Raw genomic sequence first — 144,179 nt, forward strand, 5'->3', positions numbered from 1 at the left:
GGGAAAAGAGGCACTATTTAGTAAGTGGATTGGGAAAATCCATCCATTAAAAAAAAAAAATCCCTACCATACTTCACCTATCAATAAATGACAAAGGCTTTAGCATTTTGATGTAAAAATAAATAAAACCAGAAAGCATGTTGAGCATTAAATAATTTGGATGAAACCCCAAGCAACGCCTGAGTGTGAGAAAAGATAAATTTGATGAAGTTAAATTTTTTAGAATTATATATGTTGTTACATGCATGCAGAGATACATAGATACATAAATATTTTGAGAAAAAGTATGTATATATATGTCATTGTTCAGTCGCTCAGTCGTCTCTGACTCTTTGAGATCCCATCAACTGTAGCCCGCCAGGCTCCTCTCTCCATGGGATTCTCCAGGCAAGAATACTGCAGTGGGTTGCCATGCCCTCCTCCAGGGGATCTTCCCCACCCAGGGATCGAACCCGTGGCCCATGCATTGGAAGGTGGATTCTTTATCGCTTAGTACCACCTGAAGACAGAGAAGGCAATGGCACCCCACTCCAGTACTCTTGCCTGGAAAATCCCATGGACGGAGGAGCCTGGTGGGCTGCCGTCCATGGGGTCGTGAAGAGTCGGACACGACTGAGCGACTTCACTTTCACTTTTCACTTTCCTGCATTGGAGAAGGAAATGGCAACCCACTCCAGTGTTCTTGCCTGAAGAACCCCAGGGACGGGGGAGCCTGGTGGGCTGCCGTCCACGGGGTCGTGAAGAGTCGGACACGACTGAAGCGACTTAGCAGCAGCAGCAGCAGCACCTGAAGAAGTGAAGTGAAAGTCGCTCAGTCATGTCCGACTCTTTGCAGGACCATGGGCTATACAGCCCATGGAATTCTCCAGACCAGAATACGGAAGGGGGTGGCCTTTCCCTTCTCCAGGGGATCTTCCCAACTCACGGATCGAACCCAGGTCTCCCTGCATTGCAGGCGGATTCTTTACCAGCTGAGCCACCAAGGAAGCCCAAGAAGACTGGAATGGGTAGCCTATCCCTTCTCTAGAGGATCTTCCCGACCCAGGAATCAAACCAGGGTCTCCTGAATTGCAGGCGGATTCTTTATGAACTAAGCTATCAGGGAAGCCTCGTACCACCTACTATGTATAAAATAAATTATTAATGAGAACCCACTGTTTAGCACAGAGAACTTGACGCAATGCTCTGTGATGACCTAAATGGGAAGGGAATCCAAAAAAGAGAGGGAACATATGAATATGTACAGCTGACTTGCTCTGCCGCAGAGCAGACACTAACACCGTCATAAAGCCACTATATACTCCAGTAAAAATTAATTAAAAAAAAAAAATGAAAAGAGAACCCTCCCAGGCACGCAGCACTCCAAGGTCTGTACAGATCTTCAGTGAGAGCTGGAGACCTCTCTTGGAGGGGCTGGCTGCCCCTTGGCTGTCCCCAGCCGCCAAGAGCTGACAAAGACCTTCCACCACCGTAAGGAAGGCAAATCCATCCAACCGGTATCCCAGAGCGGGTCGTAAAACATTAACAGCCGCACGCTACAGCCCTGGCAATTTTGACCCAACGGTTGTAAAAGAAGGGAAAAAAAAAAAAAAAAACCAGAACTAACCCCCCCACCCCAAAAAAAAAGAAAAGAAAACCAACCCTGGACCCTGGACCAACCTTTGGTCAAAGTACTAATGTTGAGAGACTGTGAATACAGGCTGGAGAAAACCATGACTCCCCACAAAGACAGCACGGTCATAAACATGCTCTAAAATGTACAGATGACTGGTGCGTGTCACGGTGAAGAATGGGAACGAAGAGAAGAAAAGGATCACGTTTTTAATGCACAGATGTGCTGGAAAAGAGACCCACGGTTGGCCTTCTGCGTGCGTGCTAAGCTGCCAAAATCGTGTCTGACTCTTCAGCAGCTCCATGAACTGTAGCCCGCCAGGCTCCTCCATCCGTGGGATTCGCCAGGCAAGAAATACTGGAGTGGGTTGCCATGCCCTCTTCCAGGGGATGTTCCTGACCCAGGGATCGAACCCGCGTCTCCTGTACTGGCAGGCGGGTTCTTGACCACCAGTGCGACCCGGCAAGCCCGCAGCGTTCTTCGAGGCCCTCCCAACCATTCGGTTCCTGGTGAAACTGGAAACGCAGAGCTTGGACTTTATGTGGGAAGAGAAAAAGATTTGGAGTGGTCACGTAGAGCGTTGCCACAAACACAAACCAAAGTCCATGCCTGCGTCCGGAACGGTTCTGCCAAATGTGCCAAAGCGGTCTCTGACCGTGACCACAGTGAGAGATCTGGAAAGCAGGAACTACGGGTTCTCTGATAAAGGGGCCGACAGAAAGAAGAGATGGTTGGATGGCATCACCGACTCGACGGACATGAGTCTGAGCAAGCTCCAGGAGTTGGTGATGGACAGGGAAGCCTGGCGTGCTGCAGTCCATGGGGTCACAAAGAGTCAGACACGACTGAGCGACTGAACTAACAGAGCCCCGATTCTCTTTAAAATGACATTCTGAAAAACAGCCTAAAAGTCTCACTATTAGGATACCAGAGGCCCCCTTCCTCAGGGGTAGCAGGAAAAGACAAGAAATTCCAAGAAAAAAAAAAAGCCAAGGAGCTAAACATCTGGCCACTGGGAAATGCAGAGCTCTTGGGTATCAGGATGTACTCTGCAAGAATTGAATCCTACCCTCCTACCTTTCAGGCATCTGGGCCGAGATTCTCCACGTGGACAAAAATAAGCACAGTGGACAAGAAGTGCCAGAATTCAGAACTCATTGGGCCAAATTATTCTTTGTTCCTCCCTCACTTACTGGAATGACATCATTTAAACAGCGCTGCCTTTTCTGGATTTCTTCCCCACCCCCCCCCCCACACCTTCCTCTAAGACACTGGTGTTTAAACAGCCTGCACACAGACTCTGATTCATGAGGAAGAATGATTGTTCAGCCAGTGGCTTTCCAAGACACGGCCCCCCCGCCCCCCACCTCCACCCCAGGGGAACCGTAAACGCTGAATTTGCAGCCGGCTCAAAGCCAGACCTTTGTAACCCAGATACCAAAAGCTGGAGTCTGTTCTCCGCGATGTTCTTGAGAACTGAAAAAGGTTTCTGGGGAAATGTGAAACCCAGCCCCAGTGGCAGCTGCCAGGGTCAGCGGGTAGAGAGGAAAGGAGGAGGGGGAGAGAACGGGTCACTCATATAAGGTTTCAGTTCTGAGTACAATGGATCCTCAAGAGCTGCTGGGGAACACACCGGTCTATGTAACAGGGAAGAGGCCAATCTGATTCCATATTAAATCTGTTCTTTTTTAACTTCTGTGTTTCCTCTGCTTTCTCCGGCTGTCTCTGCACCATATGTAAAAGAATTCTGTCTCTAGCCTGAAATATACATAGTAGCACATCCTCAAGGCTCTTGACTTTCAGAGTGTAACAGTGTTCCACTCCTAAAGAGAGAAAAAGCTGCAGAACAGACCACAACATTTGTCCATTGGAGGTTTACAGGAACTCAGTTGGGGGGGGCGGGGCCTGACCCACTGGACAGCCACAAGAACAAAGGATTCCAGCACCAAGACTTTTGTAACAAGTAATCACACTCTCCCTTCCTCCTGCCTTTAAAACTGCTTTGCTGACACCATTCCAGGCGCTAGGGGGATTTTTTTTACCACAAGCTACTGGTCTCCTTGCTCGGCCCCGCAATAAAACCCTTCTCAGCTCCAAAGTCTGACATTTTTTAGTTTGTTTCGCCTCACTACTCGTCGGGCACACAAACTTGTGTTCAGTAACATCTATACGTAACAACTGTCCATGCTAAAGGAAACCAAACCCTGAACACCCACTGGAAGGCCTGATGCTGAAGCTCCAATACTTTGGCCACCTGATGTGAAGACCCAACTCATTAGAAAACACCATGATTAACCCTGGGAAAGACTGAGGGCAGGAGAAGCAGCGGGTAACAGAGGACGAGATGCTTGGAAGGCATCACCGACTCAGCGGACATGAGTTTGAGTAAGCGCCGGGAGATAGTGAAGGGCAGGGAAGCCTGGCGTGCCGCAGTCCATGGGGTCGCAGAGATGGTCACAACTTACCAGCTGAACAACAACAAAATAGATAACACTCAACACTTTATTGAGGGTAGATCTCATGTGATGTGTTCCTTACCGATTCTTTCCTTAAATCGTAGGAACGTTTCAGGTAATTTTAACTAGAAATAAGCAAAAATGAAAAACGAGGACATATTCAGACAGAGATAGAAAAATATTGTAAACACTATGTGGAGTCTAAAAAGAAATTATACAAATGAACTTATTTACAAAACAGGAACAGACTCACAGACTTAGAGAAGAACTTACGCTTATCCGGGGGAAGAGATAGTTAGGGAGTCTGGGATGGACATGGACACACTGCTCTATTTAACATGGAGAACCAGCAAGGACCTGCTGTCCAGCACAGGGAACTCTGCTCAATACTCTGTAATAACCTTATGGTTCCCAGGGGGAAGGATGGGAGAAGAGATAGTTAGGGAGTCTGGGATGGACATGGACACACGGCTGTATTTAACATGGAGAACCAGCAAGGACCTGCTGGACAGCACAGGGAACTCTGCTCAATACTCTGTAATCACCTTATGGTCACCAGGGTGAAGGATGGGGAAAGGGACAGTCAGGGAGTTTGGGATGGGCATGGACACACTGCTGTATGTAACATGGAGAACCAGCAAGGACCTGCTGGACAGCACATGGAACTCTGCTCAGTGTCAGGTGGCAGCCTGGATGGGAGGGGAGTTTGGGGGAGCATGGATACATGTGTATGTCTGGCTGAGTCCCTTTGCTGTTCACCTAAAACTATCATAATATACTTAATTGGCTACACCTCAATTCCAGTTGAGCTATTTCAAATCCTGGAAGATGATGCTGTGAAAGTGCTGCACTCAATATGCCAGCAAACTTGGAAAACTCAGCAGTGGCCACAGGACTGGAAAAGGGCACTTTTCATTCCAGTCCCAAAGAAAGGCAATGCCAAAGAATGCTCAAACTACCGCACAACTGCACTCATCTCACATGTTAGTAAAGTCATGCTCAAAATTCTCCAAGCCAGGCTTCAGCAATACATGAACCGTGAACTTCCAGATGTTCAAGCTGGTTTTATAAAAGGCAAAGGAACCAGAGATCAAATTGCCAACATCCGCTGGATCATCAGAAAAGCAAGAAAATTCCAGAAAATCATCTATGTCTGCTGTATTGACTATGCCAAAGCCTTTGACTGTGTGGAAAATTCTAAAAGAGATGGGAATACCAAACCACCTGAGCTGCCTCTTGATAAACCTGTATGCAGGTCAGGAAGCAACAGTTAGAACTGGACATGGAACAACAGACTGGTTCCAAATAGTGAAAGGAGGATGTCAAGGCTGTATATTGTCACCCTGCTTATTTAACTTATATGCAGAGTACATCATGAGAAATGCTGGACTGGAGGAAGCACAAGCTGGAATCAAGATTGCCGGGAGAAATATCAATAACCTCAGATATGCAGATGACACCACCCTTATGGCAGAAAGTGAAGAGGAACTCAAAAGCCTCTTGATTAAGTGAAAGAGGAGAGTGAAAATGTTGGCTTAAAGCTCAACATTCAGAAAACTAAGATCATGGCATCTGATCCCATCACTTCATGGGAAACAGATGGGAAATAGTGGAAACCGTGTCAGACTTTATTTGTGGGGCTCCAAAATCACTGCAGATGGTGATTGCAGCCATGAACTTAAAAGACGCTTACTATTTGGAAGGAAAGTTATGACCAACCTAGACAGCATATTAAAAAACAGAGACATTACTTTGTCAGCAAAGGTCCGTCTAGTCAGGGCTATGGTTTTTCCAGTGGTCACGTATGGATGTGAGAGTTGGACCATAAAGAAAGCTGAGAGGCAAAGAATTGATGCTTTTGAACTGTGGTGTTGGAGAAGACTCTTGAGAGTCCCTTGGACTGCAAGGAGATCCAACCAATCCATTCTGAAGGAGATCAGCCCTGGGATTTCTTTGGAAGGAATGATGCTACTAAAGCTGGAACTCCAGTACTTTGGCCACCTCATGCAAAGAGTTGACTCATTGGAAAAGCCTCTGATGCTGGGAGGGATTGCGGGCAGGAGGAAAAGGCGACGACAGAGGATGAGATGGCTGGATAGCATCACTGACTGGATGGACGTGAGTCTGAGTAAACTCCAGGAGTTGGTGATGGACAGGGAGGCCTGGCGTGCTGTGATTCATGGGGTCGTAAAGAGTCGGACACGACTGAGCGACTGAACTGAACTGAACGACAGAAAATAAGAAGCTTAATTTAAAAAGTTTAATCATATACACATTACTATACATAAAACAGGCAATCAGGGTCTACTGTACTTAATACTCTGTAATGACCTATATGGAAAAAGAATTTTAAAGAGTGGATATATGTTGAACAAAACATAAATCCTAAAGTGTGGGCTGATGGAAAAATTGTGGGTGGAACACAAAACCCTGTTTCTGTCCTTACCACGCTCAATGACCCTCTTATTTTCACATCAAAAGCAGTACCCATTAAAGCTTGAAGTGTTAGGGAAGGGTTAAAACCATCATTGAAAATTTAAAGGAACAGGGGCTATTAATTCCCTCCAACAGTCCCTACAACACTCCTCTTTTGGCTGTAAAAGAGTCAATTGATAAATGGAGACTTGTTCAAGATTTACGAATAAGTAGGGTCTAATCTTTATACTATATTGTCTGAAATTCCTGAACGAGCCAAATATTTTTCAGTCGTTGATTTGAAGCTTGCTTTCTAGAATTGAACCTATACTAAAATACCCTGTACCTATGACTTTTAAGACAATTGAGAGGTTTCTTGGGCATTATAGGCTATTGCTTCAATCCCCATGGAAAAGGAATGTCAAAAAGCAAAATGGCTGTCTGGGGAGGCCTTACAAATAGCTGTGAAAAGAAGAGAAGTGAAAAGCAAAGAAGAAAAGATTTCCCATTTGAATGCAGAGTTCCAAAGAACAGCAAGAAGAGATAAGCCTTCCTCAGCGAACAATGCAAAGAAATAGAGGAAAACAACAGAATGGGAAAGACTAGAGATCTCTTCAAGAAAATCAGAGATACCAAGGGAACATTTCATGCAAAGATGGGCTCGATAAAGGACAGAAATGGTATGGACCTAACAGAAGCAGAAGATATTAAGAAGAGGTGGCAAGAATACACAGAAGAACTGTACAAAAAAGATCTTCACGACCCAGATAATCACGATGGTGTGATCACTGACCTAGAGCCAGACATCCTGGAATGTGAAGTCAAGAGGGCCTTAGAAAGCATCACTACGAACAAAGCTAGTGGAGGTGATAGAATTCCGGTTGAGCTATTTCAAATCCTGAAAGATGATGCTGTGAAAGTCCTGCACTCAATATACCAGTAAATTTGGAAAACTCAGCAGTGGCCACAGGACTGGAAAAGGTCAGGTTTCTTTCTTTTTTTTTAATTTTATTTTTTAACTTTACAACATTGTATTGGTTTTGCCATATATCGAAATGAATCCGCCACAGGTATACATGTGTTCCCCATCCTGAACCATCCTCCCTCCTCCCTCCCCATACCATCCCTCTGGGTCATCCCAGTGCACCAGCCCCAAGCATCCAGTATCGTGCATCGAACCTGGACTGGTGACTCGACTCGTTTCATATATGATATTATATGTATTTCAATGCCATTCTCCCAAATCATCCCACCCTCTCCCTCTCCCACAGAGTCCAAAAGACTGTTCTATACATCAGTGTCTCTTTTGCTGTCTCGAACACAGGGTTATTGTTACCATCTTCCTAAATTCCATATATATGCGTTAGTGTACTGTATTGGTGTTTTTCTTTCTGGCTTACTTCACTCTGTATAATAGGCTCCAGTTTCATCCACCTCATTAGAACTGATTCAAATGTATTCTTTTTAATGGCTGAGTAATACTCCATTGTGTATATGTACCACTGCTTTCTTATCCATTCATCTGCTGATGGACATCTAGGTTGCTTCCATGTCCTGGCTATTATAAACAGTGCTGCGATGAACATTGGGGTACACGTGTCTCTTTCCATTCTGGTTTCCTCAGTGTGTATGCCCAGCAGTGGGATTGCTGGATCATAAGGCAGGTCTATTTCCAGTTTTTTAAGGAATCTCCACACTGTTCTCCATAGTGGCTGTACTAGTTTGCATTCCCACCAACAGTGTAAGAGGGTTCCCTTTTCTCCACACCCTCTCCAGCATTTATTGCTTGTAGACTTTTGGATCGCAGCCATTCTGACTGGCGTGAAATGGTACCTCATAGTGGTTTTGATTTGCATTTCTCTGATAATGAGTGATGTTGAGCATCTTTTCATGTGTTTGTTAGCCATCTGTATGTCTTCTTTGGAGAAATGTCTATTTAGTTCTTTGGCCCATTTTTTGATTGGGTCATTTATTTTTCTGGAATTGAGCTGTAGGAGTTGCTTGTATATTTTTGAGATTAGTTGTTTGTCAGTTGCTTCATTTGCTATTATTTTCTCCCATTCTAAAGGCTGTCTTTTCACCTTGCTTATAGTTTCCTTTGTTGTGCAGAAGCTTTTAAGTTTAATTAGGTCCCATTTGTTTATTTTTGCTTTTATTTCCAATATTCTGGGAGGTGGGTCATAGAGGATCCTGCTGTGATGTATGTCAGACAGTGTTTTGCCTATGTTCTCCTCTAGGAGTTTATAGTTTCTGGTCTTACGTTTAGATCTTTAATCCATTTTGAGTTTATTTTTGTGTATGGTGTTAGAAAGTGCTCTAGTTTCATTCTTTTACAAGCGGTTGACCAGTTTTCCCAGCACCACTTGTTAAAGAGATTGTCTTTAATCCATTGTATATTCTTGCCTCCTTTGTCAAAGATAAGGTGTCCATATGTGCGTGGATTTATCTCTGGGCTTCTATTTTGTTCCATTGATCTATATTTCTGTCTTTGTGCCAGTACCATACAGTCTTGATGACTGTGGCTTTGTAGTAGAGCCTGAAGTCAGGCAGGTTGATTTCTCCGGTTCCATTCTTCTTTCTCAGGATAGCTTTGGCTATTCGAGGTTTTTGTATTTCCATACAAATTGTGAAATTATTTGTTCTAGCTCTGTGAAGAATACCGTTGGTAGCTTGATAGGGATTGCATTGAATCTATAAATTGCTTTGGGTAGTATACTCATTTTCACTATATTGATTCTTCCAATCCATGAACATGGTATATTTCTCCATCTATTAGTGTCCTCTTTGATTTCGTTCACCAGAAAAAGGTCAGTTTTCATTCCAATCCCAAACAGAAGCAATGCCGAAGAATGCTCAAACTACCGCACAATTGCACTCATCTCACACGCTAGCAAAGTAATGCTCAAAATTCTCCAAGCAAGCCTTCAGCAATACGTGAACAGTGAACTTCCAGTCGTTCAAGCTGGTTTTAGAAAAGGCAGAGGAACCAGAGACCAAATTGCCAACATCCGGTGGACCATCGAAAAAGCAAGAGTTCCAGAAAAACATCTATTTCTGCTTCATTGACTATGCCAAAGCCTTGGACTGTGTGGATCACAATAAACTGTGGAAAATTCTGAAACAGATGGGAATACCAGACCACCTGACCTGCCTCTTGAGAAATCTGTATGCAGGTCAGGAAGCAACAGTTAGAACTGGACATGGAACAACAGACTGGTTCCAAATAGGAAAAGGAGTACGTCAAGGCTGTATATTGTCACATATACAGCCTGCTTATTTAACTTCTATGCAGAGTACATCATGAGAAATGCTGGGCTGGTAGAAGCACAAGTTGGAATCAAGATTGCTGGGAGAAATATCAATAACCTCAGATATGCAGATGACACCACCCTTATGGCAGAAAGTGAAGAGGAACTAAAGAGCCTCTTGATGAAGGTGAAAAGAGAAGAGTGAAAAAGCTGGCTTAAAGCTCAACATTCAGAAAACGAAGATCATGGCATCTGATCCCATCACTTCATGGGAAATAGATGGGTAAACAGTGGAAACCGTGTCAGACTTTATTTTTCTGGGCTCCAAAATCACTGCAGATGGTGACTGCAGCCATGAACTTAAAAGTCGCTTACTCCTTGGAAGGAAAGTTATGACCAACCTAGAAAGCATATTAAAAAGCAGAGACATTACTTTGTCAACAAAGGTCCAATCTAGTCAGGGCTATGGTTTTTACAGTGGTCATGTATGGATGTGAGAGTTGGACTATAAGGAAAGCTGAGTGCTGAAGAATTGATGCTTTTGAACTGTGGTGTTGGAGAAGACTCTTGAGAGTCCCTTGGACTGCAAGGAGATCCAACCAGTCCATCCTAAAGGAGATCAGTCCTGGGTGTTCATTGGAAGGACTGATGTTGAAGCTGCAACTCCACTACTTTGGCTACCTGATGCAAATAACTGACTCATCTGAAAAGACCCTGATGCTGGGAAAGATTGAGGGCAGGAGGAGAAGGGGACGACAGAGGATGAGATGGCTGGATGGCATCACCAACTCAATGGACATGGGTTTGGGTGGATGCCAGGAGTTGGTGATGGACGGGGAAGCCTGGCGTGCTGCGGTTCACGGGGTCACAAAGAGTCAGATACGACTGAGCAACTGAACTGAACTGAAAGTTCCTAAGTTTACTAATGGGCAAAATCTTACCATACTGACTTCTCAAGATGGAAGTGGGATCTTAAACTCTCAAGTTCAGAGCAACAATGCTCCACCTTTAAGGCTACTGTAACTCAAGGGGTGTCAAAACCTGTAGGAATAGAATATCATTTACACTGTTCCTGGAGACCCCAATCTTCAGGAAAAGCTAAAAAGGCTGATCACATGATGAAGAGGCGTCTGCGTAAGCTAACTCGGGAAACGCAAGAAAGTTGCTTTCAAGTTTCACCAGTGGTTTTAACGAGGGCTCAAATTGTTCCTAAGAAGGGACTGTCTCTATGACAGAACGCTTTCGTGAGCAGATATTGTCACAGATCCCGAAGCCTTAAAATTAACTATGTGACTCAGCTTTCAGCTTTTGAACTACCCCATCAATTGAAGGCTTCCCATGGTGGGTTTCTGCGCCTCAAGTAAAGGACTTTCCTCAGCTCCGTGATGACATCTAACAATCCTAAGATAGTGTACCTTAACTATGGATATAATGTAACTTTTAATTTTGATTATGTTTTAACTTGGCTTCATGACTACTCTGCCTTACATCTGTAACTGTATAACGTGGTTTGTTTGTAACTGTTTGAAAGCTTTGACGTCACAAGTGGTTGTCCAGGCTCCTTCCAGTGGCACAACCTCCTTCAACTTATCATCTTGGGGTCCCTGGATCAGAGACCCTCAACATGAGGGTCAGGAGAATATGTTGCCTCAACAATTTAGGGATGATGCCCCTCAACAGCAGGAAGCAGTTATGGAATGAAAACGATACCCCTTTCCCTTGGCAACATAATTCTCTTAAAAGAAAAGGGGGGATTGAGCGAGTCAGTTCCTAGGCAGATTGATGTCTGGGGTCCCCGAGGAGGAGATGGGTCTGCGGCTTTCAAAGAGGAGACAGGGGTCTGGAATTCTCAGGGAGGAGGAAAGGACAAACGCCTTTTTTTTCCCCACATTCCTTTGTCTTAGTCACATAAAACTAAGCTGGGAAGTAATGGTTACAAAACAAACAACTCAGTTGAATTCTGCACTAAGGATTATATAAACCAGTGCATCCTGCTTGAGGACAGTTTCTCCTTCCTGAAAACCTTCTGACTAATCCTGATATCTCAGAATGTGTATGATGGGAGTGGGTCTGGTAAGATCTTCCTATTGATAAGTTCCAATCCTCCCATCTTAAAAGGTAAAGTGTGGGAGTGGGTCTGGTAAAATTTTTTTACAACCTTGAGACATTCTTTTGCTTTATTGTAATAACCAATTAAAAAAGTGTATAACTCCCTTGCTAACAGTAACGGGGAGGGGGGGTGGGCAACTCTCCATCCCCCTTCTGAGGTCTATGGCAGAAGCTTTCTCAGCCGCTTTTCATACTTTAATAAAACTCTGCTACACACACACACACACACACACACACACAAAGAGAGTGGATACATGTATAACTGATACAGTTCACTGGAACTACTGCAACATTGTAACTCAACTATCAGATCAGATCAGATCAGATCAGTCGCTCAGTGGTGTCCGACTGTTTGCAACCCCATGAATCGCAGCACGCCAGGCCTCCCTGTCCATCACCAACTCCCGGAGTTCACTCAGACTCACACTATACTCCAATTAAAAAAAATTTTTTTTTAAGTTTCTCTGAACTTGTAGCTTCACCAGGTTCTAAAACAGCCTCTGGTCTGTATTTTTGGAAGGTAATTTGCGGTAATAAATGTGACCCGGGTTGACAGACCCAGGTTCAAGCAGCTCAGGGCTTTTTGCCTTAAGGCAAACCAAAGCGTCCAATTCTCCGTATCAGTATGGTGACTGGGGGTCTTCGGCATCCAATGCTGAATACCGAGAACCTACTTCTTTGTTTCTTCATGTAGTATTTTTATTACTGAGATGTCGTGTGGTACAATGGAATGAGTGCGGATCAAATGGGAGTTGGAATCTCAGCTCCAAGATCTATTAACTATGAGACTCTGCGTGACTAACTTAAGTCTTTCTCAGCCTCCATTTCGCTACCTTTAAAGGAGACAGGGGGAGGAGAAAATAAGTATTTGTTAAATGTTAAATCATAGCATCCGCCCAGGAGTGGAATTGCTGGATCTCATGGTAGTTCTTGATTCCCCTGGAGAAGGAAATGCCAACCCACTCCAGTGTTCTTGCCTGGAGACTCCCAGGGACGGGGGAAGCCAACCCACTCCAGTGTTCTTGCCTGGAGAATCCTGGGGACAGAGGAGCCCGGGGGCTACAGTCGGTGGGGTCACAGAGAGTCGGATGTGACTGCGCACATCAACGATACTTCTACTTTTTACGTTTGAGGCCCCTCCATGCCGTTTTGCACCCTGGCTGCACCACTCTGCATTCCCACCCACGGCGCACGAGGGTTCCCTTTCCTCCACACGGTCACCAACATTTGTCACCTCTCGTCTTGCTGATAAAAGCCATTCTGACGGGTGTGAGTTAATACCTCACTGTGGGTTTGAGTTCCATTTGGAAAAAGAGATCTGGAGCCGCGTGTTCATTGCAGCATGACTCACGACAGCCTAGAGATGGAAACAATCTCAGTGTCTGTACACAGATGCATGGATGAAGAAGACGCGGTAGATACATGCCACGGAATATTACTCAGCCATAAAAAGGAAATCCTGCCATTTTTCCACCATGGAAATGGACCTGGAGGGCATTATTAACTGAAATAAGTTAGACAGACAAACAAACACTGTATGATCTCATTTATATGTGGAATCTAAAAAGGCTAATTAAAAAAAAAAAGAGTGAAATGGTGGTTATCAAGGGAATGCCTCAGTCACGTCCGACTCTTTGTGACCCCACAGACTGTAGCCCCACCAGACTCCTCTGTCCATGGGTTTCTCCAGGCAAGAATACTAGAGTGGGATGCCATTCCCTTCTCCAGGAGATCTTACCAACAGAGATAAAACCCATGTTTCCTGCATCCCAGGCAGATTCTTTATGGTCTGAGCCATCAGAGAAGCCCTGTGAAATCTGATACTCAGCTGCAACAATGTGATTCAAGTGTTATAAATCACACAAGGGTTTGACTTACAGTGAAAAAGGCATGATTTTTTTTTTAAACCAAACTGCAAAGGTGACTTGGAAAGTTGGGTGTCAAGCCATGCTATGTGAGTGAGTGAGGAGAAGGAAATTTTAAAATATTTTTGTAATGACAAAGATGAAGGAACACTTTGAACAAGCTGCAAAGGTGACTTAGTAAAGACACCACAGGCCACCAGATGAGAGGCTGGCAAACCCGGCCCCCCAGCCTCCGTTTATAAATAAAACTTTATTTCAACACAGCCACACCCCTTCATTTTACACACTGCCTGAGGCTGGTTTTGCACACTGCACAGAGAATGCCAAAAATACTGGCCATCTGCAGAAGAAAATACAGTGCTGTATCATATACCTGCAACTTGTTTTAAAGGAGTAGAAGGTGAAAGACCTCAGCACAAGAAAAACATTTTGTAACTGTGTAAGGGGATGGATGCTACCAAGATGTACTAGAGTCTTTTTTCTTTCTTTGTTTTGCTTTATATACACATATAGAATGACTTATGTTGTAAACCTGAAACAAAGATAATTTTGTGGTCACTTACATCTCAGCAAAACATAAAAATGTAAAAAGAAAGATTGCCACTCGGGGCTAGATGAAAGCACAGAAGCCATAGCTTTTCCCATGACCAAAGAAACGAACCAGAGTCAGACTTTTATCTTAAAAGATACAAAGTTTTATTAAACAAACCTAGAATCCATGGTATCATTCCATAAATTAGACAGCAGTAAAATCTTCCCAGGGTGTGTGTGTGTGTGTGTGTGTGTATATACATACACAAATCACAGTGTCTTTCATTGTGCAAGGAATGGAGAGGTGTAGAAACAGGCTTTTTTATTTTTCTTTCTTTTTTAAACCACGAGAAGCTGAGACGATCAGGGCGGGGCTCCCAGTATGACTCGGGCAGGAAGGTGGCACACCAGCCCCGGATGCTTCATCCCTTGAGAAAGAAGGAATTTCCGACCGCCCTGCAGAGCCGGAGAAAGCATCTCAGGGAGCCAGGAAAGGCGGCTGGTGAGCAGAAACACTTCTGATCCCAGTTGCCAAAAAACACACGTGCTGTGAGTTTTATTTAAATAACACAGGAGTCCACCATGGAACAGCAAAGAGAATATCCACACAAAATGTCTCCAGACACAATAACTTAGAGGGAACGGTTCCAGAATATTTCCTTTTTGATTATCAAGGATTGTGTGTGGTGGTAACCACACGGGGTCAGCAGGAACAAGCTCGGTATGAAAACATGATGCTTGGTGGAAGCATCGGCCCACCACTCGACCTCCACCAAGACACAGACACACACACACAGACTCAAATATATTATTTAAGACAATCGTACACGTGCTTTTTCTCTTTGTTCTTGGTGAGTCAGCAACGCCCTCGCTAGTGAAACTGATTAGTCAGAAACAGATAAGAAAGGGTACAGTATACAAGATGTTTCAGGAGGTATAGAACACACGCCAAGCAGATGGACAACCGGAAAAAAAAAAAGAACACGGGCACCTCACTTCAAATCTCCACTGGGAGCGATCAAGAGACTTGCACGATGCTGTCAATTTGTGATGCAAAAAATCAGAGGACTGGGGACAAAAAAAAAAATTTCCAGCACCTGAAGCTACAGCGAGGATTCTGTTGTTACGACGGGGAGTGAGTGCAGTCTGCAGGGTTCACCCCAGGTGGGGTGGGCCTCGGTGCCTGCAGAGCAGGGCATCGGGGTCCTGCATGAACAGGATGGAGCCAAATCTCAGGGCTAAAAGTGGTTTCCCATCGAGAGGCAATGTGGCTCGTAGGCAGAAACGGCAAACGCAAGTCGAATGACTCAACTGCGGGGCGCTGCCGGTGACTTGGATGATGGCAGGTTGGTCCTCAAATGCAGATGCAGAGAAGGAAACCAAACGTCGCCCGAGATGGTGAAAAACAAGGTGATGCCAGACCTGCCCGAGGAGCAAGAATGGGAGGAGTTTTAAAGCATCGTGATGGTGTGACGTGCATGCCGGTTATCGGGGTTTTTTCCTTTGCATATTTTGATAAATCGACAGCAGAAATCATGGTTTTTGTTTTTGTTGTTCCCCATTGCTGGCCAATGATACAGGTCTGCTGAGCGGGATATCCCAACGGCCACGACCACGAACAATATGCCGTTATGAACGGCTAGCATTTTATCTCCTTGTGAGTTTTACAGATGGCTCTCAAACCAGGCTGGCTTTATTCTTCCCTGAGGAAAACAAGACCCACCCCAATCCACCTCTTGAAATCAATGCATTTCCTAAAGACTTTACAAGATATTTTTTTTGGGGGGGGTGGTGGAATAGGACCATTTTTAAAGTCTTTACTGAATTTGTGACATTGCTTCTGTTTCGTTTTTTTGGCTTTTTGTCAGTAAGGCTTGTGGCATCTGAGCTCCCCCAACCAGGGGTTAGACTCACACCACCTCCCCGCCAACACTTGAAGCTGAAGTCTTAGCCACTAGGCCACCAGGGCGGGGGGCGGTGGGGGAGTCCCAAGACTTTTTAGAGTATTGTCACTTAAGGAGATATTGCAGACTTGTCAAACGGCAGCAAACAAAAAACAGATCTCTCCTTTTCCGGTTCGGAATGTTGTCACGGCGGCCGTGAACTGTCTTCTAAACCTTGCACACCCTGATTCCTTTTGATCCGAGACTCGAACACCACAGAATGCCTCCAGGGAGTGAACGATTTTCTGGTTGTATGCGGCGAGCCGTCCGTGTGTTCAAGACTCATTTTGATCGCGCCCAGCACTGCATGACGCCAGACCGTTTAATCTACGGCCCAGCCAACAGCACATAATGCGTTCAATAACTACATGGGCGGCAGGGGTGTCAAAGGTGAGGTAAACCCCGCCTGGCAGTGTTGGAATTCCTCTTCCTTTGCAATTTGCTTTGCATGGCTGATGATCAACGACCATGCTTTTATGAAGAAGCGAGCCATCCGTGGTATTTGAACCTTTGTTTTCCCTGCATAGTTCTTCAAAATTAAGGCAACACATGTGCGTTGTTGTGCTGTTTCATCTCATAAATTACTAGAGAGGAAGAAGGAAGCCAAAAAAATATGCATCAGGATCAACATGTGTATTTACAATTTTTGTATTGTGTTCAAGAAAGGTGTTTCATTTATTTCGTGTTTGCTCAAGCATAAGGCTCCAAATAATACTCATTTATTTTTATAGTCAGAGGACACAGGACTGAATGCGTTTCCTCGTGGAGTCTGTATCTCTGTGCAGGTTTACGCTGCTCATGTAACCTTCTAACATTCAGTGACGTAATAGTTCAGGAACGGCACGATAAAATTTTAGTCCCAGTTGGCTCACCGTTTAATCCAAAGAGCGTGTGGTGATGGAAAAGTTACAGACCCAAAATAACAGTTCTCTGGGAACATTTATCCAAGTGCACACTTTGAAAGTAAATTTTTAATGAGCTGCCCATTTTAAGGTCTGTTTTAGTTAATCCTGGACTCACTCTCACCTCCGGAACGGACTGCTCTTTGAAGACGAGGTCATTTATCAGAAGGGGGTGATTTAGCGCCTTCGGCTCGAAGATTTATAGGTGTCATTTCTGTTCACATCTCCTTCAAGCACACACAGCCCTTGTCTTCTGATCCAGGAGTTGCTTTTTGTTCAGCTGCTCAGTTGTGTCTTTTTGTGACCCACAGAGCGCCGCACGCCAGGTCTCCCTGTCCATCACCAACTCCCAGAGCTTGCTCAAACTCATATCCATTGAGTCGGTGATGCCATCCAACCATTTCATCCTCTGTCGTCCCCTTCTCCTTTTGCCTTCAATCTTTCCCAGCATCAGGGTCTTTTCCAACGAGTCAGCTCTTTGCATCAGGTGGACAAAGTACTGGAGCTTCATCTTCAGCATCAGTCCTTCCAATGAACACCCAGGAAATCCTTTAGATTGGACTGGTTGGATCTCCTTTAGGATGGACTGGTTGGATCTCCTTGCAGTCCAGGGGACCCTCAAGAGTCTTCTCCAACACCACAGTTCAAAAGTACCCATTCTTCATGGTGCAAATAGTCAAATCTGATATATACATGTATGTCCTTGGACATTTGTGCTACGTTTAAAAAAAAAAAACCATATGGTTTTCCCAAACGTCAGCTCTCCACACCCCTAGATGTGCCTGCAGAAGCGGGGGAAGCACAAAAGCTGGGAAAGACACACCTTTCTGGCCCAGCACAGGAACAAAACAGTGTCGGCAGCAAAGAACTCACCAGGTGACCCAAGAATACCTGAGTTGCAGAGACCTGAGAAGAGCTGAAAGCTGAGGGCGCACCCAAGCCTTTCTAGCAGCACGTCCCGAGGACACACTGTCTGCAGCCCTGAGGTCCAAGGAGCTGAACCTTTCTGGGCTGGAAAAGGGAGGATGAAGGGCTTGGGGGGAGGGAGAGGCCTGGGAGGTCTACTGACTGATCCCCCGCAGCCACTGAAGGCTCTAGAACCGACTGCTTAAATGCACAGACCTGCGCCGGGCAAGGGCGTGGTTGGACCCTACGACCGGATTTTACACAACGGGTTTGAGCCACTCTTGCCTTTCCAGCTGAGTCCCGTTTAGCTTTTTTCCCACAGCAAAGGTTAGAATCAGAAAGCAGAAGAGAAAGAGGGTAAAAGAAGGCAATGAAGGAGGATGCCAAGCACCTCTGACCACGTCCTGCTTCTGGGAAGACCCAAACTTACACAGCAACACTTGCTCCCGGCGACACACTCGACACCTGGCTTTTGCGATCGACAGGGTTCACGGTCCTCACCCAACCCTCGGGCCCAAAGGGAAAGCAAAGCTCACCCCAGGCTTGTCCGGCACAGGCCCGGCAGGTCTGTGAAACCAGAAGCATAGCGAACGCTGTTGAGGAGAAATAAAACCAAGCAGAAACAAGGAAGGTTCAAACGGTTCCATCGTGTCCCTTCCGTTCCTTGCTTTTCCCAAAACCAAAGGGGAAAAGAAAAACATGTGCGTTAAGTTCCCCGAGCCAATGCTGAAAAGAGACTCTTCTGTATCGGGAGATGCATTTTTGGTCCAGGGATTGAACATGGAATATGAATAGCTAGCCATCTCCCTACAGAGTCTGAAATTTTTTTTAATGCCACAGACAAAATGCCTTGAGAAAAGCATTTGCGGTCAGCAGCTAGTCTTGGACTAAAATTCAAACTCACATCTCCTTCCTTTGCCTTCTGGTTTCAAGACCTCAGGCTACCAGACACAAAGCATTAAACATCCTGGATACAGACTGTCATAGGATATACCCATAAAATGCATAGAAGATGATAAAAAATGCATATATCATAACTTTAAAAATGTTGTCCAGCAAGAGAACAGATTCATAAAAAAAAAAGAAAAGAAAAATCTGAAACATAAATATAATCTCTGGAAAGTAGGAACATGTACATCACAATTTCTGTGCTCCAAGCATACCGCCTTTTTTTATACACAGACACGAGCAAACGTACAGACACACACACCATTTGTGGTTATATCTGAACAAGTTGAGTTCAAACTTAAAAAGTCAAGTCTATAAGGGAAAAAAAAAAAAAAAAAACGAAACCCAAGATATTTCAGTAGGAACACACAAGGCTAAAAAGAAGAAAACCTCCAACCAAACGAATGTTCAAAGTGTCCTACTGTGCAGCCGATTTCCAGTAGATTAAATAATTCCAGGGCCACGAAGGTCAACAGCTCTCCAGTCTCTTTATACACATCCAGGCGTATACACACGCGGAAGCATCCTTACTCCAAGAAGAAGACAGATGCCTCCTCGGGTCGGCATGGGGGCCACTGTGCATGCCAGGCAGGCTCAGATCACCCTGTGTCTGGCTTGAAATAAAACAGGATTCGGTTACTTTTCTAAATGTTTATTCTTCTTTATCTTTTGCTTGCGCTGTGTGGCACACGAGATCTTAGTTCCCCAAGCAAGGATTGAACCTGCATCATTGGAAGCATGGAGTCTTACCCAAGGGACTGCAGGGAAGTCTGGGTTTTGTTACGTTTTCAAAACACCTGGGCACCATTTGTCATCTTAAGAGTAACAACAACAACGGCCGGACAAAAGAAGCCAAAGATTCCTTTCACACTCTTATTGCAAAGACCCACAAGCCTGAATTCTATGGAGCGAGAATGCCGGATAAAGGAAATTGAAAGGATTTTTTTTAAAAGGTGGTGGGGTCTCCATGTTCCATAGAACTAGTCCAACCTCGTCTACAATTTGAAAAGAGATTCAGCCCAGAAAGAAGAGTGGGTCCCCGTTTCCTGGTACTCTGCCATAGGACCTCACCATGAGACAAAACATTTTATGATGAAGAAAAAACTACAGGGCCCACACTTGCAATCTAACTCTGCTTCTGTTTTGTAAATCAGTTCAATCCCCAAGGACCCACCACATAGCACAGGGAACTCTGCTCACTACTCTCTTATAACCTATATGGGAAAAGAATTTGAAAAAGAAGAAATACATGTATATGTAAAAATATATATACATATAAGAAATTTAAAAATAAACAGAATTCAACTGATACAGGGCTTGCCGGGTGACTCAGACGGTAAGGAACCCGCCTGCCAATGCAGGAGACCCGGGTTCCATTCCCTGGCTTGGGAAGATTCCCCTGGGGAAGGGCATGGCAACCCACTCCAGTATCCTTGCCTGGAGAATCCCATGGACAGAGGAGCCTGGTGGGCTACAGTCCACGGGATCACACAGTCAAGACACGACTCAGCGACTAACACTTTCACTTTCATATACTTTCAAGTGATATCATGAATGCATGAAATAAAGGGTGCCTTGATATTTCAAAAGTCAATACATAAAATAAAGATATACCTTCCAGGCGGGGAGTCCCGAGCTCAGAAATTCTTGAAGACATCCAGCTCTTTCTGTGACACGGGAGGGGCAGAAGTCCAGTCGTTCTCAGGATAGGCTTCGAAGTTGGAGGTATCGTCCTCACTGCACAGCTTGGGGACAATTGGGGGCTGAGGAACCAGCAGAGACACAGCACCGTGGTTACAGAGGAACAGTGTTCACCAGTAATCTTACATTGGTAAAGCCATGCTTCAGCTTTACTGCACTTTGCAGATACTGCGTTTGTTTTTTTAATAAATCAAAGCTTTGCAGAAACCTTGCCAGTCTGCACCAGGAAGTTGTTACATTCAGGCAAGCCCAGTTTTATCACATTTTTAACACTGTATTTGTTCTCTTTTTTTTTTTAAATCAAAGCTTTGCAGAAACCTTGGATGGAGCAAGTCTGTATCAGGAAGTTGTTACATTCAGGTACGCCTAGTTTTATTGCACTATACAGATAATTGTTTTGTTTTGTTTTTAAACCAAAGCTTTGCAGAAACCTTGGATGGAGCAAGTCTGCACCAGGAAGTTGTTACATTCAGGTACGCCTAGTTTTATTGCACCATACAGAAAATTATGTTTTGTTTTGTTTATAAATCAAAGCTTTGCAGAAACGTTGCAGGCAGCAGTCTGCACCAGGAAATTGTTACATTCAGGCACGCCTAGTTTTATTGCAATTTATAGCTCAGTTGGTAAAGAATCCGCCTGCAATGCAGGAGATGCCGGTTCCATTCCTGGGTTGGGAAGAACCCGTGGAGAAAGCATAGGTTATCCACTCCAGTGTTCTTGGGATTCCCTGGTGGTTCACACTGTAAAGAATCTGCCTGCAATGCAGGAGACCTGGGTTCCATCCCTAGCTTGGGAAGATCCCCTGGAGGAGAGCATGGCAACTCACCCCAGAATTCTCGCCTGGAGAATCCCCATGGACAGAGGAGCCTGTGGGCTACAGTCCATGGGTTCGCAAAGAGTCGGACACAATGACTCAGTGACCAAGCGCACACACCATACATACCCTTTTTTTGTTTTTTGGGTTTTTTTTTTTATGTAATCAAAGTTTTGCAGAAACCCTGCATGGAGCAAGTCTGCCCCAGGAAGTCATTCCATTTAAGCATGCCTCAACCAGCCCTGGGATTTCTTTGGAAGGAATGATGCTAAAGCTGAAACTCCAGTACTTTAGCCACCTCATTCGAAGAGTTGACTCACTGGAAAAGACTCTGTTGCTGGGAGGGACTGGGGGCAGGAGGAGAAGGGGACGACAGAGGATGAGATGGCTGGATGGCATCACCGACTCGATGGACGTGAGTCTGAGTGAACTCCGGGAGTTGGTGATGGACAGGGAGGCCTGGCGTGCTGCGATTCATGGGGTCGCAAAGAGTCCGACACAACTGAGCGACTGAACTGAACTTTTAATTACACTTTGTACATACGGTGTTTTTTGCAAGTTGAAGCTTTGCAGAAACTGTACATCGAGCAAGTCTATCTGCGTCCTGCCTCAAACAACACTGCCAGACTTCTTGCTCTGCGTCACCTTCTGATAATTCTCACATTTCAAACTTTATCATTATACTTGTTGGGTTGATCTGGGACCACTGATCTTTGATGTAACCACTGACATTGGTATGTTTTGTTTTGTAATTTTTCAATTAAGGTATAGATGTTCTCGAAGACTCTTTGCCACACCATGGACTGCAGCACGCCAGGCTCCTCTGTCCATGGGATTCTCCAGGCAAGAATACCGGAGTGGTTTACCACTCCCTTCTCCAGGGGAATCTTCCTGACCCAGGGATCGAACTGGGGATGCCTGCATCGCAAGAGGTCTCTTTACCAACTGAGCCACCGGGGAAGCCCGACTCTTCAGCTCAGGTCTTCCCTCTCAACACTGTGAACTTCAGTTATTAACGATCTGAATCACTTCGTTAGGTACTCATCCTAAGGAACCGAGCCATAGACTCAGAGCCCACGTCTGTGTTCAGGAGAACTTGAGACTGCCCGGGTGCGAGCCGGCAGACCGGACGTACGGCCGTACCTTCAGCTTCCTTTCGGGGACGGCGCCCCAGTCCACGACCCGGAACCACCGATGTTGTTTGACGTCCTCGGCTCCGTTCTGCAAAAAGGAACAGCCGTCGTCAGCGAAGAGAAGGCCGGCAGGACAGGAAAGCGCGTAGCCCAGAGAAGCTCCGGACGATTCCACACAGAGAGAAACAGGGGTTCGCTCTGACTCGAGCCTTTGTCCCCGGAGAAGACCACGAAGGAAGGCATGTGAGCATCATTATATGCTTTTGCTCATTATAGAAAGAAATGCAGTCATGGTGCTCAGGCTTCCCTGGTGGGTCAGGGGTAAAAGAACCTGCCCGCCAAGGCAGGACATGTGGGTTCCATCCCTGGGTTGGGGAAGATCCCCTGGAAGAGGGCATGGCAACCCCCTCCAGTGTTCCTGCCTGGAGAATCCCATGGACAGAGGAGCCTGGTGGGCTATACTCCATGGGGTTGCAGAGGGTCGGACACGACTCAGTGACTAAATAGCAACAACATGCTGTTCACGCATATACTGCTCTGGACCACAAAGACCAAAGGGGGATTATGGTTCAGGCCCTCCCAACATAAAAGTGGCATTTTCACCTTGGCAAGTTCCTTCCGCTGAAGCTGTGCTCATTGTGTGTGTGTGTGTGTGAGTGTGTTAGTCGCTCAGTCGTGCCCAACTCTTTGCGACCCTATGGACTGTAGCCCCGCCAGGCTCCTCTGTCCATGGGATTCTCCAGGCAAGAATACTGGAGTGGGTTGCCATTTCCTTCTCCAGGGGGTCTGCCCGACCCAGGGATAGAACCCGGCTCTCCTGCATTGCAGGCAGGAAGCTTTACCACCTGAGCTACTTTTACAAACGTGTAAAAGGAGGTTCACAAAATGATGTCATTTGCTCACTTTGGCCCAGAGATTAAGTCACGCGACTACGATGCAAATCAAGGATGTCACACTTGAGAGATGGGTTTTGTTTTTTTTTAAAAGACTTTGCAGCGTGTGGGATTTTAATTCCCCAAGCCGGGATAAGAACCGCGTTGCCTGCAGTGGAAGCCTGGAGTCTTAAGCACTGGACCGCCAGGGAAGTCCAGAAACTTCAGAGAAGTGGTAGCTACAGGTTACTTGTTCTTTTGGAAGGAACGAGCCTGTTCTTTAAAACTGTGGTGACGAGTTCATCATTTTGCAAACATATCGCAAGCCATCCGACTGTCGGATTTAAGGGGGTTAACTGCATGACATGTGAATGACGAGAGGGAGGTTCAAGCGGGAGGGGACATGGGTATCCCTATGGCGGATTCGGGCTGATTCGTGGCATAAACCAACATAATACTGTAAAGCAATTATCCATCAGTGAAAATTTTAAAAAATATTCAGAAACAAAAAAAAATACATAAGTAAATAAAGAAAGCGATGATTAGTTAACTTATAGATCACTGCTGAGTCACCAACTTCTTTGGAGAGACGAGGAGACTCAATTCTGGGTGAATCAAATCTGAAATTTGGCCGATGAAACGGTAAGACTGTTCTGCCATTGTTGACACGTCTGAAGTCAAATGAGAGGCATTTAAAGCGAATACCACTTAATACGTGCCAAGACACTCAGTCGTGCCCAACTCCGCGACCCCTGTGAACTGTAGCCCTCCAGGCTCCTGTGTCCAGGGGGATTCTCCAGGCAAGAATACTGGAGTGGGTTGCCTTTCCCTTCTCCAGGGGATCTTCCCAACCCAGGGATTGAACTGAGGTCTCCCACACTGCAGGTAGATTCTTTACCAGCTGAGCCACCAGGGAAGCCCAAGAACACTGGAGTGCGTTGCCATGCCCTCCTCCAGGGGATCTTCCCGACCCAGGGATCGAACTCGAGTCTTTTACGTCCCCTGCACTGGCAGGTGGACTTTTTACCACAAACCTCACGTGGGAAGCTGCTACCATTCCATATATAGGGATACAAACACTCACCTTCATATTTCCCAGTCTCCTTGTTCTGTCGGTAACAAGCAGCTTCCTGATGAGGTCTCTGTGTGGGCCGGGGGTGGGGCAAGGAGACAGAAACACAGACACGTTGATATGGACCCATGCAAAACAGCAGGTCAACAGCAATAAAATCCACAGCACGGGACAAGGACACCCGCCCCGTGATTCAGTCTTCACGATGACTAAGCGTCTTCTAGCCTTTCTCACCACTGTTGAGTGCTAAGTCACTGCCGTCCTGTCTGACTCTCTTCGACCCCATGGACTGCAGCCCACCAGGCTCGTCTGTTCATGGGATTCTCCAGGCAAGAATACTGGAGTGGGTTGCCATGCCCTCCTCCGGGGGATCTTCCCCGACCCAGGGATCGAACCCGCGTCTCTTATGTCTCCTGAATTGGCAGGCGTGTTCTTCACAACCAGCTTCACCTGGGAAGGCCCTTTCTCACCATTATCTGTTCCTGAATAACCCAAACAATTTACACGATGCAGACTTGCAACCCAGCTAAGGCGCAGAGGTTGATCAGATCATCGTAGAGATGAACAGCCTTTGAACATGAGCAGGGGAAACCCTGTCTGCCCTGGGGATGTCTGACTTTCATCTAAAATACACCGGCCAGGCCAACCCCAGCCAGCTACACTACGTGTGATTCTATCAAAATCAGTCATCACGCTTTGCCCGGTGGGTCTGCTTATCTGTGGGAGTCTTGTCTGGACTCCTTGCCTTCCCAGAAGCAAGGCAAGTATTTTTGTGTGTGCTGGGTCACTGAGATTTCCCTTCTAAATAGCAGGCGGTGTCAGAATACTGACTCACTGGACAGCAACCCTGAATATTCATCAGAAGGACGGACGCTGAAGCTCCAAGACTTTGACCACCTGATGCAAAGAACTGACTCATCAGAAAAGACCCTGATGCTGGGAAAGACTGAAGTCAGGAGGAGAAGGGGACGACAGAGGATGAGATGGTTGGATGGCATCACGGACTCAACGGACATGAGTTTGAGTAAACTCTGGGAGATGGTGATGGACGGGGAGGCCTGGCATGTTGCAGTCCATGGGGTCGCAAAGAGTCAGACACGACTGAGCGACTGAATAACAATAAAAAAATCACAACACAGAAGGTCAGAGAAGCCTGCATTCACACAGCAGATGAGGACTCGACACAATTACGTCAAAGCGTGTTTCAAGAAATCATTTACTTTTACTTCCGCCTTGAAAATTTTATTTAAGTAACGTAATCGCTCACAGTACTTACACATTATACAAGGGCTTTCCCGGTGGCTCAGCAGTATAGAATCTGCCTGCCAACGCGGGAGATGCAGGAGACCCTGCTTTGATCCCTGGGTCGGGAAGACCCCCTGGAGGAGGGCATGGCAACCCACTCCAGTATTCTCGCCTGGAGAATCCCATGGACAGAGGAGCCTGGCGGGCTACAGTCCATGGGGTCGCCGAGAGTCGGACACAATTGCAGAGACTTAGCATGCAAAGTCATCGATGCCCACACCACCCACCAAACTAGCTGGGAAGAACAAGGGCCTTCTTCTCCAATAACAAAGCTGCTTCCTTATTCAATACGATGCCAAACAGCTTTTATTCGCTAAAGATAAATACACCCATTATCTCAAAAGATGTAAAACACGGCTGTGAGTCAGAAAGAGGTGAAGCGTTATCCCAGCAGTCATGAAAAGCTTTCTCCTTTTCGGGGGGAAAAGATGAGCCAGCCAAAGAGCGTCAGCTCAGCTCAGAGGAACAAACCAGGATGGGACCCAGCTGGGCAGGACGTCTCCACTGGGGGTTTGTCACGGGCTTTAGAAATAAACACCTCCGATGACCAGAGCACACGGCTGACTTACTTGACACTGAACTCCAGGTGTCTGGGGAAGTCTATCTTGCCAGCGAGAATCTTCTGATAGATGCCAAAGGCATTGTCATCGAAAAACGGAGGAAACCTGTTAGAAACATACAAACGTCTATTTTTAGTGGCCAGTGCGGGGGAAAAAAAAAAAATACAAAAAAACACCCCCAGGCTTTATAAGGATGGATTCCTCCCACCTGCCATGGGCAGAAGAGAATCTTATTTTTCGGAGTGCACTTTCTCCTCTCACCCTGGAGTCACGGATGACTCAGGACGAGCTATGGAGGCACGGTTCCAAGAGGCCAAGCGTCAAGCACTTTGTCCCAGCTCCAGAGGACGGGCAAGTCTAGAAAAGGCCATGACCACGAGGCTATGTGACTAGCTAGACAACACACAGCCACTCACTGTCTGTTGTTTAATCACTGAGTCGTGTCCGAGTCTTTGCGACCCCATGGACTGTAGCCCCACCAGGCTCCTCCGACCATAGGATTCTCCGAGTCCAGAATACCGGAGTGGGTTGCCATTTCCTCCTCCAGGGGAATCTTTCCAAACCCCGGCATCCGACCTGCGTCTCCTATCTTGGCTGGCAAGTTCTTCACCCCTGAGCGTACCTGGGTAGCCCATTACGGTCTCAGAACTACAACTAACCCGGCCAGTTGTACTTTTAGAGGAACCAGCTTCCATGGATCGCGAGCCTACCGCGGCCAAGAGACACCCAGCCCTCGGCGAGTGTGAACGCCTTGGAGTGAATAAACCCCCGAGTCGGCCCTCCGCCCCTGAGCCAGAAGCCGGTTCCAACAGCAGCCGGGGGTTCGTATCCCTGCCTTGGGCGGTGGGTGTGAATGAGGATACGCCGCGGGACGGTTTCCATTCAGAAACGGGCCCGGGAGAAAACGCGTCATACATTCCTCCACGGGCTCCCGGAGAACACGGCATACGGAGCCCCGAGGAAGCTGGCCTGAGACGCCGCCGTCACGGGAAAGGTATGCCAGAAGTGGCTTTAACGAGCGGAAAAAAGTCATCACCAGGGAGTGCTCACAGATGGAGCCTGAGAGAAAAGCCAGACGGAACGCGCGTCCGAGAGGTCGGGGTGCGGAAAGCGGCCTAAGAGGGCGCCCGGATCTCACGTCTGTGTTAGCCGCTCAGTCGTGTCCAACTCTTTGCCACCCCATGGACTATATATACAGTCCACTATATATACAGTCCACGGGATTCCGCAGACCAAGAATACTGGCGTGGGTAGCCTTCCCTTTCTCAGGGGAATCTTCCCAACCCAGGCATCGAACCCAGGTCTCCCTCATTGCAGGTGGATTCTTTATCAACTGACCAATAGGGAAGCCCGCCCAGATGTGAAAGTTTTCTTCAAGTGTCTTTTATTCAATGGAAACCTTCGAATAATTTTTATTGGCCGCATGGAACAGGATATGGGGTATTCCTTCCCTGACCAGGGACAGAAGGCACATTGCTCTCAGTGGAAACTCAGTCTTAACCACTGGACTTCCCGGGAAGCCTCTCTCCTTCTAAGCCTTTTTTTTTTTTTTTCTTTATTTGACTAATTTAACTGAAGGATGACCAACCTAGACAGCATGTTAAAAAGCAGAAGCATTACTTTGCCAACAAAGGTCCATCTAGTTAAGGCTATGGTTTTTCCAGTAGTCATGTATGGATGTGAGAGTTGGGCTGTGAAGAAAGCTGAGCACTGAAGAATTGATGCTTTTGAACTGTGGTGTTGGAGAAGACTCTTGAGAGTCCCTTGTACTGAAAGGAGATCCAACCAGTCCATCCTAAAGGAGATCAATCATGAATATTCATTGGAAGGACTGATGCTGAAGCTGAAACTCCAATCCTTTGGCCACCTGATGTGAATAGCTGACTCATTTGAAAAGACTCTGATGCAGGGAAAGACTGAAGGCGGGAGGAGAAGGGGATGACAGAGGATGGGATGGTTGGATGGCATTACTGACTCGATGGGCATGAGTTTGAGCAAGCTCCGGGAGTTGGCGATGGACAGGGAGGCCTGGCGTGCTGCAGTCCATGGGGTCACAAAGAGTCAGACACGACTGAGCGACTGAACTGGAGGAAAATTACTTGACAATATGGCAATGGTCCTAATAAAACAGGCAGTGAGTGTCATTCACACACGTGGGCACAACTTGCATCTTGACATCAGCCGTGGTGAGCTGTAGACAGAAGGACCACCTGTACTGCCCCACGAAGGCAAACGCAAGAATTTCATCTTAAAAAATGCATGGCCGGGAACTTTTCTGGCGGTCCAGGGGTTGAGAATCCGCCTTACAACACGGACGACACCAGTTCCATCTCTGGTCGAGGAACTAAGACCGTGGAGCAAGTGAGCCCGATGTGCTGGGTCCACGGACTCCAAGCTACACAACGAGACTGTCTGCAGGCCGCCGTGAAAGAGCTGGCAGGCTACAACTGACAACCAACCCCCAACTCAGCCAAATAAGTGTTCTTTTTAAAAAATGCACATCAGGGCCTCCCCCGGTGGGTCAGTGGTAAACAATCCGCCTGCCAATGCAGGAGACATGGGTTCAATCCCTGACCCGGGAAGATCTCACATGCCTCAAGAGTATCTAACCCGAGCCCCCCCACCAAAAATATATATATATATGCCAATTTTGCAATTTTTTTTCCCCATCACCTATCCGTGATCTTTTTTTTATAGACATCTTTGACCTACCTCAATGTTCCTGGTGGCTAAGAAGGTAAAGAATCTGCCTGTCAATGCAGAAGACCCGGGTTTGAACCCTGGGTCAGGAAGATCCCCTGCAGAAGGGCATGGCAACCCACTCCAGAATTCTTGCCTGGAGAATCCTGTGGACAGAGGAGCCTGGCGGGCTGCGGTCCATGGGGTTGCAGACTCAGACACGACTGAAGGTATACTTAGCAAACACGTAGCACACATCCTATTACGATACTGCCAGGGTCAGTTCAGTTCAGTTCAGTTCAGTCGCTCAGTTGTGTCCGACTACTGGGATAGAGTGTATTAAAACACTAGACTCCTAATAATCATGTTTACATAATAACTGCAATAATCATTCTAATATATCCTAATATTGTATTCTAATTCTACTCTCTTGTATTTTAATAATTTCTATTGTAGTATATTTGATTACACTATAGAATATGTAGGTTCCCATAGTAAAAGAACATAGCTGCTCAGTCGTGTCCTACGCTTTCTGACCCCGTGGACTGCAGCCCGCCAGGCTCCTCTGTCCATGGCATTCTCCAGGCAAGAACACTGGAGTGGGTCACCATGCCCTTCTCCAGGGGATCTTGCCGACCCAGGGATCCAACCCAGGTCTCCTGCATTGCAAGCGGATTCATTACCGTCTGAGCCACCAGGGAAGCCCCATATGTCCTAATAATATGCCATTATCTTCCAACAACATATCTTCCAATCGTATACTATATTCCAGCGTTATCTTTGCTATGATATTCCATATTATTCCATGAAATTACATTTTTTTTTTCCCCTGTAATAATACAGAAAAGAAACCAGAAGACACAAGAAGTCCATTCTAGCAAAACGTCTTCGGGGCAGCGGGATTCAATTCTCAAGCAATGCTACCCTCTGCTGGTCAGAAACGCTCAGGAAGGAACGCAGCCACCCGTGGCTGGGACACGTGTGGAGCACTGATCAAACACAGGCGCAGAAAGATGCACGCTTCTCGCATTTCCTTTTACATTTTGCATTTCTGATACCGCAGGGAATGCATTTCCGTCCTGTGTTTCTGACCGGGACTTCCTGGGCTGGGGTGCACGGGAAGGGATTTTTTTTTTGGTCTATGGGATTGACTACAGAGGCGTGTGAGCAGAGACAGAGAGAACAGAAGAAGGGCAAGGGGGCGGAGGAGGGGCAGGCGGGGGCGCGGAGGAGTCCTTGGTGGAAAACACTCCCCCTCCCCTGCCCGCCGGCCAAGCACAGCACCCAACAGAAGAGCCCTGTGAGCACAGAACAGCCAGGAAGCAGCTGTTCCACGGACGTCTACGGGGAAGATGCTTGCTGCCTGCCCGGTGTGCGGAAACGAGGTGTGCGTGCGTGCTCAGTCGCTCAGTCGTATCCGACTCTTTTGTGACCCCGTGGACTGCAGCCCCGCCAGGCTCCTCTGTCCATGGGATTCTCCAGGCGAGGACACTGGAGTGGGTTGCTATTCTCCTTCTTCAGGGGAATCTCCCCAACCCAGGGATCGAACCCGCCTCTTTCCGCTCCTGCATTGTAGGCAGATTCTTTACCACCTCACGGAATTCCTAGCAACACCTCACAAAAATGTCAGACTTGAGTGGTTAGTCACGCTGATACAGGGTGCATCTCTCCAGAATCTGGACCGGGGAGGTAAATGGAATTCCAAACATTCCCAGGCACGTCTGGGGTTTTCAGGAAAGAACGCACTCTTTCATTTCTGTAGCACTGTTCCTTCCAAATGTCCGAAAGAGCATTTCTTTATCCAACATGCCCGCTACCCAGCTCGGGGTTCCCTGGTGCCTGCAATGCAGGAGACTGGGTTCCACCCCTGGGTCGGGAAAATCCCCTAGGGGAGGGCATGGCAACCCACTCCAGTATTCTTGTCTGGGACAATTCCAGGGACACAGAAGCCCAGTGGGCTACAGTCCATGGGATCGCAAAGAGTTGGACACGACTCAATCACTAACATATACACCCAGCTCTGGGAATCACTCCGGAGTGATCGGTGTGTGATGAATCGTATATTCTTGGCAGACAGCGACACTCAGAGACAAAAGATCTCAAGAGACACACCCTGCTGGTCCTCCAAGCTCCTCCTGTTTCTTCTTTTGAAAGCAAGCCGAATGGTCAGTTCATACCATCATCACCAACAGTGGGAAACTTTCGGAAGACTCCACTCCAAGTATGTCCATCCCCTGACAATCCCTGCACCAAATCCTGGGGGCTGCGCACCCTGGGAACTGTGGGAAGACTCCACTCCAAGTGTGTGCATCCCTGACCCCCTGCACCAAATCCTAGGGGCTGAGCACCCTAGGGAACTGTGGGAGACCCCACTCCAAGCGTGTGCATCCCTGACCCCCTGCACCAAATCCTAGCGGCTGAGCACCCTAGGGAACTGTGGGAGACCCCACTCCAAGCGTGTGCATCCCTGACCCCCTGTACCAAATCCCAGGGGCTCAGCCCCCGAGAGCAAGCCAACAGGACAGGGAGCTGCAGGCATCTTCCTCAGAGAAGCGGTACTCACCCTGAGAGCATCTCGAATATCAGGATGCCAAGTGCCCACCAGTCTACCGCTCGGCCGTGGCCCTTGCTCTGAATGACCTCCGGGGCCAGGTACTCGGGGGTCCCGCAGAGGGTCCACGTCCTATGGGAAAAGAAGAAGGAGGTGGGGTCCATGGAATTCAGCTGTCATTGGCCGACGCATGCACCTCAGGAGCGGGGAGGCTACGTCACTGAATTAATCTACGCGGACCCTTAGACCCCAACCCCGTAGATAAACACGGCAACGCTGTCCTCTGTGACGTTTCTCCTTTTATAGACACTTTTTTTTCAATTTAAGGTTTTTAACTTTTACTCCGTATTAGCATATAGCCGATGAACAATGTTATGATGGTTTCAGGAGGACACTGGAGGGACTCAGCCACACATGTACATGGATCCCTTCTCCCCCAGACTCCCCTCCCATCCAGGCTGCCACGTGACACTGAGCAGAGTTCTCTGTGCTGTACACCAGGTCCTTGCTGGTTCTCCTTGTTAAATACAGCAGTGTGTCCATGTCCATCCCAAACTCCCAAACTATCCCTTCCCCATCCTTCCCCCTGGAACCATAAGGTTATTACAGAGTATTGAGCAGAGTTCCCTGTGCTGTACACCAGGTCCTTGCTGGTTCTCCTTGTTAAATACAGCAGTGTGTCCATGTCCATCCCAAACTCCCAAACTATCCCTTCCCCATCCTTCCCCCTGGAACCATAAGGTTATTACAGAGTACTGAGCAGAATTCCCTGTGCTGGACAGCAGCAGGTCCTTGTCTTTATCCTACCCCATACATAAAGACAATAACCTTGTCTTCCCTGAGTTTCTTCCTTTTATGATCATGACGAAATGATGAAAGTCACTCAGTCACGGCCAATTCTTTGCAACCCCATGGACTGTGGCCCACCGGGCTCCTCTGGGATTCTCCAAGTAAGAATTCTTGGAGTAATTCTTCTCCAAGTAAGATTCTCTAAGTAAGAATACCAGAGTGGGTTGCCATTTCCTCCTCCAGGGGATCTTCCTGGCCCAGGGATCAAACCTGAGTCTCCTGCATGGCAGCTAGATTCTTTATAGTCTGAGCCACCAGGGAAGCCCTGCTTCCTTTTATAAACACTCATTAAGCAAAACCGACTCGAAGTAACAGTCCTATTATCACGGCTGTGTGTTGTTCTTGGTGTTTCTCTTTGCTGCTCAGAAGCAAAACCCCCACAGTCCTGTTTTCCAATAAAACGATATGAAAACAGATTCAAACCACTGACTCGTGAAGCCTGCTGTACCTGGGAGTGACTATCAGGAGCCCATATGTCTGCTTTATAAATAAATGAACTGGTTCTCTTCTCCCAGAGGAAAAGCAAAACATTAGTGAAACATCTTTTCTGCTGTCTCTGCAAAAGGTCTGAAGTGTGTGCTGAGCTTTTGTGGGTTCACTGACACGTTAGTTTCAGCAGCGGCATTTAAAACTCTTGAGGTTAAGGGGCTCTGGGATGTCTGGGGTAGAAACAGGGCTGAGAACTTTGGAACTGATTTTCTCCCCCAGATGAGCTGAGACCTGCAGAAAAGTGAGCTTTTGGCCCCACCTAGAGGACAGCCGGGAAAAGACCCTGATGCTGGGAAAGAGTGAAGGCGGGAGAAGGGGGCGACAGAGGATGAGATGCTTGGATGGCATCACCGACTCGATGGACATGACTTTGAGCAAGCTCCGGGGGTTGGTGATGGACAGGGAGGCCTGGCGTGCTGCAGTCCATGGGGTCGCAAAGAGTTGAACGTGACAGAGCGACTGAACGACAACACAGCACATCAGGCTGAAAGCCGGAGATCCAACCAGTGAAGATGGACCCAGCAAAGAAACCGTCTCCCCGTAAGTCTCCTGCACCAGCAGGCGATTAAAAAAAAACAAAAACAAAAACAAAAAAACCCACTATCACCACCTCATTGCTTTAGCTCACGAAATTCTTTAGTTCTGCTGGCTGATCCCGTTAGAGCTGTGTTTCCAGCCTGGGGGCACATCCGAGGTTGCCTGAATACGGCTGGAAGCCTGGGCCTCAGCTGTGACGTCCAGACCAGCTGGAGGCGGTAGCAGGTAACTATATCCTTTGCCAGGGGTGGTGTCTCCGCTTACGCGCGGAAAGTTGAGTCTCTGTCTGGCTGCAACCTCAGGTGAGGAGCCCACACATCGAAGGCTGTATGACTTAGCAGTTTTCCAAGAAGACTCAGGTAGCCTGACACCTTTTTCTTTTTTTAGCTCTACCAGTTTATTGCTACCAACCCATCTCCCTCCAACCTCAGACACGCGTGCTCAGTCATGTAACCCCACGGACTGCAGGCCGCCAGGCTCCTCTGTCCATGGGCCTTTCCAGGCAAGAATACTGGAGTGGGTTGCCATGTCCTTCTCCATATCTTTTTGAAGCAAAAGCTTTTTCCAAAAAGACTCCACACTTCTTGGGAGCTAGAGAGGCATGAATTGCTAGAAAGAGCTTCAGAATAGAGCAAACCTTCTTAAAACTTTACATCTCAAAGCGGAATTGCAGTTCCATGAAATGTTGCAACAGAATTTCCATAAGCTGCGGAAATGTCAGTCCTCACTTAATATCTCTAAAGAAAACTGAAAGCTGGGAGCTGAACAGACTTGTGTACACCCACGTTCGTAGCAGACACTTACTGAAAAGCAGGAACAGTTGTCTTCTTCTTTTAAGAGAATTCTCTTTATACTTAAAAAATTTTCGTAATCCTCTTGGGCACAGAAGCATACATTGTTAGAAACAAGCTTCTGATTGCAGGAAATATGGAAAGACAAAGACATACAGCTGTTGATGCTGGTGGGAAAGTGCTGGTCCAGGCTGTGAATTATCAATGGTCTGGTGTTCTCTTTTTCACTCACTCAGTGTTATCATTTCCACTACAACACGGGGCTTCCTGGGTGGCTTAAAAAGTAAAGAATCCGCCTGCAGTGCGGGAGACCCGGGTTCAATCCCTGGGTCAGGAAGATCCCCTGGAGGAGGGCATGGCAACCCACTCCAGCATTCTTGCGTGGAGAGTTCCCCCGAACAGAGGAGCCTGGCGGGGCTACAGTCCATGGGGTGGCAAAGAGTCGGACACGACAGAGCGACTAACACTTTCAGCGGGTAGGAGGCTATTATCCAAGGAGAGAGAGGTTGGTCTGTAAAACAGATGTCCAGCTGGTGGTACGTTCATTTTCCCAAGTGCCTGCCATGGCATCCATACTGGGTTGAGCTGTGTTCCACCCAAAAGTCCTAACGAAAGGCTGGTACCCATGAATGTGATCTTGCTTAGAACAGGGTCTTGCAAGATGTAATCAAGAGAAGACTGGGACTAACCCAGCGTCCATGTAAGAAGAGGGAGGCGGACAGAGATTTCTCTTTACCACGGGAGGACAAAGTGAGAATGAGCCGGGAAGAGACGGTCATCAGGAACTCAGGTCAGCCAGCAGGCTGATCGTGGAGTTCCAGAAGTGGGGAGGGTAATAAATGCCTCACAGGGTCACACGTCCTGTAGTTCTAAGACCGCACTGCCATGACGTCCCCTGACCTTAATTTCCCTTGCAACAAGACTATCTCCAAACAAAGTCACAACGGGGGGTAGAGCTTTAAGACGCGGATTCTGGAGGAACATAAATGCAGTCCACAGCAAAGGAGGGTGATCACGATGCTGGTGCTGATGCTGCTGATGCTGGAAGTGGTGATGAAAGTGAAGGGGACAATTTTGGAGGTGACGTTGGTGCCACGAGGGTGGACGTGATAAACTCAGAAGCACTGACTGTCTACTCGACATGCACTACCTGATCGAACTGTTTTTAGGAAAGACTTTCCAATGACCAGATCCAGACATCCTTACCTGTCACCCTACAGGTAGGAACACCTCTCATTTCACAGATGAAATGAGCAACACAAGGAACACAGGGGTGACCACAACCTACGACACACGCAACCCGACCCTCTAGAAACGGGCAAACACACGAGTCCAACACAGACAAGCAGTGCCCACAGCAAGCCTTCATTCCTCATGCCCCTCCGAGGTGCTTCCCCTAACAGAGCCTCTGGGTAAGGGAAATAAACGTAACCTAAAACTCATAAAGCACTCTCGCTTGGCAACCGTGGGCATACGGGCAGACCGTCTCACCTCTCAGAACCACAGATTTCTCAGCTGGGAACTGGTGAAAGTCGGGCAAACTGATCACCCAGCAAATCTGTGAAGCATTTTACTGACGGTTTGTTGGAATCAGGCTTCCAAACAAAATGACTTTGGGAAAAAAAACGACTTTCATGTTGATGTTTGGTAGACACCAACATAATATTGGACAGCCATTGTCCTTCAACTAAAAATAAATAAATTTAAAACAATGAAATTCTGTAAAGCAGTTACCCTCCAATTAAAAAATAAATCACGGAGAAAGAAATGGCCACGCACTCCAGTATTCTTAGCTGGAAAAGTCCACGAACAGAGGAGCCTGGCGGGCTGCAGGCCACGGGGTTACATGACTCAGCACGCAGGCATGAGGCTTCAGGGAGATGGGTGGGGAGCAACAGACTGGTAAAAGCAAAAATAAATAAATAAATAAATTTTTAAAAAATAAAATTAATTAATTAATTAATTAAAAAAAAAAAAAAACTGGCCTCCCCTGGAAGTTCAGAGATTAGGAATCCACCGCTGGGGGTGGTCACAGGTTCTCATCACCCCTGCTTCCTTGCTTTGTCCCCGGGGTCCCATCCCTGGTCCAGGAAGATTGCACATTACACAGGGCAGTGAAAAGCCCACGTGCCACCGTGACCGAGCCTGCTCTAGAGCCCGTCCTCCACAACGGGAGAAGCCCCTGCAATGAGAAGCCCGCGGATCACAACCGGAGAGGGGCCCCCTGCTCGCCACAACTAGAGAAAGCCTGTGTGCTCTGCTCAGTCACTCAGTCGTCTCTGACTCTTTGTGACCCCATGGACTGTAGCCCGCCAGGCTCCTCTGTCCATGGGGATTCTCCAGGAAAGAACACTGGAGTGGGTTGCCACGCCCTCCTCCAGGGGACCTGCCTGATCCAGACATGGAACCCAGGTCTCCCAAATCGCAGGCAGATTCTTTACCATCTGAGCTACCAGGAAAGCCCAAGAACACTGCAGTGGGGAGCGTCTCCCTTCTCCAGGGGAAGTTCCTGATCCAGGAATTCAACCAGGGTGTCCTCCATTGCAGGCAGACTCTTTACCAGCTGAGCCACCTAAGTACAGCAAGGAAAACCCAGTACAGCCAAAAAGAACAATTTTTTTTTTTTTTAAAAAAAGGGTGGAGTTTATACCCAACACTGCCAATAGGTGGCAGCACCCCTATCATCGACTGAAACCGAGGTTTAAAGCTACCTACACTCTTTGGGACGGCGGAGCCTGGTGGGCTGCCGTCTATGGGGTCGCACAGAGTCGGACACGACTGAAGCGACTTAGCAGCAGCAGCAGCAGCACTCTCTCTACATAAACTGAAAGTCACTCAGTTGTGTCCAACACTTTGCGACCTCACACACTATACGGTCCATGCAATGCTCCAGGCCAGAATACTGGAGTGGGGAGTCTTTCCCTTCTCCAGGGGATCTTCCCAACCCAGGGATAGAACCCAGGTCTCCTGCATTGCAGGCGGATTCTTTTCCAGCTAAGACACAAAGCACCCCATTTTATTCTTAGCCATGTAAGTGATGAAATTCTATAGGGGAAAAGGATACTGACTTTAACCGCATCAGAGAAAGTAATCGCAGGATGGCCCCTGTCTAAAAGCCATCACACATGAGCTATTTAATGTTAAGTCAGTTCAGTTCAGCTGCTCAGTCGTGTCCGACTCTTTGCGACCCCATGAATCACAGCACGCCAGGCCTCCCTCCATCACCAACTCCCGGAGTGTACTCAAACTCATGTCCATTGAGTTGGTGATGCCATCCAACCATCTCATCCTCTGTCGTCCCCTTCTCCTTCTGCCCCCAATCCTTCCCAGCATCAGAGTCTTTGCCAATGAGTCAGCTCTTTGCATTAGGTGGCCAATTAGGATTGGAGTTTCAGCTTCAGCATCAGTCCTTCCAATGAATACCCAGGACTGATTTCCAATGACTATTCAGGATTGACTTCCTCGAGGACTGACTTCCTTTAATGTAAAACTGCTCCCCAATTGTTTGCCATAAACAGATGTTTCTGCAACGTGAGGAACAGTACTCACGTGAACGAACCCCAACTCGTCACACGAATGGACACCATGGGCGTTTGTTCCAGATCTAGCTTCTGATACGGGAGTCATCAGCTGCCCTTTCGCTGCACAGAGTGAAATTCTAACCCGTTTTAATTTGAATTTAAATGTAACAACCCACACTCAATGCACGGACTGAAAAATGCACGTGAATCTGCTTTCTTTCCAACCGTTTCAAGCGTCACAGGCAATAAACACAGATCTTGAGTATCTGATAGGAAATCAATTCACACCAAAGGAGAAACGGTGTTTGGAATTTCAAAACCTGAGTACCAAAGATTCATGGAGGACTTCCGTGGAGGTCCAGTGGTTCAGAACCCATGCTTCCAAAGCAGGCAGCACACAGGTTCCATCCTTGGCTGGGGAACTAACATCCCACACGCCGTGAGATGTGGACAAAAAATATTCATGGAGAGTCTGTCAACGCTGATATGGACACTAAGTTCAAATGGTCCCATCTGGGACATCCTGAATTAAATCAAGTTCTGAATGCAATCATTTACACCTGGTTTGACTTTTTGAAACAAGGCTCATTAAAAACGCGAAATAATACAGATCTGTGCTGAATTTGTTTTGGACAGCAATGCTCTCGATAGCAACGTCAGGAAGTTAAATTAGTAAAATCATGCAGAGGAAGGGAACACATATCTTTGTCCTGGGAAATACGGTACTGTATGCGCCTCTGTGTGCTAAGGTGGGTCCGACTCCTCGTGACCCCAGGCAGTGTCAGAAGGACTGGGCCCTGAGGCTGTCTGTAAGATTGTCCTGGGCTTGTGGGGGCAAAATAACACAGCTGTACCTCTTAAAAGTTCATCATTCTTATTACAGACAATAGCCAAGGCGTGGAGACAACCTCATTGTCCGTCAGTAGAGGAAAGGATAAAGGAGATGGAGTACAGATATGAGATGGAATATTACTCAGCCATGAAAAGGAAAGAGAGCATGCCATTTGCAGCAACATGGATGGACCTACAGACGGGCATATTAAGTGAAGTCTGTCAGACAAAGACAAAAGCTACACAATATCAGTTTTAAGGGTGAGTGGTAGTTGCTCAGTCATGGCTAACTCTCTGCCATGAATTGTAGTCTGCCAGGCTCCTCTGTCCATGGGATTCTCCAGGCAAGAATAGTGGAGTGGGTTGCCATTCCGTTCTCCAGGGGATCTTTCCGACTCATGGATCGACCCTGTGTCTCCTGCTTGGCAGGCGGAATGTCTACCACTGAGCCACCATGGAAACCCCATGTATATCTATATGTATATCGCTGTGTGTGTGTGCTCAGTCGTCTGCAACTCTTTGAGACCCCATGGACTACAGCCCTCCAGGCTCCGCGTCCATGGAATTCACCGGGCAAGAATACTGAAGTGGGTAGCATTTCCCTTCTCCAGGGGATCTTGCGAACCCAGGTCTCCCACATCGGAGACAGATTTTTTACTGTCTGAGCCACCAGGGAAGCCCAAGAATACTGGAGTGGACAGCCCTTCCTTTCTCCAGGGGGTCTTCCTGATACAGGGATCGAACCCAGGTCTCCCACATTGCAGGTGGATTCTTTACTATCTGAGCCACTAGGGAAGCCCAAGAATACTAGAGTGGGTACCCTTTCCCTTCTCCAGCGGATCTTCCTGACCCAGGGTTCGAACCGAGGTCTCCCACATTATAGGCATATTCTTTACTGTCTCAGCCACCAGGGAAGCCACCCATCACTTCTTCTGAGATGCGGAATCTCAACAGAAAGGAACTCCCAGCACAGAAGATGGAGTGGAGGCTGCCAGAGGCAGAGGGAGAGGAAAAGGAGAACACGGGGAGAGCAACGGTCACTCACTTGTCCACCAGCTTCTTGGCGAAACCAAAGTCGGTGAGCTTGACATGGCCGTCCCTGTCCAGCAGGATGTTCTCCGGCTTCAGGTCCCTATAGACGATGTCCCGGGAGTGCAGGTACTCGATGGCACAGACGATCTCAGCAGCGTAGAACAGCCCGGTGTTGCTGGAGAAGCGGCCGCGGTTCCGCAGGTAGCTGAAGAGCTCACCGCCCGGCACAAACTCCATCAGCATGTACAGGAAGCGGTCGTCATGGCCCGTCCAGAACCTGCACCAGGGAGGGCAGGGGGATCACAGTGAGACTGAGCGCTGCGCCTCGGCCGGACAGACAAGAGGCTGAGGTGGGGAGAGGACTGAGTTCATGGTACATGAACAGGTCACACGAAGATACATCTATAGGGGTGGTCCAGCAGTCACGTATGGATGTGAGAGCTGGACCAGACAGAAGGCTGAGCGTCTGAGAATTGATGCTTTCCAACTGTGGTGTTGGAGAAGACTCTTGAGAGCCCCTTGGACTGCAAGGAAACCCAACCAGTCCATCCTAAAGGAAATCAGTGCTGAATATTCATTGGAAGGACTGATGCTGAAGCTGAAGCTCCAATACTCTGGCCACCTGATGCGAAGAGCTGACTCATTGGAAAAGACCCTGATGCTGGGAAAGATTGAGGGCAGGAGGAGAAGGGGGCGACAGAGGATGAGATGGTTGGATGGCATCACGGACTCAATGGACATGAGTTTGAGCAAACTCCGGGAGAGTGTTAAGGACAGGGAAGCCTGGCGTGCTGCAGTCCATGGGGTCACAAAGAGTCGGACTCGACTGAGCAACTGAACAACTTCCTTGGTTCCTCAAGTGCTGTATTCATTACATCGGAGGGTGACAGACTCTAAGCAGAGGTGAGAAAGGTGTTGCAAAAAGAGAGAGAAGAAAAGAACACACTGGTAGATTCAACAGCCAGCACAAGGCCCTCAGTCATGAGAAAACCAGCTGCTGCAGTCCCTGGGTGCACAAACCGCTGGACACGACTGACCAGCTGAACAACACACATGGTCACAGACACGTGTATGTGTCTATGTATACACGTCATGAAAAGTGAAGCCGCTCAGATGTGTCTGACTCTTTGCGACCCCATGGACTGTAGCCTGCCAGGCTCCTCCGTCCATGGGATTTTCCAGGCAAGAATACTGGAGTGGTTTGCCATTCCCTTCTCCATCTATTGGAATAAACACAATTGTATAAGATACGGCCCTGGAAAAGGTACCCATAAGAAAGAGATGGTCATACTAAGTGAAGCCAGACAGAATCACAGAAATACTATATGATGTTACTTATACGCAGAATCTAAAAAAGAATGACAAAGTCCCCTAAACAAAACTTTCAGACGCACTGGGAAACCAAAAGCTTCTTGTGACTTGCTTTATGGCATTCTCTGCTTTACTGAGGTGCTCCGCCGCTGAATCCGCTGTCTCTCTGAGGTCTGCCTATATAGTAAACTGTTACCAATATATAGACAAAGCACTGGAGGAGATGGCTTGCAATGACCCAAAACGTAACTGGAAGGGAAATCAGAAAGAAGAAATCAAGTGCAGTGGTCTGGAAAGTACATGTGCATAGTTGCTCAATCATGTCTGACTCTTTGTGACCCCCTGGACTGTAGCCCACCAGGCTCCTCTGTCCATGGGATTCTCCAGGCAAGAATACTGGAGTGGGTTGCCGTGTCCTCCTCCAGGGGATCTTCCCGACCCCGGGATCAAACCCAGGTCTCCTGCACTGCAAGCAGATTCTTTATCGTGTGAGCAACAGGGAAGTTCCCAGGGAAGTATAAGTTTATGCAATAAAAAAAAGATGAGGGAATTCCCTGGTGGTCCAGCGGTGAGGACACTGTGCTTTCAGTTGTTGAGGGCGTGGGTTTTGATGCCTGGTGTGAGAACTAAGATCCCACAAGCTGCACAAGATGGCCAAATTAAAAAAAGAAAAAAGACGGGCTGCAGAGAGGAAAAACTTTTCCATGTCCAAGGAAAGCCTTTCAAAAAGAAAAAACAACATACTGTTCTCATGTTCAAATGAACGTCTATTTCGCTCATCCCCGCGGTTATCCGTTAGAGAAAAGTATGGGTCCTGCATACAAGAGGCTTTCTCTAAGTGTGCATTTAAATGTGAAGACTCTCTGAGGCTAGCCTCAGACGCATACTTAGTCACTCACTCCTGTCTTACTCTTGGCAACCCTATGGACTGTAGCCCTCTAGCTCCTCTCTCTCCATGGGACTTCCCAGGCAAGGAGACTGGACTGGATTGCAATTCCCTTCTGCAAGTGGATCTTCCCGATCCAGGGACTGAACCTGCATCTCCTGCATCAGCAAGCAGCATTCTTTACCATCTGGGCCACCTGGGGAGCCCGCTACGCTCAGATAAAGCTGCTGTTACCATAAACGCAAGCCCATCTGCCTGACACCCAGTGAGACCAAACAATACTAGAATACTGGAATTTGGAACACAGAAAAGTTTGTTACAGGGCCACACAAGGAGATGGGTGCATCAAGCCTTAAGAAACCCAAAGTTACTGGAAGCTTTCAGCAAAGCCCTTTTGTACGGAAGGTGAAGGATGGGCGTGGTTAGCTGTTGCCCACTTCTTGATGTCAGAGCCTTTATTCAGGCTTCCCAGGTGGCTCAGGGGTGAAGAATCCCCCTGCAATGCAGGAGACCTGGGTTCAATCCGCAGGTTGGGAAGATCCCCTGGAGAAGGAAATGGCAACCCACTCCAGTATTCTCACCTGGAGAATCCCACGGACAGAGGAGCCTGGCAGGGCTACAGTCCACGGGGCCGCAAAGAGTCAGACACGACTGAGCACATTCACAGGCACACACATCCTTTGCTCTTGAGGTCCCGTCACGGTCAACGGACAATGTTCCGCTAAATCTCTATCAGACATGTTACATTCTCTGTTCTGAAAAGAAAGGGCCAGGTCACCAGGCACAGGTTTCACCCTTCAGGGTCCCAGGCCTGGCTCAGAAGGGACAGAGCTCAGCGGGCAGCTCCCTGAGGGCCAAATCCCCAGACCCGCCCAGTTGTCAGCACTGAACTGACCCCCAGGCTTCTCAGGGTGCCCAGGCCGGGGGAGACGGGGCCCCATGGGGGGCCCTGACGGCAGGGTAGCCAGGACAGACGCCCACTGTAGTTAGATTGCAGACCCAAGGATGAGGGAGACCCCCAGGCTTCTCAGGGTGTCCAGATGGGGACACGAGGTCCCACGGGGGTCCCTGACGGCAGGGTAGCCAGGATAGACGCCCGCTCTAGTTAGATCACAGAACCCAAGACTGGGGGAGACGGTCACCGTGGCCTGAAGACCCGGGTCCAGACAGGGGGTGGCCCTTGCAAGCACCCTGGAGCCCCCCAAGCCATAAACCCCAGCTTGTTCCCAGGGCCCTCTGGGCTCTCCTGCTGGACCAAGGCTGGGTGAGCTGGAGGGCCCCCGGGGGTAAGGCCAGGACCCGTATCTGGACTCTGGGTCCACCCGATGACCATCAGTTCACACACCTTTGGATGAAAGCCCTCACTGTGGGGCACTGATTGGAGAAGGAAATGGCAACCCACTCCAGTGTTCTTGCCTGGAGAATCCCAGGGACGGGGGAGCCTGGTGGGCTGCCGTCTATGGGGTCGCACAGAGTCGGACACGACTAAAGTGACGTAGGAGCAGCAGCAACAGGGGGCATTGAATGACAACTGGGGGCCTGTGGGCGGGGCCCGCTGCAGCGCCGTCCAAAGGCTCAGCAGCATCACTAAGCGCTGTTCATTGATGCTTGCTTGCCAGTGGGTGTGGCCCACTCGGTGACATCCAATGGCTGACCAGAACCACTAAGGGTCGCTCATTGGCAGTTGGCTGCTCATGGGCGGGGCCCACTACAGCACCGTCCAATGACTAAGCAGCGTAACTAAGGGCTGTTGATGCTTGCTTGGCAGGCCACTGTGATGGCAACCAATGGCTAAGCAGGACCACTAAGGGTCGTTCACTGGCAGTTGGCTGCTTGTGGGTGGGACACACTGCAGAGCCGACCAATGGCTGAGTGGAAACACGAAGGGTGGTTCACTGACTGCAGCTTGTGGGTGGGGCCCACTGACGTGCCATCCAATGGCTGAGCAGGACCACTAAGGGTCGCTCATTGGAAGTTTGCTGCTTGTGGGCGGGTCCCATTGCAGAGACGACCAATGGTTGAGTGGCACCAAGAATGTTCCTCATTGACAGTTGGTTGCCTGGGGACCACTGTGGCGCTGCCTAACGACTGAGCAGGACCATCACCAGGACTTCACTGGGAGTTGGTTGCTTGTGGGTGGGGCCCACTGAGGTGCTGGCCACTGTGTGAGCAGGACCACTAAGGGTCGCTCATTGGCAGTTGGTTGCTTGTGGGCAGGGCCTTCTGAGGTGCCAACCAATGGAGGTGCGGTACCACTTACAGTCTCTCATTCATAGTTGGTTGCCAGCAGGCGGAGCTCACTGAGGCATCAACCCATGGCTGGGCAGGACCACTAAGGGTCACTTATTGACGATTGTTTCTGGGCAGGTCCTTCTGCAGCACTGAGTGGGACCACTCATGGGCGCTCATTCATAGTTGGTTGCCGGTGGGCTGAGCCCACTGAGGCCTCAACCCATGCCTGAGCAGGACCACTCAGGGTCTCTTATGGACAGTTGGTTGCATGTAGGCGGGACCCGCTGCAGAGCTGACCAATGGCTGAGCGGGACCTGTTGCCTAGTAACGGTGCAGAGTAGTGATGTCCATTGAGCGCTGCATGCTAAGTGATGTACTTACCTCACTTTGTTACACTCCTATAAATGCCTTTCTTTCTGCATTCCTAGACTTCTGCCTCTTGCGGCCAGGGCTGCCCAGGGACCCCATCTTTAGGAGGCACAGTGGCAGCCACTTCTAGAGGTTTCTCTTTCCCCAGTTCCCATTCCCAGTCTCAAGGCTCGAGATCTGCAATGTTGAGATGTGACAGAAGATAGGAGGCAGGAAGAGGGCTTGGGGTGGGGGTGGTTTGTGGCTGTTGTTACTAGAAAAGGAACAAAACCTGCCCTCCCCCAGTATCTCTCTGGCATGCAGATTATCTCCAGCTGAAAACAAACAAGGTCCAGGAGACGCAAGGGAAAACTTGGACCTTCTCCCTGAACTGCCTAAAAGAACGTAGATAGAGGAGTTGCTCCTGGACTCTCTAGTTTCAGCAGAGATGTCTGCATAGGATATGGGCCCCTGTGTGGTGGGGCAAACAGAGCCTGGAGACCAAAGTCTCTATATCTCTCCTGGACCAGCAAACATTTATTTATACAACTTTTGTTTTTTTTCTGTCTCTATGTCAACTGCCCTTCCTCCTCTTTGATATCTCAAACCACTACCCCCAACATCCTGTTTTTGTCTTCAGCTGAAGAAGGTATTTAAGGGGAGTGTTAGGGCCACTTGGGGAGTCCCAGTTGGCTCAGGGGTAAAGAGTTCGCCTGCCGAAGCAGGAGACGCAGGAGTTCTATCCCTGGGTTGGGAAGATCCCCTGGAGGAGGAAATGGCAACCCATTCCAGTATTCCGGCCTGGAGAATCCCATGGATAGAGGAGCCTGGCGGGGCTACAGTCCATGGGGGTCCTGAAGAGCTGGGACACAACTGAGCATGCAGGCCACACGTTGGGCCATTTTCAGGAGTGACTCCATTTTCGTAGCTCTCTCCCATGTATACATGAGATTAAATTTTTGTGTGCTTTTTCTCCTGGTTCATCTGTCTTAGGTCCATTTCATTCTTAGACCAGCCAGAAGAGCCTGGAAGGATCAGGAACATGTCTTCCTCCCCGGCATCACTGTCTAGAGAAACCAGGTGACCAGACGCCCGTCTTTTTTCCATCATTTATAATTGAGACAAGTCTCTTTCTCTGGGCTGCACGCACTCCTTCTCTAGGTCACATCATGACATGTCTGGGTCTAGCTAGCCTGTTCCTTGCCGTGACGCTCAAAGAGAAGCACACAGAATCCCAAAGCTATGACAGCCTCACTGTTCTTTCTTGCGAGAGCTTAGCACCCAGCGAGTGCTTTTCTGATGGGAAAATAGCTTCTACAGTCCCAATGACACCTGACTGATGACCCTGCACAATGAACCTCTACAGAAACTCATGAGAAATGGAATCATTTCCAGCCATATCAGTAAACCAAGGATGTCACAGTCTTGAGTGATTGCAACCACGATGGATGGTGAGTCCATTAGCCCTGAAGGAACTCAGGAAACAACACTTGCCTTCTAGCAGCCACTCCCCATGGTGAGCCCTGAGGAAACTCACGAGGTGAACACACGGGACGCTGGCCCCAGGTAGCTGAGATGTAGAATAAAGGAATGACTTCAGTGAGTCCAGATTCTTGCATCTTCCTATACATCAGTTCAGTTCAGTTCAGTTGCTCAGTCGTGTCCAACTCTGCAACCCCATGGACTGCAGCATGCCAGGCCTCCCTGTCCATCACCAACTCCTGGAGCTTGTTCAGACTCATGTCCATAGAGTCGGTGATGCCATCCAACCATCTCATCCTCTGTTGTCCCCTTCTCCTCCCGCCCTCAATCTTTCCCAGCATCAGGGTCTTATCCAATGTGTCAGCTCTTTGCATGAGTTGCCCAAAGTATTGGAGTTTCAGCTTCAACATCAGTCCTTCCAATGAACACCCAGGACCAATTTCCTTTAGAATGGACTGGTTGGATGTCCTTGCAGTCCAAGGGACTCTCAAGGGTCTTCTCCAACACCACAGTTCAAAAGCATCAACTCTTCAGCACTCAGCTTTCTTTATGGTTCAACACTCACATCCATACATAGAAAAGCACTAAATTTCTTACATTCGGATATCTGATTTCCTTCATTAACAATCATCTTCTGATGCTCACACTACCTGCTCTCTGTTGCAAAACGTCTATATAACTTGGCTCCCTGCACCCCGTCCTGCTTCCTCAGAGCAATTCTCAGGGTTAATAGAGATGCCGCCTCCTGGGCTTAAGTCCTAAAAATGTCAGCGGTGCTGCGAACACCCGTCATGGTGCCACTCTTGAAAGAACAGAAAGTGTTAGCCGCTCAGCCGTGTCTGACTCTGTGACCCCATGGACTCTAGCCCACCAGGCTCCTCTGACCACTGGGATTCTCCAGGCAAGGATACTGGAGTGGGTTACCATTCCCTTCTCCAGGTCCCACTCTTGCTGCTGCTGCTGCTAAGTCACTTCAGTCGTGTCTGACTCTGTGCGGCCCCATAGACGGCAGCCCACCAGGCTCCTCCGTCCCTGGGATTCTCCAGGCAAGAACACTGGAGTGGGTTGCCATTTCCTTCTCCAATGCATGAAAGTGAAAAGTGAAAGTGAAGTCGCCCAGTCGTGTCCGACTCTTCGCGACCCCATGGACTGCGGCCTTCCAGGCTCCTCCGTCCATGGGATTCTCCAGGCAAGAGTACTGGAGTGGGGTGCCATCGCCTTCTCCGGGTCCCACTCTTAGATGCCAGCAATTTCTATACAGCAGAAAGGACAGGGAGCAGACACAGGGTTGCCTTCTTCAGACAGGACCAAAGCCGTCCTCCCCTGGGAAATCTTGACTGTGTCACAATGCTTCAACACCCTGGACGCTGAGTTACTCAGCTCTTCTAAAATTATCTCTCCGCTGGCTGCACTGGCCTTCGGAATGGCTTTATCCCAGAACAGAAAAGTTTCATCCGCTATCTATGTACCGAACCTCCTGGCTGGCTTTCAGAACAATGCAAGCAGTAGCTCTTCAAATCCTGAACTTGCTGATAACACCCCTGGCGAACGCACCAAACTGTTCAAGCAGAAGTTCAGACTGGAGTCTTTCTTCGGCGTGATCTTCTGTGCTCCACACAGCTTCATGTAAACGCAAGGAAAACCCACTCGGGGTTTCTGGACAGTGTTTCAAAAGGCAGATACTGGGAGAAAACTGCACAGCTGGGAGGATTCAACAGCTGCTCACCTCCTGGTTTTCTTCCCACTCAACTGCGTGCTTCACCCCGTGGCCGCGGGCGTCCCCCGCCGTCTGTTCCCAGGGCTGGTCACACAGATCCCTCTCCCCGCTGCTCTTTGTATGGGGACACATCCAAAGCCTGCTGGCCCTGGATCAACACAACCGCAGTTTTAAAACACAACCTGGTCTCTAAAGTGATAATGCACAGAAAAACATCCGAAACCTCAAGGACCTTATAACAACACCCTCATGGGCTAAAAGACATGCATTGAGCAAGTCAGTAAGTAGGTGTTCTGGCTGGATGGTCAAAGTGTCAGTCGCTAGGTCGTGTCCGACCCTTGCAACCCCACGGACCATAGCCCGCTGGGCTCCTCTGTCCATGGGACTCTCCAGGCAAGAATACTGGGCTGGGTTGCCATTTCCTCCTACAGGGGATCTTCCTGACCCAGGGACTGAACCCGCGTCTCCTGCCATTTCAGGCAGATTTATTTATATATAATGGTGTGTATATATATATATATATACCATCTGCATCACCCCAAATCCATATATTGAACTGCTAACCCCCCAGGACCTAAGAATATGACTGTATTAGGAGATGGGTCTTCAAAGAGAGGATAAAGGTGAAATGAGGTCACTAGGGCGGGTCCTGATCCCAAAGGACTGGGGTCCATACAGAAAGAGGGGGTCAGGAGACAGGCACACACAGAGGCACAGCTGTGTAGACTAAATTACAAGGAAAAGTCCCATCTCCTTCTCCTGGGATTCTTCCCGACCCAGGCCTCTTGGTATAAGGCCACCCATCAAATTGGATAACCAACACATTTCTACCTCAACAACTTAATTCTACCTGCAATGCCCCAATTTCCAAACAAGGCACTTTCACAGCTACTTATGGCATATTTCTGGGCTTGGGTACTAGTTGCTCAGTCATGTGTGACTGACTGTTTGCGACCCCACGGACTGTAGCCTGCCAGGCTCCTCTGTCCATGAGGTTCTCCAGGCAAGAACATTGGAGTGGGTTGCTATTTCCTTCTCCAGGGGATCTTCCCGTCCCAGGGATCGAACCCAGGTCTTCTGCATTGCAGGCAGATTCTTTACCATCTGAGCCACCAGGGAAGACCCATCTTTTGGGGAGGCAGACACAATTAAACCCAGAACGAGGTGGGATATCCAGAGCTGGAAGGCCCCCAGCGCAAGACTCACAAGAGCATCACACCAATGTTTCCTGAGTCCAGAGCGCATGCAACGAGGTCAACTCAGCATCTCCTCTCTGCCACTCCCAGTCCTGAAAAGAGCTTCTCCCGCCGGCTTCTTGCCTCTTTTCCAAACTCTTGTCTTCTCAACAACAACATCTAGGACTTTTCCTATTCACCATCAAGTCTATCTGCTTCTCTTCCATGTAAGTGTTAGTCACTCAGTCATATCCGACTCTTTGCGACCACACAGACCATAGCCCACTGGGCTCCTATGTCCATGGGATTGTCGAGGCAAGAACACTGGAGTGGGCTGCCTTTCCTTCTCTTGCTCCCAGCCCAGGGACTGAACCCGAGTCTCCTGCATTGCAGGCAGATTCTCTAACCATCACATAAGCTACCACAGCAGCTCAACAGACCACTAGGTCTCCAGAACAAACAGGAATCCGGCCACCAGGAGGCCTGTCTTCCTGGGAAAACTGGGCCACGAAGCACCCTCGGGGACACACCCTGGGGTTCTGGTTTGAGGACTTCCTGTACTTGGTTTAAAAGCAAAAAAAAAAAAAAAAGGCTCAAGCCAGTTCTCCTAAATCACGTGAGAATGCCTTGGCCACAGACAGAGCAGTCCTCATCTCCTTTATAAAAGATTCATCAAAAACCACTGGGCAACAGGAGTGCCTTCTCAGAATCTCTGAGTTCACAGGAGAGACACCGTTAAGAAGCAGCTTTACTTTGTTGCAGAAGAAGACACACTCGCATTGGGTTGTCCACAAGTCTTCCTGTCAGCCATCTGGAGACTCAAACTTGACTGGGGTCAGGGGATTGACTCCGATGCACCAGCGACTTCTGTTCTGATGACTCAAAAGCATGAGACTCTAGTGACCCGTCCACACGGGCCCCACACTGCCCTTCGGCTCCGTAAAAGGAAAAGTCAGACACACGCACAAAAAAGCCAGCTGCTCCCTTCTGTCCCCCATCAAACACGCCTCTACTCATCTGGAGACAGTGTTCCGGTGGTTCTGAGTTTACGGGTGTTTTCGTCCGTGCGTGGGGGTACCGAGGGGGACACGCAAGATGCTCCGAGACCATAGTAAATGGTCCTGTGTCTGCTTGCCTGGGCGAGTGGATTGCAGAAGAAAGGCAGGTGTGGATGGCTGAGTTGGGAGGTGGTGAGGGGCAGGGCAAGGCAGAGGAGGCGAGCATTGCAGCGGAGGCATGATCCTGGGCTGACCACATGGCTGGCACCCCGACCTTCCAGTGTGGTTACTGTGCTGGGATGATGGAGGGAAGGGCATCTCAAAAGGGTCACCGTGCCCGTGTGCTCAGTCGCTTCTGTCGTGTCCGACTCTCTGCAACCCCGTGGACTGCAGCCCCCCGCAGGCTCCTCTGTCCGTGGGGATTCTCCAGGCAAGAACACTGGAGTGGGTTGCCATGCCCTCCTCCAGGGGATCTCTGCAGAGCCGGGGATGGAACCCACGTCTCCTGCACTGGCGGCTGGGTTCTTTACCCACTGAGCCACGTGGGAAGCCCGAAAAACAGTCAAATCCAGGGACAAAGCCAGAGCCCGTGACCAGCCGTCTCGAGGACACAATTAAATAAAGCCCCTGGGGTCATTCTCTACGGACCTGCAAACACAGACGCAGATGGCCGGCAGGGTGTGGCGTGGGGTGCGTGGACCCCAACGGCTGCAGGGAAGCAAAGGGTGCCTTGAAAGCAGGCAAGTCGGGGAGACAAGGGGGGTTGAGAGGAATACAGTGGAGGCAGGAGGTGGGAGCCAGGAAAGAAGCTTCCCCTAGGGATGGGGACAGACAGCCTGCTGTGGACGCCTACACGTCTGGGTCGTGGGCCAGGGTTGTACCTTTCACTAGCAAAGAGCGTAGGAGAGCCGCTTTACTGGTAGCTCAGTGGGAAAGACTCCACCGGCCCGTGCAGGGCAGCGAGTGAGTGAAAGTCACTCCGTCGTGTCCGACTCTTTGAGACCCCGTGGACTGCAGCCCACCAGGGTCCTCTGTCCATGAGATTCTCCAGGCAAGAATACTGGAGTGGGTTGCCATTCACTTCTCCAGGGGATCCTCCCAGCCCATGCATCAAACCTGGGTTTCGTGCACTGCAGGCAGATTCTGTACCGTATGAGCCACCAGGGAAGCCCAAGAACACTGGAGTGGGTTGCCATGCCCTACTCAAGAGGATCTTCCCCACCCAGAGATCGAACCCATGTCTCTCGGATCTCCTGCATTGGCAGGAGGGTTCTTCACCACCAGCAACACCTGGGAAGCCCAATAATCATGCACTTCAGCCCCCAAATCATAAATCAACCAATAAAGCAAACTTCAAAGAGTGTGGGAGAGAGAGGCATGTATGCGCTGCATGCCGGGCACCATCAACTGGATGATGCCACAATACATCCACGTGACGACATTTGAGACTCCATGAGACACCCCAGAGGGGATGGGAGTGGGCAGAGGTGAGCGGGTGACTGAGGTCCCAGGAAAACCCAGGAGATGAGAGCTCTGGCGACGGGAGGCGGGGAGCCCATGTGGATGTCTTGCTGGGGCAGACAGGCACTCCTCCCCGCCGACCCTGGGCAGACACTTGGTGGGAACTGCACCCTCTCTTGTGTAAGATGGGGAGCCTGAGGTGCGTCAGGACCCAGCGGGAACACGCTCCGGCCCCAGCACACACAGGAGGCTCCCATGTTGGGGGGTGCGGGCGGGCAGGCAGGCGGGGACCCAGAGCCAAGGACTCACAGTTTGACCAGGAAAGGGTGGTTGACTTCCTTCAGCACAGACTTCTCATTGTGGACATGCTGCTCCTGCTTCAGGCGGATGATGTCGGGGATGGTCATCACCTTCAGGGCGAAGAAATGCTTGCTTGTCTTCTCCTGGACGAGCTGCACGCGGCCGAACGTCCCTGTACCTGCATGCGGAGGGCAAAGTGGGGGAGAGGCGTGCTCGGCGACCATGGCTCCCCCCACCCACCAGGAATATCAGACAACGTGGCAGGTCAGACGACTCCATTCCCTACCAGGTGACAGACACTCCTCTGCAATAGTCAAGTTAAATTCGTGCACACACACAGCATCACTTGACTACGAGAAAGCTACAAAGAGTCACAGCTGTGGTTCTTCCAGGAGCGACGCATGGATGTGAGAGCTGGACCATAAGGAAGGCTGAGCGCACTTAAGCACTGATGCTTTCGAACTGTGGGGCTGGAAAACACTTGAGAGTCCCTTGCAAGGAGATCCAACCAGTCCATCCTAAAGGAAATCAGTCCTGAATATTCACTGGAAGGACTGATTGATGCTGAAGCTGAAACTCCAATACCCTGGCCACCTGAACTGGCCAAAAAACTGACTCAGTGGAAAAGACCCTGCTGCTGGGAAAGATTGAAGGCAGGAGGAGAAGGGGACGACAGAGGATGAGATTGTTGGATGGCATCAATGACTCGATGGACATGAGTTTGGATAAAGTCTGGGAGTTGTGGATGGACAGGGAGGCCTGGCGTGCTGCAGTCCATGGGGTTGCAGAGAGACGGACACGAATCAGCGGCTGAAGGACAAGAAGCATAACCTGCCCCTGAATTGTCCTTTGATGAGAGTGACTGACCATCGTTTCTGGAAATGAGTCATCCCAGAGAAAACACACACGTAGTTAAAGGCAGAATGGGAAAGCACGACAAATACATTCCTTTGACGTGTCTTTTTCTTGCCACTTTTCTAAATCAGGACGAGACACAGAAAACAAACTTACGGCGACTGAAGGGGAAAGGGTTGGGGGAGGGTTAAATGAGGAGTTTGGGATGAACAGACACACACGACTATGTGGAAAATGGACAAGCAGGGAGCTACTGCTGGACAGCACAGGGAATTCTACTCCACATCTCGTAGTAACCGTGTATGGAAAGAGAATGTAAAAAAAGAACAGATACGTAACTGAGTCACTGTGCTCTACACCTGAAATGAAGCCAACACTGTAATTAACTCTCGCTGCCGTTTAGTCGCTCGGCAGTGACGAGCTGACTCTTTGCGACCCCATGGACTGTAGCCCGCCAGGCTCCTCTGTTCATGGGGATGCTCCAGGCAAGAATACTGGAGTGGGTTGCCATGCCCTCCTCCAGGGGATTTTCCGGACACAGGGATTGAACCCCGGTCTCCTGCATTGCAGGTAGATTCTTTACTGTCTGAGTCACCAGGGGTGGTCGTAAACCCAAGGACAGGGTCCTCATAAGACACAGAACAGGAGAGACAGAGACACAGAGGAGAAGCCACGTGGAGACGCAGACAGAGACGGGAGGGAGGCGGCCACCAGCCCAGGGACGGACGCCTGGAGCCCCCAGAAGCTGGAAGAGGTGGGAAGGACCCTGCCCTGGAGCCTCTGCAGGGAGCTCAGCCCTGGGACACCCTGACCTCAGACGTCTGGTCCCCAGGGTTCAGAGAAGATGAATGTCTACAGTTTCAAGCTTCCCAGTTTGGTGGAAATTTGTTATGGCTGCACCAGGGGCTACGAATTCAACCAAACAAGGCTCAGGAATTGTCTGAGGATCCTTGTTGTTTAATCACTTAATACCACACGTTTATGTTTTTGCAGATAGAACCTAACACAGCTTTAATCTTCCTCCTGTTTGAGAACAGGTCTGGACATGGAAATGTACATGTTTCAAGTGCCCCAACGGAGCTCCGCTCAGGTCTCTGGACACGCTGACGTGGTCTGGGAAAATTTCAGGAAATTAAAGGCCAGCGGTGAGGATACCACGCTTAATTGTCTTTGTCCAGATTAACGCTGATGAGGAGAAATTTGCAAGAAAGACAATGAGAAATCATAAAAAGAGAAGCCAGCCTGTTCTGGAAAAGTGATGAACTTTGCAAAAGCTTATCAAAAGAATCATGCACAAACAGTGTGTCTGCTTCTGGCTAAGAATAGCAACATTTTCTTGGCAAAGGAAACGCTGCTGAGTTTTTGCTACCCGTGGGGTGAGCCCCTGGGCAGTCCTTACTGGGAACACACCCTGGCTAGAAAGGAGAATTACTCTCAGACTTCCTAAAAGAAGAAGTTTCTCCAAGAAGGCTGCCAAAATCCACGTTCCTTTTTATGAACTTCACTCGCACTGTACATTTTAATTAGTGGAAGGAAAGGATTCCTCAGGTTATAAGAAAATGTTTCTAAATGTATCTATGCATGGTATCTCATGCAGAAAATGGACACAGTAACACTTCTCTTAAGACATAAAGTCTTGCTTCCCAATAACTGTATTTTTTATCCTTGAGACTGCAGGAATCAATATGTGATGAGACTGTATCTTTTTTTTATTTTTAGATACCTCTGACACAATTTGGAAGAAATCGCATTGGTTTTAATGGTTCCACATCATGGAGACCTTCAGGGGCATTTTCTTACATGCTGACACCTTGTGTTACATTTTTTATCCTTGACACTGCACGAATCAAATAAAGTATGTGATGCTTCTGTATCTTTTTCCAGATACCTCTGACACAATTTAACTTGGAAGAATCACACAGCTTTTATTGTTTTTAATACCAGTAGCATTTTCTTACATATTTCTCTCTTGTGTTTAAGAACGAAAAGACCCCATCCTGAAGGACATATTCACCCTTTCATGATGAAAGTATAATGAGACTAATGGAAGTGTTACTCGATCAGTAGTGTCCAGGTCTTTACCACCCCCACGGACTGTAGCTCACCAGGCTCCTCTGTCCATGGGATTCTCCAGGCAAGAATTGTGGAGTGGGCTGTCATGACCTTGATGATGAAAAGATTAGAAACAAACCATCTGAAGACACATTTAAAAAGAAACATTATTTCACACATAAAGGAAAAGACTAGTGAAACAACAGGACGATGGTAACAACCGGTGAGTTTAGAGTCCACATGGAAATCCCACCAAGGCAGAGGTTTACCAAAGCCTGGCTAAACGTACAAGAAGATCCTACACGGATGAATTTAATCTCCTGGGTTCTGCTGAAAAACAGGGAACTGGACTATGTCTTTCGCCTGATGAGAAATTACCTTTTCTTCCTGTTTCAGACATTCACAAGCACTGGGTGGACCAGAAAGTTCATCCTGTTTTGAGTAAAAGTGAAAAACATTTTTCATTTTCACCAAGAATTTTATAGAACAATCGGTTTGCTAGGCAAACGAACTTTTTTTGGCCAAACCCGGTAGCACTGCTTCCTTGAAAATGCCCGAGTTTGTGCTTTAAACGGGCTTCTCTGGTGGTTCAGACAGTCAAGGATCTGTCTTCAATGCTGGAGACCCAGGTTTGATCCCTGAGTTGGGAAGATCCCCCTGGAGAAGGAAATGGCACCCCACTCCAGTCTTCTTGGCTGGAGAAGCCCATGGACAGAGGAGCCTGGTGGGATACAGTCCATGGGGTCGCAAAGAGTCAGACAGGACTGAATGACGGAGCACACCCACACACACACGATGCAGAAAATAGAAAATGAACAAGGACCTACTATATAGCACAGGGAACTCTATTCAATACTCTGTAATGACCTATATGTGAAAGAATCTTTAAAAAGAGAGGAGATATATGTATAAATGATTCACTTTGCCATACACCTGAAGCTAAGACACCACTGCATATCAACAAGAGAAAAATGAACTTAACATACAAAACAGAAAGAGACGCACAAGACTTAGAAAAGAAACTCATGATTGCCAGGGGGAAGAGATAAGTTAAGGAGTGTGGGATGGACATGGACACACTGCTGTATGTAACATGGAGAACCAGCAAGGACCTGCTGTCCAGCACAGGGGACTCTGCTCAATACTCTGTAATAACCTTATGGTTCCCAGGGGGAAGGATGGGGAAAGGGATAGTCAGGGAGTCTGGGATGGACATGGACACACTGCTGTGTTTAACATGGAGAACCAGCAAGGACCTGCTGTCCAGCACAGGGGACTCTGCTCAATCCTCTGTAACAACCTTATGGTTCCCAGGGGGAAGGATGGGGAAAGGGATAGTCAGGGAGTTTGGGATGGACATGGACACACTGCTGTGTTTAACATGGAGAACCAGCAAGGACCTGCTGTCCAGCACAGGGAGCTCTGCTCAGTGTCACGCGGCAGCCTGGCTGGAGGGGAGTCTGGGGGAGAAGGGGTACATGTGTATGGATGGCTGAGCCCCTTTGCTGTTCACCTCAAACCATCACAGCATTGTTAATCGGCAATATTCCAGCATAAAATAAAAAAGATTAAGAAACACAGAATAAAAGTTGGCTTTTGGAAATTATGGCTGCAAACGAGTCCCAACTCCTGTTTCACTGGGGGTGGGGGAACCTTCAGGAGTTCTGTAAAAAATGTGTGCTAACTTTGATTAAACTTAAAATCACGGAACTGGACCCTTCCAACAGGTGAATTTTATTGATTTGGGAATTCTCTCTTAATAAGCAAAATCTACCCTCAAAAAAATGTGTGCTTTGGATAAAGTCATGAAGTTTTTTTTGTTTTTTTGTTTTTAAGCTTGGAATCTTCAGCTTCAAAGATCAGCTGAATAAGCTGGACACAGTTCAGCTGGGCGCTGGGTGGGGCAGACCGCCCTTGTGAGTCCACTCGTCTAGACAGGCTTTCAAAAACAAAAACCAGTCATTCCCTCAAAATGCTGCGGAGTCAAGCCGCATTCCGTTCCACAGTCACCTCCTTTATTCTGTAAGATACTTATTTTTAAAAGATAAAAATAGAACAGATACTTCAGCACCCCCCCCCCCCAATTCTTCTAGTCACAGGCTATTTAAGTTACTCTGTCTCCTATCAAAGATACAACGTGTACAATCACAAAAGAAAACCAGGAACAAGGGAAGCCGCCAGCCCAACTCCCACTGCTAACAAATGTTACAAAGGAGATGCCTCGAATTCCTGCTCTTGCACTGGGCTCCCTGACAGGAGATACGAGCTGCTCTGAACCTCGCCTGGTAACTCTTGACCCAGAGGCAAAGGTTGGTCTCTGTAATTTGATAACACGAGCTGGCCACTTTAAAAGTCGAAGCTGCATCCAGGGTGGGACGTGACAATGTCATGTGGTCCGTGCTTTGTCGTGTCCGACTCTTTACAACCCCATGGACTGCAGCCCACCAGGCTCCTCTGTCCATGGGATTCTCCAGCCAAGAATACTGGAGTGGGTTGCCATTTCCTCCTCCAGAGGAGCTTCCCGACCCAGGGATCAAACCCAGGTCTCTCGCATTGCAGGCAGATTCTTTATCGACTGAGTCACCAGGGAAGCCCTCACGGAGGCTAGACTTACATTTGGCTGTACTGTGCCTCAGTTTGAACACACAGTATATTTAGTCATGGCGTGTGGGATGTAGTTAGCTGACCAGGGATGGAACCTCTGTCCCCCTGCACTGGGAGCGTGGAGTCTTTAACACCAAACCCCCAGGGAACTCCCAAGACACTGTCTTTGGAGGAAGCCAGTCCTAAAGGAAATCAGTCCTGAATATTCATTGGAAGGACTGATGCTGAAACTCCAATTCTTTGGCTGCCTGATGCAAAGAACGGACTCATTAGAAAAGACCCTGATGCTGGGAAAGATTGAAGGCGGGAGGAGAAGGGGACGAGATGGCTGGGTGGCGTCACCGACTAGATGGACATGAGTAAACTCCGGGAGTTGGTGATGGACAGGGAGGCCTGGTGTTCTGCAGTCCATGGGGTCGCAAAGAGTCGGACACGACTGAGCAACTGAAGTTTGCAGTGGAAACGGGAGGAGGGAGAAGACTGGAGCTTGCGGTCTAGTTGAAATGAACGTTGGTGACAGCCACAGACAAGAGCTGAGATTCAAGGGGGCAGAGGAAACGGGGGCAGAGAAGGGCCGGCCTTTCGAAAGCCATCCACCAAGTTCTTTGGGAGAGGCAGGTTCCAGGAAGTCACGGGGCAGACAAAGGGGAAGTGGCCTGGCTGATCTGAGCTCTGGTGTGTTTTCAGTTTGTTTCAGAGATTTCCCTGTGGCCACAGAAGGCAGCGAGAAGAACCGAAAAAGAGGGGCTTGCAAACTCAAAGAGAAAATGCTGCTTGGGAATCGGCGGGGATGGGGCTGGCAGAGGGAGCCAAGGCAGGGAGGACGACAGGGGGTGGGTGAAGCATCTGAGAAGGTCCTGACGGTCCCCTCGCAGATAGGGGAACCCTGGTGGGTGTCCAGAGGGGTCTGCGGAGTTGCTTTGTTTGGGGGAGAAGCTGGCGACAAGTTCCGTGCTGGAGCCTCCGGACAAGCGGAGGGTGTGGGATACAGTGGCTGGAAGGTTGTTTGTGCCCGAAACAAGATTACCGTCCGCCTGCAACCCTTTTTTTTTTTTTTTTTAATATTTATTTATTTTAATTTGGCTCAGCTGGTAAAGAATCCGCCTGCCATGCGGGAGACCCAGGTTCAGTCCCTGTGTGGGGAAGATCCCCTGGAGGAGGGAAGGGCAACCCACTCCAGTATTCTTGCCTGGAGACTCCCATGGACAGAGGAGCCTGGTGGGGCTACAGCCCATGGGGTCCAGAGAGCAGAACATGATTGAGCGACTAGCACACACTCTTTTAATTTACTTGGCTGAAACTTGGTCACAGCTGCTGCATGTGGCAACTACTTCCCTGACCATGGTTCAAACCTAGGCCCCCCTGCGCTGGGAGCATGGAGTCTTAGCCCCTGGACCATCCAGGAAGTTCCCCCCCTCCCCCGCCGCCAAACTTTAGAATGGGGAGTTACTTGGAAAGAAGGTATTTGCAGATGTGATGGAGTGAAGGGTCTGAGATGAGGTTCCTCTTGGATGGGGGTGGCCCTAAACCCAAGAACAGGTTCCTTATAAGACACAGAGGAGGAGAGAAACGGACACAGGAGAAGCCACGTGGAGACAGAGGCGGAGACGGGAGGGAGGCGGCCACTGGCCCAGGGACGGACACCCGGAGCCCCCAGAAGCTGGACGAGGCGAGGAGGACCCTCCCCTGGAGCCTCTGCAGGGAGCCCAGCCCTGGGACACCCTGACCTCAGACGTCTGGTCCCCAGGACTCAGGGTTTCTGGTCCCCGGGACTCGGGGTACAAGGGGGATGGATGTCTGTAGTTTCAAGCCCCAGGTTTCATCTGTTACTATAGACGCTGGAAGGTCACGCAGGTTCCAACAGCCCCAGGGACGGACGCCTGGAGCCCCCAGAAGCTGGAAGAGGCGGGAAGGACCCTCCCCTGGAGACTCTGCAGGGAGCTCAGTTCTCGGACACCTTGACCTCGGACGTCTGGTCTCCAGGACTGAGAAACGATGGATGGGTGTGGTTTTAAGCCACCTGGTTAGTAATGGTTTGTAACAACAGCTCCAGGAAGCCAACACAAGGGGACCCCTGGATGTTCACGGAGAGAGACGGACCCCCGGCAAGCACCGCCTTGGGGACACCCCCCCAAGCCCATAAGAGAAAGCTGTAGATGAAAGCGGTGCCTTTGGGAGCCCTCAGCTCCATAACGAGAACAAAACTGACCATAATGAATAAGACCCTCCTCCTTTGTCATGTCCGTCCAGCCTGCCAAAAACCGACTGTGACTTATTGCCCCCTCCTGCTTTTGTTCAACACATTATCTTGTCAAACTGCTCTGAAAAGGGGACTCAAAGTGAGACTTGTTAAAAAAAAAATTCCTCTCAGGTTCCCCTCTTGGTTTTTATCGTCTCTTAGGTTCCCTGAATTCTTCGTCTGTTCTGGGATCTCAAGCCTTCTGCTATCTTGATGTCTCGGACAGTTGTCAACGTACCGATCACAGGTTGCTTGTCTTCTCCTGTTAAGGAGGCAAGAAAAAGGACTTCCCTGGTGTTTCAGCGGTTGAGATATCGCCTTCTAACACGCAGGTTTGATCCCTGGTCAGGGAACTAAGAGTGAAAAAGCTGGCTTAAAAGCCAACATTCAAAAAACTAAGATCACGGATTCCGGTCCCTTCGCTTCATGGCAAATAGAGGGGGAAACAATGCAAATAGTGGCTGATTTTATTTTCCTGGGGCCTGAAACCACTGTGGACGCTGACTGCACCCATGAAATTGAAAGACGCTTGCTCCTTGGAAGAAAAGCTATGACCAACCTAGACAACATATTCAAAAGCAGAGACATTACTTTGACAACAAAGGTCTGTCTAGTCAGAGCTGTGGTTTTTCCAGTAGTCATGTATGGATGTGAGAGTTGGACTAAAAAGAAAGCTGAGTGCCGAAGAATTGATGGCTTTGAACTGTGGTGTTGGAAAAGACTCTTGAGATTCCCCTGGACTGCAATGAGATCCAACCAATCCATCCTAAAGGAAATCAGTCTTGGTGTTCACTGGAAGGACTGATGCTGAAGTTGAAACTCCAATGCTTTGGCCACCTCATGCGAAGAGTTGACTAACTGGAAAACACCCTGATGTTGGGAGGGATTGAGGGCAGGAGGAGAAGGGGATAACAGAGGACGAAATGGTTGGGTGGCGTCACCGACTCAATGGACACGAGTTTGAGCAAACTCTGGGAGATGGTGATGGACAGGGAAGCCTGGCGTGCTGCAGTCCATGGGGTCGCAAAGTGTCAGACGCTGGTTAGCAACTTAAACAACAACAGCAGAGAACCAGATGCCACGTGACTAGGAGCTCGCATGCCAGAGCTAAGACCTGGTGCAGTCAGATAAATACATAAATGAGTAATTTTTTTTTTAAAGATGCTGAAGCACATTAAACAAAAAAGTCCCCCATGACCCCGGACTAGGGTAAGCACCCAGCCTTCATTTTTGCCCGACGCACGCAAACCATGTTCTGGGCAAGCCCATGGGATCCGTACGTCTATGAGGAAAAACAAACAGCAGTGTGTCTCCAAACGCCCCTGGCCGGAGCCAGAGAGCTCAGTCATCTCCCAGGACACACACAGTGTTCTGCAAGCCCAGGCACGGCGGGTCGGTGCAGAGTCTGGACACGCCAGAGATCCATTTTCAAAGGGCGATGCCACGCCAAGCCACTTGGGAAAGTCAAGTTCAACACCGGCAACTAATAAAAAGCCACTGAAAGACGACATCTCCATTCCTCAAGTTAACCGAAAATGTGTGCTGGTTTGCTCAGTCGTGGCTGACTCTCTGCAACCCTGTGGACTGTAGCCCACCAGGCTCCTCTGTCCGTGGGATTCTCCAAGCAAGAATCCTGGAGTGGGTTGCCATGCCCTTCTCCAGGGGATCTTCCGAACCCAGGGATTGAGCCCAGGTCTCCTGCGTGGCAGGTGGATCTGTTACCCCTAGGACCACCCCAATCATTCCTCAAGAGTCCAAATAAAAGCTGCTCACTCCGTCTCCACAGCCCACCTGTCAATTTGCCTTCCTTCAAGAATTCACCTGCTCTCAGTGTGGCCGGGTGGTTCCTGGGCTGTCCTGACATCCTAATTTTACACTAATGCAGTCTTCTGCTCTCGTATCACTGCGAGATGTTTGAAACCATTCACTGGCGTCTTTTCTGGGCTGCGAACGCAGCAGCCTGGAACCCCGATCCTCAGAGGTCACACTGCTTCCGAACTAAGATGTTCTAAAGGGACAAATACAAACCACCTTCCGGGGCAGGTTTGGAACTGTCTACCTGGGAACTTGCCTGGTGGCTTAGGTGGTAAAGAATTCGCCTGCAATGCGGGAGACCTGGATTTGATCCCTGGGTTGGAAAGATCCCCCTGGAGAAGGGAAAGGCTACCCACTCCAGTATTATGGCCTGGAGAATTCCATGGACTGTACAGTCCACGGGGCTGCAAAGAGTCAGACATGACGGGGTGACTTTCACACACACACACACACACACACACACACCTGGGAACTACCTGCCCAGGTAGGCACTACATTTGAGCTGACTCAACAGTCAAGCCAGGCACTGAGTCCCAGAACAGAGGATGGGTTTCCCATCCTAAGAGGCAGCGGGCTTCAGGTTTCGTCCAGAGTTATTTGTCAACATGCAAAGAACTGTTAGGAAAGTTTGGGACTGTTCTCCACGCCGTCCCCCCCACCCTTGGCCAGAAACCTTCCTATGTATATGGGTGTGTGCTCCAATTCGTGTGGGCAGAAAGAAAAGCCCACAAAATCGCTGGACAATTAAAAGCAGCCGCTTTCTTCCTGCACAAAGGCAGACCTTACCCAGGAGGTCGAGAGCCAAGGCCACCCAACCACACACCCAACCGTGAAGAGCATCCCAGGTGCCAGACGGCGATCCTAAGGGTCATGTCGAAAGCAGTCGTCCCGGGCATTTTTACTTTTGCTTTTAAAGAAAGCCGTGCCAATTGTCCCGAAATGGACACCTCTTAGAAACAGGCTTCTGGGAGAACACTAAGAAGAGTCCTTAAAAAAAAAAAAAACTAGGAATACAATGAGTCAACACAACAAATACCCCAAAATCTGTTACCAAAAAAAAAGCTAACTAATCTTTTTGAGGATCAAGTAAATGAACATCTTTGTGACTAAAATCACATCCCAACAGTAACTATTTACATTCAAGCATCCACGTAATCCTCTGACTCCTTGGTGGGGTGTTTTTTTTTTTTTTATAACAGGTAAATTTGCTTTTTTTTTTTTTTTTATGAAGGTGTTAAGGATAAATGGAAACTGTCACTCAAGTAGAATTTCCAAAAAATGACACTGTAGTTTCCCATGTTAAATACAGCAGTGTGTCCATGTCCATCCCAGACTCCCTGACTATCCCTTCCCCCATCCTTCCCCCTGGCAACCATAAGGTTATTACAGAGTATCGAGCAGAGTTCCCTGTGCTGTCCAGCAGGTCCTTGCTGGTTCTCCACGTTAAATATAGCAGTGTGTCCATGTCCATCCCAGACTCCCTAACTGTCCCTTCCCCCATCCTTCCCACTGGCAACCATAAGGTTATTACACAGTATTGAGCAGAGTTCCCTGTGTTATACAATAGGTCCTGAGGCAAAGAGCTGACTCACTGGAAAACACCCTGATGTTGGGAAAGATTGAGGGCAGGAGGAGAAGGGGACGACAGAAGATGAGATGGCTGGACGGCATCACCGACTTGATGCACATGAGTTTGAGCAAGCTGCGGGAGTTGGTGAAGGACACGGAGGCCTGGCGTGCTGCAGTCCATGGGGCTGCACAGAGTTGGACATGACTAAGCGAGTAACACTTTAGTTTACTTTAGACTCCAAGCTTGAGTTTTCAACCTGAACTAAATAATTTTATTTTTTTGAGGGGGGGAAGGAATTGCTTCCAAACATAAGCCAGTTCACTGTCCACCTCTTCCCTGCTTCCTGCAAGCCTCAGGGCTAAGCGTGCGCGCGCGCGCACACACACATACACACACTGCTCAGGAACACAGAGCCCTGCTTCCATCTGTCCCTCCACACTCAGACTCCGGGCGCCCTCATCACTACAAAGGCCGGCTTTCTCTGCAGCTGGAGCCCCGCTGGCCACACCCAGCCTCAGATGCGCTGGCTCCTTTGTTCCGCGAAGAGGCTCCCCAGAGAAGGAACCAGCAGGGTGAAGCCATCCGTTCAAGTCATCGTCCGCCTTTTCACAGGAACCCCAGGGAGGCTTCCCTCCAAACTCCTCCCCTGCGATGAGCTGCCTCATCAAGCAAGTGTCCACAAGAACCATCGGGAGAGAATTCAGAGACCAGCAGAAACCCAACTACGTTCAGCAACACGGAACTGAACCCCCATTTCTCATACAAGGTTAAAAAGCACACTGTATTTCCTTCCTGACCACCTGCCCAGTCCCCGGCTCTTGGAAAGAGACATGCTTGAACTGAATTATTTCATTTGATGGATGACTCGCAATTATGACTTTATTGCTACTTCTCTCTCGGGTATTCCTTCAGAAAAGGGGTGTCGACTCACGTATTCTAATGTATTGTTTACAGATTGTAAGATAAAGTCAAGCATAGTGTACCTGCTGATCATTCCTCACCTCATACTTAGAAATGTCTCTTCAGTTCAGTTCACTCACTCAAGTCGTGTCGGACTCTGGGACCCCATGGACTGCAGCACGCCAGGCCTCCCTGTCCATCACGAACTCCCGCAGCTTACTCAAACTCACGTCCATCGAGTCAGTGATGCCATCCAATGGTCTCATCCTCTGTCCTCCCCTTCTCCTCCAGCCTTCAATCTTTCCCAGCATCAGGGTCTTTTCCAATGAGTCAGCTCTTCACATCAGGTGGCTTAAGTATTGGCACTTCAGCCTCAGGAATTTAGCAAAAGACACAGCATTCTGTCCACCCAATCCACCGTAGCATCGGAGATACAAGCCCTGAAATGTGGGGAAGGCTATTTCTGCAATTAAGAGTAGCTTACAAGCATTCATTAATTTCCCTTGTGCCTCAGACCATAAAGAATCCACCTGCAAAGGCAGGAGACTGGGGTTTGATCTTTGGGTTGGGAAGATCCCCTGGAGAAGGGAATGCCTGGAGAATCTCATGGACAGAGGAGCCTGGTGGGATACACTCCATGAGGTCGCAAAGAGTGAAACAGGACTGAGTCACTGACACAGAAGCACAGGAGTATCTGTAGTGTTGGTTTGGTTATTCTTCGAAGGGTAGCCTCAGAAAAATAAAAACGGCCTAAGTTTGTTGATGGACATGAGTTTAAGTAAACTCGAGGAGACAGTCAAGGACCGGGAAGCCTGGAGTGCTTCAGTCCAAGGGGTAATAAAGAGTCAGACAGGACTTCCCGACTGAACAAAGCTTACCAAAAAAAAAGGGAAGTAAATGGACTCGTGATGTTCAATCAAGCGACACTCTAAAGGCTCCTTGCGAACAAGCCTCCCCTCCATCAGCCGCGTCTCCGCCGCCCGGGTTGATCCGGATACGAGCGTGGTTTCCGGGATTCCACGCAGCTGCCTGCCCGACGTCCCCACTCCAAGACCCGTGGCTCAGAGCTGCGTGTCTAAAGGTGCATCCCGGAGCCAGAAGCTCCTCCTCGAAGGGAAGGTTTTGCGTCTTATCCAGGAGCAGTCCTGGGGCTGGGGCCCTCCTGTAACATTCAGAACTGGTTCTACTTGTCCAGCACCAGGGAGGGGCCTGCCTGGTGGAGGTGGCAATTAGTGGACACTCCAGTACAGCCTGACAGCCTCAAGTGGTCATGAATACCTTCCCCACTGCACACACACACACACCTCCAGCCCCATCTTTTGGTCATCGTGTTTCCCATCTGTCGTAAGGAAGAGCTTTTCTTTTTTTTTTTAAGTATTTATTTATTTAGCTGTGACGGGTCTTAAATTGTCCCAAGGCTTTCCCCGGTGGCTCAGATGGTAAAAAAATCTGCCTGCAATGCGGGAGACTCAGGTTCCATTTCTAGGTCGGGAAGATCCACTGGGGTCGCAAAAGAGTTGGACACGACTCATCATCCTGGTGGGACGGTAAATGGAGATGAAATCTCTAAGGAGTAAGGATGTCCTTAGGGTGGAGCCCTAATCCAGGAGGGCCTGTCTACATGTCCTCAGAAGAGGAGACCCCAGAAATGACACTTCCTTCTTCTCTCTGTGTTTGTAGACACAGCATGAACACAGCTGTCTGCCAAACCAGGAGCCACATGGTCTCACCGCAAACCCCAATCAGCTCGCATCCTGAGCATCTGGGGAGGACACCCCGAAACGCCCTGGTCGCCTCCCTTTCCTCCCCGAGACTTCCGTGAAAATCCAGGGAGATGCTTGTGGCCTTCCATGGGACCGGAGCTCTCAAAAAGTGAACCTTGCTTTTTCCCGGTATTGACTGGTTCTTCCCAGCAAGGAAAAGCAGTTGCAGTTTCAGCAAAAAGAGGACAAAGGGAAACATTTTCGAATGGTCTGAGGGTGGTGACACGTGGGTGCCTAAAAAAAAAAAAAACTTGGGGAAAATACCAGGAAAGCCCCACGGCGTGATGCCCAAAGCGAATGAGGAAGGTTTCCTGAGAATTGTGAATGCGGCTGTTTTTTCTTCTCTTCTCTCCCCAACAGGAAGGACAAGGTGGTTACAAGGGTCAAGTGACCCAGGGAGGGGATGGTCACGCCCGTGTCACATACTGTTCTGGCCCTTTCCTTAGAGACAGACGTGACCTCCTCAGTGGTACCCATCCCAGGAGCAAGGCTGACATCAGCATCACCCACCGTGTCCTGATGTACCGGATGACCCAGGAGGGGGTCAAGGAGGCTTTGTCCCCAGCCCCAAGGGGACAGGTGTCCTCCTGGGAGGGTTCTAGGACGTGGCAACGTGATGGTGCTGCTGGAGACGGCCACCTGCAGCCCCAAAGGCAGGTCAACCTTTGACCTCAAGGGAAGGTAGGTCAACACGCCAGGAGACGTCAACCCCGGTCTTATGGACTGAATGCGCATGTCCCTTCAAAACACTCAGGTGGAAGTCCAAACACCACACACACACCCCCACACCCCCACGGACACGTGATGGTGTCTTGAAGTGGCTCTCTGGGAGGGGATGAGGCTGAGAAGAATTCACGAGGATGGGATTACCATCCTTAGAAGAGCTTCCTGCTATCCAGCACCCTTGAGGACGCCGCTAGAAGTCAACCCAGGAGACATCTCGGAGCAAAATTCAACCACCCTGACTTTGAACTCCCAGCCCCCAGAACCATGAGAAGCTGATCTGTGTTGCTGATAAGATTCCCCATGGATGGTGTTCCTGGTGGGCCCATGCCCCACAAAGACACCAAGGTCGGCACGGATTCAAGATGGTACCTGCGGGCCTGACCACACGGGAAGCTGGTGGAGACTCTGCCCATGGAGCTCTGCCAAGCAGTGAATGAGGGGTGCCTCATCCTCTGAAGGGGCTTCCCCAGGTGGCACTAGCAGTAAAGAATCCACCTGGCCATGCAGGAGACGTCTGGGACGCGGGTTCGATCCCTGGGTCGGGAAGACCCCCCTGCAGAATCAACCCACTCCAGTGTTCTTGCCATGGAAAGAGGTAGCCTGGCGGGCTACAGTCCATGGGGTCCCAAAGAGCCGGACACGACTGAGTGACTGAGCAGGCACGCAGAGTCCTCTGAAATGAACACGTGGCTTTCTGGCTTCAGACACCTTCTGCGTGGGATAAGAATAACCTTGGAAAACACTCGTCTGACATGGAACCGGGGTTCTCGAGCTCCAAGGATTTAGGCTAACCCATTATTCACAGACCAAGCTCCAAAGTCACGTAGAAAGCTACTCTGCAGCCCTCTCTGGTAGTTGTATGAGCTTCCTGGGGCTCCTACAATGTGGGGGCTTAGCAACCACACACATCCACCCGGCCCCAGCCCTGGGGACCAGATGTCTGAGGTCAAGGGGTCCCAGGGCTGAGCTCCCTGCAGAGGCTGCAGGGGAGGGTCCTCCCCACCTCTTCCAGCTTCTGCAGGCTCCAGGCGTCCGTCCCTGGGCTGGTGGCCGCTTCCCTCCCGTCTCTGCCTCCGTCTCCATGTGGCTTCTCCTCTGCATCCGTGTCTCTCCTCTTGTGTGTCTTATAAGAATCCTGTCACTGGGGTTTAGGGCCACCCCCATCCAGGAGGACCTCATCTCAGACCCCTCAGTCCATCACGTCTGCAGAGACCCTGTTTCAAAGTAAGGTTCCACTGTGAGGGGACATGATTTTTGTGTGTGTCCGTGGCCGAGGGTCTAGCCTACCCAGGACCACAGGTTTTGTGTGGCCATACCTGTGGGTTGTTAATTCATTCCTGTCTCCCTCTTTCCCCGAGTGAGAACGAGAATGCAACTGTTTTTCGTTGCACATTTCTACTCCTGGATGGTCATCCCACTCCGGTATTTTTGTTTCCTCAGGCTAGTTTTCCCTTTCTTTCTCCCAAACAAGGAACCATCGCCTCTGCACCTCCCAAGCTTCTCTTGAAGGAAAGTGTCAGTCGCTCAGTCATGTCTGACTCTTGGCAACCCCATGGACTGTAGCCCACCGGGCTCCTCCGTCCATGGGATTCTCCAGGCAAGAATACTGGAGTGGGTTGCCATTTCCTTCTCCAGGGGAATCTTCCGGACCCAGGGGTCGAACCCGGGTCTCCTGCATCGACAGGTGGCTTCTTTATCCGCTGAGCTACAACGCTTGGAGATGAAAAGTTTACAAAGGCCCCGCCCCGCAGAGATGGAACCTGAGGAAACAGAGTCTGTGTGAAGATGACAACATGGAACAGGCAAAACCATGGAGACAGACAGCAGACAGGGGGTTCTCAACGGCTGGAAGAGCAAGAAATGGCTGGGGTGTGGGGCGGAGATGACTGGGAGAGAGTCTCCTTTGCGGGGGACAAAAATGTTCTGCAACCTCACAGAGGCGAGGGCCACGCAACTCTGAATATGCAAAAGGCCAGTGGACAGTTCTCTTGAAAACAGTTCCTTTTACGTCACATCAATGTCACTGTAGTCTTTAAAAAAAATGAGAAGAAATGGAGACTTCCCTGGTGGTCTAGGGGTCAAGACGCCATGCTTCCAACACAGGGGGTACAGGTTCGATCCCTGGTCAGGGAACTAAGATCCCGCAAGCCACACAGCATGGCCAAAGAGTAAAAAAAAATTAATAAATCAACTTTTTTTTTTTTTAATGAGGACAAAGAGCCTGCAGGACTTCTGTAAGAAGCAATATTCTTTTCTGGTCTGTTACCTAACTTGCGAAGTTGCCGTGATGCTCTCAGGATGAAACTATCATCCGCACCCACGCAAGGTGAGTTAAGATTAAAAGGGGCACACGAACAGTATCGTGGGACAAGAAACCACAATCCCTCCTAATGGCAACTCCTGTCAACACCTCCCGGACAAGGAGTCATTCACCAGCATGGGAGATCTTGCCCGGCAGGATTCCACCGGCCACGGAAGTTATGTTTGTGTTGTGGTTTGGGAGCAGGAGCTTGTCCACGTGGGAGGGAGAAAGATTACGGTCGATTCTGGGGAACCAAGAGGCGTAGCAGCTGAGAGGAAAACAATCGTAAGAGAGAAGAGTATGGGTTTAATTATTCACTATGGAAGGACTCCCAGATCGTAAGAACACACGGCTTTCTGACAGTGTGATGCTACGCTAAAACGAAAAAAAAAAAAAGTCAGGTGTGAGCACACTCCCGTGGTCAGGGAATGAGTTTTGTGCCTTGATCTCGATCTCAGACATGGGAGGGGGCTGCCCAGACGGACACACAGGATAAAACTGCAGAGAACTACACACACACACACCCCCTCCTCACACACACACACACACACCCTCCTCACACTCTCAAAAGAGCTTCCATGAAAAGTGGGCATAGTGATCGGGGCTATGCTCTCTCAACACGATATGGAACCCATTCCAACATCCTGGTTCATTTTCTAAAAAAAATAAAAGATAAAAAGCTTTATATTTACTGCAATATAGCCGATCAACAACATAGACAGCAAAGGGACTCAGGCATATATATACACGCATCCCTTCTCCCCCAAACTCCCCTCCCAGCCAGGCTGCCACATGACATGGAGCAGAGAGTTCCCTGTGCTGGACAGCAGGTCCTTGCTGGTTCTCCATGTTAAATACAGCAGTGTGTCCATGTCCATCCCAAACTCCCTGACTATCCCTTCCCCCCATCCTTCCCCCTGGTGACCATAAGATTATTACAGAGTCTTGAGCAGAGTTCCCTGTGCTGCCCAGCAGGTCCTTGTTGCTTTTCTACTTTAAATATAGCCGTATGTACAGCCAACATCCTGGTTTTGATATCGTATGATAGCTAAAGAAGATGTCCCAGGAGGGAAAGCTTTGTGATTGATACACGAGCCTAGGCGTGGGTTTTGGGGATCCCCTGCGCGCCTCCTATTATTCCAAAACATTTCTTTTTAATACAACCACTGTTTGTGCTCATGGCAAGAAATCAAGCGTGGCTGCAAACCATTCCTGCTGTAACTGAGCCTGAGTTTCCCAATCAAGGAAATCAGTTTAGCCAAGATGGTACCCCACCCCACCCCCGCTGCTCCAAGCCCTTTAAAAAATGCCCTTCATGGACTTCCGTGGTGGTCCAGTGGATAAGACGCCGCACTCCCAATGCAGGGGGCCCAGGTTCACTCCCTGGTCGGGGGACTAGATCCCACGAGCCACAGCTAAGACCTGGTACCGCCAAATAAACATTTTTAAAATAAATAAAGAAAAATGCCCTTTGTGAGATTTTTCACCAATACAAGCTGAGCTTTCTTCCAAGCTGTTCCAATTCGTGGAGAGCTAGTCAACAATTCTGGACAGTTTCCCAGAGAGGGTTTATCCAGGAGCACAGAACTAGAGCATCTGATCACTGACTGTCCTCCTTAGTCAAGCTCTCCAAGATGTTGTGGACTCCCCAAGAACTGGGCCGTCTCCTGCCAGGTGGCTTCTGAGGTCACGGTCCCTCCGCCCAACACCGGGGAGGCTGGGGGGCCGAGGGGGGCGTCTCACCATCTGAGAAGCCCTGGCCCCCCCCTTTTTTTTTTGCTATATCAGGATGAAGCACACCTGTGCCCACCTACCACGTTCCACCTGCGCTGAGAGATCAAACGTCCTCACAACCATCCCTGGGGGATGATGAGTCAGAAATTCAGTCCCACAGGTCACTCCCCCGGGGCTCAGCACACAGGCGAAACGAAAGCATGGGAAAAAAAAAAACAATGTGTGTTGGTAAGAAAACAGAAGAGCTGACCCACTGGAGTGGACACGAGACCAGTTGAAAATGCCTCACTATGCAAGGCCTGGACGCTAATACACCCTTCAGGGTGGTGGCTCAGTTGGTAACGAATCTGCCTGCCAATGCAGGAGACCCGGGTTCAACCCCTGGGTCGGGAAGATCCCCCTGAAGAAGAGAGCGGCAACTCACTGCAGTATCCTTGCCTGGAGAATCCCCCCTGGACAGAGGAGCCTGGCGGGCTACAGTCCACGAGGTTGCAAAGAGTCGGACACAACACAGTGAGTGACACATTCAGGCTGGGGAACAGGTCCGGCCACCCTGACTCATTCTGGAAGTTTCCGAGGGGGTGGGGCCCGTGATAAAGGCTGAGAGGCTTGTGGGAGCGGTTAGTTTGTTTGGTGTTTTGTGTGTGGGTTCCTTTCATGGCATGCAGAAAGGCCTTCCTCAGCTGGAAGAGCGCGCACAGGCAGTTCATAGACACCAGGGGAGCCAGTTTGTGATGGGGGCTGGTGAGGCATGGGTCCGTGAGCACTGAAAAGGGAAATTGTACTTTCCCCAAGTGGAAACTTGGGATGAAGAGACAGCAGGCTAGTCTGGACTGCATTCTAACAGCAGGCAGCCTCGCACTTTTGTCCCGGACACCGTATGATATCAGGTTACTGGAACCTGTGACACGTCCGGAGGATTTAGGACTTTTTCAAGCTCATTCTGAGTTTCTTAGCATCTCAGGCAGTGCGTCTGCCTGACTTTTCTTTAATGTTAAAAGATTCTCTCACACGAATCTTTTTTAACATTAAAGAAAAAGGTCTTGGCCAAAGGTGATTTCAAAACAAAAACTCAGCAGTATACCAGTAATGGCTGATTCATGTTGAGGTTTGACAGAAAACAACAAAATTCTGTCAAGCAATTATCCTTCAGTAAAAAAATAAATTAAAAAAAAAAAGTCAGCAAAGCTCCAAAGCGACACACACACACACACACCCTGGTTCCACACCTGAGCTAGTCCAACATCCTGAATATGGATGACCTGGCTCTCCCTTCATACCCTTGGAGCCCACAGGAAGTTATCCTTGAAGCATAAGCATCTTCTTCATTAAGACAGGCAAAGACAGCTCCTCTTACCCTACTTGGCTCCGCTCCGTCCCCAGAAGCAGTGGCGCTCTATTTTTAAGGACCAGATGACTCACCGGGGCTCCCCATGCCCACCAGGCAAGCGCCCAGAGTGTCCCCAGGGGGCTGCAGACACCAGGCTACGTCACAGCCCGCAGTCCACCCACCTGCCCCCAGGGGGCCCCGCCGGACGCCCTGGCATCTTTCTCGAGAGACTGGCTTCAGTGCCCCAAACAGATCCAATTGCCAGAGCTGTGTGCCAAGGGCCCGGTGGGGCCTCCACTAACTTTCCATTGCTGGTGTGTGTTTTAGCTAGAGGGGGCGGCGGGGGTGGGGGGGTGGCTGCCCCTCGATCTGGGGTTTCTCACCTCCTCTGCTGCCTGCAAATAAAAAAAAAACACAGGCAGCTTCTTAAATCAGCCCAGTGGAGTGCCCCAGAGAGAGGAAGAGAGAGAGAGAAGACAGAGAATGTGAGAGACACAGAGAGTAAAAACGGGAGAGAGATGAAATTGAGAAGGAGGGACAGAGACAGGAAAGGGAAGAGACAGGCGGAGACAGAGAAGATGGAAGGAGCAAGAGAAGAACCGGGCAGACAGGGAGAGGACGTGAACGGCAGGACAGAAGGAGGGTGACATCAATGCACTCTATCCCAAACCAGGCTTCCTGGGGACCCTTTCCTCACTGCTGACTACACATGGCCAAGAGGTTTCAGATGAAAGGGGAAGTTTCAAGGCCACTCTGGCTGTGCCCTTTGGTCTTGTGAAGCCTCAAGCATGACCCTGAACTCAGTGCTTCCTCCCTTGAAAAAGAGGGTGGTGATAGTGGTGGGTGTCGAGTTGCTAAGTCATGTCTGACTCTTGGGGGTGACCCCATGGACTGCAGCACACCAGGCTCCCCTGTCCTTCACTGGCCAACCACTCCAGTATTCTTGTCTCTCCACAACCCCACAACAATATGAAAAAAAGGCAAAAGAGGGACAGGTTGGCACAAGACCCTTAGCAACAAAGAGTTGTCAAGAAGTCCCAGGCTGGCTTGAGCCCCCGGGGCTGAATGAAGCGCTCTTGTGGGGTTGGGACATTCTAACCACTCGGGGGCGGACTCCAGAAACCAACATGTCTGGGGACCGAGGTGCCCTGGGACCAGGAAACGTTACCTATTCAGTTGCGTAGGAGTGGTCAGGTACAAAGGTGGAAAGTTAGTGTTGCAAAAAAAAAAAAAAAAAGAAATGCCAAGTTTCAAAGGTACACAGGAAAAGTACCACGATGTTTCTGCTGTCATCTACTTCCAATGCCGTCCACTGCCCCCCAAAACTCCACGGGCCACCCCAGATGTTCAAATGCACACAGGAAAAGAACTGCGATGTAAGGAACCTCCCCCCAGAACGCCACGGAGGCACCCCAGAATTCTAAAGTCCAAGCGGGAGCATCCTGCTGCTGGACAGGGGAAGAGGAGACTAACCAAAGTGAAGTCGGCAGGTGTCTCCACAGAAGCTGCCTGTGTGCCCAAGAGTCCCGACCCGGGTGGGCAGCGGGGTGGGGAGGGCCCGCGCGAGACCACCAGTGTGAACTGATCCCCGGCAGGCTTTGTGACGTCGGGATGGGGGGGCGGGTGAGAGCGGCCAGACAAGGAGATGGTTGCTGGGGGGCACCGCGCGGTGTTGGGGCGGGGGGGCGGCAATCTCAATAAAGAGACTTTGAAAGATCGAGAGAGTGCGCCCGCAGGTGGGGAGACAAGATCTCAAGGGGCGGGGTTGGGGGGGAGCCTTCTAAATCTATGAGTGCTGGGGAGACAGTCCAGAGAAAGGAATGGTTGCTGGGGAGGTGGGGGGGACGGGTGTACCGGGCGGGAAATCGCAATAAAGAGACTTTGAAAAATCCTGAGAGAGTGCCCGCAGGTGGAGTGGCTCTTAATGACCAAGGTGGGTAGGCCTTCTAAACAGAGGAGCGCTCGGGAGGTAGGGGGACAGTCCAGACAACGGCAAGGCTGCTGGGGGGTGGGGGGTTCTGGGGGGTGGGGCGGGATGTAAATAAAGAGAGTTTGGACGATCGGGAGAGAGGGAAGGCTCTCCAGGACCAGGGGCGTCGGGGGGCGGGGAGAAGCCCTCCAAGTGTAGGGGCGCTCGGGGACCCCCGCGTAGGCAGGCGGGGAGGGACCGCGCCAGAAGGGCGCGCCCGGGGAGGCGGCGCTAGAGGGGCGAGCGCACGCGACGCTTTTGTGTGCCGGCCCGAGTCCCCCCCGGTGGCGGCGGCGGCGCACAGAACTCACCCACGGTGGCCCGCATGTGGAAGTCGTCCGGCCGGTAGGCGAGCGGCTCGGGCTCCGGGGCGCCCGCGGTGGGCTCCGCGGGTCCTTCTCGGGGGCCGGCGGCGTCCGCCTCGGCCAGCGCGCGCGCCTCCATGTGGGGCGCGCAGAGATCCCGGGGGTCGCGGGGCGCGGGGAGGGGTCCGCGCGGGGCCGGGCTCCTGCGGACGCAGCCTCGGAGGGCGGCGCGGAGGCGGCGGCATCAGCCGGGCCCCCCCATGCGCGTCCCAGGGGGCGGCCGAGCGCGCCGGGGACAAAGGCGCGGCGCGGCGCGGCGCTCAGTGCAGGGGCGGCTGGAGGGAGCAGCCCCCGGCCTCCAGGGGCGGCGGGGGCGCGGCCGGGGCGCGCGGCGGCGGCGGCGGCGAGGCGGGGTCCCGGAAGCCTCGGGAGCCGGGCTGCGAGTGCATTCCTCGGGGCACGCGAGCGCCGCCCCTAACGCCGGCCGCTGCGACCGCGCTACTCGGAGGGAGGGAAGAGCCGGCGGAAGAGGGCTGGGCGGGGCAGCGACCGCGCTCCCTGAGCCCGCCCCGGGCGCCGGCCCCGACCCTGCGCGCGCGGCTCGGGCGTAGGCCCGCCTCGGCTGGCCGCGCCTCCGTTAGCCACGCCCCTTCCTACCCTATATTTGCCTGTGGCCCGGCTCCGCCACGCCCCGACTCCGCTAAGCCACACCCCTTCCTACTCTACGTTCGCCTATGGCCCGCCTCCGGTGGCCACGCCTCCGCTAGTCCCACCTCCCCTGGCAACGCCCTGCTAAGCCCCGCCCCCTCTGCGCTCGGGTCCGGCCGGTCTCTGCCAGCCCTGTCTCTGACGGCCACGCCTCCGCTGGCCACGCCTCCTATAAGCCCCGCCCCTTCGTACTGTACGCTCGGCTATGGCCCGCCTCCTCTAGCGTACGGCTACGCCCCGTCACCCTCCCCACCCCCACGTCGATCCGACCCTGCGCGCGCGGCTCGGGCGTAGCCCGCCTCCGCTAGCCACGCCCCCTCCTACTGTACGTTCGTCTTTGGCTCGCCTCCGCCGCGCCCCACCTCCGCTGGTCACGCCTCTGCTAGCCACGCCCTCCAGAGCCGCCCTCCTCTGCGCTCGGTTACGGCCTGTCTCTGCTAGCCACGCCTCCGCTAGCCTCGCCCCTTCCTATTCTACGTTCGTCTGTAGCCTGCCTCCGCCCCGTCCCACCTCGGCTAGCCCCGCCTTCGCTAGCCCCTGTCCCCTGTCTGCGCTCGCCTATGGCCCGTCTCCGCCACGCCTCCGCTAAGCCACGCCTCTGCCTCGCTATGTCCCCCCTCTGCGCTCTGCTATGCTCCGCCTCCACCACGCCACGCCCCCTCCAGGCCCCGCCTCCACTAAGCCCCGCCCTCTATGCGCCTCCACGACTCCTCGCCAGCAAGTCTCCCCTAAACCCCGCCTCCGCCTCGCCCCTCTTCCTCCATGCCCGGTCCCCGGCGCTCTGCTAAGCCCCGCCTCCTCTGCTGCTCGCCTCAGCTAAGCCCCGCCTCTTCTACACCCCGCCTCCGCCCCGCCCAGACGCTGGGTACCACTCCCTCCTCCGCTGCCCACGCGACCCTCCACAGCAGTGGAAAGGCCGCTTACTAAGTCCGTGGACCTATGTTAGTCTCTCAGTCATGTCCGACTCTTTGCGACCCCGTGGACTGCAGCACGCCAGGCCTCACCAACTCCGGCAGTTTGCTCAAACTCATGTCCATCGAGTTGGTGATGCCATCCAAGCATCTCATCCTCTGTCGCCCCCTTCTCCTCCCGCATTCAGTCTTTCCCAGCATCAGGGTCTTTTCCAGTGATTCAGTTCTTCACATCAGGTGGCCAAAGCATTGGAGTTTCAGCTTCAGCATCAGTCCTTCCAATGAATAATCAGGACTGATTTCCTTTAGGAGGGACTGGTTGTATCTCCTTGCAGTCCAAAGGACTCTCAGGAGTCTTCTCCAGCACCACAACTCCAAAGCATGAATTGTTTGGTGCTCAGCCCTTTTTTATCGTCCAGCTCTCACATCTGTACATGACTACTGGAAACACCATAGCTTTGACTGTACGGACCTTTCCAGACAAAGTAACGTATCTGCTTTTGCCTACAAGTCTAGGTTTTGTCATTGCTTTTTTTCCAAGGAGCAAGCGAGAGCAGGTGCTCATAGGGGGAGGTGTGCACTTGGCCTCCACATCCCGGGGGACCCCAAGGGTGGAGTCCCTGCCAAGCTCCTCTGGGAGACTCGTGGGCGTGAGAGGTGTCACAGGCCCAGGAGTCTGAGGGTGTGGTTCAAAGTTTAAAAAAAATAACTTTTTTGAAGAGCTTCCCTGGTGGCTCCCTTGGCATTCCCTTATAGCTCAGTTGATAAAGAATCTGTCTGCAAGGCAGGAGACATTGGGTTTGATTCCTGCATGGAAAAGATCCCCTGGAGAAGGGAATGGCAACCCACTCCAGTATTCTTGCCTGGAGAAGTCCATGGACACAGAAGCCTAGTGGGCTACAGTCCAAGGGTTCGCAAAGAGTTGGACACGACTGAGCGACTATCACTTTACACTAAAAAATAAAACTGGAGTTGACCGGGTGCTCAGCTGACTACGCTATGCCCATTAGTCCGCAGCAGGCAGTAGACAGATCCAGCGAGTAATCAGCGGGACTGGGGTGACTTCCAGCCCAGCCTTGCCGGACAAAAGTGATGTTATAAAGATGTGCACAGTGGGGGAAGCGCGGAGCTGCACAGGGACCTCTCTTGAGGGTTTCTTGGCAGCTTCAGATCTTTTTTTTTTTTTTTAATTTATTAGGCTGCTCCAGGTCCTCGTTGCCGCATATGGGATCTAGTTTCCTGACCAGGGGTCAAACCCTGGTCCCCTGCATTGGGAGCACAGCGTTTTAACCACTGGACCACCAGGGAAATCCCTGATAAATCTTTAATTATTTCAAGAGAAGTATTTTTAAAAATACCAAGAGGCAGATAATGGAACAAGCAAAAGCAGTGCATGGGAGCTGATGGGCTGCTGGTCTAAACACACCTGAGATGATTTGTGGAAAGAAATGCAAGATGATCAGATACATTAAAATTTCAGACACACAAGGATAGTTTTTGTTCTCTTTTCTTTTTCCCTAGTGGAAGTCTGTCTCAGGCCATCTGTGATTACAGCTATACCATTTATACCAGCCAGCCACTTTCTCTGGCTGTTACTCAGTCGCTCAGTCCTGTCCAACTCTTTGCAATCCCATGGACTGCAGCACACCAGGCCTCCCTGTCCATCACCAACTCCTGGAGTTTACTCAAACTCAAGTCCATTGAGTCAGTGATACTATCTAACCACCTCACTTCACCCTCTGCCGTACCCTTCTCCTCCCACCTTCAATCTCTCCCAGCATCAGGGTCTTTTCCGATAAGTCAGCTCTTCGTGTCAGGTGGCCAGAGTATTGGAGTTTCAGCTTCAGCATCAGTGCTTCCAATGAACATCCAGGACTGATTTCCTTTAAGATGGACTGGTTGGATCTCCTTGCAGTCCAAGGGACTCTGAGGAGTCTTCTCCAGCTGCAGCTCGGCTGGCCCAACTAGAAACGCCTCGAATGAACCTTTCTGAGCCGTCCCCGCCGCACCCTCACCCCCAGGCCTCCGCCAACACGGCTCACCCGGCCGCAAACCCGCGGCCCACAATCTGAGCACCGTGCCAGCGTATAGTTTGGCGCAGTTCCAGCCCTTCCGCCCTAGGAAGGGAGTGTCCTGCCCCTGCGTCCTGGGGGTTGGGGTGGGGACCGCCTATCGCAGGGGTCGGGATGGGGACCGCCCATCGCAGCGGCAAGAACTTCAGAAAGGAGGCGTGGGCCCGCTGGGAGCGGGAGGCAGGAAATCAGAACCAACTCTGGGTGTGGCTTTTCTGCCGGCCTCACCTCAGCCCTGTTGTTCCCTTTGTGGGTGGCTTTTACCTCCGGGCGTGACGCCTGCTCTGGTCAGGTTGCCAGTCCTTGGGCTGGAATGCAAAGAATGAGCTCCAGGAGCGGGCGGGGCGAGGGGGAAGGGCTGCTCGCCCCCGCGGCTGGTTTAGACAAAGGCCGGTGCCCCGGAGCTCGGACCACCCGCCAGGTTCTGTCCCGCAGAGGGATCGCCTGGGGGTCTGACTGGCTGATGAATGTCGGTGGTCCAGGCTGGGGTTTTACACCCTGGGAAAGGCACTCCTTCCCCTTCTGAGTCCAAGCTTTCTCTGCTTAACGGCTGCTGCCGCCAAGTCGCTTCAGTCGTGTCGGACTCTGTTCGACCCCATAGAAGGCAGCCCGCCAGGTTCCTCTGTCCCTGGGATTCTCCAGGCAAGAATACTGGAGTGGGTTGCCATCTCCTTCTCCAGCTCAACGGCAGGACAGGCCAGTGAATCCGAGCGAGGAGGTGTTGAGGCAAGAAGCGACTTTAAATCTGGGAGCCGGGAGATCGAGAGGAGGGCAGGCTAGCGCCTCCAAATAAGCATCTTATTGGGGTCTGGATGCCAGCTTCTTTTGTAGATCCGAGAGAAAGAAGCAATCAGGAACTAAAGTCAGAAGGCAGCGCAGAGGGAGAGGCACTGGGGAAGTCAAGTGAAAGGGTCTTCAGTCTTGCAAAAACATCTCCAAGGGAGGGGTGTGTTAATCTCATCTATTGAGAGTCCCCAGGACTGCGAGGAGATCCAACCAGTCCATCCTAAAGGAAATCAGTCCTGAATATTCACTGGAAGGACTGATGCTGAAACTGAAACGCCAATACTTTGTGCACCTGATGCGAACAACTGAGTCCTTGGAAAAGACCCTGATGCTGGGAAAGACTGAAAGCGGGAGGAGAAGGAGATGACAGAGGATGAGATGGTTGGATGGCATCACTGACTCAATGGACGTGAGTTTGAGTAAACTCCAGGAGTTGGTGGTGGACAGGGAGGCCTTGGCGTGCTGCAGTTCATGGGGTCACAAAGAGTCAGACATGACTGAGTGACTGAACTGACCTGAACTGAATCTCATGTATTCACAGGTGGGCAGAGACAAACCATGTCTCGCTGAGCTGAACAAAAGCACTTTACTTTCCAGTCCAGCAGAGGGGCAGGGTCCTCCAGGCAAGCTCCTGGGTATGATTATAATAATTAAAGCAAGTTAGACAAACAGGTTTCCAACCTGGAGTCAGAGTTGGCTTTCTCCCTGCAGCAATGATATCCCAGGAGGAAACTGTTAACAGAGACACTTTGAGGATTAAAGTCTGGGTTGCGGGTTGGATCTGACCCTTGCTCTCCGGTCCAGGGGAGTGATCACGGACCTACCTGTTGCTATAAATATCCTGGGCGGGTCTCATCACACCTTGAAAACAAAGCAGCTTTCATCTGCACGGTTCATAAAAATTCAGCAACCACAGCAAAAAGAGAGGGGGTGGGGGGGAAGCCTTTTAAGCAAGGCATTATACAGTCATAACCACCTTTGTGATGAGCTTGAGGTTGTGATCGGGGACAGGGAGCTACTGAGCTTTGTAATCAGGAAGGAATGACAGCCACCTCTACCAAGGATGAGGTGTCAATTCAACCCCATAACAGGTGTAGGCAGTGTTGAAGAGAGGAGAGAGACAAAGGGTGGTCTGGGAGTGCAGCTGGACACTTCTCTCAGGACGGCCTGCATGCTAAGCTGCTCAGTCTTGTCAGACACTTGGCAGCCCCATGAACTGCAGCCCCAAGACTGAGTGAGCTTCCCCGATGGCTCAAATGGTAAAGAATCTGCCTGCAGTGACTTGGGTTCAATCCCTGCCTTGGAAAGACCCCCTAGAGGAGGCAATGGCAACCCAGTCCAGTAGTCTTGCCTCGAGAATCCCACGAACAGAGGAGCCTGGCGGGCTACAGTCCATGGGGTCGCAAAGAGTCGGATACGACTGCAGCAACTTGGCAAGGACTGCAGCCCACCTGGCTGCTCTGTCCGTGGGATTCTCCAGGCAAGAATACTGGCATGGGTTCCCATTGCCTTCTCCGGGAGATCTTCCCAACCCAGGGATTGAACCCAGGTCTCCCACACTGCAGGCAGATTCTTTACTGTCTGAGCCACCAGGGAAGCTCATGAAGTATTATAGTCATCCACATTTTCTAACAGACTCTGATCGTCATTGTCTAACAAGATGACTCACCCACCCAAAAAGTAGGAAAATATCCAAAAAGTTTTATCTGGATTAGAAAAACCTTTACAGTAAATTTTCTATTGTGCAGATTATCTGATTCTGAGGACACAGGTTTTGGAATACACAAGATTTCACAGGAGATACAGATGGAAAATGCTTGGAAACCTGCTTTTTTATATATATTTTTAAATAGTGATGGATTAGAGTTATCTTCAGGTCTTATTCAGAAGCTGTGGTTCTGTAGTTTATCTTAACTTCCAGGAGGGACATCAAGAACATTTATTAATCCTTATCTGAGAAAGATTGTTGTCACTGGTCATCAGTACTTGATGGGTACAAAGAGGAAACTTGAAAACTCCTAAAGGATGTGAGGAAGATGTGACTAAGTAGAAACAGTCCCCAGACCTTGGAGAAAGACATCTGTGGCTAGAATTCTCCCTTCATGCGTGATTCAGGCCAATGCCACAGACCACCACAGTAATTCCCTCAGAGGTTTGGTGGTTAAATGAAAACGAAGAATCAGTTGCTCATTTGTGTCCAACTCTTGCAGACCCTGTGGACTGTAGCCCGCCAGGCTCCTGAGTCCATGGGATTCTCCCGGCAAGAAGGCTGGAGTGGGTTGCCATTCTCTCTTCTCCAGGGGATCTTCCTGACCCAGGGATCAAACCCGGATCTCCCGCATTGCAGGCAGATTCTTCCCCAACTGAGTCACCGGGGAAGTCCATGAAATGAAACTATTTCTTGCTGTATCGGTGAGCAAGAAAGGTCACAGCCATGAGTGATTCCTGGCCTCCAAAGGTGAATGAGGGCTCCCAAAACGCTACACAATGCCTTCGACCAAACGAATGCTGTCCCCCAGCCCTGCCCTCCCCAAGGTGACTGCTGATGACTGGTGGGGGGGGCGGGGAGGGGCGGCGGGGAGGGTGAGATGGAAGAAGCAGTCATCTGCCATCTCTGCCACTCCTTCAGGTGAACTAGAGGCTTCCTACTTGGTGCTAGTGGTAAAGAACCTGCCTGCCAATGCAGGAGACATAAGAGACTCCGGTTTCATCCCTGGGTTGGGAAGATCCCCTGGAGCAGGAAATGGCAACCCACTCCAGTATTCTTGCCTGGAGAATCCCATGGACAGAGGAGCTTTGCAGGCTGCAGTCCATGGGGTCACAAAAAATCAAACATGACTGAAGTGACTGAACACACATAACATACATAAAATATACAACTTATGCCTATACATATTATATGTTATACATACATTGCATATGTATAACTGAATCACAGATGTACAGCAGAAATACAACATTCTAAATCAATACACTTCAATTTAAAAAATAAAATATGAAGAAAGTTTTCATATTTCATATTTGAAATATAATATGTTCAAATTGCAGAGAAGGCAATGGCACCCCACTCCAGTACTCTTGCCTGGAAAATCCCATGGACGGAGGAGCCTGATGGGCTGCAGTCCATGGGTCATGAAGAGTCGGACACGACTGAGCAGCTTCACTTTCACTTTCACTTTTCACTTTCATGCATTGGAGAAGGAAATGGCAACCCAGTCCAGCGTTCTTGCCTGGACAATCCCAGGGACGGGAGAGCCTGGTGGGCTGCCGTCTATGGGGTCACACAGAGTTGGCCAAGACTGACGAGACTCAGCAGCAGCAGCAGCATGTTCAAATTGTGGTACTGGAGAAGACGCTTGAGAGTCCCTTGGACTGCAAGGAGATCAATCCAGTCCATCCTAATGGAAATCAGTCCTGAAGAATTGATGCTGAAGCTGAAGCTCCAATAATTTGGCCACCTGATGGGAAGAACTGACTCATTGGAAAAGACCCAGATGCTGGGACAGATTGAAGGCAGGAGGAGAAGGGGACGACAGAGGATGAGATGGTTGGATGGCATCACCAACTCGATGGACATGAGTTTGAGCAAACTCCGGGAGATGGTGAAGGACAGGGAAGCCTGGCATACTGCTGTCCATGGGGTCTCAAAGAGCTGAACAGGACTTAGCAACTGAAGAAGAGCAAGAAAACTACATCCAGACCCATAATTAGGACAATTTGTGTTGTTCCTACGATTTGGTCTGTATTTATGAATTAGATGGAGGCAAAAACAAAAAACACCTAAAATAAAGACAGGGTATAAAACCACCTAGTCCATACTGGATGCATTTAATGATCTTGTGGCTCTAATTTTTTATTTTTTATTATTTCTCCTGTATAATTAGGCCAACCCACTTGAGACCCAAAATGATGGGCTATAAAATATCATGCCACTAATTGCTGTTTATTTATTTTTTTAATTTATAAGCACAGCACATAAGATGCCTTGAGATGGAGGATGGGAGAGAAGACACTCACAGAGAAATAAGTAAACTGGGGGCTCTTCATGTTTTTCTAAGGAATATATGTGGCTGGTTTTTAAGGTAATACCCAGCTCTGCACTTGGGAAAGAGAGTCAAGAACTGAACCCTTTGCGCCATTTCTGGGATGTGGAACTGAACCGAGAAGATCTTGGGAAACTTTTGAAGGTATCCAGTGTTTGTTCCATTAGAACAGGGCTTTGCTGGTTTCTGGAAGCTGCCAGATAAGAGATGTGTGTGTTAGTCACTCAGTCGTGTCCAGCTCTTTGCGACCCCCTGGACTGTAGCCCCCCAGGCTGCTCTGTCCATGGGATTCTCCAGGCAAGAAGACTGGAGTGGGTTGCCGTTTCCTTCCCCAAGGCATCTTCCCTACCCAGGGATCGAACCTGGGTCTCCTGCATTGTAGACAGATTCTTTCCCATCTGAGCCACCAGGGAAGCCAGATAAGAGAGAGAAATGGGATTCTGGAACTCTCTGTGAAAGGAGAAGTCTTGGCTTTTGCTTCTGGTTGTTTGCTTGTTTGCGGCCAAACTGCAAACAAAGCACATGGGATCTTAGTTCTCAGACCAGGGATTGAACCCATGTACTCTGCATTGAGTCCCTGGTGGCTCAGAGGTTAAAGCGTCTGCCTGGAATGTGGGAGACCTGGGTTCAATCCCTGGGTAAGGAAGATCCCCTGGAGAAGGAAAATGGCAACCCACTCCAGTACTCTTGCCTGGAGAAGACCATGGACGGAGGAGCCTGCTGGGCTATGGTCCATGGGATCACAAAGAGTTGGACACAACCGAGCGACTTCACTTTCACTTTGCATTGCAATGCTAAGTCACTAAGTCACGTCTGACCCTTAGCAAGCCCGTGGACTGTAGCCCGCCAGGCTCCTCTGTCCATGGGATTCTCCAGGCAAGAATACCAGAGTGAGTTGCCATGCCCTCCTCCAGGGGAATCTTCCCGACTCAGGGATCGAACCGAGGTCTCCCGCACTGCACGTGGATTCTTTACCATCTGACCCACCAGAGAAGCCCAGAAAATGTGCATAGACTTGAATAAAAACAGGTAATGTACTCCAAAAGAAACATTCAGACATCATATCCCATAATGCGGAGGAACAGAGAGAGTCTTTGATCAGTTCAGTTCAGTCACTCAGTCCTGTCTGACTCTATGTGACCCCATGGACTGCAGCACGCCAGGCTTCCCTGTCCATTACCAACTCCTGGAGCTTGCTCCAACTCATGTCCACTGAGTCGGTGATGCCATCCAACCATCTCATCCTCTGTTGTCCACTTCTCCTCCTGCCTTTGATCTTTCCCAGCATCACGGCCTTTTCCAATGAGTCAGCTCATCGCATCAGGTGGCCAAAGGATTGGAGCTTCAGCTTCAGAATCAGTCCTTCCAATGAATAATCAGGACTGACTCTACATGTCTCCAGAAATCAAGAATGCCAGCAACACCTGATGCCTGGAGTTAACATGAAAGATCTGTGTGCCGGATAAAAGACACCCCAGGTCATATCCATCACGCATAGATGGGGTCTGTCTGGGGCCACCGTCCCCAGCACAACCACTGCACAACGAAGTCTATAATGAACCATGGAACTTTATGACAAAACAACAGTTTGGTTTCCAGTGTTTAGAATTTTGCTCATTTGGTGGCTGCCCTCTCAGAGAAGACTCTTGGATAGCAAGGAGAACAAACCAGGCCATCCTCAAGGAAATCAGCCCTGAATATTCATTGTAAGGACGGATGCTGAAGCTGAAACTCCAATCCTTTGGCCACCTCATGCGAAGAGTTGACTCATTGGAAAAGACCCTGATGCTGGGAAAGATTGAAGGCGGGAGGAGAAGGGGACGACAGAGGAGGAGATGCTTGGATGGCATCACCCACTGGATGGACATGAGTTTGAGCAAGCTCCGGGACTTGGTGAAGAACAGGGAAGCCTGACATGCTGCAGTCCATGGGGTCGCAAAGAGTCGGACACGACTGAGCAACTGAACCTGAACTCTCAGTTGAACACAGAGATGATGCAAGTGTGGCTGATAAGCCTGAGGGTAAATACGGAGAGAAAATGACCTTCGTGGGATAGGGACCTCGAGTGGTGTGGAAGCCTTGAGGGACACAGAACCGACAACAAGTTAGAAATGAATCTGATGTGCTGTGTTGACTTAGGCTGACCTGGAGTTCACTGAATTTCAGACATAGCGCTTTAGCTTTATATATATATATATATATATAAATTTATTAATTTATTAGTTTAAGGATAATCACTTTGCAGAATTTTGCTGTTTTCTGTCAAACATCAACATGCATTAGCCATGGGTATACATCTGTCCCCTCTATCTTGAACCTCCCTCCCTTTTGAACCTCCTTCTCAAGCTCTTTAGGTTTTAAAAGTGAGGACTAGATGTGTGGGCTTGTCCAGAGGTGGAGCAAAGAGTTTCACATTTCCAAAAGAAACTATATTCTATGGCCTGGGATAAGCCATAACCGGAAAGAACACATATATACATTCTGGGCTATATATATGTATATATTGGCTTTCTCTGGTGGCTCACATGGTAAAGAATCCATCTGCAATGCTGGAGACGTGGGTTTGATCCCTGGGTTGGGAAGACCTCCTGGAGGAGGGCATGGCAACCCACTCTAGTATCCTTGCCTGGAGAATCCCATGGACAGAGGAGACCTGTGGGCTACAGTCCACGGGGTCGCAAGGAGTTGGACAGGACTGAGCGACCAAGCGTTTCACTTTTTTCTTGGAGGCGTGGGGAGATAAAAACAGGAGCACAGGGGGTGTCAGGTCACCTTGGAGCACGCAAACCACTACAGACCTCAATCATGGGTGTTTCTCAGGGACCGTGGAGAAAGATGAGGTCGTCTGTTGGAAGGACTCCACTGAGATGCATTGCATCGGCCAGGATATACCAGGGAAGCCACAGCGTGCATCTGATACCCTTTGCTTCTTCATAGCATCTTCGTCACCTGTCAGACCACTCGGACCAGCCACACCCAGCCCCGCCCCTGACATTCCCTGCTTTGGTTTGCAGCCAAAAGCTATCGGGATGTTTTTCTAAATCTGCATGTGTCAACAGTGTGTGCTCTGAAGTTGGAGGGGTTCAGGAGGGGCTTTTGAAAAAAATGTTTTGTTGCCATTAAAAAAAGAAAAAAGGAAGAGCAACATTTTGCCATTGGCAACAACATGGATGGACCTGGAGGGGATGAGAGTGAGTGAAACAAATCAGAGAAAAGACTGAGGGTATCCCTCAGGGGATACTGAAAGGTATCCCCTATATGTAGAATCTAAAAAAAAAAAAAATACCACAAACTAGTGACTATAACAAGAAAAGAAGCTGAGTCACAGGGGATGTTCCTGAGCCAGGAATCAAACCTAGGTCTCCTGCATTGTAGGCAGATTCTTTACCACTGAGCCACCAGGGAAGCCCAAGAAACAAAGAACAAAGTAGTGGGGACCAGGGGGGAGAGGGGAGGTGGAAGAGGCCCCTGTGGGAGGGGAGGAAGACGTACAAAGTGTTATCTTTGTAATAAATAAGCTACAAGGATGTGTGGTGCAGCACAGGAGCACAGGAAGTATAGCCAATATTTTATAATAACTATAAATGGAGTATCAGTTTTAAAAACCTGTGAATCACCATGTTGTACAGCTGAAACTAATGCAATATTGTACGGCAGCTATACCTCAATTTTGCTCTTGTTCAGTCGCTCAGTCATGTCCAACTCTTTGCAACCCCGTGGACTGCAGCACGCCAGGCCTCTGTCCATCACCAACTCCTGGAGCTTGCTCAAACTCATGTCCATTGAGTCGGTGATGCCATCCAACCATCTCATCCTCTGTCGTCCCCTTCTCCTCCCACCTTCAATCTTTCCCAGCATCTGGGTCTTTTCGAGTGACTCAGTTCTTCCCATCAGGTGGCCAGAGTATTGGAGTTTCAGCTTCAGCATCAGTCCTTCCAGTGAATATTCAGGACTGATCCCCTTTAGGATGGACTGGTTGGATCTCCTTGCAGCCCAAGGGACTCTCAAGAGTCTTCTCCAACGCCACAGTTCAAAAGCATCAATTCTTCAGCGCTCAGCTTTCTTTGTGGTCCAACTCTCACATCCATATGTGACTAGTGGAAAAACCACAGATTTAACTGTACGGACCTTTGTTGGGAAAGGAGGAGCCTTTGTTGACAGAGGAGCCTGGCGGGCTACAGTCCATGGGGTCACAAAGAGTTGGACACGACTGAAGCGACTTAGCACACGCAAGAACCTTCCATCTATCATCATGGACAGGGCGGGGTACAGTTCCTGGGGTCACAAAGAGTCGGACACGACTGAGCAACTAACGGTTTCACATTCCCTTCAAGTGAACAGCTTAAAATGAGTTTGAAGCCAGATCATGATGACTGTTAGAAAATACTTAGACACTGGTACTGACTTTTGAGGCATTTTAAAATGTTTCCGGGACTTCCCTGCAAGGTCAGTGGTCAGAACTTCACCTTCCAAGGCAATGGGTGCAGGTTCGATTCCCGGGTAGGGCAGCTGAGACGCCCCCATGTCTCGAGGCCAAAATACGAAAACTTAAAGGAGCTGACCACCCCTAAGGCATCCGTAGACACGCCCAAAGTCTTTTGGTTCGTGGTGTTTGGTTTAAATGGAGCCACAGGGACTTAGAGGGAAAAAGGGTGCTCCTTCTATGGAATTCTAATCTTATCTGTCTGACGAGTCTCTGCCTTTCCTGGGGGTTGAGAGGGTTTATGTCAGCTGACCTTACTGTTCCTGACATTAGGGCTAAACTTCACAGTGACTCAGAAGGGAAAATCTAGGATCAGGAGTCTGACTCACAGGTTGTTGATTGACCTGGAGGTCCTTTTAACAATGGAAAAAAAAAAAAATGGAGAAAGTCCAGTTGTATGAACAGAGAGATGCTGCCGTATTCATTTAATATGAATGCATTTAATCTTTTATTAACAGTAAATATTCTAATGAATATTAAATTAATTTAATATTCATTTAACTTAAATGTTCATTAAAGATCCGCTGGAGAAGGGTTAGGCTACCCACTCCAGTTTTCTTGGGCTTCTCTGGTGGCTCAGCTGGTAAAGAATCTGCCTGCAATGTGGGAGACCTGGGTTCGATCCCTGGATTGGGAAGATGCCCTGGAGAAGGGAAAGGCTACCCACTCCAGTATTCTGGCCTGGAGAATTCCATGGACTGTATCATCTTTCGGACTCTTTGCACTCTATCTGACTCTATGGACTGTAGCCCTGCCAGGCTCCTCTGTCCATGGGGATTCTCCAGGCAAGAATACTGCAGTGGGTTGCCATGCCCTCCTCCAGGGGATCTTCTCAACACAGGGATCGAACTGGGGTCTCCTGAATTGCAGGAGGAATCTTTACTGTCTGAACCACAAGGGAAAAATGCCACTAGCTTTCTCTTATACACCGTGATGTGTATAGTTTTTAAAAGGAAGAGGAATCAGCTATGTTACATTGATTGTTTTCATAAAGGGTTTTTAAAAACATGAGACAATGTGTCAGTACATCTGTACTATTTAAGTGGAATTTTATGAAGACACAGGTGAGCTGGATGTTTTCCTAACCATTGTCGTTACTCTTGTTCAGTTGCTCAGTTGTGTCCGACTCTTTGCGACCCCATGGACTGCAGCACACCAGGCTTTCTTGTCCATCACCAACTCCCAGAGCTTGCTCAGACTCATGTCCAGGGAGTCAGTGATGCCATCCAACCATCTCATCCTCTGTCGTCCCCTTCTCCTCCTGCCTTCAACCTTTCCCAGCATCATGGTCTTTTGCACTGAGTCGGTTCTTTGCATCAGGTGGCCAAAGTAGAATTAGCAGCTAAAATGAAACCTCCTTTATTGATTTAAGTTGGAATTGAAATATGCTGTCGTTTCAGTGCTGAGCTTAGCTTTCATCCTCTCAATTTTCCTGAGATACCTGAGCCTGCTGTGTTTATTCCATAGTGTCGAATGGCCTCTGATTCTCCTAAGAGGTCTGATCTGCTATTTTTACCTACAGAAATACAATCATGAGCTCTACTTCCGAGGCACTTACCTGTATTACAAAAACACACTGGCAAACCCAAATGCATTTCCTAAAATACTGTGGTGTTGGAGAAGACTCTTGAGAGTCCCTTGGACTGCAAGGAGAGCCAACCAGTCCATTCTGAAGGAGATCAGCCCTGGGATTTCTTTGGAAGGAATGATGCTAAAGCTGAAACTCCAGTACTTTGGCCACCTCATGCGAAGAGTTGACTCATTGGAAAAGACTCTGATGCTGGAAGGGACTGGGGGCAGGAGGAGAAGGGGATGACAGAGGATGAGATGGCTGGATGGCATCACTGACTCAATGGACGTGAGTCTCAGTGAACTCTGGGAGATGGTGATGGACAGGGAGGCCTGGCGTGCTGCGATTCATGGGGTCGCAAAGAGTCGGACACGACTGAGCAACTGAACTGAACTGAAAATATAGTTTGGATATTGGAGTGGAATAAAATGCTTCAAACAAATGAAGCCAAAAATAATTTTAAAAGGTCTAAAGTGTAAAGGACAGGCAAGCCTGCAGTCCACAGGGTCGCAAAGAATCAGACGCGACTGAGCGACTGAACTGAACTGAACTGGAAGGATACATCCTTAAGAACTGAAATGTGAAGTATGCTTGTATGGTCCATTTGAAAGGTGTTTTAGGATTCCGTGTTTGTTCTCTGGCAAGCAATAGAGAAAATTTCGCAAACATTTTATTTCTGGACAAGAAGATCTAAAACAGAGTGCTTGCTTAAGAGATGAGACGTGAGCGCAGAGAAACTGCATGTGGCTCATTCCCCCCGCCCCCAAACCAAAATACACTGATGTGACCGCGTGTGAAATCACTCTTCCCTAACCTCAGCCTCTCTGACGTCTGGGGCTGGATGAGTCTCTGCTGTGGGGCGTCCGTGGGCCCTGTGGGGTGTGGAGGAGCATCCATGGCCTCCACTTGCCACGTGTCAGGAGCACCCCCTCCCCCAGTTTTGGCAGCTAAAAATGCCTCGGATATCGTCATATGTCCCCTCGGGGCAAAGTCGTCCCTGGTTGAGAACCACAGCCATAGCAGATAAATGGATGGGTGAATGGATGGATACATAGATGGATGGATAGATATAGATAGATAGACAGATAGATAGACTCAGTGGATAGATAACTAGATACTCTCTTAGGCTAGTTCAGGACTTCTCAACCTCACTGTGATGGATGGATGGATAAATGGATGGGTAGAATAAGTAGATAGATAATGAGACAGTCTCTTATGCTAACTCCAGATTTCTCAACTTCATTCTGATGGATGGATAGATGGATGGATGGGTGGATGGATAGATGGATGGATAAATGGATGGATGGATGGATGCAGGTATGGATGGATGAATAGATGGATGGATGGATAGATAGATGGATAGATGGATGGATAGAATAAATGCTGTGCTTACTTGCTCAGTCATGTTTGATTCTTTGCAACCCCAATGGACAGTAGCCCGCCAGGCTCCTCTGTCCAGGGGATTCTCCAGGCTTGAATACTGGAGTGGGTTGCTATGCACTTCTCCAGGGGATGTTCCCAACCCAGGCATCGAACCCAGGTCTCCCACATTGCAGGTGGATTCTTTACCATCTGAGTCACCAGAATAACTAGATAGACAATTCGACAGTCTCTCATGCTATGTCGGGGTTTTTCAGCCTCACTCTGAAGGATGGATGGATAAATGGATGGAAGGATATGGATAAATGGAGTTGGGTGTGACTTAGTGACGGAACAACAACATGCTTTACCAAGAAAGGGAACTCTGAGCTATATTTCAATTCTTTGTACATAGCTATTGTTTTTTTGTTGTTGTTGTTGTTTTCAGAAACAACCATGCTTGAAAAGGACTTTTTAAGGACATGGGGGAGAATTGATTTAACATCTTTGCTTTTCAAGGAACATCGGCTCTGCGTTGTATCACCCAGCCCCACCAAGCAATTACATGGTTTTGATATAGACTGAACCGGTTGCTATAATTATGCTAACCATCTAATCCAATGCATAATAAAAGTGGCATTACAAGCCTAATTACTATATAGTTAAGTATAATCTGAAGGTTTCCAGCTAATGGGACCACATTCTTTGCAAGGAAAGGAATGTGTGTGTGTGTGTGTGTGTGTGTTTGCATTAGTAATTATAGCGGTATTACAGTGGTTTGGAAAAAAGAAGGTGGTTTTGTTGTACTTTGCGTGTGTGCTAAGTTGCTTCAGCTGTGTCCAACTCTTTGTGACCCTGTGGACTGTAGCCCACCAGGTTCCTCTGTCCATGGGATTCTCCAGGCAAGAATACTGGAGTGGGTTGCCGTGCCCTCCTCCAGGGGATCTTCCTGACCCAGGGACCAAACTTGTGTCTCTTATGTCTCTTGCATTCACACGCAGGTTCTTTACCACTATTGCCACCTGGAAAGCACTTTTTTTGACTTTAGGTACCTTTTATTAACTGGTGCTAGGTGTAAAGAACTTGACTGCCGGTGCAGGAGACATAAGAGACAGGGGTTAGCTCCCTAGGTCGGGAAGATCCCCTGGAGGAGGGCACGGCAATCCGCTCCAGTATTCTTGCCTGGAGAATCCCATGGACAGAGGAGCCTGGCAAGCTAGAGCCCATGGGGTCACAAAAGACTTGGACACAACTTAGCGACTTTCTCGTCACCTCATCTTGTACGTCAGGGAGTTAGATTGTACGGCAACTATTTTGTTGTTGTTGTTCAGTCACTCAGTTGTGTCTGATTCTTTGCGACCCCATGGACTGCAGCACGCCAGGCTTCCCTGTCCTTCATCATCTCCCTGAGTTTGCCCAAGTTTGTGTCCATTGAATCCGCCATCCAACGTGAACTATACCTATTAACTATACCTCGATTAAAATATATATATATATATATATATACACACATATATATATTTAAAGACAAGACAAGACGCAAGGGGGCTTGGGCAGGGAGGTACACTGTCTCCATCACCCTCCCTCTTCAAAATCAGCACAAACAAGCCGCCATCTCTTCCACCCAGAAGATGCTCAGAAGCTTGTAGCATCTTTCATGAATCATGCCATCGACGTGCAAAGACACAGGCGTGAAAATGAATTCCCTTTTGTGCTTTCCCTCTGGGTCTTGTTTGTGCTATTTTGGGTCACCTAGTCACACGGTGCTTTTAGCAAGGGCAAAAGGAAGGGAGATCTGCCTGCCTGCTTCTTTTGTTCAAAAAATACAGGTCTCCCCTAAGGGGCTCAGGGAATGTTGTCGATTCAAAGTGTGGTGCTGGAGAAGACTCTTGAGAGTCCCTCGGACTGCAAGAAGATCAAGCCAGTCAATCCGAAAGGAAATCAGTCCTGAATGCTCATGGGAAGGACTGAGGCTGAAGCTGAAGCTCCAATACTCTGGCCACCTGATGCAAAGAGTCGACTCATTGGAAAACACCCTGATGCTGGGAAAGATTGAAGGCGGGAGGAGAAGGGGACGACAGAGGATGAGATGGTTGGATGGCATCACTGACTCAACGGACATGAGTTTGAGCAAACTCTGGGAGATAGTGAATGACCAGGAAGCCTGGTGTGCTGCAGTCCACGGGGTCGCAGAGTCGGAACAAGACTGAGCAAATGAACAACCACACGTCTCTTATAGTGATGCCTTTCTATTATAGAAATGAAAAAAAGTATCTGTTCTTTCCAAACTTACTGCGGAGAAGAGAGAAGAGAGTGACCTTCACGTGGGGCAAATGTTTGTCCTTGGAACTCAACTGCGCCCATCTCTTTCGCGGGACAATCTCGTTTTCCTGAGAAAACATCTGGGAGTTCTGTTTTCGGCTACTTGGTGCCCATGTGAATGGTTTAGAAGCCTTGGGACGCACACAGGTCCCGTGGAAAGGTCCAGGCTTTGTGTCAGGAAGGGAGAACTGGCGTCAGAAAGAAGAAAAGAGAAGAGTCTGACCTGTGAGGTTGCAAAGAGTAAAACAGAACACGCATCCTGGGAACAGAAAGGAAAGTAAACAGCAGTGTACATTATGTTAAAAAATAATAAAATAAGACCAAGGGGAGGAAGCAGAGGGTGGGACTGAAGGAGAGAGGAACTTGAAAGTGTATACTTTGCCACAGGTGAAATGGATAACCAATGGGAATTTGCTGTTTGACACAGGGATCTCAAGCAGGAGCTCTGTAACCACCTAGAGGGTGGGATGGGGTGGGAGGTGGGAGGCAGGTTCAAGAGACAGAAGACACACGTATAGCTGTGGCTGACTCATCCCGACGTATGTCAGAGGCCAACAGAACATTGGGGAGCAATTATTCTTCAATAAAGAATAAGTAAATTTAAAAAATAATCAGACAAATGATCCTTGTGGTCAACATTAAAAGCCTTTAAAATTTTTTACTAAAATCCACTGAAAGTGAACATTGAATTTTACTAAAATTACTGTTATTTAAGAATGCACTTGTAACACATTCGTTTAAAGTTTTATCTGTTTATATATTATTTTGGTGGTACCATAGGACTTGCAAGATCTCAATTCCCCAAAAAAGGATTCAACCCAAGACCCCTGCATTGGAAGCACACAGTCCCAACCACTGGGCTACTAGAGAAGTCCCTCCAATAAAATTAAAAAATAATAATAGTAAAGGCAATGTCAGATGAGGCAGATCAATAAATGAAACAGGCACATGTATCTTAAAGTCAGCATGATCTGTTCTTTCTTATTACTTCCTTGTAGAAGACCGGGGCCTAGAGTAAGGATCACAAAAATAACAAGTGAATTCATTTCTACCGCACGCCCCCACCATTCAAGCTGGTAGTTCCCTTTTCTCAATATTAAAAAAAAATAAATGCACGTTTCCGTTCAATCCTGCCGGGTCCTAAAGGGGACGTTATCTGTGCCTTTGTTCTCTTTTTTCTGAACGTGGGTCATCGCCACATCCTGTTGACTGTGGTCTTATCAGGTCCTTCAGATGGAAACCTTTCTCCCCTAATCTCCGCCATCAGCCTCCCAGCTGGGACTGCGAGGGGCCCATACCTGTGTGCCGGCCACAGCCATTCTCTGGGGTTCTCTTTGGACTGTCACACACCCTGATGAAACAGACTGAATGATTTTTCTTAGATAGTGCTATTCCATCCATGGATGGATAGATGCTCATCCATCCATCCACCAACCCATGCATCTATCCATCCAACAGCTCATCCATCCACCTATCCATCCATCCATCCACCCATTCATCCATCCACTTATCTGTCCATCTATCCATCCATCCACCAACTCATCCATCCATCTATCCATTCATCCACCAGCCCATCCATCCATCCACCCACCTATCCACTCATCCACCCATCCATGCATCCATCTATCCATTCATCCACCAACCCATCCATCATCCATCCATCTACCCATCCATCCAGCCATCTACCCATCCATTTATCCACCCACCCATCCATCCATCCACCAACCCATCCATCATCCATCCATTGATTCATCCACCCAGCCATCCATCCATCTACTCATCCATCCATCCATCATCCATCCATTCATTCATCCATCCATCTTCCCACCTATCCATCTAGCAACCCATCCATTGATCCATCCACCTATCCATCCATCTACTAACCTATCCATCCATCCATCCACCTATCTACTCACCCATCCATCTATCCACCCATCCATCCATCCATCCACTCACCCATCCCTACATCCACCAACCCATCCATCCATCCATCCATCCACCCATCATCCACCCATCCATATATCCACCAACCCATCCATTAATCCATCCACCTATCCATCCATCTACTAACCTATCCATCCATCCATCCATCCACCTATCTACTCACCCATCCATCTATCCACCCACCCATGCATCCATCTATCCATTCATCCACCCATCCATGCATCCATCCATCATCCATCCATCCATCCAATCACCCATCCCTACATCCACCAACCCATCCATCCATCCATCCATCCACCCATCATCCACCCATCCACCCATCCATCCATCCATCCATCCATCATCCATCCATCCATCCACTCACCCATCCATACATCCACCAACCCATCCATCCATCCATCCATCCATCACTCATTCACCCACCCATCCATCCATCTATCCATTCATCTATCCAATTTTTATTCTCTGTTTGTCTTTGTGTATTTGTGTATATGTGTTTGAAGCCAAAACTGAATTTAATTCTCCTTTCTTTTCTGCTGACCAGGGAAGGTGGAGATAGTTTACGATGGAGAAATGCACTTTTTCTCCCAGGTAAAAGTTCCTGTTTGTAAACATATCCTCTGGCTTCCTGAAAGTTCTTCTCCTTTTCCACTGATTCTGCAAATTTACACTGCTCTTCCCAAGGCACATATCCAGTCCCTCATAAGGCCCAGAATAATATCAAGATTTCTGTTTAGGGAGAGTCCCTCTTCTTTGACCACCCAATGCAAAGAGCTGACTCATTAGAAAAGACCCTGATGCTGGGAAAGATTGAAGGTGGGAGGAGAAGGGGATGGCAGAGGATGAGATGGTTGGATGGCATCACCGACTCAGTGCGCATGAGTTTGAGTGACCCCCAGGAGTTGGTGATGGACAGGAGAGCCTGGCGTGATGCAGTCCATGGGGTCACAAAGAGTCAGACGTGACTGAGCAACTGAACAAAAACAACCTCTTAAAATAGGTGTAGTTATAAATGCACGCGTGTGTGCTTACTCAGTTGTGTCCTACTCTTGGCGGCCCCATGGACTGTAGCCCTCCAGGCTCCTCTGTCCATGGGATTCTCCAGACAAGATACTGAAGTGGGTTGCCATTTCCTTCTCCAGCAGATCTTCTTGACGCAGGGATCGAACTCAGGATAAATAGCAGCATTTTTTTTTTTTAATCTTTTGACATGCAGGATCTTAGTTTCCTGAGCAGAGATCGAACCTGTGGCCCCTATATTGAAGCTCAGAGTCTTAAACCATTGGACTGTCAGGGAAGTCCCAAAGAGCAGCATGTTTTACATTGAATGTGTATGTTTTTATCAGACTGTCAAGGCTAAGAAAACTGGCCTTCAAGCCCAACCACCCTGACGTTGCTTCCTGGCTACAAACTCATATGATGCAAACAGAACAAGATATTTCCTGTAAAGAGCTTATGATAACGTCTGACGTGTAGTGAGTAACCAGAAATAAACATTGCTTAACAATAACGATAATAATCTGTTTTGTGGTGCTTTGCACACTGCATAATAATAGTAATACTTACAAATTTCATGTTTGATACACTGCTTGATGGGCTTCCCTTGTGGCTCAGTGGAAAAGAATCCGGCTGCCAATGCAGGAGAGGCGGGTTTGATCCCTGGGTTCGGGAAGATTCCCCTGGAGGAGGAAATGACAAGCCACTCCAGTATTCTTGCCCGGAGAATCCCATGGACAGAGGAGCCTGGCGGGCTAGAGTCCATGGGGTCAAAAAAGAGTCGGACACGACAGAGCGACTGAACAACATCATGGGGTTAAAGATGCCTGGCAAAGAGACTTATCTGCTCGGGGTGATCATCGTAGAAAGGGAGCAGGCAGTGGCTCGTTTGGTTCTGCAGACCTTAAGGTCCAGGGTTCTAGAACGCAGGGCTGTAAGAGCAGCCAAGAGATGGTGCAGGGAAGAGTCGCCCTGGTTTGCAGAGTGACGAAGTTCAAGGAGAAAGAGAGTGGGTTTCATCTGGAGGGTTCTGACCTGCTGGCAGAACCAGGCAGTGGGTGGGCTGGGCTGATGACTTGCTTTCAGCACAAGCCAGAAAGAAGGGCATCACGGATGATTCCTTAAAGAGAGCTAAGATGAGTTGTCCATTTGTGCATTTGAAATTTTTTCCTCTTATCCTGGCTTTAAAGCTCTGTCTGGAATCCAAAACTGATTTTTTCCTTTTTTTTTTTTAAGACATCCTTCCGTAGTGGCTTTGTTATAGGAAAAAAGAAAGACAGAGAGAGACTGAGGCAAATCAGACTGGAAGAATCAGACAGTTTTATCTCGGAGTTTCCTAGAGGCTGTTTAGCTGAGACCTCTGTGTTGGTTCCCTGGTGGCTCAGACAGTAAAGAATCTCTGCAGTGCAGGACATGCGGGTTCCATCCCTGGGTCGGGAAGATCCCCTGGAGGAGGAAATGGCAACCCACTCCAGTGTTCTTGCCTGGAGAATCCCATGGACAGAGGAGCCTGGAGGGCTGCAGTCCACAGGGTCACAAGGTCTCATACTACTGAGCAGCTAAGCTCTCACACACACTGCATTGATTCAGACTGTGTATGCGTTTTTTTTTAGTTTAATTTTTATTTCATATTGGAGCAGAGATGGATGTACAGTGTTTTGTTAGTTTCAGCTGTACAGCAAAGTGAATCAGTTATACATATACCTATATTCATTCTTTCTGTATGGATTTTCAGAAGCAGAGTCCCAGGCGGTCTTCCCAGGAGGTGCAGTGGTTAAGACTGCTCCTTCCCAAGCAGGTGGGTGGGGCTTTGATCCCTGGTCCGGGAATAAGATCCCACAGGCATTGCAGTCAAAACATCAAAATCTAAAAGAGAAGCAATATTGCAACAAATGCAGTAAATGGTGGTGGTTTAGTCGCCAAGTCCTGTCGGACTCTTGCAGCCCCCTGGACTAGCCCTCCAGGCTCCTCTGTCCATGGGATTTCCCAGGCAAGGATACTGGAGTGGGTTGCCATTCCCTTCTCCAGGGGATCTTACCAACCCAGGGATTGAACCCAGATCTCTTGTATTGCAGGCAGATTCTTTACCATCTGAGCCACCTGGGAAGCCCCAAGAAATTCAATAAAGATTTCAAAAAAAAAAAAAAAAAACCACTCCACATCTTAAACAAACAAAAAAAATATTGGAAGCATACCTGAGCAGTCAAGTTCCCTTCGACAGGTTTTACTTTAATTGCTCAGTACAAAAAGCTTAGAGCTGGAAAGTTCAGTTGCTGGTGATGATCGGGGCGTTGTCTTGGAAGGCTTCTGTGGTTAGTAATGCAGAAGGCAAAGAGAACAGCAAAGTGCTTCCTTGAGAATCTCCAGACTTTTCCATATTAAGAATTTAAATGGGTTTGTCATCAAGCTCTGGTGTGAGGCAGAGATTCGTACTTTGAAAATAAAATGGAAAATGTAACTGAGTGGGAAATAGATGGTCTACATGAAGTTCACATATCAGCTGTAAGCTCTCAGTAAACTCTTAGGAGTGGTTGCATTGCTCTAGGTCAAGCGTCTGCAGGCTATGAACCGTGGGCCAAGTCCGGCCCTCCGTCTGCTTTTATAAATAAAGTTTTATTGGGACACAGCTGCATACATTCATTTGTATATGGGTATGCAATAACCTGTGGCTATTTCCTGTTACAATGACTGAGTTGGATATTTTTGAAGGAGATGGTATGTTCCACAAAGCCCAAAGCGTTTATCCCCCCCCCCCCCCGCCTTTTTTTTTTTGCTGTTCATTTTGTTGTTGCAGAAAACATCTGCTGGCACTTCCTTGGGGGTCTACTAGCTGAGAACTCACCTTCCGAAGCAGGGGGTATGCGTTTGATCCCCAGTCAGGGAACTAAGATCCCACCTTCCTCACTGCCCAAAAACCCAGAACATAAACAACTGAAGCGATATTGTAACAAGCTCAGTAAAGACTTAAAAGAACAGCAACAACAACAAAAAGAAAACATTTCTCTATTTGATCTAACTTCACTGCCGTTCAGACAGAACCCTCTGTGTCCACGGCTTTGGAGGTAAAAACGAGCACTTGGGAAATCTTCCCTTTCTGTGTGTAAAGCTTGGACGGATATATTCACCTTCCCCACTCCACTCCCAATATTTCCCACACCTACTTGGCTGCAATGAGACGCTGTTAAAATGCAATGGTTAAATGCCATGAGACATGGAAAGTGGAACTGAAGGACTGAGTCGTTTCAGTGGTTCATTCCAGATGCAAATACCTGAAATAGCCATTAATTTTTGCCAACATGCAAGGCTTCCTTTCCCAAATCGGCCTCTTTACATAGCAGCTTTCCTACTAAAGGACGTTAAGGAGTCGACATCCTTGGGATGCTTCAGTTTGCACCAATTTCTCCAGTCTGAAATATCTCATGATACAGCGAGAGTTCTCCTAGGTGCCCTCAGCTTGGTTCCAAAATTTCCAGTCCTGGGACTTCCCTGGTGGTTCTGTAGCTAAGACTTTGCTTTCCAATGCAGTGGGGTGTGGGTTTGATCCCTGGTCAGGGAGCTAAGATTCCACATTCCTTGCTGCCAAAAAAACAAAACATAGCCTTGAACCAATGTTGCAACAAATTCAATAAAGACTTTAAAAATGATCCACATAAAAAAAAAAAATCTTAAAAAAAAAAAAAAAGAAAGTTGCGACTCCCTGCCTGTGACCCATTGGTCTTAAAAATCAAAGTAAATTACAAGAGCATGACTGTAGAAATTGTTCTTTATTCCCTGCAGTGAAGCATTGTACTATCAATTCTATTCATAATGACAGGTTTCACACGGCATGTAAATAACGCACGGGGCTGTCCGCATCCATCAGACCTTAAGTCCTTTTGTCGTCGAGAGTCTCCCGTCAGTCATCCGAAATCCACTCTTCAAACACCATCTCAAATCACCTAACGGCGTTTCTGCGGTCGTTGAGATAATCAGAAAGAAACCGCGGTCAACAGGGTCACCTGCAAACGGGGCAGAAAATGAACATGTTGACAGCGAGCGGGTTTCACATTTCGGGATTACGGTCCCGTAGAGCAGTCGACGTCTAAACACGGAAGCCAGCCAACAAGTTTGCTTCCAAACGTGGGGGACACTTAAGCGGGTGGTTCCGGGTGGGAATATACGGGAGCCTTGAGTTTTGCGATCTGAGGATGACTTGTAAACAGGAAACTCATTTGAAAAGTCTGGGAAACACACAGGCAAGAGCGCCCAAGACTTCCCTGCTGGTCCTGCGGTTACGAATCTGCCTTGCAACGCAGCGGACGCGAGTTCAATCCCCGGTCGGAGAGTTAAGATCCCACATGCTCTGGAACAGCGAAGCCTGTGTATCACAGCTTGAGGGCTACCTGCCACAAGCAAAGATTCCCGCCTGTGATGAATGAAGGCTCCACGAGGTGCAAATAAGACCCGGAAAGCCAAATAAATTTTTAAAAAAGGAGTCACAGTAAAAGGAAGGAGTGGCGTAGATGATCCAATCTGAATGTAGCTTTGACATGAGTTATGAGACCTGTCGTGGACTTCCCTGGTGGCTGAGACGGTAAAGCGTCTGCCTACAATGTGAGAGACCCGGGTTCGATCCCTGGGTCAGGAAGATCCCCTGGAGAAGGAAATGGCAACCCACTCCAGTGTTCTTGCCTGGAGAATCCCATGGATAGAGGAGCCTGGTGGGCTGCAGTTCATGGGGTCGTAAAGAGTCGGGCACGACTGAGCAACTTCACTTTCATTTTCATGACACCTGTCAAAGAAAAAGGTAAATGTATATCAGGGAATAACCAACTATTAAAAAAAAAGAATGCCAAATTTGCGTCACGAAGGACTTTGTCTTCCTGGGAGGAAGAAGGGTTCCCAGAACCTGGAGGCTTAGAGGGCTGTGTGGTCAACACCGGCCAACCCCCCACAATCTGCTCTCACCTTCCTCTCTGCTGCTGGGAAACCCTTCCTTTCTGATTCACTGGAAACCAGAGGGCAGGAAATCGCGCCAAGTTATTCACCCAGCTCACTCTCTGTTGTTTCTGTTCAATGGCTCAGTCGTGTCCGACTGTCTGGAACCCCATGGACCGCCAGACCTCCCTGTCCATCACCAACTCCCAGAATCTACTCAAACTCATGTCCATCGAGTTGGTGATGCCATCCAACCATCTCATCCTCTGCCGTCCCCTTCTCCTCCTGCCTTCAATCTTTCCCAGCATCTGGGTCTTTTCCAATGAGTCAGTTCTTTGCATCGGGTGGCCAAAGGATTGGAGCTTCAGCTTCAGTATCAGTCCTCGCAGTGAATACTCAGGGTTGACTTCCTTTGGGACTAAACTGGTTTGATCTGCTTGCTGTCCAAGTGATTGTCACTCTTTAGGGCCTTGGTGGACAAAGGTGAACTGGTTCATGGTGCATCAGGAGGGCAGGAGATACCCAACAAAGGAGGTCACGTCCCTTTTCACATGGATATTTGCCTTCTTTTTGTCGATAACACCATTATCATTTGCTGGGCATGGGGAAGGGCCTGAAATCTACTCTTAGCCGGTTCAGTGTATAATATAGTATGGTACCTGCCGGCTCAGCGGTAAAGAATCTGCCTTCCAATGCAGAAGTCACAGGTTCGATCCCTGGGTAGGGAAGATCCCCTGGAAGAGGAAATGGCACCCACTCCAGCATTCTGGCCTGGAGAATCCCATGGACAGAGGAGCCTGGTGGGCTACAGTCCAGGGGGTCACAGAGTCAGACATGACTGAGTGACTAAATAATAGCAACAGTATTACTAGAGTGACTATGCTATCCTTTAAATCCTCCTATCGATTAGAACTTCTTCATGCGATGTAACCAGTTCCCCCAATCCCTCAGCCCCTGACAACTAGAATTCTGCTGTCTGCTTCTATGCATTTGACTTTATTAGGTTTCACATGTGAGTAGAATCATGCAGTGGGTGACATCTGTGTCTTCAGTTCAGTTCACTTGCTCAGTCGTATCTGACTCTTCGTGACCCCATGGACTGCAGCACGCCAGGCCTCCCTGTCCATCACCAACTCCTGGAGTCCACCCAAACCCATGTTCATTGAGTCAGTGATGCCATCCAACCATCTCATCCTCTGTTGTCCCCTTCTCCTCCTGCCCTCAATCTTTCCCAGCTTCAGAGTCTTTTCAACTGAGTCAGCTCTTCACATCAGGTGGCCAAAGGATTGGAGTTTCAGCTTCAGCATCAGTCCTTCCAATGAATACCCAGGACTGATCTCCTTTGGGATGGACTGGTTGGATCTCCTTGCAATCCAAGGGACTCTCAAGAGTCTTATCCAACACCACAGTTCAAAAGCATCAATTCTTTGGTGCTCAGCTTTCTTTATAGTCCAACTCTCACATCCGTACATGACTAGTGGAAAAGCCATAGCTTTGACTAGACGAACCTTTGTCAGCAAAGTAATGTCTCTGCTTTTTCATATGCTGTCTAAGTTGGTCATAAGTTCACTTCATGTAGCATACTGTCCTCCAGGTTCATTCTAGTTGTTGGAAATGTCTGAACTTTCTTCTTTTTTAAGGCTGAATAATACTGCATTGCATATATACACATACATACATACACCAAAATTTCTTTATTGATTCATCCATCAGTGGACACTTAGATTGTTCCATGTGTTAATGACTCATGTTAATAATGCAATGGGGACTTCCCTGCTGGGACAGTGGATAAGAATCTGCCCGCCAATGCAGGGGACACAAGTTCGATCCCTGGTCCGGGAAGATTCCACCTGCCATGGAACAGCTAAGCCCGAGAGCCACAGCTCATGCCCTAGAGCCTGTGATCTGCAGCAAGAAAAGCCTATGCAAGAAAAAGCTAGAGAAACTAGAAAACTAGAGAGAGCCCAAGGGCAGCAAGGAAGACCCAGGGCAGCCAAAAATAAACAAAGAGATGATGCTGAAGCGGATATCAGAATGCAGAAATCTCTTTGAGACACACGTTTCATTTTCCCTGGGGGTGTGCGGGTGTGTGTTAGGCGCTCAGTCGTGTCCGACTCTTTGCGACCCTATACTGTAGCCCGCCAGGCTCCTCTGTCCTCGGAATTCTCCAGGCAAGAAGACTGGAGTGGGTTGCTGTTTCCATCTCCAGGGGGTCTTCCTGACCCAGGTATGGAACCCAGGTCTCCTGTATTAGCAGGCAGATTCTTTACCGCCTGAGCCACCAGGGAAGCCCTTCCTTGGGGACACGTGCATTTTATTCATTTAAAATGAGGGACGGTCACCCACATCCAGTTAGGATAACCACACCAGGTGAGGTCTGACGGTTAGCACCCAGGGAGAAAACGGTATAAACGAGGTTGTATCCATGACCGTACCTGATAACCCTCCACCCTCCAAATCCCCTCATAGGCAAGTTCAAGGCAAACCTGTCATGTTCAAGATGATGCTCTGTACCAGAAAGGCAATTTCTCTTTTCTCAGGATTAGAGACAAGCTCATCCATCTTTGCCTAAACACGCTGGCTCCCTGCTGGCAGTCTGGGTTTTGTTTTGTTGTTTTTTTTTCCTTCATCTCATTAGACACACAGACATCTGAGCCATTATCTCCAGAATGGTTTCTGCTCATTGTGGTTTTGGCTGTATTGGAACAGTAATGTGATTCCGGAAACCAGACCCCAAAATATGATATGAACCTACTTACGAGAAAGGGACGCCTGACGCGGTGGTTCTCGAACATCAGGGTGGTTCAGAAAGACGCAGGACGTGTGAAAAGCTTTTTTTTAAGTCATTTTAATTACTTATTTCTGGCTTGTTTGTTTGGTTTTGGCTGCGTTGTGCCTTGGTTGCCGGGTACAAGCTTTTCTCTAGTTGCGATGAGCTGCGGTTCATTGTTGTGGGTTCATTGCTCATAGCTGTGTTTCCTCATCGCAGTGGCTACTGTTGCTGGAGAGCACAGACTCTAGGCCACACCAGATTCAGCAGTTGTGACTCCCAGGCTCTACACCATGGGCTCAATAACCGTGGCATACGGACTGAGTTACTCCAAGGCATGTGGGATCTTTCCCGCCCAGGGATGGAACCTGTGTCTCCTGCGTTGCTAGGCAGATTCTTTACCACTGAGCCACCAGGGAAACCCTGAAAACAGGTTTTGTTTCAGTGGGTCTTGTGGGGTGGTTTGTATTTGGCTTGAAGACTTGAATTTGGATCAAGTTCCTTGGTTGCGTTGATGCTCTTGGTACAAGAACCGGCTTTGAAAACTACGGTCGTAGACACGTTTGTGAGTCTTATTTAAGCACTATGATGGGATTATTCAGTGAGCTCATGATTGGGTGGGTTTTGCTGTTGCTGTTCCTTGGCTCAGTCGAGTCTGACTCTGAGACCTAATGGACTGCAGCACGCCAGGCCTCCCTGTCCTTCACCATCTCCCGGAGCTTGCTCAAACTCATGTCCATCAAGTCAGTGATTCCATCCAGCCATCTCGCCCTCTGTTGTCCCTTTCTCCTCCCGCCCTCCATCTTTCCCAGAATCAGGGTCTTATCCAATGAGTCAGCTCTCCACATCAGGTGGCCAAAGGAATGGAGCTTCAGTTTTAGCATCAGTCCTTCCAGTGAATATTCAGGGTTGATTTTCTTTAGGATAGACTGTGGTGGGTTTTGATTCTCACCATAATGAAAATACACCCAATCTGTGACAGCAAGTTTTCCCAAACAACAGTGTTTGATGGTACTGATATCGTGTTTCCCTTCTGGTCTGTCCTCTACAGTGCTGAATTTAGAATCAGCATTTATTTATCTTTACCAATAATATTTCATTGTTTTTTCATAGACATCTTATGTATCTGTTTGTAATTATTCCCATGAATGTAATTGTTTTGGATGCTATTTTATTTTTTATTTCTTTAAAATTTATCTGGCCGTATTGCATAGCATGTGGGATCTTAGTTCCCTGGCAAGGGATTGAACCCACTGCCCCCTCCATTGGAAACACAAAGCTCTAACCACTGGACCACCAAGGGAGTTCCACTGATGCTACTTTAAATTGCAATTTTTTTTTCTTTTTGTAATTATTATTTTTTTGCTAAATAGATACCGGGTCTTCTGTTGGCTTTATTCTGAGAAGCTCAGCCCTGTCAACTCTGGTGACGTTTAGAAAACGTTTCTCTTTTTATGCACTCTTTTTTCACTTTTAACATTTTTTCTTTATGGGAGTGTATGTGATTCAGTGTTCCGCTGTGAACATTTGGGTGAGATAAAAAGATTTCTCAGGGACTTTCCTTGGTGGTCCAGGGGTTAGACTCTGTGCTTCCAATGCAGGAGGTGTGGAGTCCATCCCTTGTCAGGGAGCTAAGATCAAACTTGGCTTGCCGCTAAAAAGCCAAAAATGTAATAGAGAAGCAATATCGTAACAAATTCAGTGAAGACTGCAGATGGTCCACATCAAAAAAAAAAAAATCTTAAAAAAAAGAGAGATTTCTCAACAACTCATACTGCTGTGTAGACACCAAGGAAGGTAGACACCACATGTTTCCCTGTGAAGTTGCAGGTGAATTAAAATGGTTTTGGAGGGACTTGCCTGGTGGTCCAGTGGTTAAGACTTCAGCGTCTCGTGCCAGGGGTGTGGGTCCGACCCCTGGTCAGGGACCTAAGATCCCACACGCCTTGAGAACAAAGAACCAAAACATAAAACAGAATCAGTATTGTTACAAATTCAATAAAGACTTTAGAAATGGTCCACATTAAAAATCTTAAAAAAAAAAAAAAGAACAAATTTCTCAGCAACTCATACTGGTCTGTAGATATCAAAGAACGCAAAACAGAGAATGCCCCCTGTGGGCACATTTCATTGAGGAGCTGATGGCTGTTTGAGGACGTTCTTGTTGTAAGCAGTCGAAAGCTTGCCTGAACCGACGAATGACTTGTCTCGAAGAGATTAAAGAAGACTTGGAGAGGACTTCCCTGGCTGTCCAGGGGTTAAGATTCTGATTTCTGCTGCAGAAAGAGCGTGAAGAAGACCAATTTGAAAGAAGCTTTCAAATTGTGGTGTTGGAGAAGACTCTTGAGAGTCCCTTGGGCTGCAAGGAGATCCAACCACTCAGTCCTAAAGGAAATGATTCCTAAAGATTCCTAAAGGAATCTTACCTCTGGTGGGGAAGGTAAGACGGCAATGCCTCATTTGGTGTTTTTCAGTCGCTCAGTCGTGCCCAACTCTTGGTGACCTCATGGACTGCAGCATGCCAGGCTTCCCTGTCCTTCACTATTTCCCAGAGCTTGCTTAAGCTCATGTCCATCAAGTCGGTGATGCCATCCAACCATCTCATCCTCTGTCATCCCCTTCTCCTCCTGCCTTCAATCTTTCCCAGCATCAGGGTCTTTGCCAATGAGTCGGCCCTTACCATCATGTGGCCAAAGTTTTGGAGCTTCAGCTTCAGCATCAGTCCTTCCAATGAACATTCAGGACTGATTTCCTTTAGGACTGAGTGGTTGGATCTCCTTGCAGCCCAAGGGACTCTCAAGAGTCTTCTCCAACACCACAATTTGAAAGCATCAATTCTTTGGTCCCAGTCTTCTTTATGGTCCAACTCTCACATCCATACATGACTACTGGAAAAACCATAGCTTTGATTAGATGGACCTTTGTTGGCAAAGTACTGTCTCTGCTTCTTAATACAGTCTGCTGCTGCTGCTAAGTCGCTTCAGTCGTGTCCAACTCTGTGCGACCCCATAGACGGCAGCCCACCAGGCTCCCCCCGCCGTCCCTGGGATTCTCCAGGCAAGAACACTGGAGTGGATTGCCATGGCCTTCTCCAATGCATGGACGGGAAAAGGGAAAGGGAAGTCACTCAGTCGTGTCCGACTCTTCGAGACCCCATGGACTGCAGCCCACCAGGCTCCTCCGTCCATGGGATTTTCCAGGCAAGAGTACTGGAGTGGGGTGCCATTGCCTTCTCCTAATACAGTCTAGGTTTATCATAAAAAAAAAAAGAAAAGAAAAAAATCTACTGATTAAAAAAATGAAGAGTAGCAACATCGTGTACAGAAGACATGAAGGGTGCTTTAATCTCTCACTCATGATTCTCCAAGGTTACAATTCTCAGTAGGAAAAAGGCAGAACCGCCCAGGGAGCATTTATGAAACGATGTTTGCCACAAACGTCTTCCTCTTCCATTTGGTTCAGAGTATGTTCCCCCACAGCACAATACATACAAAAATCAATAAAGTGCTCCTGTGAAGGAAATCTTAATTATCATCTGCTTCCTGTGGAGGACGCTCCTTGCCTCCACAATTCTTCCCTGGTGCCCAGGGTGGCTGGACTCTACTAAAGCGATGAAAGAGAATTTCTCTTGACATGTGCTCTGAAAAACACAGGAGAAATTAAATTTCTCTCTAGAAGAAGCAGGGATAGATCAAACCGGCCCTCAACTCGATGCATCTCTGTAATTGCCAGGAAACAGCTGTCGCTATGAAAGTGTATTATGAGTACGTAATCATCTGGGTTTCTTCACTGTTCCAATTATAAAGAGAGCGGCATTTGTATGAACCGGAAGGTATGCCGTAGACGCCGATTTTCAGTGAAAGTTTGAAAATGTGCGTTGTTCTCATTTAGGATTTCTCACCAAGGTAATTGGTCCTGATTTTCTATGTCTCCTTTCCTTGACTACAAGAAGCCAAGCAAGGGTCCCAGGGACAGAGAGACCTTCATTTGGGGTTTGGGTTTCAATGAAAACAAGAGGGAAACAACGAAATAGATTCAAGTTACACCTGAGGCTGGGCTTCCCAGGTGGGACTCATGGTAAAGGACTTGCCTGCTAATGCAGGAGATATAAGAGATGTGGGTTCAATCCCTGGGTCGAGAAGATTCCTTGGAGGAGGGCATGGCAACCTACTCCAGTATTCTTCCTGGGGAATCCCATGGACAGAGGAGCCTGGCAGGTTACAGTCCATGGGGTCACAAAGGGTCCGACATGACTGAGCGACTGAGCACATACACACAGGGAACTGTATCTGATATCCTATGTAAAGCATCACGGGAAAGAATGTGAAGAAGCATATGTGCATATAAAAGTGAATCACTCAGCTGTAAATCAGCCAGACGTCAATAAAATAAATACAAACTTAGAGCAAACGAGCAAACAAACAAAAACGGAAAAAAACGAGACGCTGGAGATGGAAGACCAAAGGGACTCTAGGGTCAGGTTTCGTGGACTAGTCTCCCCACAAATTCTGTTCACACACCATCAGAGACCCTACAGTACAGCCAGAGACCACGGGTCTTAGTGTCGAAGCAAGGAAGATGGCCACCTAAGGTATATTTAGGCTTCAGATAATAAAATATTCATTGGAAGGACTGAAACTATGAAGCTAAAGCTTCAGTACTCTGGCCACCTGATGAGAAGAACCGACTCATCGGAAAAGACCCTGATGCTGCGAAAGATTGAAGGCAGGAGGAGAAGGGGACGACAGAGGATGGGACGGTTGGATGGCATCACCGATTCAATGGACATCAATTTGAGCAAATTCCAGGAGATAGTGAAGGACCCTGTCTTGTTTGGGGTCGCAAAGAGTCAGATACGACTGAGCGACCAAACACAAAGTCTCCACTAGCCTCCTCCAGCATGTCCTGGGTTAGGTCTTCCAGGGCCATGAAGTGAATTCAACATTGTTCTTTCCCCAAAGAGACAAGATGCTCAATCCATGACCACTGTCACTCAATGACTGCTTCAAATGCCATTGTCTTGAGGCTTGCTAATTTTTTTTTTTTAAAGCTACCATTGAACCCACGTGATTATATTTTGAATAAGGGAGGGAGTCAGGGTGCTTATCCATTTGGGGATCTTGTTTCCTGCTCTTGGGGGTGGGTGTTTCAGCTCTTAACAGTTTTCTGAGGTCTTTTTTTTTTTTTTTTTCTTTAATTCTTAGAAATGATCTGGGGCAGAGATAACAGGGCTTATCTCTGGACAAAGAATGACTTAGGGACTGCATGGGTCTGCTTTTAACATCTGGGCAAAATGACAGGAAAAAAGGCTGGTTTCTGTTGGATTGCAATTAATTTAAGAGTTTGCATTTAAGGTACACACAGTCAGTCAGTTCAGTCGCTCAGTCGTGTCGGACTCTTTGCGACCCCATGGACCACAGCACGCCAGGCTGCCCTGTCCATCAGCAGCATGCTCAAACTCATGCCCATCGAGTCAGTGATGCCATCCCAACCATCTCATCCTCTGTTGTCCCCTTCTCCTCCTGCCCTCAGTCTCTCCCAACATCAGGGTTTTTTCCAATGAGTCAGTTTTTCCCATCAGGAGGCCAAAGTATTGGAGAGTCAGTTTTAGCATAAGTCCTTCCAGTGAATATTCAGGGTTGATTTCCTTTAGGATAGTCTGGTATGATCTCCTTGCTAGTCCAAGGGAGTCTCAAGAGTCTTCTCCAACACCACAGTTTGACTGCATCAATTCTTTGGCACTCAGCCTTCCTTATGGTCCAACTCTAACATCTATACATGACTACTGAAAAAAGACCTTGACTTCTTTGTACGGACCTCTGTTGGCAAAGTGATGTCTCTGCTTTTTAATACGCTGTCTAGATACGGCAGGAAATGTTCCATTTCTCAAATCCCATTTCAAGCTTAACATGAAACAAAACCTTTTATGCAGGATTGATGTCCCGTGACAAAGCCAATTTTAAATACGGGAGCCATTTGAAAGACACTTTAGAACCGGCCAGGAAAGCACTTTCTGGTGTGTGCAATTGATGATGAGCTTGACTTTTTTTCCCCCCTCTCCTCCCCTCTCGCCATGTCCATAAGTGTATTCTCTACATCTGTTTGTCCATTGCTGCCCTGCAAATAAACTCTTCAGTCCCATTATAAACGGAATCTAGAAAAACAGTACTGAACTAGACGTTGACGTTACCAGTAGGAAGGGTGAGTGAACAGAAGAGGAAGCACCAGGGACCAGAGTAGCTTCGTCCCCTTGGCGACGTCTCTTTGTACGCTGGAAAGCTTACTTAATTTGCAAAGAGGGACGTGGGTGTGAATCGCGCCCGGAATGACCCCTGGGCGAGCTGAGTGCTTCGCTGGAGGAATTTTCCACACGCGTTGGCCTGTTTCCCATCGTAGGAGATAAACAGATATGAGAAAGGAACTTCAGGGTTAGCTCAGATCTCAGGTCTGATGCTCGGAGCAGCTCAGGAGTGAGCGGTCCCATCGGCCCCACACTCGGGGGGTGGGGCGTGGCCGGTTTTGCCTTTCCTTTCCGCCCCGTTTCACGAGATGAAAGGGGAAGGCACAACAGCCTGAGCTCCTGATTTCCCTTAAGTGTTTTTTCACCTTCTCTTTCTCGCCAGCGCTCTGTAAATTGATGCCACGGTGGCGCCTCCCTTGGAGACCACTCCAAAGGCCTGAAAAAAAAAAAAAAAGAGAGACGGGAGGGACTGGGGGAGAGACCTGGTTTCTCTAAGCCCCTTAGGAGTTCTCCCAACAAAGCTGGGGCGCCCTGGATGGAATCCAACCCCACAGGGGTCCTGAAAAAGAGGACCTGTGACCCCCACCCTTCCCCCCCCCACTCAAGCCCCCCCTGCCAACCTTTCAGGCTGATCCTTTTGAAGCCTGACTCCAGTGCATCCGTCTGCTAAAGGCTCCCAGATGGAGCCGCAGGAGGTTTGCAGACAGGCGTCCTCCCACCGCCCCCATCCCTGCGCCCCAGGGCTGTGAAGAGAAGAATGACCCTCCTCTGGCAGGGGATGGGGTCGGGGCCAGCTCCCCTCCCCGGCTCGCTCACCCTCACCCACCACTCCCCCACCCCCGAAGCACTTGTAAGGTGAGTTTTCTTTGGCTCTGAGCCATGGCTGTAAGGGGTTCTTTTTTTCAGGTGGATTTTCTTGTAGTGGAGAAAAGGGGCAGTTTGGGGGCAATTTGGGCTTCCCTGGTGGCTCAGCGGTACAGAACCTGCCTGCCAATTCAGGAGACAAAGTAGACTCGGGGTCAATCCCTGGGTCGGGGAGATCCCCTGGAGGAGAAAGTGGCAACCCACTCCAGTATTCTTGCCTGGAGACTTCTATGGACAGAGGAGCCTGGTGGGCTACAGTCCATGGGGCTGCAAAGAGTCAGACAGGACTGAGCAGCTGAGCATGGGGTTGGGGGGAAGCATAAGGCAGGGAGCTGTGGACTGAAAAAGTGTTCTCAACCTAAAAGCTGAGAGTTATGTGTTTTATATATATATAATATATATATGCATATTATATATATATATATATATACATACATACACACACTTTAGGGATAGTTGACTCAACGATGTTTCAGTTGCACAGCAAGCTAATATTCAGTTATACATATGGTGGTGGTGTGGTCACTAAGTCATGTCCGATTCTTGCAACCACATGGACTGTGGCCCGCCAGGCTCCTCTGTCCATGGGATTCTCCGGGCAAGAATACTGGAGTGGGTTGCCATTTCCTCCTCCAGGGAATCTTCCCTCCCCAGAGATCAAACCCAGGTCTCGTGTATTGCAGGCAGATTCTTTACCTCTGAGCCACCAGGGAAGTCCCAATCGTACATATAGACAAAAATTACTTTTCAGATTATTTTCCTTTTGCAGGTTATTACAAGGTATTGAGTATAGTTCCCTGTGCTATACAGTAAACTTTTGTAGCTTGTTGTGGATTTATTTTTTTAAATTAGATATCTAGCATTCTATTCATACTAAACCAAACAAGTGGAATCAAAGGGTCATAAATTTTTTTAGCTAGGTAAAAAATCAAAACTTTTCAAAAACTCAAAAATTTTCAAAAATTCATGTATTACGCACACTATTTATATGGGATTACCAGCCAAAAAAAAAAAATGTCTGTGGAATCTCCAAGTGTCCCCATGGGGGCAGAGCCACTTCTCGTTGAGGACAGGTGCTAGACCACAGAGTTTGAGCAGATTTACGAAATGCCCTATAAGTTAAGGGTTTCACAATCATTAACCTGCAAAGGGATCTCTTGCAGATTGTATTCAAGTGCAGAGGCGGAGTTCAGAAGTCTGGGTGGGAGGTTTCTTGTCCTAACCAGCTCGTGGCTGATGCTGGTAGCTTCAGAAGCTTGGCCTGCGGTCAGATTTCATGCTGTGTGAAATGTGATAAACAGAGAGGTAGGTTAGAGGCAGGGCCGAGCTAGAATCACGGGCTGTTTCCCTTCCCCCTCCTTTAGAAAGAGGACATCAAATGCCTGCTTGTTCTCAAATGTCATATTCTTTTGGGCAGGGGAATTCCTTGGCTGCTCAATGCAAGTCCTTGGGTGACTTCATATTTTCATCAGGAACCCCTCTCTCCAGTACAGCACAGCTAAGCTCATGTTCTTCTCCAAAAGGCAGTTTTCTTGTTGAAAGAAAGGGTGAAGGGTGAAAGTGTTCGTCGCTCAGTCGTGTCCTGACTCTCTGCCATGGACTGCAGCCCGCCAGGCTTCCCTGCCTATGGAAGTCTCGAGGCAAGAACACAGGAATGGGTTGCCATGTTCTTCCCCAGGGGGTTTTCCTTTTCCGACCCAGGGATCAAACCCGAATCTCCTGTATTGCAGGCAGCTTCCTTACCGTTTGAGCCACCAGGAAAGAAAGGGGGGCCCCAAAGGTTGAACTTGCATCAGCCCTTCTTAGCTTGTTTCCAGCATCATCCAGACTGCCTTTCTCTGGACAAGCTAGCAGAAGAGAATGAAAATTTCCTTATGCCGAGTGGGTGCATCCTAAAAGAATCTAATCATTTAACCCTTGAAGTGTTGGTTTCTTAAGTGGCTTCTGGTCACTTTTGAAAAGTACTGGGGTGCCAAGTTTTCAGTCTCTCCACGTGGACATGTGTTTCTGATCACCCTTGAAGCATTAGCTGCTGCTCAGTCGCTCAGTCGTGTCTGACTCTTTGCAACCCCATGGACTGCAGCACGCCAGGCTCCTCTGTCCTTCACTGTCTCCTGGAGTTTGCTCAGACTCATGTCCATTGAGTAGGTGATGCCATCCAACCATGCCATTGACCTCTGTCGCCCCCTTCTTCTCCTGCCTTCAATCTTTCCCAGCATCAAGGTCTTTTCCAATGAGTTGGCTCTTCACCTGGAGGGCCATATTTTAAAGTTTTCTGCACAGTGGTTGGTTTCTGATCACCCTTGAGGTATTGGACTGACATATTTTAAATCTTCCCACATGGTCACAGGTCTCTGATCACTCTTGAAATATTGTGGTGCTGTTTTTTAAAGCTCTCTGCATGGAGACAGGTTCTGATATGGGAACTGTGTTTATTTCATATGTAGAGTCGGACACGACTGAAGCGACTTAGCAGCAGCAGCAGCAGCTGAGGCTAATCGAGAGGTTTGCCTGGGAGCCCTGAGGGATTAAGAAGGAAAATCACACCTGTTTCATCGTCCTGGTGGTGAGAGAATATCCCCACTCCCAGGAGAGACCCTCTCCTTGGAGACTCAATTATCAGACCGACCGATGATGTAGTATCAGCCATGTGAGTCCTGGGGTTTTGCTAGTATTGGAGCTGCCAGATACTAGCTCCTTTTGGCCCAAGAAGGCTTTCCACCCAGTTTCAGATAGAAGCAGTTCCTTCCAGTCACCAGAGAAACGGACTTGTATGGTCTTGCTCCAGAAGACAGCTTCCTGGTTAACAAGAAGGGATGGTTGAGGCAAAAAAATAATTATTTAAGCGGTTTGGTGGAAGAAGCCAAATAACATGAAGGAGGCGTGTATCACACAGCTTGTGATGGGATCGGGGCATTGCAGCGGGGGGAGGTGATAAGACAATTTCCCGGGAATGCCTGAAGTCGGAGGTCAAGGATAAATCCAGCTCTGCGAGTTACGTGTGTTTTAATTGAGTTAAGATACACTTGACAAAAACTTCCACGTCAGCCCTTTTTTGGTGCACAGTTTGGAGGAGGCATTAAGCATATTTACATGGTGGTGGAACCATGAGCACCATCATGTCCAGAACTTTCTCATCTTCACAACTAGAAGAGCTGTGTGCTCAGTTGCTCAGTCGTGTCCGACTCTTTGCGACCCCGCGGACTGTAGCCCACCAGGCTCCTCCGTCCATGGGATTGTCCAGGCAAGAACACTGGAGTGGGTTGCCATTTCCTTCTCCACGGGCTCTTCCCGACCAGACTTCTACTTTCTATGTCTATGAAGCTCCCTATTCCAGGAACCTCCTGAGTTGATTTACTTTAGACCTGTTGTTTGCAAATACGATGCTAACATCTGCCGGGCATTTATCATGAGGATGGTGGCGATCGTGAAATGATGGTTCCAACCTTGATAATGGTAACAATAAGGATGGTGAGGACGGTGGTGGTCACGGTATTGATGAGAAGATTATGCGCACGGTGATGGAGCCGATGACAGAAGATGCTTCTCTGCTCTCTGCTCTGGGACCTGTGTGTGTGCACACAGCCGAGTCTGCATTTCCCTGAGGCACCATCTGGCTGCTGCGTGGGAGAGGAACACTGTTGGGCTTTCTGCTTTTCCTGTGTAGGATTCATCATGCGCTCTTTACATTCATAAAAATCCTTCGGTCATCTCATCTCAAACATTGGCTTCATTCTCCTTTCTGAGAAAACAATAAGGGTTTTAACTACCAAAGAAGTCCTAAGACTGCAAGAAAACAAAGTCTTTAATCAGCTGCCCTCTCCACAATCAAGGAGAAAGCAATATTCTGACAATACCCCTTGGATGCCCCACACACGACCACTTCGCTTGGTCAACATGTTTTAACTACAGAAGCATAATTAACACAAAAGCAACAGATTTTCCCAAGGAGGGCTTCCTGGGTAGCTCAGACAGTAAAGAATCTCCTTGCAAGGCAGGAGACCCGGATTCAATCCCTGGATCCGGAAGATCCCCTGGAGAAGGGAACGGCTACCCACTCCAGTATCCTTGCCTGGAGAATCCCACGGACAGAGGAGCCTGGCGGGCTACAGTCCATGGGGTCACAAAGAGTTGGACATGACTGAGTGACTAACCCTTTCACTTCCTTCTTCATACTTTCCCAAGGAGAAAGATCCAAATGTTTTGTCTGTATGCAAGAAAGGTTGCATCCCACCTGTATGCAAAGAGATCCGACCAGTCCATCCTAAAGGAAATCAGTCCTGAATATTCACTGGAAGGTGCGATGCTGAAGCTGAAACGCCAATCCTTTGGCCACATGATGCAAAGAACTGACTCATTTGAAAAGCCCCTGATGCTGGGAAAGATTGAAGGCGGGAGGAGAAGGGGATGACAGAGGATGAGATGGTTGGATGGCATCACTGACTCAATGGACATGAGTTTGAATAAATGGACAGAGAGGCCTGGCTTGCTGTGCGGTTCATGGGGTCACAAAGAGTCGGACTCGACTGAGCGACTGAACTGAACTGAACTGACTGAAGAAAGGTCCATCCACTTGAGGACATGGAAGGGAATGCAACTTGGCAGAATTAATTTGGCACTGTGCTTAGTCACTCAGTCACTCAGCCTCTCTGTGACCTCATGGACTGTAGCCTGCCAGGCTTCTCAGCCCATGAGATTCTCTAGGCAAGAACACTGGAGTGGGTTGCCATGCCCTCCTGGGATCTTCCCAACCCAGGAATCCAGCCCGGGTCTTCTGCTTTGCAGGCAGATTCTTTATTGACTGAGCTACAAGGGAAGCCCATATTGTCTCTAAATGCCCCCATTTCCACAACTGCCCTCACGATGAGATTTCTAAGGAATTTCTAAGGTTTTGATGCTTACCCCTTGATTCTGAATGCTCTTTGACTTTGTAATTTATTTTTTTTTCTATCCCTGATTTGGTATTCTCTGTGCAGAAGCTGCTGATGACAAAGAGTCTCCTGAAACTCAGGAAGCTCTGGTTCGTCTCAGTGGGGGTGTTGCTGCCAATCAGAATTAAATGTTAGTTAATGGAAACACAGAGCGAAATGCTATCAACACAATTGAATTTGTGAACTCCTCACGGCATCCGGGGCTGTTTAGGAACAATGACATCACCAGCCCATGTAGCCGTCAATTTCCTGAAGGGCCAGGGGAGAGAAATCTATGACAAAGCGGATGTTCAGGGTCTGACCCTGCTGATAAGGAAAGGACTGACTGAAAGGTGTCATATCCTTGTAGGCTGAGAAGGGTGCTCACGGAGACCCGGGCTCATCTCTAGGGCGCTCTCTCGAGACCATCAGTGTAAAGAGTCCTTTGCTGTTCAGTCGTGTCCGACTCTTTGCGACCCCATGGACCGCAGCACGACAGGCCTTCCTGTCCATCGCCAACTCCAGGAGTTTACTCAAACTCACGTCCATCGAGTCAGTGATGCCATCCAACCATCTCATCCTTGTCGTCCACTTCTCCTCCTGCCCTCAGTCTTTCTAAGCATCAGGGCCTTTTCCAATGAGTTGGCTATTCACATCAGGTGGCCAAAGTATCGGAGCTTCAGTATTAGTCCTTCCAATGAATATTCCTTTAGGATGGACTGGTTGGATCTCCTTGCAGTCCAAGGGACTCTCAAGACTCTTCTCCAACACCACAGTTTCAAAAGCATCAATTCTTTTGGCGCTCAGCCTTCCTTATGGTCCAACTCTCACATCCATATGTGACTATTGGAGACTAGGTGTGATTTCAGTTAAAAAAAAAAAAAAGACCAATCTGAGTTGTTGTTCAGTCTCTTAAGTCGTGTCTGAGTCTGCAAACCCACGGACTGCAGCACTCCAGGCTTCCCTATCTGTCCTTCACTGATTCCTGGAGTTTGCTCAGACTCATGTCCATCGAGTTGGTGATGCCATTCAACCATCTCATCCTGAATTACTGACTGACTTAGTTTCAATTTTTTTCTGCATGGACTATCATACCTGGAACATGGCTCTGCAGAGTGGTTATAGTTCCGTGGCTGTCACTGCTCTGCATTGTGGGCGCTCTTGCTCTGGTTAGAGAAGTTTTATCAGAATTGTTTTGGTCCACAGTCCAGGGATTCCTTTTGAAACTGTCTACCTCAGATTGGAATGAGATGAGATAGTTAGCATCACTGACTCAACGGACATGAGTTTGAGTAAACTCCAGGAGTTGGTGATGGACAGGGGAGCCTGGCACGGTGCAGTCCATGGGGTTGCAAAGAGTGGGACACAACTGAGTGACTGGAGTGAACTGAAAGAAAGGATGTTGCCACTCGAAGCCCCTGCGGTCACATTCAAACGTGCACCCTTAGGGCACTCTGGACGACAAAGAACAGGAAACTGGTCCCAGACAGCTGAAGTGCATATCAAAGGAATGAGTTCAGTGCGCAAAGACTTCCCATCTTTCCAAATGTGTTCAGTGGCTCAGTCCTTTCTGTCTCTTTCCAACCCCATGGACTGTAGCACATTAGGCTTCTTTGTCTCTCACCATCTCCCGGAATTTGCTGAAATGCACCTGATACTATCTAGCCATCTCATCCTCTGCCGCCCCCTTCTCCTCGTGCCTTCAATCTTTCCCAGCATCAAGGTCTTTTCCAGTGAGTCAGCTCTTCGCATCAGGGGGCCAAAGGCTGGAGTTTCAGCTTCAACATCAGTCCTTCCAATGAATACTCAGGATTGATTTTCTTTAGGATGGACTGGTTGGATCTCCTTGCAGTTCAAGGGACTCTCAAGTGTCTTCTCCAACACCACAGTTCAAAAGCATCAATTCTTCTGCAGTCAGCTTTCTTCATGGTCCAACTCTCACATCTATACATGACCACTGGAAAAACCATACCCTTGACTAGACAGACCTTTGTCGGCAGAGTAACGTCTCTGCTTTTTAATATCCTGTCTAGGTTTGTCATAGCTCTTCTTCTCAAACTTTGAAAAGCACTAAATCCATTAACGTGAGATGCCTGGTTTCCTTTAAGAATAATCTACTGATGTTCCGACTACCTGTTTGATGTTGCAAAAACTGCTGTTCATCCTGTCTCCTCCCTTTTCTGTTAGGAGCGGTCCAGCGCTCTCTGAGAGGCTGCCTCCTGGGCTTGAGTTTGAGTCCTCAGAAGGCTTGCAGAATAAAGCAAAATTCTCCACTTTTAGGCCGTGCACTTTTCTAAGTGGACACTATTAAAGCAGATATTATTTTAATTAGAAAAAATGCTAGTCTCCACATTTCGAGTACGGGTTCCACAATCATTTCTGGGAAAAAAAAAAAAAATCGATTCTGTGTTTCACTGATTTTGAAACAGTTCCTTGCAGCTTCCCCGGGTGGTAAAGTGGTTAAGACTTTGCCTTCTGCTGCAGGGGGTTGTGGGTTCGATGCTTGGTCGAGGAGTTAAGATCTTACATGCCTCGAAGCCAAAATAAAAAAAAACCCAAAAACGTAAAATGGAAGCAATATTGTAAGAAGTTCAATGAAGATTTTAAAAAATGTTCCTGCTGCTGCTGCTAAGTCGCTTGTCGTGTCCGACTCTGTGCGACCCCATAGATTGCAGTCCACCACGCTCTGCCGTCCCTGGGATTCTCCAGGCAAGAGCACTGGAGTGGGTTGCCATTTCCTTCTCCAATGCATGAAAGTGAAAAGTGAAAGGATGGTACACGTCAGGAAAAAAAACAACAACAAAACACCCTTAAAATTTTTTTTTTTCTTGCTTTCCTTCTGTTAATGGTCAGGAAATAGTTAAGTGGCGTCATAGCAAAACGCTCCCGCTAGGTGGCGTCAAACACCACCATAAATTTTTTGTATTTGACTCAGAAACATTATTTTAGACACATCTTCAGAGTTTTTAAAGGCTCGTTGGAGACAGCAGGTAGGTGGAAACGTGAATTGGTAATAGTTTGGAATGGGAAGCTCCACCTGGTCCATGGACCCCCAGCTACGGCATGTTTATCATTACATTAGGAGTCCCCCAGGTGTGGTTAGAATATGAGAATAAACAGCCTTAACATCTCGGAGTGAGGTCAAGCAAAGGGTGAGTAAAGGCTTTATTATCGCCTGGCGGGGACGATTCTGTGCAGGAAAGGCAGGAGGAAGGTGGAAAGCTGGAAGGCACAGGTGTAACGGGACTTCCCAGGTAAACACTAGCGATCGAGAGCCCGTCTGCCAATGCAGGAGACGCGAGTGCGATCCCTGGGTCGGGAAGGTGCCCTGGAGAAGGGAGTGGCAACCCATTCCAGTACTCTTGCCTGGAGAATCCCATGGACAGACGAGCCTGACGGGCTACAGTCGTCGCGATTGGCGAGTCGGACACGAGAATGAGTTAGCACGCATGCACAGCTGTAATCAGAATGTATTCCTTTCTGTGTTTTTGTGGGGGACGTCCATGGTGGTCCAGTGGCTAAGACTTTGCCTTCCAATGCAGGGGTTCAATCCCTGGTTGGGGAGCTAAGATCTCAGGTGCCGTGCATCAAAAAAAAAAAAAAAAAAAAAAAAGTACAACTTCAAACAGAAGCAATATTGTCATAAACTTAATAAAGACTCGAAAACAGCCAACAAACAAATTAAAAAAAATTTTTTTTTGGTGATGTTTGCGCTGACCATAGTTTCTATAGCCAATTTATCTGTTTGGGTATTATGCATGAAAGTGAAAGTGTTGGTTGCTCAGTCATGTCCTGAATCTTTGTGACCCTCTGGACTGTAGCCCACCAGGCTGCTCTGTCCATGGGATGCTCCAGGCAAGAATACTGGAGTGGGTTGCCATGCCCTCCTCCAGGGGATCTTCCCGACCCAGGGACTGAGCATGAAACTGCAATAACATTAATATGAAATCTTTTTTTATATTAAAAAAATTCCTTTTTTTTCCTCCAGCCATTTTTTTTTTCTTGGTTCCATACTTATGAGTGAAATTTCTGGTTCATAGGCCAGACTGCTATTTTTCATAAGTAGTATCATTTAATATCCCACCCAGGAAGGCATGAGAATTCCACCGGGTCCACACGCATTGCTCGTTATTGTCAGGCTTTTAAATTTTGTCTATTCTAGTGTTTGGGTGGTGGTATCTCACTGTCATTTTGTCTTAGTTATTTTTTATTTTATTTTAAATTGAAGTAATATTATGTCCAATATCACATAAGGTACCAGAGTATGATACAGTGATTCACAAGTTGTAAAGGTTATATTCCGTCTGTAGTTATTTGAAAATACTGGCTACATTTCCTGTGCTGTACAAGATATCCCTGTAGCTATTTCATGGGCTTCCCAGGTGGCTTGGTGGTAAAGAATTTGTCTGCCAATGCAGTAGATACGAGAGACTAGGTTCCCATCGCTGGGTTGAGCCTTGGAGGAGGAAATGGCAACCCACTCCAGTATTCTTGCCTGGAGAATCCCATGGACACAGGAGCCTGGCGGGCTGCGGTCCGTGGAGTCACAGAGTCAGACATGACTGAGTGACTCAGCACACAAATCACAGCTCTCTTATACCTGAAAATTGTATATCTCACTTTCATTTTAATTTGCTTCACTCCAATGACTAACGATGTTGAGAATCTTTGTATGTCTATTGGCTCCATGTATACACGTAAGCTCCAATCCTTTGGCCACCTGATGCAAAGAGCTGACTCCTTGGAAAAGACCCTGATGCTGGGGAAAGATTGAAGGCAGGAGGAGAAGAGGATGACAGAGGATGAGATGGTTGGATGGCATCACCGACTTGATGGACATGAGTTTGAGTAAACTCCGGGAGTTAGTGATGGACAGGGAAGCCTGGTGTGCTGCAGACCATGGGGTCGCAGAGAGTTGGACACGAATGAAGCGACTTAGCACGCATGCAGGAGCTTACTGTACAGACATCTCAAGAAGCAAATTAATTCGGAGCTCTTAGACAACACAAGGTGTTCAATGAACCCAGCCACGTGTGACCTCTTAAAGATCTCACGGAGGCAAAACAGAATTAAAAAAAAAAAAGTTCAGTTCCCAGGTAATCATCTCGGGAACGTGTGACTAGACATTGAGACTGCGAGATGCAAAGTAGGAAATGAGATGTTCTCAACAGGGAACGCTTGTCGCTCAGGAAGAAGCTTTCATGGACAGCATTTGGTTTGTGATGGAAGCCAGGTCAGCACTCTAAACAGATGTTCAGGGACCTTCCTCGTTCACAGAAGGTGACCTGAGACCCAAGATTAGGGCTCCCAGCTGTGCTTCCCCGCCCCCCTGCTGTCTACAGTGTATCTGTCTCCTTCCTTCCTCTCTCCCTCTTTCTCTCTCTCTCTCTCTTCTTCCATCCCTCCCTCTCTCTCTCTGTCTCCCTCTTTCTTCCTCCTTTCTTGTTTCTTTCTGACCCATTCCCCTCCGTCCCCATCGCACCCCACCCCATCACCTCTTTCTGGTAACCACCGATCGCTTTCTGCGTGTATGTATTTGCTGGTTGCTTCTAGATTCCACACACAAGTGGTACTATATCAGTTCAGTTCAGTTCAGTCGCTCATTCCTGTCTGACTCCTTGTGACCCCATGGACGGCAGCAAGACAGGCCTCCCCGTCCATCACCAAGGTGATGCTATCCAAACATCTCATCCTCTGTCGTCCCCTTCACCTCCTGCCCTCAATCTTTCCCAGCATCAGGCTCTTTTCCAATGAGTCAGCTCTTCATATCAGGTGGCCAAAGTATTGGAGCTTCAGCTTCAGCATCAGTCCTTCCAATGAATATTCAGGGTTGACCTCCTTTAGGATTGACTCATTTGATCCCCTTGCAGTCTAAGGCACTCTCAAGAGTCTTCTCCAACACTACAGTTCAAAAGCATTAATTCTTCAGCGCTCAGCTTTCTTTATAGTCCAACTCTCACGTCCGTACATGACTCCTGGAAAAACCATAGCTTTGTATTTGTCTTTCTCTGTCTGCCTCACAGTTCTTAGCCTAAGCCCCTCAAGTCCACCCGTGTTGTTGCAAATGCAGGAGGTCCTTCTGGTTATGGCTCAATGATATTCCATTACACACAACCACACACCTCTCAGGCAACGTCAGGGCCCTCTTCATAAGGTTGCACCTGATTAGACCAGGCCCATCCTAGTTCGTGTCTCTGTTTCATTAGCTTCCAGTGAGCAGATCAGTGACCTTAATTAAAATTGTTAAGATTTCCTTTCCCCTTGGCATATGCTGGCTAGGCACGCTCCGTCGTATACAACTCTGCAACTCCATGGACTGCAGTCCAGCCAGCCTCTTTGGTCTGTGAGATTCTCCAGGCAAGAATACTGGAGTGGGTTGCCATGCTCTCCTCCAGGGCACCTTCCCGACCCAGGGTTTGAACTCGAGTCTCCTGCATTTGCAGGTGGGTTCTTTACAACTGAGCCACCAGGGAAGCCCCCCCCCCCCACCCTCCTACCCTGGCATATAATGTAACCCAATTAAGAGACTAACTCATTAAATACGCAAAGGGCATTCATATTATACATCAATAATTATAAAGATGATCTTAAAAAGCCTGTTTCTAGGGACTTCCCTGGTGGTCCAGTGGCTAAGGTGGTCCAGCTCCCAGTGTAGGGGGCTTGGGTTCAATTCCTGATCGGGGAACTAGACTCCACATGACTCAACCAAAGAGTCCGCGTGCTGCAATGAAGATTGAAAATGCTGGATGCTGCAGCTGAGCCCGATACAGCCAAATAAGTAACTAAATAAATACTAAAGTGGTAATACATAATGGAAAAATAAATATTAGAAAATAAACATTAGATAAATAAATATCAGGAAAAAAAAAGGCTCTCAGGAGGCAGAATAAATAAGCACAAAGAGTGTCATTTAAACCAAGTTCTCAATAATGCAGAAACGATGAAATTGTTTCATCTTAGGATATGATACTATTTTAATAGATGCTAATAAAATTATAATATATGCAACATATCAAGGAGAAGGAAAGATGCCATTTGAGACTGGGTATTTTTGAAGCATCAGAAACGTCAGGACTGAGACAGTCTCCTGGTTGCTCATTGGTTAAGAATCCCCCTGCAATGCGGGAGCCCCAGGTTCAATCCCTGGGTCAGGAAGATGCCCTGGAGGAGGAAATGGCAACCCACTCCAGTATTCTTGCCTGGAGAATCCCACAGACGGAGGAGCCTGGCGGGCTACAGTCCACGGGGCTACAGAGAGTCGGACGCAACTTCGCAACCACACAAGAACAACATAAGAAAATGCAGTTTCAATGTCTCTTGGGCTGGGGGCATTAAAATCTTTGATACAGAAGAAAATGCTACAGAGGACGTGACATTGAAACTCGCCCACCCTCTCTGCAGCCTGGCCCATCTGATCGGATTTGTCTGTGCCTTTTCAAGGTCCCAAGAAGCAAGCGAAGCTGTCCTTGGACAGGTTGGGGACCATTCCTTCTCTTTCCTTCACGTGGAAAAACATCGCAACGGTAGGGGGAGCTGTGTTTCCATGGAGCTCGGACAGCTCTCCTTTCTCACTTAAACAAAGAAATGCAAGCGAAAAGCAAGCAGGACCTGAAGCCAGGAAGAGCTACGACTGTTCTCGGAGACGTGATGAGCAGGTTCTGCGATGCTGGCCGTCGGGAGGGTTCCGAGGCTCTACCGCCCTGAAGGCACACCTTGCTTGTAAATGTCGAAGACGGAACTGCTCCGGGAGAGTCTCAGAGGCTTGCCGTGTGTAGCTTCCAGCTCATTCATTAGCTGCCACGGGAAATTCACACTCCGTTCTTGCTGAGGCCACAGCGTGCGCGGAGGGCTTCCCTGGGGGCGGGGGGTGTCTAGTAAAGAACCCGCCCTACGGGACAGGAGTTGCAGGTTCGCTCCCCGGTCCGGGAAGATTGCACACGTCTTGGAGCAACGAAGCTCCGTCCCCCACAACGACCGAGCCTGTCCTCTCGAGCCTGGGGGCCGCAACGACTGAGCCCGTGGGCTGCAGCTCCCGAAACCCCAGCACCCTAGAGCCGGTGCTCTGCGACAAGAGAAGGCACCGCAATCAGAAGCCCGCGTAGCAAAGCTCGAGAGTGTCCCCTGCTTGCTGCAGCCAGACAAAGCTCATACAGCAATGAAGACCCAGCACGGCCAAAAATCAATTAAAAAAATATTAAAAAAGAAATAAACGTCCTGGCTAGCTACAGGGTCCCAGGCTGGCACCAGTAAGGATGTGCTGGTTTTGTGTAGCAGCTCAACAAAAACAGAGCATCTAAGAGAGTTTTTTTTTTTCTCCTTCATGGCCCCTTTGCCATTCCAGCTGCGTAGATTCAGAACTCAAAAGACTTTTTGTCTCCCCACGAGGCATTTATCTTCCTTTTAAGACGTTTCGTGACCTCGGATGGGGAGAGGGCTGTCGAAGGCATGGGTGGACGCTGTCGGCTTTCAAACAAAGTGGCTTTCGGTTTGTTGGAGACGTGGTGTTGACGTGTGTCCTTCGGTATCAAAGAAACCCAGGGTAACATTCAAAGCACCATAGCAGGGCTCCTTTATCTACTGTAGAAAGCCAGACCCCACGGCTTGAGCAAAGATGATTCAGGAGAAAAATAGGAATTTGAGGCACCCCAGGTGAACATAAAGGTGGGACCCATCCGTGTCTTTATATTTTTCAAATAGGAAAAGGCCTTTATCCATTGAAGATATTGAATCTAATTTAAAGTGTTACCAAGGACAGTTGGCTTTTTGTTGTTGCTCTTCAGTCACGAAGTGATGTTTCACCGTTTGTGATCCCGTGGACTGCAGCACGCCAGGCCTCCCTGTCCATCACCATCTCCCGGAGCTAGCTCAAACTCATGTCCATTGAGTCAGTGATGCCATCCGACCATCTCATCCTCTGTCGTCCCCTTCTCCTCTTGCCTTCAATCTTTCCCAGCATCAGGGTCTTTTCAAATGAGTCAGCTCTTTGCATCAGGTGGCCAAAGTATCGGAGCTTCAGCACCAGTCCTTCCAATAAACATTCAAGACTGACATTTACTAGTGGTTTTTACAAAACCATTAGGAAGAAGAAGTAACGTCAATATTACACACTTTTCCAGAAAACAGAAATAGGACATTTTTCCAACTCATTATATGAAGGCAGTGTACATGCTTAATAATAATCTGAGAAGGACCTTATAAGAATAAAATTACAGGCTAATTGTTATCATGAACATTGGAGCAAAATTCTAAAGGTTGCATTATCAGATTAAACTATTATGAGTTTGGTTGGGGAAGAATACATACATATTTATGTATGGCTGAGTCCCACTGATGTTTACCTGAAACTATCATGACATTGTTAATTGGCTATACCCCACTACAAAACAACAAGTTTAAAAGAATTATGTATTGGAGAAAAGGAAATTTTGTTCATAATTGACATGCTTGTATATACATAAAATTTGAAATAATCTGTAAACCCTTAAAAGTTATAAGTGAAAGAAGCATAGTTACTGACGACAAGGACTGGGTAAAAATCTGTTTCTTTTTTAAATTTTTACTTATTTATTTATCTATTCTTTTTGTTGAACTACATTTAACATTATATTCATTTCAAGTGTGCAACCTCAGTGATTCAACATTTGTATACATAAAAATCTTAATATAGATTTGCATATCAATAGAAAATGCAATAAAATACCAATTGCAATAGCGTCAACAAGGTTGGTTTAAAATTTTAGCAAAAATGGCAAAAGGATTCTACACTGGGGTCTATAAAGCACTGAGAAAAATAACGGACGATTTCAAAAACGAGAAGAATATAAACGTGTTCATAATTGAAATTTTCATAATTTAAAGATGCCATTTTTGCTTAACTTTGTCTTTAATTGATAAGCATGTGGTTCTATTCATAGTCATAAAAGAAAAATAAACAATAAATGCAGATTTATCATATGAATCCAAGCAAGGTCAGGTGTAGCATGTTTCCATAAGAAACATGCCGTGAATTCTTTCTGACACTATGTATATGAAAAAAAAGTGGTTCCTTACGCACAAGAGACCATGAAAAGTGAACGTGTCAGTCACTCAGTCATGTCTGACTCTTTGCGACCACATGGACTGTAGCCTGCCAGGCTCCTCTGTCCATGGGAGTCTCCAGGCAAGAATCCTGGAGTGGGTTACCATGCCTTCCTCCAGGGGATCTTCCCGACCCAGAGATCAAAACCAGGTCTGCTGCATTGGAAACAAAGTCTTTACCATCTGAGCCACGAGGAAAGCCCCTCTTCCCTCTTTATGGGTTTAAGAATTGTCAGCTTAGACACTTATCGTTTAACCAAAAAGGTCTGGCAGAGTGTTTAGCAAATTTTCATCTAAAGTGGGTGATCCCTCTAAGCAACACCTTGATCATACTGAGTAGACCTCCTCTCTTCTTGCTGACATACTTTCTTGTTCCTTATTTGGAACCATGATAGAAAATCTCGGCCAGGCAGTGACAAGGTAGAACATCTTTGTCGGAGAAGGGTGTACAGGATGTGTGTTTGAGTCCCGGGCAGGGCAGGGTGTCTGCCTTAAAATTCTGACTGCAGAGTTCAGGAAGCATTTTAATCCCCACGTGACGAGTCACAGAACTTCTCACGTACACAACGAGGGGCTTGAAAAAGATGGTATCAGAGAAAGCTCTTCCAAAACTTTGCTTTGCATTATTTCACATAGCTCAGTTGGTAAAGGATCTGCTTGCAATGCAGGAGACCCTGGTTCGATTCCTGGATTTGGGAAGATCCCCTGGAGAAGGGATAGGCTACCCACTCCAATATTCTTGGGCTTCTCTGGTGGCTCTGTTGCTAAAGAATCCGCCTGCAATGTGGGAGACCTGGGTTCGATTCCTGGATTTGGGAAGATCCCCTGGAGAAGGGAAAGGCTACCCAGTCTAGTATTCTGGCCGGAAGAGTTCCATGGACTGTATAGTCAATTGGGTCAAAAAGAGTTGGACATGACTGAGCAACTTTCACTTTTCATCAATGCGTGGTCCTCAGAACTTCATTAGGGCTACGATGAATATTCCCCTTTCAAGTTGGGGAATATTCTGGGCTGCTTCCCCACCTGGTCTGTATGAGGGGGTTGGGGCTGCCAGTACCTGCTGTCAGGGTGATTGGCTGGAAGATGATTCCCCCAACTTTGTTCTTGGCCTTATCAGTGTCTAAGGAGGCGTAGGCGTCTCTTCCCCAAGGTGTCAAAAAGGACAGATGTTCAGGACTTTCTGCTGGCTTTAATCAGTCGCATCTGACGCCCCTTTAATCAAATGCGTGATCTCAAGCCTATTTTTGTTGGCTTGGTACTCCCTACACAGGTGGGCTCACGCAGCACAAAATAAAGTAATTAACGTTTCCTACTGAAAACGTTCAAACTCCGTATTCCAGACAGGAATGCAAATCAGATAGAGTGTCTGCTCCGTGGAGTTGAAAACCCCAAACGACGGCTACAAAAGTGACTGGTGAGTGAGACGTCATCACGTTGAGTGAGGGTCTGAAGTGGAAAGACCACAGAGTCGTGACATTCAGTGATGAACACAGAATGATATGTATACACCGATGGCTGATTCATGTTGACGTTTGGTGGAAACCAGCACGATTCTGTAAAGCAATTGTCCTTCAATTAAACAAGATTTAACAAAGAAAAAAGAAACCAAAACCATATCCATCGTCTATAAGTTGATGGATACGACCACACCGTCCCCTATCCAGCGCACGTGTTGGCTGCTATGTTACTTAAGATGACCCTTGGCAACTGGTTTTACAATAAGCGTTCCGGAGCAATCTATTTTTTTTTTTTCCCCCAAGGGCAGGTTTTCCAGTTTCCGGGCCTGGACTGTTGTCAAGGGCTTCAAAGGCGAGCATACTCAACAGGATATTTTTGGAAAGAAGGGACAAGACGCGGGACCCGACCCATGAGAAAGAGAGCTTTGAGTTTCTTACGGACTGAGCGTGCGTGCGTGGTGATGCTCGCGCATGCGCCCGGGGAGGCGCCTCTACACCTACATCCCGGAAGCCTGGCTGGACCACTCTTGGGGTGGGATGCTTCCAGAGTGCACGCCTCTCTTTGCTGCTCTTGTTGGAACTGACTTTGCTTTGGTGTTTAAAGTTCTTGTGTGACTCTCATAAGGACGGAAGAGTCAGGGAGGTCCCTATTGTTGAGTATGTCGTTCAATCATGTCTGACTCTTTGCAATGTGGTGGACTGTAGCCCACCAGGTTCCTCTGTCCATGGGATTCTCCAGGCAAGAATAACGGAGCGGGTTGCCATTCCCTTCTCCAGGGGATCTTCCAGATCCGGAGATCGAACCCAGGTCTCCCGCACTGCAGGCAGAGTCTTTACCGTCTGAGCCACCACGGAAGCCCTTGGCTATTTGCAAAACTCTCATTTCAGAAGGGCACGGTGTGCACACGGCCCCACACCTCCTTTATGAGAAAAGGGGTCTTGAATGCATCTCTGGGCTGCAGTGTGAGAAGGCAGAAAGAAAGGCATTGTTGGGGGGATTTCATTGCTTGATAGTACGTGTTCTTGTAGGTAAAAATACATATTAAAATATTCTAACTTACGTATTCGTCACTCTAAGTATATTACTTATGTAGTAAGTGTGATTTATGTAAACTGCATGCTTGTGTGCTAAGTCGCTTCAGTTTGTCAGACTCTTTGCGACCCGCTGATCTGCAGCCCGACAGGTTCCTCTGTCCATGGCATGCTCTGGGCAAGAATACTGGAGAGGGTTGCCATGCCCTTCTCATGTAGATTGTATTTTATTATATATATTTATATAAGTAAAACATTTACTATTGCTATATTTATAGAGTACTATATGGGAGAAGGCAATGGCACCCCACTCCAGTACTTTTGCGAAAATCCCATGGACGGCAGAGCGTAGTAGGCTGCAGTCCATGGGGTCGCGAAGAGTCGGACATGACTGAGCGACTTCACTTTAACTTTTCACTTTCTTACATTGGAGAAGGAAATGGCAACCCACTCCAGTATTCTTGCCTGAAGAATCCCAGGGACGGGGGAGCCTGGTGGGCTGCCGTCTATGCGGTCGCACAGAGTCGGACACGACTGAAGTGACTTAGCAGCAGCAGCAGCAGAGTACTATATATATATACTACTATATAGTATATATATATAGAGTACTATAGAGTGCATACATTATTATATGTATATTATATGCATATATTATACATGTATAATTATATGTAAAAGATATATGTAAAGATATTGTATCGTATGCCCATATCACATGTATAATTACGCATTTAGTTCAGTTCAGTCGCTCAGTCATATCCGACTCTTTGCGACCCCATGAATCGCAGCACGCCAGGCCTCCCTGTCCATCACAAACTCCTGGAGTCCACTCAAACTCATGTCCATTGAGACGGTGATGCCATCCAGCCATCTCATCCTCTGTCATCTCCTTCTCCTCCTGCCCCGAGTCCCTCCCAGCATCAAAGTCTTTTCCAGTGAATCAGCTCTTCTCATGAGGTAGCCAAAGTATTGGAGTTTCAGCTTCAGCATCAGTCCTTCCAATGAACACCCAGGACTGGTCTCCTTTAAGATGGACTGGTTGGATCTCCTTGCAGTCCAAGGGACTCCCAAGAGTCTTCTCCAACACCACAGTTCAAAAGCATCAATTCTTCGGCGCTCAGCTTTCTTCACAGTCCAACTCTCACATCCATACATGACCACTGGAAAAACCATAGCCTTGACTAGACGAACCTTTGTTGGCAAAGTAATGTCTCTGCTTTTCAATATGCTATCTAGGTTGGTCATAACTTTCCTTCCAAGGAGAAAGTGTCTCTTAATTTCATGGCTGCAGTCACCATCTGCAGTGATTTTGGAGCCCAATAAATAAAGTCTGACACTGTTTCCACTGTTTCCCCATCTATTTGCCATGAAGTGATGGGACCAGATGCCATGATGTTCGTTTTCTGAATGTTGAGCTTTAAGCCAACTTTTTCACTCTCCTCTTTTACTTTCATCAAGAGGCTTTTGAGTTCCTCTTCACGTTCTGCCATAAGGGTGGTGTCATCTGCATATCTGAGGTTATTGATATTTCTCCCGGCAATCTTGATTCCAGCTTGTGCTTCTTCCAGCCCAGTGTTTCTCATGATGAACTCTGCATATAAGTTAAATAAGCAGGGTGACAATATACAGCCTTGACGTACTCCTTTTCCTGTTTGGAACCAGTCTGTTGTTCCATGTCCAGTTCTAACTGTTGCTTCCTGACATTCATATAGGTTTCTCAAGAGGAAGGTCAGGTGGTCTGGTATTCCCATCTCTTTCAGAATTTTCCACAGTTTATTGTGATCCACACAGTCAAAGGCTTTGGCATAGTCAATAAAGCAGAAATAGATGTTTTTCTGGAACTCTCTTGCTTTTTTGATGATCCAGTGGATGTTGGCAATTTCATCTCTGGTTCCTCTGCCTTTTCTAAAACCAGCTTGAACATCTGGAAGTTCACGGTTCACATATTGCTGAAGCCTGGCTTGGAGAATTTTGAGCATTACTTTACTAGGGTGTGAGATGAGTGTAATTGTGCGGTAGTTTGAGCATTCTTTGGCATTGCCTTTCTTTGGGATTGGAATGAAAACTGACCTTTTCCAGTCCTGTGGCCACTGCTGAGTTTTCCAAATTTGCTGGCATATTGAGTGCAGCACTTTCCCAGCATCATCTTTCAGGATTTGAAATAGCTCAGCTGGAATTCCATCACCTCCACTAGCTTTGTTCGTAGTGATGCTTCCTAAGGCCCACTTGACTTCACATTCCAGGATGTCTGGCTCTAGGTCAGTGATCACACCATAGTGATTATCTGGGTGTGAAGATCTTTTTCTGTACAGTTCTTCTGTGTATTCTTGCCACTTCTTCTTAATATCTTCTGCTTCTGTTAGGTCCATACCATTTCTGTCCTTTATCGAGCTCATCTTTGCATAAAATGTTCCCTTGGTATCTCTAATTTTCTTGAAGGGAAATGTGTAATTACACATTACACACAATATAATACAATTTAAGTTACAGTTGTATCAATGTTTGTATTTATATTAATATAGTTTTGAATAGATGAATATCACATTGTATCACATACGTGGAAACTAAAAATATGATACCAATGAACTTACTCCTAAAACAGAAACAGGTTCGTAGACATAGAAAGCTAACTTATGGTTACTAAAGAGGAAAGCTGAGGAGGGATGCATTAAGAGTTTGGGATTAGCATACACACACTACTCTGTATAAAATAGATTAGAAAAAGGTCCTAGTATATAGCAGAAGGAACCGTATTCGACATCTTTTAATATCTACAATGGAAAAGAATATGAAAGATGGATGGACCTCGAGATTGTCATACTGACTGACAGTAAGTCAAACACAGAAATGCAAATATCATATAATGTCCCTTACACCTGAAATCTCAAAGATGGTGCAAGTGAACTTATCTACGAAGTAGAAATAGACTCACAGACGGAGAGCAGGCTTGTTGCCAAGGGGATGCAGGGTGGGGAGGGAAGGCATGGGAGTTTGGGATGAGAAGATGTAGACTATTACATACTTAAGCGGGGAAATCTGGCTTCAAGTTCTTTTGTCTGAAGGATTTCAATAGCGGATGTTATTTTTTTTGAAGATTTTCAAATACAGATGTTGAAGTGACTGAAAGTAACTAAATAAGCCACACAGGCTTCAGGACATGTGACAGTGAAAGGGATTCACGATACACAGCAGGCTTTCTGTTTCAATGAGATTGAAGAGAAAAGGAAGAGTGAGTCCTCAGCGATGCATTTGTTAAACAAAATGCCTTAAAGAGGCTCCAGTTGTTTTTTTTTTTAACCGATAGTTCCCTGAATTAACCCTTCATCCTTCTGTAGGTGAGATTTGACTCCATGAACAGTATTTAATGAATCACAATGGGACAAGAGAGTGGAACAAATTGACTGCCTAACAATCTCGTGTTACCTGGTTGTAAACATCTTACAGAAACAAAGGAACACAATCACAAACACAGGAGTGTAATTCTGAAAACACTCTTTGTGAATGATGTTTATAACTTGGCTTGCTCCTATGCAAACTCATTCATTTGGGCGATACTCATGCACAAGGACTGAGTTGATTTTTATAAATGAAATTGAAAATGTTAGTTGCTCAGTTGTGTCCAAGTCTTTGTGACCCAATGGACTATAGCCAGCCAGGCTTCTCTGTCTGTGGGATTATCCAGGCAAGAGTAGTGGAGTGGGTTGCCATTCCCTTCTCCAGGGGATCTTCCTAACCCAGGGATGGAACCTGGATCTCCTGCATTGCAGGAAGATTCTTTACCATCTGAGCCACCAGGGAGCCCAAAGCAATCAAACACCGTCACTCTAGGACTTCCCTGAAGGTCCAGTGACTAAGACTCCTTGCTCCCAATACAGGGTACCCAGGTTCGATCCCTGGTCAAGTGGCTAGACCCCATATGCCAAAACTTAAGGGTTTACATACCTCGACTGAGACCCGATGAAGCCAAATAAGTACAGAAATATTTAAACACACACACGCACAATAACTCCTGTTGTGAACACAGAAATACAACACCTAGGTTCCTCCTCATAAAAGAACTCGCTGTCCAGGGTCCTGATTTTCTTCCCGGAGGAAGTCCGTGTCCAGTGATGGAATCTAGGCTCTAAAGGATTGGCCACTATGGCTCGGCTCGGATGTGGGGGGCTTGCTGTAGAAATCAGTGCTACCCTGGCAAAGCTAGGTTGGACCTGTCCCATCATTCTTGCTCTCACGAACACTTTGCACTACCCCCCGCCCCCCGCCAAATACATCTCAGTGTCCAGTTTCGCAGAGGTCCAGCTGGAAAAATTGGTACCTGGAGAGGTCTGAGAGAAGATGCTCTTAGGAAGCTAGTGTTTAGGGAGGGAGGTTCAAGAGGGAGGAGACAAATGTATACCTATGGCTGACTCATGTTGATGGATGGCAGAAACCAACATCATATCGGAAAGAAATTATTCTCTAATTAAAAATAAATTAAGTTAAAAGATAAATATATATATATGTATAGTTTAATTAATGAATTACACCTCAGCATAGCTGGGGGGGAAATGTTGAGGATCCTAAAGAACTTTTGTTTACTTAAATTGTGTCTATCAATGTTTCAGTTCAGTTCAGTCGCTCAGTCGTGTCCGGCTCTTTGCGACCCCATGAACTGCAGCATGCCAGGCCTCCGTGTCCATCACCAGCTCCTGGAGACCACCCAAACTCATGTCCATTGAGTCAGATATGCCATCTAACCATCTCATCCTCTGTCATCCCCTTCTTCTCCTGCCTTCAATCTTTCCCAGCATCACAGTGTTTTGAAATGGGTCAGCTCTTCGAATCAGGTGGCCAAAGTATTGGCGTTTCAGCTTCAACATCATTCCTTCCAATAAACACCCAGGACTGGTCTCCTTTAGGATGGACTGGTTGGATCTCCTTGCAGTCCAAGGGACTCTCAAGAGTCTTCTCCAACACCACAGTTCAAAAGCATCAATTCTTCTGCACTCAGCTATTCATGTTTACCAGGGAAGAAATGGAAATGGATATATGTTTCAGTATTTACATGCTGCGTGAATGATAATTTCCTTCGGTCGTGACCGACTCTTTGTGACCCTAGGGACCGTAGCCCAATGGGCTCATGTCTCCTTGGGATTCTCTAGGAAAGAAGACTGGAGTGGGTTGCTGTGCCCTCTTCCAGGGGATCTTCCCGACCCAGGGGTTGAATTCACATCACTTACATCTCCTGCATTGGCAGGTGGATTCTTGACCACTGAGCCACCTGGGAAGTGCATTTATGTGTTAATTCATCTTAAAATAACAATAAAATTATTACATGTTAATATAGATAATGCTATGTTATAATATTGTCTGTCTATACATAGATAATTTTATGAAAAACAACTCTATTTCCCAAAATAAAAGAATTCATGAGAAGAAAAAAAAAAAAGAAGATACTGTTTAGAAGGTGAACTGTCCACCACCTGTGAGCATGGTGGGTGGCCATGTCCTTCTCAGTCTCCAGAAAAGAGGCTCAGGTGAAATCTGAGCCAATAATAGATATTTGTTCCAGGATGGATTTACAAATTGCTGTATATGGCATACATGGAAGAAGGGAAGGGTTAAAAAGTTTTGTTCATCCAGTAGAAATTTTTTAATTGATAAAAAGTGCCACTCTTTTAAAAATATACATATATATTATTTTTTCTATGTATTCTTTTGTTTGGCTGTGCCAGATCTTAATTGCAGCAAGCCAAATCTTTAGTCTTCCTTGGAGCATGCAAACTCTTAATTGTGTTGTGTGGGATATAGTTCACCGTCCAGGTATGGAACCCAGACCCCCTGCCTTGGGAGCTCAGAGTCTTAGCCACTGGACCACCAGGGAAGTCTGTCATCCGGCAGCAATTTGTATCACTTCATGAATTCTGTGTGTTGCTTAGATACAAGGGCTTTCCACGTGGGGCTAGTGGTAAGCAACCTGCCTGCCAAGGCAGAAGACACAAGAGAGGTGGGTTTGATCCCTGGGTCGGGAAGATCCCCTGGAGGAAGGCATGGCCACCCACTGCAGTGTTCTTGCCTGGAGAATCCCATGGACAGAGGAGCCTGGTGGGCTGCAGTCCGTAGGGTTGCAGACTCCAGCAAGACTGGAGTGACTTAGCACTCACAACGCAGTGTAGATACAGGGTCCTATCTTTCATTCTCAACAGCAGTGGAGAGGCACGTTTGCTTCATTCAACACTTTCCTGTTCTCTATTCTGTCCTTCCAGGGCAGGAATTTGTCTTCAGCTTTTATTCCGCATTATCTACACCCTTCAGCCTTTTTTATTGATGACCGCTGAGACCATTAGGCTCCAGTGACATCCATCGGGGGCTGTCACGACCAGTCCGCTGCCTCTTCTGCCTCACTTATTCTCCGAGGCGCTTCTCAGCAGATTAATGGATCCGAACCCTCGTTTCAATTATTTTTATTATGCCCGGCTACTGCTCGCTCCTATTAAAAATGAGAGTGTACAGTTCATTTAAGGATTCAATATCCCTGTGAAGCGGTAACTCAATGTCGATTTCTCCATTACCCCGCCACCCACTCGAGGGACCAGATTTATAGAAGTGGCCCCCTTGTTGGAAGAACCTCGACGCCGTCCACTGAACAGGGTTCGTATCAAGGGAAGTTTACCTCGAAAGGCTTAAATAATTACTAATGAAGTTCTCTGCAAGTTTATTCAGCTGCATCCACTGTGGTGATCAGAGCGAACTCAAGGCAAAACTATAAAGCTTTCTGCATTTCTAGGAGATGGGGTGATTTTGTGCTCAAGACAAACAGGGTTACCAAAGGTTGGGAGGGATAAATCAGGAATTTGGGATTCACGGGTACACATTACTAGATATAAAAAGTGGGAAAGCGGTGGAAAGAACCTAGTCGCCAATGCAGGAGATGCAGGTTCAATCCCTGGGTCCCGAAGATCCCCTAGAGGAGGCAATGGCAACCCACTCCAGTATTCTTGCCTGGAGAATTCCATGGACAGAGGAGCCTGGTCAGCTACCGTCCACGGGGTCGCACAGAGTCGGACGTGACTGAGCACACACACACACATATAAAATAGATAACCAACCAGGACCTAGTGTATCACACAAGGCAATATATTCAATATCTTGTAATAACGTATATGGAAAAAATCTGAAAAAGTATACATATTTACATATATGCGTGCTCAGTTCCATCTGACTATTTGCAGCCCTGTGGACGTAGCCCACCGGGCCCTGCCCTCCGTGGGATTCTCTGGGCAAGAATACTGCAGTGGGTTGCCATTTCCTCCTCCTCCAGGGGATCTTCCCACAACCCAGGGGTCAAACCTGCGTCTCCTGCATTGGCAGGTGGATTTTTTTCCCACTGAGCCACCTGGGAAGTCCCATATTTACACATATATATATGTATATGTATAATTGAATAGCTTTGTTCCACACCTGAAACTAACTCAACATTGTAAATTGAATATATTCCAATAAAAAGATAATGTACATTTTTGTGTGTGTTTTTGTTTTGAGTTTTTGTGTTTTTTGTTTTTTTTGTGTGTGTGTGTGTGTGTGTTTTATGTGTTTCTTTTACGAACAAGCCACTTGCAATGAAAATATTTTCAGGGCATCAATTAATATGCAGAGGGCATTGTAATTAATAATCCATTAGCAGGAAATTGTGTGACACAGTTGGAGGTCTGGAGCAGAGACCAGAGCCGCTATTTATTTTGAATTAACATTTTGATGGTGTCTCCCTGTTTCTTTGTAAATTATGCGCCAAACAGGGTTGCAAATATTCTGCTACCAAGAAAGTACTGTGGAAAAGCATAAATTTCCAGGAGGATTTGCTAATGTTATTTTTGCCTCTTGAATTTTCTTTTTTTTTTTTGCCAGATTGAATAATGGGGGCTATCATATCTCACCACCGTGTTCCACTAGAGTTAGGGCTTTGGTGAGCTATAAAAATAGAGGAAATTATTATTACATCATGCAGATATTGTCCCTAAGGCATTCAGCCATCTATCAATGAAATGTTCTTGAGTTGTGAGGGTAAAGCTTATCACTATCAGTGACAGGAATTAAAGGGAAGTCTGTGAAAAATTGGCTAATAACAACCATGAGATAAGATCTCTTTTGTATTCTGCCCTTTCCTACATTCTTCCTTCCATCCATCCACCCTTTCTCCCTGCTTCCTTCTCCCCTTCCTTCATTTTGCGTTTCCAAGAGTCACTGTGTAATGACCTCGGCTTGACACCAAGGAGGAAGCAAGATGAATAAAAAACCATTCCTAGCTTTAAGGAAGAGGCAGAAATGTACTCTGAGAATGCAAAGTAGAGACAGAAACTTTGTTAGCCTGCCTGCAATATTAGTGTACATAAAGCTAATACTTTACTGGTATAAATAGAGCTTGTACTTTAATAGTATAAATAAAGCTGAGCATGGAAGAATTGATGCTTTTGAACTGTGGTGTTGGAGAAGACGCTTGAGAGTCCCCTGGACTGCAAGGAAATTCAACCAGTCCATCCTAAAGGAAATCAGTCCTGAATATTCATTGGAAGGACTAATGCTGAAGCTGAAACTCCAATGCTTTGGCCACCTGATGCAAAGAACCGACTCATTGGAAAAGACTCTGATGCTGGCAAAGATTGAGGGCAGGAGGAGAAGGGGACAGCAAAGGATGAGATGGTTGGATGGCATCACCGACTCAATGGACAGGACTTTGAACAAGCTCTGGGAGATGGTGATGGACAGAGAAGCCTGGCATGCTGCCCCGTCCATGGGGTCGCAAAGATATGGACACAACTGAGCGACTGAACTGAGCTGAATATTGGTTGGTTGTTGCTGTCTGTCATGTCCGATGGACTGTAACCCCCCAGGCTCCTCTGTCCATGGGATTCTCCAGGCAAGAATACTGGAGTGGGTTGCCATGCCGTCCTCCAGGGCATCTTCTTGACCCAGGGATCAAATCCAAGAGTCTGCTGCTTGGCAAGCAGATTCTTCACAGCTGAGGCACCAATACTGGATCATAGACTTGCAAGTTGCCAAGACAGTACCTCTTAACTGTTCTCACAACAGCAAGAGAACGGTAACTATGGGAGCTTACAGCATTAACCTTAGGTGGGTGATTAGTTTGCAACATATCCATGTATCAAATCATCACAGATGCACAGCCTTAAATGTACAGAATCTTACATGTCAGTTACCTCTCGATAAAATCCGGAAGAATGATGCTTGATCTCATCAAACTTTCATTCGTTTGGACCGTGGTCCCCAGGCTTCAGGATCTAATGTGTGATTTGAATTTGGACCTGATAATAGAAACACACTGCACCATCTTCCCGAGTGACTCAGTGGGACAGAACCCGCCTGCCAATGCAGGAGACGCAGGAGACACGGGTTCGATCCCTGGGTCAGGAAGATTCCCCTGGAGGAGGAAATGGCAACTCGCTCCGCTATTCTTGCCTGGAGAATCCCATGGACAGAGGAGCCTTGTGGGCTTCCATCCATGGGGTCTCAAAGAGTCGGACACGATCGAGGGCCTGAGGAGGCAGGCAGGCAGTGAACAACCATTCCGGAAACCATGCCCCCAAGCCCTGCCCTCGATCCGTGCAAAACCTGTCTTCCAAGACCCGGGTTTCATGTGCCGAAAAGGTTGGGGACCGCTTCCGTTGGACATTCAGGGGAGAGGGTGTGTTTTATAGGGTGGGCAATCTAGTTGAATAGAAGCACCTGTATCATTCTGCAGGTAGAATGATATTCAGATACTGGGGTGGGGGTCATGTTCCAATGTTGATAGTTTCCGATACAGACCCGGGGTCCAGCTGAACACAAAGCTCAAAAGGGTGAATTCCTGCCGGCCAAGCCATGTCTTCTCTCAGGAGCATGAGCTTCTGCCTTCTCTGGGTTTAAATAACTCTGGTCCGCAGGCGACCCCTCCACATTTCATCACTGAGCTACTTGAGCAGTATTCTGAGAGGTGAAGAATAAGGGACGACCCGGTCTTTGAGATAACAACTCCAAGAAAGGTCAGAGCAAAAACAACTCTGTGTGAAAAACAATTTGCATAGCAAATGATGCATTAAATGATGATTCGGCTTCGCCGTGATCGCAATTACGATGCTAACAGGGACACTCTCCACAAGGGTGATTGCTGGGAGCATGGAGGTAGCACGTTCGTAGCTCAAGACCTCAGGCAATACTTGCAGGAATCATCCCTTTAGACTCATTTAGAGGTCTGTTTGGGGGCTTTTCCTGCTGGCTCAGATGGTAAAGAATCTGCCTGCAATGCAGGAGACCTCTGGGTCAGGAAGATCCTCTGGAGGAGGGCATGGCAACCCACTCCAGTATTCTTGCCTGGAGAATCCCACAGACAGAGGACCCTGGGGGGGCTACAGTCCACGGGGGTCACAAAAGAATTGACTGAGCAACTAAACCATATTCTGTCGTGTGGAAGGGCCACACTGCATTTATCCATTTTATTCACTGAGGGACTCTTGAATGGCTTTCATCTTTCAGTAAGTGTCTGCTGTGAATATGGCTATACAAACGTTACAGTCCCTGCTGTCCATTCTTTGGGGGTATTAACCAAGGACTGACATTTCTGGGACGGGTGATAACTCTGTTTCACTTTTTAGGGGAATGTAATACTGTTTTAAATTTAAGGTTTTTTTTTTTTTCTTTTTAAACTTTCTATTTTGTATGGTGGTATATATATATATGCATATGTGGGCTTCCCTGGTGGCTCAGCTGGTAAAGAATCCTCCTGCAATGCAGGAGACTTGGGTTTGATCCCTAGGTGGGGAAGATCCCCTGCAGAAGGGAATGGCATCCCACTCCAGTGTTCTTGCCTGGATAATCCTGTGGACAGAGGAGCCTGGCGGGCTACATTGCATTGGGGTCGCAAAGAGTCGGACGGGACTGAAGAACTAAACACAGCATATATATATATATATATGTATATTTAAAATAGACTATGCTGCTTCTGCTAAGTCGATTCAGTTGTGTCTGACTCTGTGCGACCCCATAGACGGTAGCCCACCAGGCTCCCCCGTCCCTGGGATTCTCCAGGCAAGAACACTGGAGTGGGTTGCCATTTCCTTCTCCAATGCATGAAAGTGAAAAGTCAAAGTGAAGTCGCTCAGTCATCTCCGACTCTTAGAGACCTCATGGACTGCAGCCCACCAGGCTCCTCGGTCCATGGGATTTTCCAGGCAAGAGTACTGGAGTGGGGTGCCATTGCCTTCAAGATGTGTATATATAGAGTAGATATACATGAGTATCTAGTTTATAGATATATTCTATGTAATATATAAATCATATTTTTATGTCCCCTTCCATTATAGGTTATTACAAGATACTGAGTAGAGTCCCCTGTGCTGAAGAGTAGGTTTGTGTTGCTGTGTTCTTACAAGCTCAGGATTGTGCTCCTCTTTTGTGACTCCATGGACTGTAGCCCGCCAGGCTTCTCTGTCCATGGGATTCTCCAGGCCAGAATACTGGAGTGGGTTGTCATTGCCTTCTGCAGGGGTTCTTCCAGACCCAGAGATCAAACCTGTGTCTCCTGCGTTGCAAATGGCAATATTTCATTCATTCTTTTTTATGGCTGAGTAACATTCCATTGTGTGTACCACAGATTCTTGCCTAACAAGTGGCAAGAACGGACCTTTGTAGAATCAATTAACAAATGTGGAATTCTTTAAATAGCACCATAATGCTGTGACTTTGCTGCGATAAAAGGTTCCTGAAACAGAAAACTGAAGTAGGTGAAAAAATGGAACCAATAATCTTTAATAAGATTATTAAAGAGATCAAACCAGTCAATGGTAAACGAAATCACTCCTGAGTATTCATTGGAAGGGCTGATGCTGAAGCTGAAGCTCCAATCCTTTGGCCACCCGATGCGAAGAATGTACTCATTGGAAAAGACCCTGATGCTGGGAAAGATTGAAGGCGGGAGGAGAAGGGGACGACAGAGGAAGAGATGGTTGGATGGCATCACTGACTCGATGGACACGAGTCTGCGTGAACTCTGGGAGTTGGTGAAGGACAGGGAGGCCTGGCGGGCTGCAGTCCATGGGGTCCCAGAGTCAGACACGACTGAGAGACTGAACTGAATCTTTAATAATCATGGAAAGAGAATGAACATGTGTATAACTGAGTCACCTTGCTACACACCTGAAACTAACAGCATTGTAAATCAACTCTCCTGCAATATAAAATAAAAACTAATTTTTTTTAAAAAAGAAAAGTAACATAAAACTCATTATGAAAAAGCTTCCTAAAATCATGAAGATGCCCATCAACATTTCCTGTGTGTAGGGAGCCCCCTGCTGGTCCAGTGGTCCAGTGGTTAAGATTTCCACTGCAGGGAATGTAGGTTTGATCCTTGGTTAGGGAACTAAGATCCTACATGCTCTGTATGTCGTGTGGCAGAAGAATAAGAAACAAAGAAACAATACATTTCCTATTATCTAGATACACCCACCATTCCGTTGGTTGTTCTCTATTAGGCGACCATTTAGCATCTGTTATGGTTATTGCTATTTTTCAGTCACCTTAGTGACTCTAAGTGACTCCAGTCTGACTCTTTGCCACCCCATGGACTGCAGCACGCCAGGCCTCCCTGTCCATCACCAACTCCCAGAGTTTGCTCAAACTCATGTCCATTGAGTCACTGATGCCCTCCAACCATCCCATCGTCTGTCGTCCCCTTCTCCTCCTGCCCTCAATCTTTCCCAGCATCAGGCTCTTTTCCAATGAGTCAGTTCTTCGCATCAGAAGGCCAAAGGATTGAAGCTTCAGCTTCAGCATCAGTCCTTCCAATGAATATTCAGGGTTGATTTCCTTTAGGATGGACTGGTTTGATCTCCTTGCAGTCCAAGGGCTTCTCAAGAGTCTTCGCCAGCACCACAGTTCGAAAGCATCAATTCTTCAGCGCCCAGCCTTCTTTCCCGTCTCTCTGAGCATTAAAAACCCGGATTAACTCAACCGGCTTTGTTCTGAGGCTCAAGGCTGCATCTGTTAGCAAAGACTGGCCTTTCTCCACTGAGAGCCTGCCTGAAAAAATAGTCTATCCAGTGGAGACTTCACGAAGCCGGGCCTGAAACAATACCCTCACTCTATTTGCTGACATCTCAAGCATTAAATTAATGTTCTCGAGGCCGATTCATCAGCCTCCTAACCAGTCATTGGGATTCAATGCATGCGGACGGTTGGAGCGCAGAGCAGCCAGTCCGTGGAAAAAAGCGACTTTTCATTTTGCATCCAATCACGGAAACGAACAGCGTCACGCAGCCGCCCGGAGGCTGGTGGGGGCTGAGACTCTAACGATGGAAGCAGGGAGCAGCAGAATTTTGCAACAAACATAGAAGAAGCCTTTGTAACCTGCGAACCCCCTCCATACCTCATGTTTTCAAATTTATCTTTTATTTTTCTTACCATCCTTAATTTTTATAGACCACACATAGACCCCTCAAATTTATCTCTAATCTTTTAACCATCCTTAATGTTTATCACATGGGCTTCCCTGGTGAAGGTAGTTCAGTCGTGTCTGACTCTTTTCGACCCCATGGACTGTAGCCCCGCCAGGCTCCTCTGTCTGTGGAATTCTCCAGGCAAGAATACTGGAGTGGGTTGCCATGCCCTCCTCCAGGAAATCTTCCTGACCCAGGGATTAAACCTGGGTCTCCTACATTGCAGGCAAAAATCTTAACCGTTTGAGCCACCAGGGAAGTCCAAGAACACTGGAGTTGGTTACCATTTCCTTTTCCAGGGGATCTTCCTGACCCAGGGATCAAACCCATGTCTCTTGCATTGCAGGCGGATTCTTTCCCACCTGAGCTACCAAGAAAGCATCCTAAATGTTTATCATATGGACTTCCCTGGTGACTTAGTGGTAAAGAACCTGCCTGCAATGCAAGAGACACAGGTTCGATCACTGGGTTGGGAAGATCCCCTGGAGAAGGGAATGGCAATCCACTCCAGTATTCTTGCCTGGAAAATCCCATGGACAGAGAAGCCTGGCGGGGCTACAGTCCATGGGGTCAGAAAAGAGTCGGAGACAACCAAGCAACTAAATAACAACAATTCAGGCAAAGCGATGCAAAGTAGGCAGCCTTTGTTTCCAGCCTGGATGCATGCAGAAAATGACAGCTAGCCTGTTTCAGAGTTGACACTGCAGATTCCAGAAAGGCTAGAGGCTTGTTACAATATTTGAGATCGCTGACGCCTCTGTTCAGGTGTATCAATGAGTTCATGCTTAAGAGAGCCTAGTGTTGGAGAGACTTCCTTGAGGTCATTATGTAAGAGAGAGCTGCAAAAGAAGGTCCTTCGGGAGGTGCCGGGGACCAGCCCCGGCTGATCCAGGGTATTCGAAGGAGAGACGGCTAGGCGAGGGTCAGGGAATAACTGCTTAATTACACTTTAATTAAGGATACAAAGAGTAATAGAATAAGGATAGCTCAGTGAGGAAATTCAGTGGAGAAAAGCGGCTGAAATAAGGATAGCTCAGTAGGAAAATTCAGTGGAGAAAAGAAGCTGAGTGGCTTGGTTTACGCGGAAAATCAATATAACCCGTGACACCAGGTTAGCTCTGACCACGGAGGCCGCAGGCGCCCTCTCGAATAGCGGAAGGTGCCCCACCTTAGACACCTTCTCGAGTGGGTCTTAGAAGCCCAGGCAAATAAATGGTCGCAGAGGACATCCGCGCTCCAGATGGACGCTCAGCTGGAATTTGGGAGAGAGAGTGACATGGGGAGACCAAGTTTCAGTGAACAAGGCCCGCACTTTATTTTCCAAAGTAGTTTTTATACCTTAAGGTATGCATAGAGGATAATGGGGGAAGGGGTAGAGTCATGCAGCAAGCCAGGCTTTCTTCCTGCAAACTTATCATATGCAAAAGTTCAGGTGATTGACATCATCTTCTGGCCCGGAGACCTGTTAACATTTTAAGAAACTTATCTTTCTCTAAAGGTGATTATTCCAAAGTCAGGCGCCAGCCTTCCAAAAAGCATTGGACAAAGCGGCATTTTACATTTCTATACACCCATTATATCAATCAATACACTGCCAAGGACACAGTAGGTAAGGAGTATGGAGACTTAGCAGCAAACATTGGCCCAACAAGTGAAAAACCCTTCACCAATACATTTTCTAATCAATCTTTTAACTACTCAAAGGAATCTGTGTTTAGGCAGTTTAGAACATCTCCTGCCTCTCACAGTTGGGAGGCTCTGAACAATCACACGTGGCCGGAAAAACCTATTCAGGCAGGCTAGAGGATTTCCAAAGGAGTTTGTAGGTTAAACACTGTCACACCCAGGAATTATTAACTGGAGCCGTAAGCTAACTCTTTTTCCAGAGAGAGGTAGTGGGAGACAGCCCCCCGTAAAGTCAGAGGTGTAGGTGAAAGCACAAAGCAGAAAGTAGGCAGACTCTGGTTTTGGGGATAGATGCTCGAGAATTTCCAGGGGGACTCCTGAGGCTCGATCCCGCCTTTGCGTATGCCGAGCCTCCTTCCTCATGACCTTTGTCATGGGCGGAGTGCCTCACGCTGGCTCCCGGCAGTGATAGAATTCCAGTTGAGCTATTCCAGATCCTCACTCAATATATAATATGCCGGCTCCCAGCAGGGAGGAAGGCAAAATTTACTCCAGAAAGTGTGGTAGAGCTTTATGAAAATCACAGGGGATGATCTAGTCCAGAGTGTTAATGCAGTCCAGCTATTCTTCCCCATTGGCTGGGGTATGTGTGTGTGTGTTTGTGTGTGTGTGTGTGAATCGCCCCAAACCACAGAGCTTCATTAATGGGCTCTTTTTCTTTTTTTGGCTGCTGCGTGCAGAATCTTACCTCCCCAACCAGGGATTGAACCCTTCTCCCTCTGTTGGAGTCTTAACCACTGGACCATCAGGGATGTCCTTGGCTCTTTTTTTTTTTTTTCAAATCAAAGTATAGTTGATTTACAATATCATGATAGTTTAGGGTGTGCAGCAAAGTTATAACTTCAGCAAAGTTATTCAGCAGCAAGCCTGGGGTGCTGCAGTCCATGTGGTCATAAAGAGTAGGACACAACTGAGCAACTGAACTGATCGTACATATATACAAAGAGGTGCTTCCCTGGTGGCTCAGCTGGTAAAGAATCTGCCTGCAATGCCGGAGATCCTGGTTGAATTCCTGGGTCAGGAAGATCCCCTGGAGAAGGGATAGGCTACCCACTCCAGTATTCTTGGGCTTCCCTCATGGCTCTGGTGGGAAAGAATCCACCTGCAACGCCAGAGACCTGGGTTTGATCCCTGGGTTGGGAAGGTCCCCTGGAGGAGGGAATGGGTACACACTCCAGTATTCTGGCCTGGACAATTCCATGGATAGAGGAATACAGTCCATGGCAAGTTACAGTCCATGGGGTCGCAAGGAATTGGACACGATTCAGCAAGTAACTAAGCACAGCACACACACACACATTCGTTTTGCGATTCTTTTCCTTTATATTATTGCAAAATGTTGAGTAGAGTTGCCTGGGCTATATAGTTCAGTCCTTATTTATTTTAACTATAATAGTGTGTATGCATACGTACCAGTCTCCTATGTATCCCTGTGTGTGTGCGTAATCAGGGCTGTTGTTCACTTGCTCAGCTGTGTCCAACTCTTCCCAACCCCATGGACTGTGGCCCTCCAGGCTCCTCTGTCTATGGGATTCTCCAGGCAAGAATACTGGAGTGGGTTGCCATGCCCTCCTCTAGGGGATCTTCCGGACCCAGAGATCAAACTCACGTCTCCGGCGTTCCAGGCGGATTCTCCACCACTCTGCCACCATTCATGCCTAAATCCCGACTCCCAACTAACATCCTTCTCAGCAGTGAAAAGCTAGAAGCATCTCCTCTAAGATCAAAGAGCAAGACAGGGATGCCCACTCTCGCTGTTTCTACTCAGCATAGCTTTGGAAACCCTCGCTAGGGCAATCAGAGAAGAGAAAAAAAAAGGGGT

The 144,179-nt window shown here is 48.2% G+C and overlaps 1 protein-coding gene across 7 annotated transcripts; it reads right to left on the bottom strand.

Moving 5' to 3' along the window:
• Nucleotides 1–19,079: 19,079 nt before the first annotated feature.
• On the bottom strand, nt 19,080–74,015 carry PRKX (protein kinase X-linked). Of its 7 annotated transcripts, none has more exons than XM_025277258.3 (9): nt 73,753–74,008; nt 51,592–51,760; nt 39,686–39,949; nt 31,635–31,754; nt 26,402–26,497; nt 24,540–24,597; nt 22,594–22,671; nt 20,550–20,698; nt 19,080–19,545 (listed from the first exon to the last, which is right to left on the bottom strand). In XM_025277258.3, exons 1-8 carry the CDS (start codon nt 73,883–73,885, stop codon nt 20,573–20,575), a joined length of 1,044 nt encoding a protein of 347 aa, XP_025133043.1. In that variant the 5' UTR covers nt 73,886–74,008; the 3' UTR covers nt 19,080–19,545; nt 20,550–20,572. The 7 variants fall into 7 exon arrangements, with proteins under 7 accessions (XP_025133043.1, XP_025133042.1, XP_006049347.1 ...); XM_025277257.3 differs by having other exon boundaries at nt 19,080–19,549; nt 73,753–74,007; XM_006049285.4 differs by lacking the exon at nt 73,753–74,008 and adding an exon at nt 70,223–70,530 and having other exon boundaries at nt 19,080–19,549.
• Between the last annotated feature and the right edge of the window lie 70,164 nt (nt 74,016–144,179).

This window comes from Bubalus bubalis, chromosome X, assembly GCF_019923935.1.
Source record: "Bubalus bubalis isolate 160015118507 breed Murrah chromosome X, NDDB_SH_1, whole genome shotgun sequence".
NCBI classification, from domain to species: Eukaryota; Metazoa; Chordata; class Mammalia; order Artiodactyla; family Bovidae; genus Bubalus; species Bubalus bubalis.

What these genes read in the sequence shown, in the direction of transcription:
- PRKX (XM_025277258.3), bottom strand. Translation starts at nt 73,885, where the DNA reads ATGGAGGCGCGCGCGCTGGCCGAGGCGGACGCCGCCGGCCCCCGAGAA. An exon ending in ATATTCGAGATGCTCTCAGG is followed by an intron (nt 26,498 to 31,634) that starts GTGAGTACCGCT and finishes TGTTTCTAACAG; the next exon opens with GTTTCCTCCGTTTTTCGATG. An exon ending in CACCTGGAGTTCAGTGTCAA is followed by an intron (nt 24,598 to 26,401) that starts GTAAGTCAGCCG and finishes CGGCCCACACAG; the next exon opens with AGACCTCATCAGGAAGCTGC.